Source organism: Phyllopteryx taeniolatus, chromosome 22 (genome assembly GCF_024500385.1).
Source record: "Phyllopteryx taeniolatus isolate TA_2022b chromosome 22, UOR_Ptae_1.2, whole genome shotgun sequence".
Classification (NCBI taxonomy): Eukaryota; Metazoa; Chordata; class Actinopteri; order Syngnathiformes; family Syngnathidae; genus Phyllopteryx; species Phyllopteryx taeniolatus.
In genome coordinates this window covers 1,643,472-1,787,650 of record NC_084523.1, presented here as the reverse complement: position 1 = coordinate 1,787,650, position 144,179 = coordinate 1,643,472, and the positions used below count along the sequence as shown (strand labels likewise).

The window sequence follows — 144,179 nt, the reverse complement described above, 5'->3', positions numbered from 1 at the left end:
AATTAATCCTATATCATATACTACTACAGCACGATAGACTTTCATTATCAAAAATCATTCACAGTGCATTTGTGGTTAGAAATTCTGTCATGTTTATAAGTATGCCGTTGTCACTCAAAAATTGACAGCCTCCACTTTGATTTGCACACAATTCTGAATCATCACCTTACCATTTATAGTCAGCCAAACATCAACCATTCATATTTCCCTCCCTGTGCCTTGGCAGCAAGATGGAAGCATATTTTTGGCATCACGCTCCTGAAACACAATTCTTCCCCTGTCGACCTGCCGTTGTCTGACTCCCTCCCTTACACCTCCGTCCATCTGTCCTCCCTCTTTCCAACCCCTCCCCACTGTCGTCCCTCTTCTATCCCGTCCAAGCGACCATCCTCCTGGCCGACTCATCTGTGGCCAAGACTCTCGGCATTGTGCTGACGATAGATTCCTCATCTCCACTTGAAGCCGTTACCATTTACCATTATCCAATGCGTCCCTGGTCCATATTCGCTGTGGGCAATTTTCCTCTGCGTGCCACCACTTATTGGTTCTTTTCGCCGCATCACTGTATATCCCTTTCTTCCTGCGTTCACCATGTTGTCAGGCCAATGGTGCCTTGAGATGGGCCGCTCACATGTATTTTGAACATTTCGAGCACCACCACGCATGCGCCCGGACACCGTAGACTGGCAACAATGCCAATAATCACCTGTACTAATCCATTTAGTTTCATTGTCATCGGTGCAAGCATGGAGAGTGGGGATTGAGTGGGATCACTCTGGCAGCCCCTCAATGCAATGAATTCTGAAAGGGAGCTGGCAAGATGTGTCAAAGTCAGCCTACAAAACCTTGTTAAACAAAACTAATCTTCGCCCGTGGATTGATCTGAATCGAGGCGGCGCACACCAGAAGTAAACACACGCCGCACAACATTAGCGTGGCTCGACCTTCTGCAGCTAAACCGCGGGATGTCACATCTGACCTTCAAGACTGGAAAATTAGCATAAGGTAAATGGAGAGCAAACACAATGCTTTGGAGGCATTAGAGCTACTAACGAGCAGACTACATGTAAATATAAAAGTCATTATTTGCATATATACAGGGGATATACAAATAGGCAGGGGAAGGTGCTCTTCTCCACACAGCCTGGAATATATAGATCATTTTCATATAATCAATAACAGTAAAGACATGGCCCACTGAATTTCATTTTGACAATCAATTAATTTTACTAAAATGAGTATTTGACCTTTTGGCAGTTGTTATCCATCAAAAACATCAGAATTGTTTCTAAAATGTATATATATATATATATATATATACATATTCCAAAGTAATATTTGTCAAACTTTTAATGTCAGAATGTCTTTACGGTTCGGTGTCCGAAATGAAAGTTTCATGATTTGCAACGTTTTCTGAAGATGCTAATGAAACTTTTGGACATATAGGATTTTCCTCGTATTGCTCAATATGCCTTTTCCATGAAAAGTAACACAAACGCATCTTAGTGTCTTCAGAGTTTTGTTCCCCCCGTTATTTTAAAATTGGCCTTTACCATTAATGTCACTGGAGAGAGTCTTATTATGCTGCAATACATCAAGACGAGGCAGCTATTTTGCATTCACACAATAGCAAACAGCAAAATAAATGGTGATATTTTTTGAGATACGAATATGATTTGTGAAAGTGTCGGAACTATTGCATCTCTTTACCATTATTACGATTGTATAAACAGTAATGGGTTTAATGAGTAGTTCATCATCATCGTAGAACATTTATGCACTTGTATCCGCAGAGTTTGAAGGGCAACGCGTAAATTGTGCAACTCACATGATTTTTATGAAGCTGTTTATGTGTTTACTGTTCAGCAGTTTTGTCTTCACTGCTATACAAGAAGTGTATTTCAGTGGGCCACCACCATTTGCTCTGTCAGTAAGGATTGCCTTTACTATGACTGCTTAAAATTTTTAAATCATTAAGTTTTTGAAAACAGGACACACGAGCGTGGCTGTTTCAGCATGGAAGACATTTACCCATATAAAACCAAGGCAGCAAAAAACAATTTGATTTTTTTTTTGGGAGTGACTTTATTGATCAAGTCATAAAAAAAACTAGTCATGGTATTTTGGGCTTTCCTATTGAATTAGTTCAAAACGCAGTGTGGACACCATTACCTAAATTCAATAGCGACAAATATAAAAGTAAAAATAATTGAAAGCAAACAAAATATGAAAAAAAAAGCATAAATACGCTGGATCTGCAACCCTCAATTCCACATGCATTATTTCAGTTCTTTGTTGAATAAAACAAAAAAAACCCAAAATCACGCTTCGCTTGGAGTACTGCAATATTGATCTTTATTATTTCTAATTCAAAGACTAATTACACACACTTCCCACTGCCCAGTTTGTTATCACTGCTGCTTCGGCAAGCGTGATCAATAGAATGCCACTGGCTTTGTATCCATCAACAAATAACAATGCAAATAAAAATCAATGGCCCAGCAACAGCAAAGTACTGGCTCGCCAATTAAAGCTTAATATAGCCCACGGGCTCCTTGAAAGAGGAATCATGGACTGACAAAAAAAGGGTGACAAGTCTCACAGTGCTGACAAATGATTGCCATTTCAAAGTGACAATTTCAAGCATCATAATGGAACCACCTGATTATAAATACATATTTCCACCTGATGGGGGAGAAAACGTGGCGGTTTGGTGTGTTCTTAGCAGCTTTGAGGAAGCCTTTATCTATCAGCGTGATCCTTATCCTGGTAATCCTCACACTCGTCCATGTTCTTGTTCAATTGCTTTGCTGTTTGCACAAACTGTGCAGCTCGCACCTTTTCAAGAGGTTTGCAAGCCATTAAGAGACCCTCTAATATTCACACGGTTACAGTCGACAAGCAGCACACAGTCTTATACTTACACACACAGATCGCCGCATTTGATTGAACCCGTTTCCCTGGCAACCACATGAAAAATGCCCACTGAGGTCTGTCATTTACAAAGCCCTCTGGAAGGTATTATGACTTAAAGACTCTCTACAGAATCTATTCGACGGAAGATTAACATAATGAAAGCATATTGTAAAAACACATTTTCCCCGAGCAATGTTTAAAAGGTATCGGTCATAAAAAGCAAAAATGGAAATGAACACGCTCGGAGGAAAATTAGGCAAAGGGAGGAAGGCGTCAATACAGCTACATTTGTCACGCTGCTTTCATCACCAAAGAGGCAAGGCGTTTCCCATATTTCACCGCACCCAAAGTGTTGTGACACCCGGTCGGCCGGAGATATACAGCGCCGCACATACATAAACAGCAATAAAAAAGGGGATGAAAATAGCGGCGGCTCTCCTATTAGACCTCAGCCCCCAACGGGGTGGGAGATTTGCGATGGGGCTCTGGGATGCAGGGGTCTCTCCAACCTCCCTCTTCCATTAATCACCGCAAAGATCGACCTCGGATAGGAGACCGCAGGTCCAGGCTGGGGAAAGAAACGGGCAGAAGGTGAGTTGAGATGATGGAAGTCGGAGGGGTTAGGAGAGTGGAGGGCCGACCTGGGCTCGTGTTTAAGTACCCGACGAGCAGGAACGGAATGAGCATTGGCGGTCGTGCAGTTTAAAGGTTGCCGGTCAACGCCTTCACTGGAAACAGCTTTCCAGGGCTCATTGGCTAATATTTTCCATATTATTCTAATGATGAATGGGAAACACCCAAAGTATGTTTTTTTGTCATCTAATTCCATGCGTGGAAGAAGTCAGGTTTGCCCACTCCCCCCACCCCCAGACCTGCAAGTTGCACTACAGAAGGAAGTCGGGGCACTTGTACACGCGACAAAAACTTTGAAACTTTTTAGGGTCATTTCCAGTGGTTCCTCAAGAAAGAACCTGTCCGTTTGCTACGAAATCTGAAGCCAGTTTGTAAAATGGATGTGCGACGCTAAACTGTGAAACCCTTAGAGTTTTGTTCGTCACTGAGTTCGTAATGCATTTTGAAAGATAAGAAAACCATAGACTAAAACTACAAAAAAATGCTCAAATCCACCCGTTTTGCCAAGCGGTTTGGTATTCAGAGGCATTCAATCTACAAACCGCATAGATGTAAAACCTAAAGCAAGTCACAGACTCATTTTGACCTCAGTCGTGTGTAAAACAGTAGAAAATGTGGATTTTGATGGCACAGGACCTTGAATGAATATGTCTGCTAGCGGCACCCTCCCTTCCTCTAGGGAGAATCAGAAGCTGTGTATCATATCGTCCACGGAGTGGGAGGTAAGGATGGAGTTTACTAAAGCGGAGCGAGGCTAACGGTGTTCCCACAGGAGCTGGCAACACGATGGAGCCATTATGGGGGAAAGGGGCTGGCGCTTTTTAAGGGCCGAAAAGGGGCATGTTTAAGTCAAGATTATCCACAATGCACTTCCGTAGTGTGTCGTGCAGTCTTTAGAATATCAACAAAAGGACCGTGTCACATCTTCACTATTCTAATTTAATCAAGACATAAGTGTTTCACAAACAGTAGTTACAGTTATTCTCGGGCAAATTCAAATCAGCATTAGGTATTCTATTTCCTCTGCACATTGCCGCTGTTTAAGGACTGAAAGGATCTGTTGAGTGAAGCCATTTTCATTATTCAGAGCTATTGCGCATCCAGAAAATGGCTCTGCGAGTACCTTACGCTGGGCCATTCGTGTTTGCAAGCGGCATCGCTCTCAACACCTGTCGCCAAATGGAAGGTTTGTTACACTTCAAAAAATGGAGTATTAAAATTGAATAATTTATCCAAGCATCCTCAGCATCTCTTTTTTTTTTTTTTTTTTTTTTTTCTACGAGCAGGCAGCCGACCCGTACACAGCTCATTCCAACAAGCGCCCTCACCCCACCTCCCCACCTCCCCTCTCTCCAAGCTCCCTTCGCTGAGGGTTATATTGGACACAAAATGGACCAAATTAATGCTGCTTTACGCTCCACTATTTTAGAGCCATGTATCATACTTTCACCCTGACATGATGGCCCATAATAAAGTTGTGATCTGCTGGGAGTAATGAGGCACTCCAAGGATGGGCCACAGTTGACCGAGTTCATTACCAAATAACCTGATGATATGCAGGCTACACTCCAGTGGACACAGTGCATCTTATTTACACTCGCTGGAAACTGGACTGGTTTTGGCTCTTATTTATGGACAAAGGTTTTGGGACGACTTGCCATTACACAGACGGATGCACGGACCTGTCCGGGATAAAGAACTCAAATAAGCAGCCCATTCACTTAAGGTAATCAAATAGTGACGTCTGCTGTAATTAATGGTTTGTCCGTGCAGCATCCACTTCAAAAAAAAACACCACACCTCAAATAGACATCTCTTTTCTGCTATTGGAAAGAAATAGAGTGGCCTCAACTTTCTGAATATTGTAAAAACGGTGAAAGCCATGGTACTTCCCAGCATGCTTTGCGGCACCCTTTTGTAAATAGTTATGGTTATTCAAGCTAAACGTTGCTCTTTTCTTGCCTTTGTTTCTGCCCCCGTTATTATAAAGGCCTCTTAGTGATATGTCGGGCTCGTTGGTATGTGGGCGTTTCTATTTCACGAAGCCATGAATGTGCATTGTATGATGAATAATGACCTTTTCCTGGTGACTTATCAGCTGTGTGGGATGCCTGCGTGTTCTTCCTGCTAATTGTTCAGTAAAGCTTCTTCTGTAATCCAAGAGAGCCTTCATTTCCTTGTGACACATCAGTGCCACTCTATACTGTATTGTTGTGCTTACAAATAGAGGCTTCCCTTTCAATAAACACCACATCCATAACAGACACTTGGCACTCTCTGCAATTAAGGATATAAACGCTCTTGGCCATAGGAGTTCAAAACAACAGAACATTCCCGAGGGACGTGCCACAACTGATAACACTTTTCATATAGATAGACCAAATACAGAATTATACATTTTTTTCTTATTATTATGTCCAGTTTTACAAAAGACATCTGCACCGAATGAGTCATTCTTGCAGAGTATAAGAAAACATTGATACAAATTTCAAATCCACCATGGTATGATACAATATTGACTTAAAGGAAACACATGGTCAGCTCTGTAAATGCCAAATGATAATGCCAAATGCGTGCATACGTTATAAGAGCTTATCTCAAGCAACGGCGCTCAGAGCGAGGGCCTGTCGGCAGACGTACGTTTGGACCCGGGACATTCTTCCTTGTCAGAAGTACGAGGACCTATTTTTATCTTTGCTTCTTGTTTGATGAAGCCAGGGGGAGCAGAGCAGTTCATCCTCGATCCAGGCAGCTCGGTGGCTTTAAAAGGAATTCCTGTCCTTTTCCGTGTCTAATGGCATCTTCAAGGTGACCATCATTTGTTAGAAGTTCCAAACGGGTTCTCGGTCTATAATATCTTTAATGGCGTAAGACTGGCTCCCATCAATTTAAATTGCAACACTTCAGCGTTAAACTGAGCTCCTGAGCCGCTAATGTTACATTACAGCCCTCATAGACATGAACTTTCAAAGTGTTAACATAATGAGGTGCAATGCAGCTTTTACAAGAAAGTAGTACATTTTGCAAAACGTTGTGTACTACTGGGCTAAAAACAACAAAACATTGTGTATTCACAAAGGATTTATCTCACTTTCTCAACAGCCCCGAGTAGTTCTCTATTCCCAACCTTCTCTCGGGTTCTCCCCAAGCTCCGGGGTACATTGTTCTTGGAGACGAGCATCATACTGGAGATTTAGAACTTGGTGGATTAAAGCGGACAGGACAGTCCCCGGTGGCTAGCGCCTTTTGTGAAGTTGTCCCAAAAATCAAGATCCAAAGCCACTTGAGGATAAAGCAACCAATTGATCATGCAGTGGTCGGTTCAAGTCCAGCCTGAAACCTCTCGGACGGGGGTTGTACACATTAGGCTAAAACTGGGTATATGAAGCTTTGTTACAACAAGTCGGCAGGAATCTTTCGCTACTAAATGTCAAGGTGACATCATCACATTGGAATTAATTGCCGCTTGTATATCACTGTACTAGAAATGTTATGCTGCATGTGAAATAGATGCTGGCATGACATTTCAATTCAAACATGCCAAACAGGTGGTGTATCAAAAATTCACAAAAAAAAACAAAGACCCTCTCACACGCCTCCGTAACAGCATCCCAACTGATCATGCCACCTCACTTTGTTAAAACGGCAAATCGCGGGCACCTCAACCACTGATTGTGTTTTTTTTTTTTAAATGCACATGACGACTTTATTAATATTTGTGATCACACAAATATGTCTTATCATTCCACAGGATCACAAAATGGGCAGCACAATTAGAATGCAAATTTCACACATTTTTGACGAACAAAAGCGTGTTTCAATGCTCAGTGCTACTACTACTGTTGAGAAAAAGCACTGAATGCTTGTTGCTCAGCATTTATACCATGACAGAACCTTCGCCTCTCTCTCAGAATTCAGATTCTGACGCACAACAGTCTCTCGTTGTACATTTTGATGTACTAAAACATGTTTGAAAGCTCTTCTGTCTTCGCCCCAAAATGAAAATCGCAATAACGGTTTCTCAGCATTCACACACTGACACCACATTAGTGTGAGTTCTGGTCTCTCAGCATTCCCACAGGGGGAAGACTTAACACCAACACCTTTTTGACCGCATACAACATATTTAAATGCTTGTGTCTCAGCATTCACACGAGCAAAAGACCTTGTTTCCTATCGACGCATGAGGCTAAAGTTAACATCCAGCATTAGTGCAGTATCTCAGCATTTAGAGACATTCCACCTAAAGCGTGCTTAGAGTCACCTGTCATCTCCTGTATCCTGGATTTAAGCCGCTTTCCTGCAAGAGTCAGGGATTAAAAATTTTGCTTGAGGCCCCTTCAACACATTACTTTGGCTATGGTTATTACTTTGGAGGCTGAGAACATTGCTCATTTACTTCTCTGCCTTTTTGCATGGTAGATAAAGGCAATATTCCAGTCTTTTTTTCAAAAATTTAGGACTCGAGCATTTTTAGACACCCAGTGAGCCTCCTGCACATGTATTTCATATTTCAGGTATCTATTTTTCCAAGTGGTTTTCTCTCCACATCACAGTAAATTCAACATCTTTCAAGCTTTTTTGTGTGTGTGTATGTGTGTGTACCCCAAACCAAACAGGAAGGTGGGTGCTTTCAGGTGCCATGTCGCACGCAGAGAGGCTCATGCAAATATGCAAACAAACAACAACAACAACTTGAGGTGGAAGACGGCACACCACAGGAAACGTAAGCACTACACACAGGGGACCCCGTCATTCAAAGTGGCGTGAGGTAAAAGAGAATAATCTCTGCGCTTTCAAAATACATCCAACTAGGCAAACGCAGCTCCGCACTTCCTGTTGATGCTCACCCGCAGCATGCAAAGAGAGACGGAGGAAAGGGAGGTAGCTGAAAATGTAGTTTAAGGCAGCATGGGGGTGAGTAATGCATATGGAAGGCTGTCTGTGGAAAGAAGGATGTGTGGCAGCTTGGAGCTCGGTGATCTGTCTTGCACTGTCAAAGTTTGTAAATACCCGAACATGGGACTGCAGGACAGCACCTGGACGGAAACCATGTCTGACGTGCACAACAGAACACAGTAAAAGTGGGACCCAAAAACATGCAAAAGAAAAGTCTTACATTGCTAGTCTCACCTAAGCGGGAGCCAAAAATTCCACTCAAGTAAGAGCACTGTTACCTTAGAACAATCGTACTCAAGTAAAAATTATTCCTATAAATGTTATTGGATCTGGTTTTTATTTGTCACAAACAAGCACAAGCATAAAAACAATGTATGTTGTAATAATAATGAAAAAATGGCACACTAGAGCTGATGGAATCAAAGCTTATCACGTTCATTCCCCCTTACAATGTAATCATTTCAAGATACATGACAGCATACATAATAATCCATAAATCTGTAGATTTTAAAAGATCAACTACATTTAACTTTAATGTGAAATAATGCCCTTATTCTAAACCCACTAAAAATCATTTCCTAAAATAGTATATTTGCTGTCCGGCTCTTTATAGCTGAGCAAAAGTGTTTGTTTTTATTTACTTTTAATCAGTTTGAAATTCATGTAAATTATTTTTTTCCCCCCTAAGAGCACAGTGGACTCCATAATCCTGAAATGGAAGACATTTGGGACGACCAGAACCCTTCCTCGAGCTGGCCGTCCGGCCAAACTGGGCAATCGGGGGAGAAGAGCCTAGGTGAGAGAGGTGAAGAACAACCCAAAGATCACTGTGACTGAGTTCCAGAGATGCAGTCGGGACATGGGAGAAAGTTCGAGAAGGTCAACCATCACTGCAGCCCTCCACCAGTCGGGGCTTTATGGCAGAGTGGCCCGACGGAAGGTCAATTGGTTAGCACATCCATCTCACAGTTCATAAATTGCTGGTCCCTGTCAGGGCACTTGCCTTCTTGTGCAGATGTTGCATGTTTCCCCATGCTTGAATGGGTTTTCTCCTCTTCTCCCAGTTTCCTTCCTCATTCCAAATACATGCATGTTAGGTTAATTGAAGACTAAATTGTCCTTAGGTGTGAATGTGAGTGGGAATTGTTATTTTCGATACATGCTCTGCAATTGGCCAATGACCAGTCCTGCTTCTTGGCTGAAGTCAGCTGGGATAGGCTCCAGCACATGCATGACCCTAATGATGATAAGCGGTATACTGCAAAAGATGGATGAATGAACTCAGAAGAATGTATAAAGTGTATTCATTTTTCGTTAGTTAGCCAATGTAAAACCTATTAACATAATCATCAGCCACTTTTTACTTCTATTGCCTTTAACCAATTGCAACGAAAGAAACAATCAAGAGGCTGTCCAATGTGATACAATGTGGTTGCCTACAGCCAGTGGTGTGCAGAGGGGCGCATCGTAATTCGACCATCGACACATGGTTTCCGACCAGAAAAACTGTCATAGCACTCCACCCACCCACCCACCACTTGACAAATGGTTTCTAGAGTGTTTTCCAACTCTAGAATGCGGTCACTTTGTTAAAAATATATACAATATTTTTAAGGCAGTCAGTGGCGTTTGACTGGGCGCAAATTAAGAGCGAGACGACCAGACTTGCTTACGCTCTCAATGTGCCAATGCATTGAATTAAAAATGTTTCACCATGTCATTACCAAAGTTGGCATGATGAGGCGACAGTCTTTATGGGTACGAACAAGGTGGAAGAGACGTCAACCGGTGTGCTAAAAAAACGAATCACTTACTACACGGTGGTGCCAGGAACATACGTCAACGTTTGAACGGTTGGATTCATGGAACAGAGTTTGATTTTTGTTTCTGATTTACCCTCAAGTGGCTGTACAACTTTTCTAAAGGCAATTTTTGCCCGACATTAAAAGCACAGGTCTGACTGCACTCACGCCAAGCAAATACAATTTCACAATCGCATTTGCCATGAGAAGTTTGCAGTTTGTGTCTTTTTCACACTATCCTTTCACACCAACCACCACTATGCTCAAAATAAACAGTGCAAGGGAATATGCTCAGACTTCTTAAAGCAAATGTCAACTAGAAACAATGGCTGTCACTAAATACGTGTTGAAGATTGCAAGAATGCTTTGGGTTAGCACGTCTCTCCACTTGCACCATCTGTAGCTATGTGCATGTGTTAGCTATGTGTTAACGTTGAGTGCGTGTCTAATTAAATCACTATCACGTATGCCGTATTTAAGAGTTAAAGAGACATTCAGAGAAGTACTCTAATTTGCTGTCATTGTATCAGGGGCGCTATTCGACAGCAATCATTTTTTGAAATGTTTGATATCATTGAAAATACAGATTCAAGTTCGGTTTTTCCACATATCACAAGAACATGTAGTTCCTTCGAGTTGTCTCCCAGCAGCTCGTTTGCACAGTTAGCAGTGTTCATTTTACGAGGCATCACTCTTGAATGCAGTCAGAGAGTCGCTTTAATCAAACTCGGCTACTAAATGGCCACATTACCACTTGAACACCCTCCATTTTACAAACACAGTCTTCCAGAGTTGAGAATTATGCGAAACATTTTGTATGTTCCGTGTAAGCCTCATTACATATTGAATATAGTTCTCGGTATAAACTATAGCATGATGCTAATTAAGCTGAAAGTAGCACTAGGTTGTCAGTATGCACACAAGATGCGCACACATCCATCATCTCTTGTTTAGGGATGTGTAGAAATGTGCAGTATGTACTTGTACACACAAGCCTTTAGGTACTGAATATTTCATTGGTGATAAACATTGCAGCGAAAGACGTCAGGCTGAGTCAGCGAAAGAGGGAAGAGAGATAATGAATTAAACTGGGAGGGGAAGGTTAAAGGGGGGGGGGGGGAACAACAACATAAACAGAGCAGAAGAGAGTGGATGCGTGGATTCTGCGTGTCATGTTGCTACAATAATAGAGGTTTAGAGGTCAACGCATGCTTGAGGTGAGAACACTCTTGATTCAACACTTTGGGGACCGGTTTTGTTCTTAATGAGGCCCTTTGACTCGGAATGCCGACCACGCTAAAGAGAGGGCGGACGTTATAGCGCTGCAGCACTCAGTCCTCCATCGGGCTGTTTAATTACAGCAATCCGGAGAATCAACAAAAGAAGCTACACTTAATGTTGACTCTGTGTGTATATGTGTGAGTGTGTGTGTGTGTGAGTGCAAAAAGAGAAAACATGGCTTTGTACCGCTTCCATTGTAATCATCTTATCAAGCCTTCTCAATGGGCAGAGAAATCCTTGAACGCAATCCTGGTCATTTTAAGGCTTTTTGTTCAATAGTGCAGACTTGAGAATGAATAACAACCCGAGCCCAACAGGCTTCCTTTTAAAGAATGTTTGCTTTCCAATGTGAGTAGTCCTCGAGTGGCTGCTCACAATTAAAATGTTAATGAAATATTTCATGAAGATAAGCGCTGCTGTAGGAGTCTGATAAGAAATACACAAAAAACAGAAAAGAAATTGTGGAAATATACGGCATGAAGGATTATGGTTTTACCACTCTGGCGAAATACAATTCTGTCAAGTCAATAACGAAGTAAAATAAGCAATAAATCGCAGTTAAACGTTATTTGCCGATGCCATCTCACAACAATAAGAAACTTTTCCAATATCTTCTTCTTTTCCTATTGGCTTGTCCCTTTAGGGGTCGCCACAGCGCGTCTTCCTTTTCCATGTAAGCCTATCTCCTGCATCCTCCTCTCGAACACCAACTGCCCTCATGTTTTCCCTCACAACATCCATCAACCTTCTCTTTGGTCTTCCTCTAGCTCTCTTGCCTGGCAGCTCCATCCTCATCATCCTTCTACCAACATACTGACTATTTCTCCTCTGGACGTGTCCAAACCGTCGAAGTCTGCTGTCCCTAACTATGTCTCCAAAACATCGAACCTTGGCTGTCCCTCTGATGAGCTCATTTCTAATTTTATCCAACCTGGTCACTCCGAGAGCGAACCTCAACATCTTCATTTCCGCCACCTCCAGCTCTGCTCCCTGTTGTCTCTTCAGTGCCACTGTCTCTAATCCGTACATCATGGCTGGCCTCCCCACTGTTTTATAAACTTTGCCCTTCATCCGAGCAGAGACTCTTCTGTCACATAACACACCTGACACCTTCCTCCACCCGTTCCAACCTGCTTGGACCCGTTTCTTCACTTCCTGACCACATTCACCATTGCTCTGGACGGTTGACCCCGAGTATTGAAAAAGTCCTCTACCCTTGCTATCGCTTCTCCCTGTAGCCTCACTCTTCCCCCACCACCCCTCTCATTCATGCGCATATATTCTGTTTTACTTCGGTTAATCTTCATTCCTCTTCTTTCCAGTCCATGCCTCCATCTTTCTAACTGTTCCTCCAGCTGCTCCCTGCTTTCACTGCAGATCACAATGTCATCTGCAAACATCATGGTCCACTGGGATTCCAGTCTAACCGCATCTGTCAGCCTATCCATCACCACTGCAAACAGGAAGGGGCTCAGGGCTGATCCCTGATGCAGTCCCACCTCCACCTTAAATTCGTCTGTCACAACTAGAGCACACCTCACCGCTGTTCTGCTGCCCTCGTACATGCCCTGTATTATTCTAACATACTTCTCTGCCACTTCAGACTTCCGCATGCAGTACCACAGTTCATTTCTGGGTACTCTGTCATAGGCGTTCTCTAGATCTACAAAGACACAATGTAGTTCCTTCTGACCTTCTCTGTACTTTTCCATCAACATCCTCAAGGCAAATAATGCATCTGTGGTACTCTTTCTAGGCATGAAACCATACTGTTGCTCGCAAATACTCACTTCTGTCCTGAGTCTAGCCTCCCCTACTCTTTCCCATAACTTCATTGTGTGGCTCATCAACTTTATTCCTCTATAGTTCCCACAGCTCTGCACATCACCCTTGCTCTTAAAAATGGGCACCAGCACACTTTTCCTCCATTCCTCAGGCATATTCTCACACGCTATAATTCTATTGAACAAGCTGGTCAAAAACTCCACAGCCACCTCTCCTAGATGCTTCCATACCTCCACAGGAATGTCATCAGGACCAACTGCCTTTCCACTTTTCATCCTCATTAATGCCTAACTTCCCCCTTACTAATCATTGCCACTTCCTGCTCCATCACACTTGCCTCTTCTACTCTCCCTTCTCTCTCATTTTCCTCATTCATCAACTCCTCGAAGTATTCTTTCCATCTAGCTAGCACACTGCTGGCACCAATCAATATATTTCCATCTCTATCCTTAATCACCCTAACCTGCTGCACATCCTTCCCATCTCTATCCCTCTGTATGGCCAGCCTGTATAGATCATTTTCTCCTTTAGTGTCCAACCTGCCATACATGTCATCATATGCCTCTTGTTTTGCCTTTGCCCTGTGTCGCATCTCAATGTATTCCTTTCGCCTCTCCTCGGTCCTCTCAGTGTCCCACTTCTTCTTAGCTAACCTTTTTCATTGTATGATTTCCTGTACTGTGAGGTTCAACCACCAAGTCTCCTTCTCTCCTTTCCTGCCAGAAGATACACCAAGTACTCTCCTGCCTGCCTCTATGATCACCTTGGCTGCAGTGGTCCAGTTTTCTGGAAGCTCCTCCTGTCCACCGAGAGCCTGTCTCACCTCTTCCCGAAAAGCTGCACAATACTCGTCCTGTCTCAGCTTCCACCACATGGTTATCTGCTCTGCCTTTGTCTTCCTAATCTTCCTCCCCACCACCAGAGTCATCTTACACACCACCATCCTATGCTGTCTAGCCACACTCACCCTACCACAACCTTACAGTCGGTAACCTCCTTCAGATTACATTGTCTGCACAAGATGTAATCCACCTGCGTGCTTCTACCTCCGCTCTTGTAGGTCACCCTATGTACCTGCCTCTTCTGGAAAAATGTCTTTACTACATCCATTTGCATCCTTTTTGCCAAGTCTACCACCATCTGTCCCTCTAAGTTCCTTTCCTGTATGCCGTACTTACCCATCACTTCTTCATCACCCCCATTTCCTTCACCAACATGTCCATTACAATCTGCACCAATCACGACTCTCTCTCTGTCTGTGATGCTCAGAACTACTTCGTCTAGCTCCTTCCAGAATTTCTTTTTCACCCCTAGGTCACATCCTACCTGTGGGGCATGGTCACTCATCACATTATACATAACACCCTCAATTTAAAGTTTCAGCCTCATCACTCAATCTGATACTCTTTTCACCTCCAAGATAAATAACCATGACTCCATTTCTCTTCCCATCTACACCATGGTAAAACAATTTAAACCCTGCCCCTAAACTTCTAGCCTTACTGCCTTTCCACCTGGTCTCCTGGACACACAATATATCAACCTTTCTCCTAATCATCATGTCAACCAACTCCCGAGATTTTCCTGTCATAGTTCCAACATTCAAAGTCCCAACATTCAGTTCTAGGCTCTGTGCTTTCCTCTTCTCTTTCTGCCGAAGAACCCGCTTTCCAACTCTTTTTCTTCTTCGACTTAAACAAACAGTACCTGAATTTCTACCGGCGCCCTGCAGGTTGACGCCGCCGGTGGCGGACGTTGTTAACCCGGGCCACGACCGATCCGATGAACGCTCATATTTGTTTGGCAAAGTTTTAACCCCTTCCTGACGCAACCCTCTGCATTTATCCGGGCTTGCACTGGCTCAATTCTTAGTTAATCAGTAGTGAACGATACAAAAGTGTATTAAATTGATGACCTGATACCATTTCATTGGTAAAGCAGAGAGGTTTTTTCCATACCATTTATAACATGTCTGTAGTTTCACGTCATATTGTGTCAATGAAAAGCTGTACTTATTGACAGACAGTTCTCTCTTTTTACAATTTTTATTTTCAATACGTAAAAGTGCATTTTTATTTTTGTGGCGCACAAATAGAATGGATTCTTTCCTCCTTGGACCATACTTTCTTAGTACATCAATCCATGTTCAACGTTTTATGACGCGGGGATCAGAGCCTCGACTAATACTAACTTTAGTGTATCGTCAATTCCGCCCTCAGACGGCAGCCGATCAATGGGCCTCGTGTGGACCGCCTCGACACTTGAACTCCCTTAAAGCGACGAGATGAACCCAGCCCACGCGGATGCTTAGCACTGTGGCTACATTTGATTTGTGTCATCGTTAATATTTGATTCTCTGCTCAGGCTCAAATAAATAAATATAAAAGAGAACGAGAGCGAGGCAGAGAGAGAGAGAAAGAGAGAGAGAGCATTACTTATTAATAAACTCATTATGTCCAGTCAAATCACAAACACTTTATGAAATATAAATGTTAGCCCCTTTTTGGTAGGGGAGCACTACATTCATCATTGGGCATTAAATGCACTGTACTTTAAGCACAACAAGTAGCGGGAGTTAATAAGCAGCATATGTTAACCTCAAAGCATGCAGTACTGTGAAAAAGTATTGGCTCAATTCTGAAATTATTATATTTAGTTAGCTCCCTGGTCCTGTGTGAAAAAGTAATAGCCCCCTTGTTAAATCATGAATTAATTGTGGCAAATCACATTTTTGGTTCATTTTCACTGACCACACCCAATTCAAGAACAGATGAGAAATAAAGTCATTGACATCCATCAGTCTGGAAAGTGAAACAAAATTTCATTTCTAAAGCTTTAGGATTCCAGTGAACCACTGTAAGAGCAATTATCCACAAATGGAGAAAACATGCAACAGTGGTGAACCTTCCCAGGAGTGGCCAGCCTACAAAACAAATTACTCAAGAGCACAGTGACGACTCAACCTGTAGGTCACAAAGGAACCCAGGGCAACATCCAAAGAACTGCAGATTTCCCTTGCCTCAGTTAAGGTCAGTGTTCATGAGTCAATAAATGGGAAGCGACTGGACAAAAAAATGCATCCATGGCATAGTTCCAAGGTGAAAACCACTGCAAAAGAACATAAAGACTCATCTTACTTTTGCAAAAATAAAAAAATAAAAAAAAAAAAAATCATGATTCCCTGAGACTTTCGGGGGAATATTCTATGGATTGACGAGACAAAAATGTAACTTTTTGGAAGGTTTGGGAATGTGTCTCGTTACATCTCGCGTAAATGTAACAGCATTTCTGACAGCATCATACCATCAAACATGGTGGTCTGGGGGTGCTTCACACCTTCGAGGCCTGGACGAATTCCTTTGACTGATGCAACCACAAATTCTGCTCTTTACCAGAAAAGGAGAATGTTCGGCCATCAGTTTGTGACCGCTGAAAGTGCACTTGGGTTCTGCAGCAGGACAACAATACAAATGAAGTACATTCGTGTACAGCTGAGGTTGTGTCTTGTTGTCCATCTTCATGTGGTGAAACGAGCACCATCAGGGCTGGAATCGAACTCTTTCATGTGCAGTATTTTAATCACTTCCCGTCAACATGCACGTGTTTACACACCCGTGTGTGTGGCCAGTCCACCTGACGAATGAGGAGGCCTACCAGGGACCAATTTCCCCCCCAGTCTGTTCCCAAGGCCTGTTCATTACCACAAGCAGCAGAGAACAATACTCTTCAGCCCGCCAAGTTCATTTGCTGCCATTTTCTCTCATTTTCCCCGGCAAAACACAACAGAACGCTGCTGTGGCTCCCCGCAGTGCGCCAGTGCATATGCCTGCGAAGGCGAGATTGGGTGAGGCGAGCTCGCACGCCGTTTCAAAGCTAAAGCTGCCAGGAATTCTCTCCCCGAGCCTCCATTTTTCATCTGTCATGTTTCTTAAGAGGAGGGAAATGAGCCAGAAGACTTGCTTCTTGCTTTCTTTTTGTAACTAAAAAAGTTCAAAGTACATTTGAGGAATGCTAAAACAGGAACATTGCGGCACGTGGCATTAGATACACATGCACAACAGCTGCATCAAAAATTAAGCCATTTCTAAGACAACCGTTCTTGGTTTTGATTGACACTTGCAAAGAAAGTGAACCCCTACTATGTACTGAGCCAGTTAATCATTTGTACCCCCACTATGTCGCACGTTTTAAGCAACCATGTGTTGCTGCTCCGTGTGCAGTTGTTTGAAAGTTTCTGATTACAGTAACATTTATGCTAATTTCGGTCATTTACTTGTACATTACATTAGGCTAGTGGACTTTTGTAAAACGAAATTATGCTTTGGTTAAACATATTGGTGTTTAAATTTACGGTGTTCAATTGCCTTCTGTTTTATGTATCAGTTTTACAGTAAGCTTCAACTGGGAGTGACATATGAACAGCTTCAAACGAGTACATTTTACCTCTTATTTGGAGAACTGTTCCAGTGAGTCTTCTTTTTATTTACTCAAAGTGTTATTATGCCTTGCTCTCCCATGAATTGATTATCATGATAGAGCCATTGCCACAGCTGTTTGTTTGCTGCTTACGTGTATTATGGGACGACAATGCGAATAAAAACCATCACACGGAAACTGATCCTTTTGCATTACAGGCAGCACACATTCCGGCAAGTCACAGTAGTGGCATGCGGAATGAAGCAGGCTTGTAATGGCCACGGAAGGAAGAGAGGTGACATAGCACTTTTTTTTTTTTTTTTTTTGGGTGGTTATTCATTTCAATATGTAAACCTCCCAAATATGTATATTTTTGCATCTTGGCTTGTGCTCACCTTTCCAGCACCTGGCTGCGGCCGTGCTGAATGGCAGATTTCCGAGGCTAATACACATCAGGGGCATTAGTATGCCTCGGAGGAGCCGTGTGCACTTTGTCAGGAGGAGAGGTGGTGATGTAAGGGGGGGGTATAAATGTTTGCAGTTTGCCCACTGACCTGGAGCGAACCATCCCCCCAAACAGTGACACAGTGCCCCCTCTGGGCTGGAAATGAAAGCATATGCTACACAATATACACTAGTGTACAGGGTTCATCCACGAGCAAAACATAACGTGCAAACATGTAAGCAGTCAGGAAGTTCCATTTGAAAACTGCTGATTAAACTTGCGCTAATAATAAATTTAGAATGGCTTAATCTCAACAGAGCGCAAAAGGGACATTTGTGTTTGATTACTGAACATAACATTCCTCAACATGGTCAGGTTCCAGTGCGCGTTATGCCGACACTAGCAGAAGCTCAAAAGAACAGTCGATGGCAACTGCAATACCCACAATCCCCCAAACGCATCTTACTTACAAATGGGTTACTATTTAAAAAAATATGATTTATATCTTTTCACGGGACAACACTGAAGAAATTAAAATTTACTACAATGTAAAATTAGTCAATGTACAGCGTGTATAACAGTGTAAGTGTACTGTCCCCTAATGAGCATCTGTGGATTCTAGTGGAAACCTATGAAGTTCTGGTATTACATATATTGAAATATATATTTGGAGAGGGGACAGAACATGTAGACTGTATTACACGAATGACAGTTTTGTTCCATGAAAAGATAAAACATGACTAACATTTGATGGGTGTAATCACTTTGAGATACTGCAAAAGGTAATTATGATACTGTTTAATGAGATAAATGCATAGCTCACAATTAAAAATAGCATAAATGGCTTTTTTTCTCCCTTTTTACATAAATAAAAATAATAGGTTGCCTTCCCATTATCCCATAAGGTCAAAAAAGATAGTGTTAGCTTTGTACTTGTTTTCTTCTAAAGAGCAGTAACATGATAAAAAGTTGTGATGTGTCCTGAGTTAAACTCATCCGCAAATATGGCAAATGTACGCGCAAGTAGATTTAGATTTTCTTTTTGGAACAGGAAGAAGAAGAAGAAGAAAAAAAACAACTGTCTGTTATGCTGTCAACACTACTTGGAACATGTCAAGCTCCTTGGAAAAGATTTGAACGGAGAAGAAAGGAAAACAACTGGCGCCATCTTGTTTGGATAAGACAGATACTTATCCAGCGGCTTTGCTCCAATATTTAAATGAGTGAAAATGGGGGAAAATGTAATATCCCGCAACGTTTACATCCATGAAATAGCGACTGTATATAATGTATTGATTGCATGCAAAAATGGACATGCCGTGCATACAGTGGGTGCACCTTTCGTTTGAACAATTCACGTGTCCTTCCTGGCAGAAGGCCTCTGACCCCAAGGGACCCTCATGTGTCTGCACATACATGTACTCGTGTATGTGTGCGTGTTTGCACCATTCCAGTTGTCTCTGCACATCCATCCACTCTCTGATGACTGAACTTCACCAGCACATTTGTGCCGCGAGCGGATACCTCCAGGCCTCCACCCAAACAGACATTTCAAACAACGCTGCCTGGCACCGGACCCGCAGAAGCACAAAATGAGGGAAAATGTGCACGAGAGTGGCTGGGGGGGGGTCAGCGTTCACACACAATCAAGTTTCTTCTTGAGACTAACTTTTTCAACCAAATGTCCATTCACGTCATAGCGACTCCAAATGATTGTATACAGCTCAACTATGGTGGTGCACTCCTATCATCTGAGGCAGCACTGAAGACAACTGCACTGAAATAGATCGAGCTTTATTATAAATTCCCTACATTTCATTTCAGTATCATCAACACAAAATTCAACTATTTTGCAAGCAATACACAACCAATCTTTGATAACAGTTTCAAAAATTTCAGCAGTTTTCACAGCCTTGAAATGATATCTTGCATCAAACCACTCATTTAAGGCGACACATACTGCACATCCAATTTTACTGGAGCTCTACAGTAACAACCCTACATTCTCGGTATTCTATTTTCTTGTTTATAACTGGCTTAATTGTTCCAGTTCACCTCTACTTGCACTTACCCACCACACACAAGGAGGCTCGTGGGGACACACGCAGCCTCTCGTAAATGAAGACACATTTTTGGCTGGATTATTTAACCCCAGTTTGCAACAAAAGTTAAAAAGAAGGAATTGACTCTCTACTTCAAATGAAGGGAAAAGATATATGATGGTGGTGTGTGTCCTATACTCAGACAGCTGCATGGCTGAACTTTTAGAACCACCGTGTACATCACATCACCGTTCTCACAGAGTCTTCAGGTTCGTTTACCACCTCTCTTATATTTTTAACTAATTGTGCAATATACAGCATCAAACTGGGAACATTTTGTACAACTTTGCATGCCCGCAGCTTAGGCGAAGTCTGAGGAGGGCAGGTGAGCGGGATAAACCGGTCTCTTCTGGTTCTATTTTATTTTCCAAGTTTTGTGAGCTGGTGGGGACCTGGCCTCAAATGAGGCTATATTTAAACATTGCTAACAATTTGGAAACTGCATTGGCCCATTAAATGCAGGTGCACAGAAACTACCAAAGTTTATTTTTAAAAATAAATAAATAAATAAATAAATAAATAAAAACATCATTAAATCCATTTGGATAAATGACTTCTGCTTTCTCTGAAATAATGAACTAGATTGAACCCCCAAAGATTTGTAGGTAATATTTCCGAAACAAAACAAGGAGATTCTGCATATCTAAAGTGCTAATAGGCTCACGTGATCTTCTGTGTGTGTGTGATATTTGCAAGTACACAAAGAGCTGGCCAAGTGTAAACCTGTGACTTCCCAGACCTTTCAGAGTATTCTCGTAAAGGAAGTGTTGACAGCGCGCAACCGAACACACGAATTAGGAGCAGGTTTATTAACAACTGTTCTCAGCTTCCCTGAGGTGCCTCGACGGGTGGCGGCTCGCGAATACGGATATGTCGCGCTTGCACAACCAGAGAACTCTTGTCATGAATATGTATCATGGCACAACTACAGCCGTTTGCCTTTGTGTGCAAAATAAATCAAAAAAGCAATATGAGGCCCTTGTTTATAGCGGGCCTCAGGTTCGGGACCACCCGCGCAAAGGATGAACTCTACGAAGTAGTGCCGCATATTTTTGGGGCATTATTCATACATATTCTAAAGATATATGAACCTCCCTAGACTCTTATTAATCGTCCCCACACACCTTTTATAAACACTTTCTATATTCTTAAGCACCTATTAAATTCTTAAACATACAGCAATGCACAGTAGTACCGTACACTCTGTACATTTTATTCCTTGTAATGTGTTTTCATTTTTTTGTTTTTACAGTTTAACTTTTTTGCCTAGGAACTGTTAATTTTATCACCCAAAAAAAAAACTAAAGTTACGCACGCGAGGTCAGCCGACGCGTTGCCGCTCCACCTGAGCCCGGAAAACATCATCAGCAGCCGGATGCGCATCTTTAATGACAAAGAACCGATTTCGTTTTAATTAGGCTGCGCCTCTCGGGCATCTTATTACGCTGCTGATGTCTAATAGTGAAATTTACCCAGCCCGCGCCGCACTCTCGCTACCATTGTTGCATTTGAATGAACCCTTAGCGGGTAACCTCCATTAGGCATGAAGGACTGTTTAGAACGAGAATTACTTTCATATTGGATCATTCCTTGGTGTATAATTTATATGGAATATCTGCCCGTGCACGGCATAACCGGAATTTTTGCATGGCGCTCTTTTCAATTACAAAATGTGTTACAGAGAGCAACTTGTTACTCAATCATCCATTGATTTCCGTTACTGTACGCTCCCCTTGTTCAAAAATATTACTTTCAGTCTATAGTTTTGTTTGTGGTTTGGAATTAAAATCTATTTTATGACAACTGTCCCGCAACTTTTTTGACACACCTCAGAGAATCAATGACATGCCCTCCTCTGGCCATTTATTAATGAGGACCACCATCTTACATTGTTGTGTTTGGGACTGACATACTGGCATATGCTTAGACTGACTTTCACTTTTGGGACACAAAGATGAATTTCACCTCACTTTACCTTTGCAACGGGGTTTTTATGTTTGTTGTTGTTTTTTTTTTTTTTTGTTTTTTTTTAACCTGTCCTGTTCAGCTGCTTAGTCATGCAGAATGGTGGATCTGTCTGCCTTTTTATGCTGGAACAGTTTTTCATTGCAACAGAGGAGTTTGAAATACTCCACAACAGAGTTGATTAATCTTTAAACAGGCTGTGATTTAAGGACGGGAAGTATTCTTTTTTTAAAATTTTATTTTGTTTCGCAGCCACATGTGGTGTAGCGTGATGGCGCTTTTCATGCTCGCCAGCAATCAAGATTGAAGTTTGGAAAAAGCAACAAAGGCCTGCTGCTAGCAACATGGGGCGAAGGAGACCATGCGACAGAGCAAATGATCTCATCGGCAACGTCATACTACGACTACTACCGTGACTACTCCTTATTTTAACAAATTAAAAAAATAAACAAATAAAAAAAAAACAGCCTAAAGAAAGGCCCTGCAAGCTTAACGCTAACATACAATGGAAAGCGCCATTGACATGCTAATGGTTCGCATCTAAGTGGCGGTTTCAGAACCCTTTAAGCAATGGAGAACACAAATGGTGGAGCAACACATGCAGACACACGATATCACAATACAGACATCTATTATTTATCCTCTGCAACAACAACAAAAAAAGATTATTGCAGTTTACTGCGTCACTGAGACTAGCTAACTCCCCATGCCCAGTCATCCTTGCACGATGACTACTTTATTCCTTTCAAGTACAAATGACAACGTAAATAAGCCTATTGGATTTGTATTCGGCTATATCCACGTCTTGCTGCAATTGCATCCTTGCAGACACCCATACCCGGAGTTGCATACGTCTAGCTGTTGTATCTTTATTTTATTTTATCTCATTTACTTATTCGGATTATATTTCCCAAGTCTCTGGCCTTATTTGGACTAATCTGGGGAGCTCGGGTATCATACTTAGTTCCATACCATGTGTAAAAATAAATTCCTTGAAGATCCTTTTTTGTTTAGGTCATACGGCTGAGCGTGTGATTGGGACATGAGCCAATAGGAATCAACCCGAAACTCTCAACCCAAACACAAATACTGGATAAAATGGCGGAAAATACTCGACTTTCTCCCAAACGTTTCATGTTCTTGATGTTAGATTACAACAGGGTAGCTGCCTTTATTGTCAGCCCAATGCAATATAAATAACGCTGAATGGAACATCGACTACATCAGGCAGATCGTCGCCTCTCATGAGTTAACACGAAGTACACCAATTAACATTTTAAAGGTTAACATCTCCATTGAAAAACAAGTGTTGGCCTCAGCATGGCACGCTCAAACGTCTCAATCTCTCTCCTGTTCATGTCGGTTTTGTCTTTGGCACACTTTGGGTGAACGCTGGCTTCACATTCTGGGCTCGTTGGGAGAAGGAGGTGAAAAACAAAGCAAAAGATAAGAAAATGATGAAAAAGCTGGTAACAGAAAGGAAAGCGGTGTTTCATCAACATTTCAACATATGGTAGGTAGAGAGCCGTAGAAGTTACAATGGACATTTGGCTGGAGTGGAGCCAGTCACAGAAAAACAAAACGCCTGAGCCAACAGTCATTTTATCTAATTGGAGTCACACCACTGAAACAAGAAGAACATGCACAAAAATATGACAATTGTCTGCGGTTAGAGCACGTAATAAAGCGTACAATTCTATACAAGAGATTGTTTAATGCACCAGTGCCAAACTGGTGGCCCGGGGGCCAGATCCGGCCCGCCACATCATTTTATGTGGCCCGCAAAAGCAAATCACGTGCGTCGACTTCATGTTTCTTGTGAAAATACCAAAATTGCTAATTGTCTTCATTTGTAATAACATTGAAATATTAGAAGCATTTGCAATCAATTTAAAATGAATTGAATAATAGTTTAAATGTTTTTGATGTTTTTAGAGGCTTCTGATTTCAAAACTAGTTATCCATCAATTTGTTGTGTATATGTAATTATATGAGATGGTAATTCTTTTTTATGGGTTCACAGTTGCAACGGCCTTCAGAGGGAAGTCATAAGCACGATGTGGCCCATGACAAAAATGAGTTTGACACCCCTAGTTTAATGTCTCATGACTTTGATGAACCCATTTTTTGTGTATGTGCATGGAACGGCATGATAAACTTGCATTAAAGATAATACAAACAATAAATGAAATTGTCAACTGTCTGGGGCAAACTCACCATGGAAAATTTAACTCAATTAAACAAATACACCAACATTCACACGAGACAAATGTTTTAGTGCGTTTTAATCATTGGGGGGAAATACAACTACGGTAAATTAAAATAACTATAATTTAAGACAGTCACATGGAAAAAAATATGAAGCGTGAAATATTATGAGACAGTTCAGCCATTCTGGGTAAATTAAATAACAAAATAAGATTTAAAAAATCCATAAATATTTATAAATGATAAATAATTTAATAATACAAAATAAGGATTGACATGAGCCAATCTTTGTGGGTTACCAAAATAGAATAAAAATAAATCAATACCAATGTCTGTGACTATTTAGTGGCTATAAATATGTTCTTACATGTATGATTAGCACCACATTTGAACTCTGTTGGCTCTATAATGTGAATACAATCACACGAGTGATCCAAGCTGGGGCACTAATTTTGCGCAGTACTGAGAAGGTAATCCAGGGTTGCCATGGGAATGACTGCGATGCTATTTTCCTCTTTGCAAACCGTGCAAATTAAACCAACTGTGTAATATTTAAGTCTCATTAGCATTTTAAGGTTTTGTCCTCTTCGTGCTTTTATGACAAATACTGGCAGTGAGCTCACATGCACGCTCACCATACAACATCACGATCAAGGTACGATGACACCACACACAAACAACCTGTGTCCCTTCATCTCCACCACCCATGTCTTCACGTCTCCTGACGACAGGCCGAGATGAGGACATTTTCCTTTTGCGGCCTGCCAACTGATGTCATTTCGCCATCAGCATCAATTCACTCGTCACACGCACATTGCACGCCATTGTTGCGCGGCGGCCAAAGCGCGGGAGACCGCCGACTCATCCACGAGCTGTTGAAAGCATCAAGACCGGAGCAGGCTGACATTTTATTATTTCCGTGCGATGGAGATGATTGCCAACGACGTGCGTTCTTTGTCAGATAAATGTGCACTCGGTCTGACTGAGGCTTATTTCGTGTCTTAAAGCGATTGTTGGAGTAAGTCATGCACACAATACATGTGGACTGTATCGTACAAGTACATGCGCGCACCTTAATGTTGATGATCAAGTAAAAGTAAATATCAGAAAGATAACCCAACAGAAAAAGCAGTTTTTAAAAAGCGATTTTATTTAATTATAATAATTTTTTAAAACTATAAACAAAGCTACCTGGCCCTGTGTGAAAAAGTAACTGCCCCCTTATCCTAATAACTGGTTGGGCCACAATTTCAGTTTGATTCAAGTCCACAGTTTGTCTTGGCCACTCCAAAGCTTTAAATTTTATTTTATTTTTCAAGCCACTCACATGGCCGCACATTCTCCTTTAGGATTTTCTGGTAAAGAGCAGAATTCATGGGTCCAATCAATCACAGCAAGTCATCCAGGTCCTGAATTGGCAAAGCAGTCCCAGACCATCACACGACCAGCACCACCATGTTTGACTATCGATATGATGTTCTTTTTCTGAAATGTGTTACATTCATGTCCGATATAAAAAAATTCACTTTTCGTCTCATCAGTCCATAAAACATTCTCCCCAAAGTTTTCTTTGGAAAAGCAAGGTGAGCATTTAGCATGTTCTTTTTGATCAGCAGTGGTTTCTGCCTTGGAACTCCGTCTCTCCATTATTATTGAGTCATGAACACTGACCTTAACTGAGGCAAGAGAAGCCTGCAGTTCTTAAGATGTTGACCGCGCTCTTGGCATAATTTTTGTAAGCCGGCCACTCTTGGGTTGGTTCACTGCTGTACCATGGTTTCTCCATTTGTCGTTAATGGCTCTCACATGGTTCGCTGGAGTCCTAAAGCTTGAGAAATGGCTTTGTAACCCTTTCCATACGGAACAATGTCAATTCCGTTATTGCTCATCTGTTCTTGAATTTCTTTGGATTGTGGGATTTTTTTTTTTGCAGCTTTTTGAGATTTTTTTTTGATCGACTTCATTTCGTCAGACAGGTTCTTTAAGTGATTTCTTGATTGAACAGGTCTGGAGATCATCAGACTTTGTTCTGGTCAGCCAAAGGTACATTAGCCACAGTTAATTCCAGATTTAACAAGGGGGGAAATTACTTTTTGCACACAGGGTCAGGCAGCTTTGAATATTTTTTTTCTTTCTTAAAAAATAAAATCCTTTCAAAACTGCATTTTATGTTTACTCGGGTTTTCTTTGTCTGATATTTACATTTGTTTGATGATCTTACATAAAGTGGGGAAACTGTCAAAAAAAATTGAGATTGAGACTTTTTCACAGCACAGTTCAACATTTAACTTAGCCCATGTAATACAGCAAAATGGGCTAAAAAGCATCGAAACACCATCATATCGTGATCTCTTGTGATGAATTATACATAAATCATTAAATATTTCTAAAGGGTGAATAGATTATGGCGCACTTCAAATAACAGTCAAAATGAATAAAGCCAAAGCCAACAGTATGGGAGAAGACCCACTGCCCCCCCACCCCAATTTTTAAAGGTATTTATTGTTCATACATGGCGATTCCCCCCCCCCACCTCCCCCCAAGTTTTTAGTTTTTTTAGTCCTTTAAGGTAAAATAAGTACGTTTGTATCTTTGTTTGCTTTCCCCCACCATTGTAATGCTTTTGTCCCTTTTTTGCTACTGGCAAACTACTTGCAAAACGTACTTTGAATACAAAGTACAAAGAGTTTAAATGGTGTCTTTTAAAAAGATGTTCCCACAACTTTATGCTCACTTAATGTGCACTTCCAATATAAGGAGGGCCGAATAAGAAGCTTGTAGGTGGGAAAAGGAGAAATAGAAGCACATTAGTGAGCACTAATCGCATTGCCATTTAGACCGTAATTGATTTCACTCGAATGGAAGGGCTCTTGGCTTCAGGGTCTCGACCAGGCTGGCATCATCATTTGGAGCTCATGGTCTTATTCGATAGAAGGCGACGGTTTAGAGGAGGACAATTAGTGTCAGGCCATGCTAGGGAACAGCTTGTCGTCAAATCAATGCAGTCACCAAAACGCGTGTGAATAGATGCACCGGTTCAATAACCAATGAACATCACAGCCAGAGGTGGATTCTATCTGAAATCACTACAGTCAGATTGAAGTAACAGTCACTTACTACTGTCGAAAACTAGAATAATCTAGTATTTTTGTGTTATTTTAAGGCTTTTGGGGAGAATTGAGAGACCCGGTTTGGCTTTACTGTAAATATGTCCCACTCGGTGGGAATCAGCGTAAAAGGCAGCTAGCAGCTGGTGCTTAGCGGGCTCCTGCGGGTCCCAGCCAACACACACCCCTGGCTTACTGATGAAGACAGATGGATTGGGCCGCAGCCCTGACGCGCTATGCCATGGAAAGCCTCCCCCCTGCCACCCCCCCTCCCCAAACCACTCATGAACCACCAACACTCAGATTAGAGCCAAGCTTCCGATGGAGCCTGATAGCCTGCTGAGAAATCACGACTGGGAACTGATATGAAACAAGACACATTTTCACTTGAACTTTTCGTTATATCGCGGTTCATCATTCGCGCCCCGGCTAGAATGCAGATTTTCAAATGACCTTTTTTATGGGTTTTTAGAGAATATTAAGGGGTCCCTCAAGGGTCAGTTCTTGGACCCCTTCTGATCAGCCTGTATATGCTACCCTTCGGTCAAATTCTTCAGAACTTTAATTTTGACTATCATAGCTATGCAGATGACACAGTTATATGAAGCAGTGTCTCCAGATGACTACAGTTCAATTTAGGTGTTGTGTCACTGTCTAAAACAGATAAATAACTTGATGAGCCAACATCTTCTTCAATTAAACCGCAACAAAACTGAGATAGTTGTTTTTGGAAATAAAGAAAAGAGGATTGCTGTTAGTAAATAACTGGAGTCATTCTCTTTAAAAACCGAAGACCAAGTCCGAAACCTTCGTGTTCTGATAGATTCCGACCTGACTTTCAACAGTCATATCAAATCAATTACTAAAACTGCCCTTCACCATCTGAAGAACACATCCAGCGTGAAGGCTTGTATGTGTCAAGCAGACCAGGAGAGGCTCATCCATGCTTTCATCTCAAGTAGACTTGACTATTGTAATGGTCTTCTGAATGGACTCCCTAAAAAGAGCATTAAACAGCTGCATCTCATTCAGAATGCTGCGGCTCGGGTTCTGACCAGAACAAAGAGGTCAGAGCATATTACTCCAATTCTAAAGTCTTTACAATGGCTTCCAGTCAGTTTTAGAATAGATTTTAAAGTTCTGCTACTGGTCTATAAATCACTAAATGGTTTAGGTCCTGAATTTATGAAAGAAATGCTAGTGGGTTATAAACCCAGTAGGGCTTTGAGATCGACAGACTCTGGTCAAATAGTGGAGCAGAGAGTCCAAAGCAAGCATGGTGAGGCAGCATTTGGCTCTTATGTTGCACACAAATGGAATCAGTTCCCAACAGAAGTGACATCAGCCCCAAGTGTGAATCTTTTTAAGTTCAGGTTAAAAACTCTTCTTCCCCCCCCTCATACTTTTTAGAGTATTTCCACTTTTAAATGATATTTCTTGCACTGTACGCTGTTTTAATTGTACTTTTATTTTTTTTGTCTTTGTTTTGAATGTTTATAAGCTGTTTATTTATTTGTTTTTAAATGCTTTTAGTCATGTAAAGCACATTGAGTTACACTGTGTATGAAAGGCGCTATATAAATAAATTTACTTTGCTTTTCGCTAATGAAAATTCTGAATTTAGTGTTGCACCTTGAGCATAATACCATGTTGTGGTGCAATATGCTGGGCAGTACTTAAGTCTACTAGAAGCAACTCGTTGTTTTATAGTATTTTGCATTGTTGGGTAAACCATTAAATTCAGGTAACGTACCATTAATCAATCGATTAAGAGCAGAATGCCAGCACTCTAACTTTGATCTGATAATGGAAATGGAATACTTGTCAAAACAATTTAAACTTAAAAATATGTTGGTTTAAAGTGACCTTGGAGCGCCACCCAATTTTAATAAAAACGGAAAATTAGTTTAATCTCTGGTCTGAAAGGCGGTTTACATTATTTCAACACACACAAAAACACATAAACCAGTTCTTTATACACTATATAGGACGAATTTATCAACTAATCTGGAATAAATGGATGGAATAAGAAATGTATCTTACTCTGCATGTCTGCTAATCATTTCCATTATTTATCATTAAATCACATTGAAAGTGTCCAATATTTCTAACTTGTAATTGAAAATGAATGGAGTGTTAGCCAAATTATTAGAGAAACATCTCACTTTGTCAAGCTCGTCATCTCTCCCCGTTTGGGGGCTGGAGCGACGGCCCCTCTGAGGACTGGTGTTAGTCTAAAAATTCAACTTCGCTTGCGACGCCGTTTAAAACAAGCGGTGGCGTCTGAAGATGGCAGGTGGAAAAAAACTAATAATCATCCCACCAATAATCTGCGAGGCGACAACAGCGCAGGGCTCTGTGCGTGGGGAAGTCAGATAAGAGGTTTTCCAATCTCCCTGGAAAGATTTTCAGAGCGAGACAAACACCTTTGGGCTTCTCTACGGATGTGTGTTAAAAATTCACCCCCGGCAGCATGGCATTAATAACCAGCGCCAACTTCCCCTCACCTCTGACAATTCCGTACCATTACCCGTGAATGCTATAAATGGAGGCTGTTTAGTGCTTGTATAATGGTGCTGCGAAAGCCTCACGCTGAATGGAATGAATGCCCGGAGAAAAGTGCTGAATGTGTTTACAATTACAGCAGCTCTGCAAGGATCATAATATTTACATGCTATTACGGCAGTTCACCTAGTAGCAATGCTTCACTGTGCAAATGTTACCTGCTGTCCTTTTCTTTGGGCCTTTGTCAGCGCTACTCAGCAACCCTCCCTTGATAATGGATCCAATTGGACAGACGATTCACCCTCACTGCAGAGAATAATTGTTTAATTACAGCCAAGCTTGTACAATTGTGATGACAGGTGCTAATAGCTGTGTTTACATGCGAGACACATACAAATTACTAAACCAACACTTGTATGAAACATTCAAGGTCAAAAGAAAACTTTGGTGGAAAGTCATGCAGTGTTTTGGGTTGGACAAAACTTGGTCACTCTTTCTAATATTGCAAAGTAAGGAATTATTTTGAGCCAGTGGAACTCCTCCAATTCATTGGGGAAACAAACAAAAAAATTACAAACCGTCATAAATCGTGCCTAAATGCCATAAAGGTAAAGTGAAATGGAATGAAAGTTTGTGTTTCTTTGCTGCCACTGTAGTCCAGCCACAGGCGTCAGCAGGTTTGATGGATAAAGGGGGATTGGGGAGAACACACAAACTCCAAACATTTGAACCCCGGGACCTCATAACTGTGAGCCGCATGTGAAAACCAGTCGGCCTATGATTATTATTATTCACTGATGACAACTATAAGCAAATGAGATCATCTTCCTGTTCACTCAGTAATTTGTTTCATCTTTATGTAAACAACCAGGAGCTTCACAATGCATTTCGGACTACTTGACAAGTTAGTTAGTAGTAGCGTGTGACTTTCTGCTGTCAACTGGGGGCCAGAGCTATTTAATTGTTACAACCAGCAGTGTTAAAGACTTACAGTATTTTCTTGATATTTGTTCTTGTCCATCCTTCGTTCGTTCCCCATGCTGTTTTTAGTCAACCATGTGCTACCCAGGCCCGCTAATTGCAGCAGGGAGGTACCAGTACAAACCAAGTCACAGTGAAAACATGGACTGGCATTTCAGTATAAAGGACATTCTCTATATGAACACGTGGAACGGATTGGGTAGCGATAAACTTCCTTGCGGTGTAATGTAAAAAACAAAACAAAAATAGAGGAGACACTTTGGGAGCCGAGAGTGAAAGCACATTTTATGGCGCCGACCCTAAAGAACCCACGCTTGGGAAAAACCAGCTGAAATTCCCATCCGTAGCAGCAGACTGAGAAAGTGAGAGCAGGTAGCTCATCCCTTATACATCCCATGGCCCCTCCCACCTGACAGGCCAAATCAATCAGGGAAAATGAGCTAACCCCTGTCAACAGCCAAGGACTTGGTTTGGACCAATTAGGTTTCACTAATTTGGTCCAGTTTCGAAACACCCGATGACCTCGGGTTCATCGCTGACGACGAGTCCATGTAGCTTAGCTCACTTCCTTTTGAGTAGCTTGGCCAACACTGATATGTAATTTTACATATCTGACAACACAACAAGCAACATTTACATTGGGCAGTTTATTGAACTTGTAAATGTGTTAGGAGTCATTAAAGCATGACCTTTTATTTTTCAACACTCACAAAAACCCATGAAAGTTTGCACATTTATAATAATTATTTGCTGCTTCAACATTACATTCAAAGCTGTAAATTGTTATAACTACATTTTGTTAAAAACATTATTTACATAAATTCCAATACACTTTTTTTTATATTTGGCTTACTTACATTAATCTCATCACATAATTTACAGGTTCTTAAGAACTGATTAATGGGAATATTTCATTAAAAAAAAAATAATAATAAAAAAAAAAATCACAACAACTCATAAAACAACCGAGACATAAAACAATACTAAAGCTAATCCCCTCCCTACCCACCCCATTCTAAAAAAAATGCATCACAGGACTCATGATTGAGGAATATTTGATGCTGAATGTCCTCTATCGTACATATCAGAACGGAATAGCCACAGAGCAATATCGTCACGATATGATGCCATTAAACGGCGTCATTTGCTTTGTGCAGTCAAGAACAATCTGCATTCAAACTGTACATGGGATTTATGCATTTCAAACTTACTGCAAACAGTGAAACTCTGCCCCAATTACTTTGTCCAATAGAGAATACATAACAGTACTTGTCGTGTTCATGACAGAATCATAGAATTGTGCTTAAAGTTATATATGATCAGTAGATTAGAGCTTTTGGGGTCTTCACTTTTGAGCCTTTCCTTGTCTTCGTGGCACCATTTGTTTTTTTATGGGGGGAAAAAAAAACCGAAATTAAAAGTGTTCCATTGTGCATTATACTTTGGCACAATACTTGTAGCCCACCCCTTTAAGGTCATGCAATATAGTCAAGGACAAGTCCAGGCTCTACAGCATGCAAAAGGCCAATATTTGCCTTTTTGTTTGGTCCAACTTCCTGCTTAGGTCTTCATTGAAAAGTGCAAAGCTGATTGGGGAAAAAGTCTACAGAGGGCAGCGGGTCGTGAAGGAGACGATTCGCTTCTGACGAAAGAAACTTGAAAAGCTGCTGGTCTTCAAAACACTAAAGTTTGACTAAAAATGTCATCGTGAGGACATGTCCCTTTGTCGTACCATTGCTCGCGTGGATATGACTATATTGATCTTTAACTACACTTCAGTCAAAGTGCTTGCTCCTTCTCAAGCACCGTTTTAGCCATACAGTGTACAAATGTATACAATTGTAACAAAAGAAAAAAAACTAAACGTGCAAGATTCACGGTTCCCAATACTTATTAAGGCAAAAACAATCCTCATACAGTATATTCCAATATACATAAATTTGAAATGATGACACCTATCAAAACTGTTGTTTTAAGTGTAAACACATGTAGTCAAGCTATATAAAAACTATGTTCAGTTTTTAAAAACTGCCTGTCAACGTGTCTTTTATTGGATTGGAGGTACAGCATCCTAGGCTGAAAGTAAAACAAAACAAAACAAAAACAAAAACAAAAAGGTTGAGTGCCCAGTAGAAAAGTGCAAATTATGCCAGTGTGTTTCTTCCCGCCACATTCCGGTCTTCCCTATAGCTGGGACACCTTCCGGGGCAGAGGCCTCGGTCTGGGGACACGAGGGTCCGAGGTTCCGTCCAGCTTCATGCTGCCGGTGCGCAGCTGGTGAGGTTTGGGGGGCAGGGCAGGGGGGTCTGTTTGCGGGGGGATGGACAGGCTGTGGGGCAGCGGCACGGGTCTGCGGGGGTTGTTCCTCTCGTAGACGCTGTAAGGCGGCGGCGTCTTGTTCTCTCTGCGGACGGCCTCGTCGGGGGCGGCGTTGGGCGTGGTGGCCGTCGCCAGGGGGACGAGCTGCTCGCCGGCGGGCAACTCGGTGCCCGACGCCTCGGACACGCTGCAGCGACTGAGCGAGGAGATGCCGCTGCTGTAACTGCCCGAGAGGACGGGCGAGTTGGAGACCAGGCTCGTCGAATGGCACTCGGTTGGCGACGGGGTGAAGGGTGGCATAGTGGCCTGGTGGGTTGAAGACACACACGCACACCCATTAGTTCTCTTGTTCTCAGTCTTGTCTCAATCGAATGAGCTTTTTACTGAATTGACCACAGGCAGTCGCCGATTTACGAACGCATTCTATTACCATCTGTCTTAATGCAATTTAGACAGCTGCTTCTAGTGGCGAACAAAGATCTGGTGCAGAAGTATGTAATTTACAATCCTCACTCCTTTACAGAAACTAATGACTTGCCGCTTTCTGTATCTTTCTATAGCCAGACCTGCTCTATTGTCACTTCGAGCAGTGTTTCCCTTCAGCCCATGTCGGTAGAGTACTGGTTTCACTGTGGATTATGACACACTCGTATCAGCTTCAGCCAGGGCTTTTGTTTTTGTTGTTTGGCGCACATTTCTGACCAAAGAAGGTTCATCTCTTGGAGTCAGAACTCGTCTCCTTCCTGAGCGGTACGACGGCTGGACATTCCCTTGGTGTTCATATTTACCTATAATTAATTGTTTGAACAACAGAAGAACGTGGCAGATTCAAGCAACTGGAAATTGCACCCAAGGATGAACCAGACACCACATAGCGCACCTGATCATCGCTCATAGTGGTTGGAAATCACTGTCTTAAGTGTCTAGGTGTCATTTACACCGTTTGTAATCCACAACTACCTGCACTCAAAATGTCCTCCAATAACTGACGACTCAGTATACTACCAGAATGTATTACATTTTAATGTTTAAATCCCCTTTGTGGATATAAGGCAACATTTTCTCAAATTGCTCAGGGAACAGAGGCTTGTTCGGCTTTGGTGGAGGTCCGCGCTCTACCGAGTGCTGCTTTACAGCATATCAGTGATAAAAGGTAACAAAATAAACAGCCCCTATTTACTCCGTTTTGCTTAACACCACACGAAATATTTGCTATCCGGCGTAGTGGACTGCATGCCAGGCAGAGACGTTGTCTGACTCGGCAGACTGCGACCACAAGTGTGCACTCTAATCACGCTGCAGGTAAGCCACCGTGTTCACAAGTGGAAACATACATACATGTATATGCAAAGCTGTGATTGACAGTGCACAAGCTGTCATTCACACTTACAGAGACACATTTCCCCCCCCCCCCCCCCCTCTCCTTTTTCCTCTTCCTCGCAAGCTGTCACCTGCGACAAAAGCGGCACGCTTCGCACTGTCGCTTGTCACGAGCCCGCAAAGAAGAGAGGAGAAAAGCCTTTAGCCTCATTAAGAGCTTTGTCTGCGCTTCCTCAAGCTTTCCAGGACATCTATTAAACTACATAGAGGACTCCATTGTCAATAAACACACCTGAGGTGTAAAATCACATGAATGTTTAGACAATAATCCCTCCCAAATTTGTAGTTTTATGGGGAACAAATCCCGAGCTATTTAATGAAAAACACACCTATTCATGTTTTTTGGGTGCTTTTTGAAACTCGTCCGAAAAGTCTTGAAAAGTCGGACTGCAATTGAGTATGTTGAAGTGATACAGCTAGACTAAGGCCTGGTACAAACAAGGATTTTTCAAATCGTTTTATTTATGACAGACCTTGAATATGAAGAAAAAAATTAAGCCTTTTACAGTTTTGGTCATATTTTGCGTCTCAACACAAAGTACCACACGTACTGTAGAAAGATTCTGTTCCACCACCCATCTAGAAACGAGTGTTTTGAGGTGAAAAACTCACGGGATCTCACAAAAACAAAGACGAGCTGACACCGACGGAATTAAATCACCTGCAACCAATTTGATTTTGTGGGTCAAAATGTAAAATGAGTTTGAAATGAGTGCTTTTGAAACGGTTTTGAGACCAAAACCAGCAAAGACCGTTCAACAGAAAAAGTACTCGAACCTTTTGCGGCGACCTGGACATGAGAACGGGGGACTGCGACCTCATGGTTTTCGCCGAAGAGCCTGCGTGGTGAGAAGCAGACACAGAGAGAAGAGGATGAAATGGAGGGCAAATTCAAATAGTTAGCGCCCACCACCGCGCCAGCGTGACTCATGCGAACATCCACACATGCAACTCCGAGAGGGCCCCCTGGCTTAAAACGTGAACGAATCAAATGGTTGCCCATGTCGTGCGGGTCCTTGGGGCGGCCTTAAATGCTTTTTAGACATGGAACAGCTGCTGTCACCCTTTGCAACAAGGGCAAGGGGGGGGAAAAAAACAAACAAAACAAAAAAAACAAAAAAAACCTCAAGCATCTGTTTATTACACTGCTGGGCCAAATAAGTAAATAACGGTTCAAAAGTATATTTGTCAAGGGGGGACTGATGAAATAAATATACATGGGGATGATATTCAGTTTAGTCTGTCAAGCTGAACGGTTCAGCAAAACTACAGAAATGGACTGAAACGGATCTTGCCAAAGTGCCATTAAGCAAGGCACTAAACGCTCGAAACGGTGTATGCATGTTGGTGTATATGTCAGGGCAGTTCCAATGCCGCATTTGATCATGTTTGATTTATGAAATTAACATGGATCTCATCTGGATAACATCAAATCTGATACAGTCAGTGATTCAATTTAGGGTTAATCAAGTTAAAATCTGCAGGACAACTGCAGATAATCTGGACAAAAGTTAAGAGACACTTCACAATAAATTGATCCATCAATCAAGGGGTTGGGTTTGACTCCTGAGTTACTGCTTTAATCTAAATTAAAAGTATTTAAGCCAATTAAGTTCTGGGTCAAACTGATCCATTTTTAAGTTGAAAAGAAAAATCTGGATTTTCTTGTTCTCCATTTCCCCCCAAAATTGTACAAATAGAAAATCACCTCATTATGTGGTTTTACCATATTTTTCATTTTTGTTTTGCCTGTTTTGTTTCCCATTCAAAGTCAAAAAATGAGCCCAATTTTCTTCTAGCTTTAGTTAGCACTATTTTTCAATATAATCTCCCTTCGTCTCAACACCATTCATCGACGAACAAGGGGACGTCTGCCAGCCTCGTGAAATTCAGCAGGCTGCGTGTTTCACCATTTTTTTTTTTTTACAGCTTGCTTCACTTGTTCGTCAGAATTTCTTCTTCTAAAGGTCCAAAAAGGTGCTAATCTGATTGTGCCAGATCGGGTGAGTATGGGGACGGTTTATGGTTGTCCTGCCAAAGGCACTGATGACTTAACGAGCTCCTTCGTTTGTCACGGAGATCACTCGAAGCAGACTCTTGTTCTTTGCCTTTGGTCCTGGACACCCACTTTTTGACTAATCCAGCTTCCCCGTACACATTTTGCAACTTTTTGACAATATTTAGTGGTGCTTCATCTTCCAAAGTGAGAAATTCAATCACAGGGCATCCAACAATGACCTTATTTACCAAATGGCTGACAAGAAGAGGACAGGGTTTCACAAAATGTTCAATTATTATCAGTAGGCTGTATTAAATTGGGCTCACTTCTTTTTGACTACCACTTGTACTATAATGTCTGCAAACCTTTGTCCAAATGTGAATGTAAAAGGTGCTGCTACATTTGCTGGATGGAATACCTGTGTACGGTGGCCTGGGAGGGATGGGAGGGCATAGCAGTTTGCCGACAGGGTCAGAGAAGGACGGCACGCCCTCTTTGACGCTGTCTAGGCTCCAGCTACTGGGCGTGGGTCGCACTTTTGACGGCACACGGAGACATCACAATCACCACCACAACAACAAGATGGCAAAATACATGCACAAACATAATGAGGAATCATGCGTGTTTAGGGCGAATGCAGCAATGGAAACATGACCTTGCGACGTTAACATTTTGTATTGTAAAAATAACAAGACTTTTAAGAATAACAAGTACATTTATACAAAATAATTCAATACTACACAAAATAATAACATTGTACTACTACTACTAATAATAATAATATAAAATTGAAGTAAAATGACATGCATTTCATAAAATAATAGTAGAAAATGGAAGTGGAATTACATACGTGTAGTAAAATAAAATAGAAGTACTCGAAAATTGAAGTAAAATGACATGCTTATAATAAAACGTAATAATAATAATAATTATTAGAACATTTAAGTAGAAATACATTTGTAAGAAAATAGAAAAGTTAAGTAAACTAATAATACAATGATAAAAAAATAGAAAAGATAATTACACTAGTATAATAAAAGAAAAAAATGACTAACTGCAGTAATACCTGAGGCCTTTTACCGCACGTATAATATATTATTTGTCCTTTAACAAATGTTGTTTAAAATGTTATTTTTGTGTACAAAAATCATCTAAATTTGATTTGACCATATTAGTATACAGTACAGTATATTGATACTTGAAATGTATTTGACATTAGTTTTTGTATTGGTTGTTCTGCAAAATTGAGTCTGCTAAAAATGTATAACGTGTAATAATATGTAACATATACTGTATCATCACAGTGATAGGCTTGTTTTAATTCCATCCTATGGAAACCATGTAAAGCTCATTGCTTGAAGAATAATACATTCCATATTTTTCTTTCTAGGCATTTCTGTGAACAACACAGAATAACAGTATACATTTGGTATCCACAATTAGAAGGTGTCATTTCACGCAGTAGATGTGATCACGGGTTTTCTGAAAAATTGTCACACGTGTTTGTTCGTCGTAATTGCAGACCTAAATGTGTCGAGTTATCATATCGCAGTCGCGTCGCCGCAAAGGTACGCATGCGAGAGGCGTGGAAGCGTCCCAGCCTCATCTCGAGACGTCGCTTCCGCTTTTGCCGCTAATTATTTCACAGGCTGCTCGCAATTCCGCTGTTGTTTTGTTCGTTACGGAGCTCATGAAAGGAAAATTGCGGAGCTAGCTTTGTGAAACCTATGCACAGATTTTTTTGTTTGTTTTTTTGCCTCAGAAAACACAAAAGATGTGAATGTTCCTGCGGTGCTTAAAAGGGGGAAAAAAAGGACAAGCTGGGCCTTTGCTGATAGATATGCATTCGTGTTTATGAATATCACACACATCAATCAGCAAAGCCTGAGATTGTATAACTCCCGCAAATGCCCACTCTCACGAGCTATCTGGCTTCAAACACAACCGCTGCGATGTGCTTGATACAGTCAGAGAGCAATTAATTGCACACTCTGGTGCAGCATTCCAAGAAACATTCACTGGCGTGTTTCTGTGAAGTTGTGCCTTAAGTGCAGAATCTTTTTTTTTTTTTTTTTTTTTTACCTTTGTCCGGAGCTGATAGGTTGGGGTCACTGCGGGGTAATGTGGTGTCACCAATCTGATGAGAAGCAGCCCTCTGCAAACACACACATAAAGAAGCATTGGGCATGCCACAACCTTCCAAAAAGTTTACCATAATTACATTAAACTGTGATTATTAAAACAAAAACACTGAAATAATAATAATCAATATTCCATTAGTAGCCAGAAAGCAAGAACATGATGGCTTAGCCAACTTTTTTTTTTTTTTTCTTCCACACATCTTGTGTGCAGAGAGGGGTGAGTTGAACAGCCTTGAGAAGCAAACATATGTTTTATCCCCCCCCCCCCCCCCCCTACTTCTTCTCTTTCAACGAAATCCGCCATCGAGGCTGAAATGTGCACACGTTGGCCTTCGGTTGGAAAAGCAATATTTGCTGTCTCTTTTCAACAGCCTTTGGTGAGGACTCTTCTGAATAAAATATCAATAACGCTCGTGTTGCTACGTATTTGACAAAGTGTACCGATAAATGCCCTTAATATCCATATTCGCAATTAAATGTTTAAAAAGAAGACATTACCAAAAGATCAATCCAAAAAAAAACATGCTGATTATCTCTGGCATTTTGGGTAAGATATTAAAAACAAGCAGCACGCAATCAGCAATCTTTAGGCTAGCTTTTGTGACATAACAAAAACCAAGAGTTCTTTGTTTTTTTTTGCTTTTGTACAAGGCTCAGTCAAGAAATAATGAGCCCAATTTAATTGAACTTAATATTAATTGATTTTTGTTTTTTTTTCCCAGAAATGTTCACAATTTGCAGTTTTTACATTACGTCTGAGTTGTGATTGAATTTCTTGCTTTGGAAGGACAACCATCACTAACCATTTGCAAAAGGTTGCAAAATGTGTATGGAGAAGCTGCAATAGGCTACAGCACAGTCAAAAAGTGGGTGTCCAGGATCAAAGGCGAAGAACAAGAGCCTGCTTGGAGTGACCTCCCCTCTTCAGTGGTTAATCCTGGCAATAGTGCTCGAGCCTTGTTCTTTGCTTTTGTTGTTATTCCCCAATCTTATGTCAGATATCATTCGATGCGCCTACAAAAATTACATTGCAAAGACATTTCCTTCAAAAATCTGCGGGGTTCTTGCTTTGCCGTGGATAAATAATGCCGGAATGTTTCTTTGCTATGCCACGCTAGTCAGTAAATCCACATCTGAAGCATTCAAAAGTAGCCGTTTTTTGTGCGCGTGCGTTAACCTGCGCAGGGTCCAGAGGGTTGGGGAAGATGGCACTGACGGGCCTCTCTCTCGGAGACAGGCAGGCGTTCTCTCTGGAGTGCTTGTGTTTCTCGGCCATCTGCGGTGAACCTGCAGTGGGCAGCCGTGAGTCAGAACGGGAACACACACACAGAGCGGCGGGGGAGGCGTTAGACTGTTACCCGCCGAAACCTGGCAATTGGCGAAGGCCAATTCCCCTACTGCGAGCCTTCGCAACATGATATACTGTATAGCCCGTGTTCTCCTAGGGTGGACAACCGCGGCGGACGGTGCAACATTTCTCAGCATTTCTCCTGAGACTGTGCGCGCATGCGAGGGTGCGTCGCTGGCAGATACGAGCACACAACCAATAAGTCACCGCAGGCTTTATGGTAAGCCACAGGACACGTTTATAAGAGCGCCGCCCGCCGCCAGCTGCTCGCCAAAGGGGAGCGTATACTCGTCCATAAACGTCGCCGTATATTCGGTCTTTTTATGATTTGGATCAGGCAGAAATATAGCGCGATAAGAGTAAGGGCTAGAGAAGAGCTTAGATATTCAGCAGAGACTGTAATGAGGTCCAAGAGGTTTAGCTCGGAGTTGCCCCCGTGGACTCCATGATGCTCAGGACACTTTGTATTCTCTCAATTTCTCAGTTCCTAACTTTTCATTCACCGAACTCAATGTGCTACGTGCGTCCCGAGCTGTCCATCTCGTCTCAACAGCTCAAATAGTCGTTTACAAGCGTCTCTTTGACTAATAACTCATTCAATTCAATACAAGTCATTATCTGATGCCGTGTTCTCCACGATATAAAGCTTGCTTTTTGTAATCCTGTTCAAATGCGTAGTGCGTAGGCTGTAGGTTATTTCCTTCAATGTATCCCAACGGTCACGACAAAAACTAATATATCCCATGATGCATTGCGCTGATGCAGAAAATTGCTTTCCGTTTCCAGCACGAAACATTAAAATATCTTTTTAGTAAAGCAACATCACAATACAGATGGACAAAGTGCTTTGTTTGTACTGATTATGTAAAATACACTCACCTTGAAACAATACAATGTACAGTGGAACCCATTATTCGCAGGGGGATAGGGACAGGGCTGTATATATATATATATATATATATATATATATATATATATATATATATATATATATATTTTTTTTTTTAATCCCAAAGATTCTTGAATAAACTGGGACAATCAAATATTTTCAGGGTTGGTACTCTCCAGACAAAGAAAAATGGAAAAAAAAAAAAAAAAAAAAAACACTCCCTGGACCGCGAATATCCGGGGGTCCACTGTATTATTGTATTATATGTATGCAACTTTATTTCACTTTTCTATTATTTATATACAACCCCAATTCCAATGAAGTTGGGATGTTGTGTTAAACATAAATTTAAAAAAAAGAATACAATGATTTGCAAATCATGTTCAACCTATATTTAATTGAATACACTACAAAGACAAGATATTTAATGTTAAATCGTTAACTTAGAATTTTATGGCTGCAACACGTTCCAAAAAAGCTGGGACAGGTGGCAAAAAGGCATCCGTAAGTGCAACGTGAAACTCTAGTATGCAAAGCAAAAGCCATTTATCAACAACATCCAGAAACGCCGCTGGCTTCTCTGGGCCCGAGCTCATCTAAGATGGACTGATGCAAAGTGGAAAAGTGTTCTGTGGTCCGACAAGTCCACATTTCAAATTGTTTTTGGAAATTGTGGACGTCGTGTCCTCCGGGCAAGAACCATCTGGACTGTTATGGACGCTAAGTTCAAAAGCCAGCTTCTGTGATGGTATGGGGTTGTGTTAGTGCCAATGGCATGGGTGACTTACACATCTGTGAAGGCACCATTAATGCTGAAAGGTACATACAGGTCTTTGGAGAAACATATGCTGCCATCCAAGCAACGTCTTTTTCATAGACGCCCCTGCTTATTTCAGCAAGACAATGCCAAACCACATTCTGCACGTGTTACAACAGCGTTTCTTCGTAGTAAAAGAGTGCGGGTACTAGACTGACCTGTCTGCAGTCCAGACCTGTCTCTCATTGAAAATGCGTGGCACGTTATGAAGCGTAAAATACGACAACGGAGACCCCGGACTGTTGAATGGCTGAAGTTGTACATCAAGCAAGAATGGGAAATTTTGATGTATGTGGCCGTCGGAAAAGAAAGTTTGGACAACGCTGAGTTAGAAGCTGACGTATTGCCTTGGTAGGCACTTGAAATCCCGCAAACACGCTCGGTACAAAGGACGTGACTCTCACCTCGGGCACTGGAGGGCGCTGAGCTGGTGACATTAGGCGAGGCGGAGTGGTTGGAGCTCAGGCTCGAGGTAGACGGACTGGGCTGTAAGGCGAGATGAGAAACAAACCATTAAAACCGGTGTTCTTATGTCTCCATGATTGATGACGAGGGAGAGAGCGAGCCCGACGTCAAACGAGGACATCTCGCCTCGTGTTCTCCCGAAACTACAAAGTCAAAATGGCTCAAGAGGCTTTAATGGCTGCTGAGTTCCACTTGAGTTCCTCGCCTCCTTCCCGACAAGGGCTTCGCTTTCAAAAGAGGACTGCAGGACTCAGCCGCAACTGCATTCGGTTGAAGAAAATCGCAACAAAAGCGGTAAATTGTATTAGCGCAACGGTGTCGCACGGAAACTTCTAGCGCGATTCATCGTAAGCATTAAAACAGCTAAATAAGGCTCAAAGGTCAAATTAAAAACCCTATGGTGAATGTACGCCTCCACCCAAGCTATGGTGCAACATGAGCCTACAATTGCTACAGTATATGCGCATCCATGGCAACAGTTTAAAAAAAAAAAAAAAAAACACCATCAATTTTTCAAGTTTTTTCATTCTTTTTTTCCAAGCGGCATAAAAACAAAGAACATTCTTTTTGCTGTCTTATTCTCTCAGATGTGTCTCTCCGCTGTCATGATATACACCCATGAATTTAAAGTTTTGATTGTTTTCTTTTTTTTTTAAGCTCTAGGTGCAGAGCTATCAGGAGTTTGATGCAGCAATTGCATTTATTGCATAATGCGCTCATTTGATAGGCTCACGCAAGTCGCTTTGCATTTCAAACCATGACAGGATTTAAACTCCAGGGGTTTCCAGCACTTATGGGAACCCTGAATCTCGAGATGCGAACTCTTCGTGCGCTGCGTTCAAGTACCTGCATGTTGAAGACTTCATCTGAGCTCTCCGACTGCCCCGTGATGTTGCTGACCTCGTTGGACGCCTGAGAGGACAGCGAAGACGAGGAGTAGCGGTTCACCGCTGGGTAGCTGAGGAGACTGTAGGAGGATGCAAAATTGTAAAAAATAATTTTTTAAAAAGCAATAATATTAAATAAAATAAAATGTTTCGCTATCGTTGAGACTCACCAGGATGCAGCAAGAGCCACGTGGAGAGCGGGAAAGAGAAGGAGGACAAACAGAGACATAAATGGGAGGAAAATGTTAGATTTAAAGATAGTGACCGCTTCCGATGACGAAAGAGGAATCACAAAAAGGGTTGCTTGAAATCTTCCAAAAACCTGAATCTGAAACTCAAAACTCAAAGAGACGAAAAGGGAAATGTCAAGAGGGAAGCGGATGCGACGCAGGCAGTATCTTCCTGTGTGCCGCTGCCCCCCGGGATCAAACTGTGGAGCCAGAATGCCACATAGAGACAGCGTGGCAGGGTCAGTGAACACATCAGCGTGCGCACACACTATATGTGACTTGCTGCTCACACACTCGCCGGCCGACCCCGCCGCGGCCTACTTCACGCTCAGGTGGAGCCTCGGCGGAAGGCAAGAAGAGCACAAAGGCACAAAAGTGCCGTTTGAGGGGAAATGAGGACGTGGAAAACTTTCAAATCAAAGAGGGAAGATGAAGTGACATTGTCACAAAAGGCCGATTCATTATTAAAGCCACGTTTCCACCAAGCACTTCAGTTCACCATTTTTTTCCCCCCCCTCAGTCCTTCCATTATCAAAAGCTGAAATGGCTCATCCATTTTTGCGGCGGTTGCCATTATTGTAGACAAAGATGATTAGTCAAGTCGTGACCCTGTGTCAACAACAACAAAAAAAGCACAAAAAAAAAAAAAAAATGGAACAGAACAATGCAAAAAATAAAATAAAATACAAAAACATTTCAAATTAGACCAGTTAAAAGCAAATAACCAATGTAGTTATTACCATCAAAGGTAGTCAAAAATATATAGATATTTTTTAATCATATCGCGATTGGAAGAAATATCTCTCCCCAAATGATTTTTTTCCCAATAAATTAAAATCATTAAAATGTTAATTGCAATTCAAAATTTGACATTACATATTTATAATCAAATTATACTCTTGATGTATAAATACATTTAAAATATAAATTGAAATTAATTTAAATAAGCTTTTGTTTACATTTTTTTTTAAATTAAAATTCTCATCCAAAAATATTTATTTTCATGCATTGTATATTTCCCTAAAATGTATTATATATACATTCATTTTAATAAATTAGATACATTCATTTTTATATTTAATTAATTTAATAATTCATTTAAATAATTCAATAATTATTTTACATTAAATGTGAATAAAATAAAAACTAAGTTAAAAAAAAAGGATTTAAGTATGTTTGTGGTCCTTTTTTTTATGCAAAATGAACCGCGCTGCACTTTAACAGTTTAAAATTTAACATATCATGGACAATGCAAATGTATGTTCAAAGTCATTATGGGGGTCAGATGTTCACCTTCGTCTGGCGACCCCTCTGCCACCGTCCGGGCTGATGATGCTGGGCACCGAGTTCCTGCACGTGCGCGGGCTTCCGTTGGTGAAGTGCACCGGGCTTGCGCGCACATAAGCTGGAAACTCCTGAGGTTTGGGGGCAGGGGGGGGGGGAGAAAAAAGAATAATTCAAGCGGAAGTATAAATGTCACACTTGAATCTTGCGAATAAAATGAGTCATGCTCATGAATAAGTGAGGCACCACCAACCTGTATGCCCAGACTGGATTTCATCAAATGGAACTGGTCCACCAGCTTCTTGTGCAGGGGCCTCATGTCCTGAGGTACGACCTTCTCGTGCACAGCCAGTCCGTATTCCAGAATATGCGCCTACAAGACAAGCAGCGGCTGCTTTGTATCTCCGGATAGTTACATGTTCATCAAATAAAAGCGACAGAGTGGCAGCAGCAAGCACTCAGGTGTTTCAGCGTTCACTTTATTCAAGTTTTATTTTTTTTTTCAAAAAGTTTCTGCCAAAGAGGTCATGATGATGCTCAGTCAAGCACGGCGAGCGCCGCGCCGCTTCCTTTCTCCTCCTCCCTGCCTCGTTTGTTTTCTTTTCTATGTGACCTAGCCGTTCTCCCCCGTGGCCGTTCTTCAAAGACGTCTTCTGCCCTTGTCAGCCGAATATATTTCAATATTCATTTTTAACATATGCCGCTTGCCCGTCAACATGCAAACAGATGTGTCCTATTTTTATTGTACTTCGGCTCGGTTTAATTCACCTTTATTAGAGTAGTCCGAGATCCGAAATGGTGGCACTTATGCAATCCAATTGGCTTGTTTTTTTTTGGATCGTGTCCAACATGGCTGTCCATGTGTTAGCGCCATTTCTGCACAGCAGTTATGCCATAGCGTATCACTATGCTGCTATTAATTTCAACTGCAGTTTCAGGTTTGATTTAAATTTCTCCCTCTCCCTCTTGTTATCGACCTCTGATTTGTTTAAATATCATCGAGAAACTGCTAAATCAGTCCAATAAACATAACATTTTAATTACTGTAAACAAATGGTCATTTTAAAAGTCCAAGTCCAGACTAAATAAATCTAGAATAAATCATTGTATTAAAATTCTGATGTAAATAAAAAAAAATCCTTTACATTTTAAAAATTAACTAAAATTGTTTAATATTAAACTGTTTAGTGCTTTTATTTACTGTACTGATTTGCATTATTATTAATTTTATTTTTTACATTTTACTTTAACATTTAATTACTCTTTTTAAAGAAAAAAACAGAGTCATACCATAATTAAATAAACTGAAAAAATGTAACAGTTTGTGCATCATAATTGAATGTCGCAATTCTAATTTATGGTGTGCTTGGCCACTGTGAGGCAGTATAATACAGTCATGCAGACACAAACGAAGAATAATAGTACTTATTGCCGTAAGTGACTTAGTCATATGTTTTATATACATTTTTTGTAAAGGGAAAAAATATATATTCCAGTTGAGTATTGTAGCCTACTGTTATGTCTATATATGTTGCTCCACCTTTTGTTTTCAAATATCCGTCGCTTCCAAAACCGCAACTATCGATGCCAACCGTTAGCATGTCAATGGTGTTTTGCATTGTTGGCTAGCATTAAGCTAAGCAGACTCTCCCAAGGCCAAACTATGGGGTTGTTTTAAAAACACATGTAATTCTCTTTGTTTATGTTTAGTGTAATACGAAAATTCAGCCGTCAGTGTTCTCTCAATGTTTGTTTGCTTGCTTTTGCGGTTTATAATATTGGTGAGCCAGCGTGGACACATTGCATTAGCATCAGCATTAATGTCATTGTTCAGAGTTGTGGGCAATGCATGTGAGAAAGTCAGTTTGCTCCTTTTTCAAACTGTTGTGTTAGTGTCAGGGGGGATGCCGCATAAATAAATAAGCAAAAAAAATACCTTCCCGTGGCTTTAATCTACTGTTACCAACCTGTTCAAACATGAGTTCTCTCAGGCGCCCGATCTTCTCCCCATCCTCGGGGTGATTCATCATGTAGTCCTTCACAAAAAAGGCCTGTGTGAAGACAAAACATCTGTTATGCACAAACATGGAACAGCAGGAGTTTTTTTTTTTTTTTTTTTCCCCCTCCTTTGCTTTGTTACCTGAATCCCCACTGGGCTGAAAAACTCCATGGAAAAAAAAAAATATTAAAAAAATAATAAAATACAAAAATATGGTTTTATGAGCAAACGGACAAAAGAAACAAACATACCAAATCAAATGGAGAACAATAGTCCAGTGTTTTTTTCTTCTAATCTATTATTAATATGGATCAGAATAAAAGAAGTGCCAGTTAAAAAAAAAAAAGAGCTCTTGAATTGAGCTAATTTGGTCGTACATGTCACTCATTAAAGATAGTTCACGATGCGCCCAGGAAGTATGGAGGTCCAACACAAAAAAATACATGAAAAGAGGCCGCAAAAATAATCAATAGGCGTTGAAGTTCAATGGAAATTCCGAAGAGTGAGTGAGTAGCTCAGTTGATCATTAGAAAAAGTCCAATTAGATATGGAATGAGAACGGGGAGGAGGTGAAATAAATCAGACAGCATCCCTTCCGCGGCCTCCCAAAAGGCGCTTCGGCTCAAATGAAAGCAATAAATCTGAATATTAATAACCACAACTTTGCCTTAATTTGTCGCGGAACGAACCTCCACAGCTGTCAATCGGAATTACGCTGGGAAATTAACAGTTTGGTTTTTTTTCAGCGGCGCTCGCCGCGTGGGTCGATCCGAGTTCCTGCAGCCGAAAAGGAAAACGCCGTTGATTATAAAAGCACTTCCCTCCCTGTCAACATCGGCACGGAGGCCACACACGCAGACGTGTGCCCTCTCTCAATGGAAAAGCCGGTTGCTATGCGACACGGTGCGCGAGTCCACTCGCGGAGTTGAGGATGAAAAAACATTTTCAAGATGGTCTTTTTTTTCCCCCCTTCTTTTCTCCCCTCATCCGCCTTCTTAAAAGACAACGTTCCCCCCGGCAGGCTGATGCAGTACAAATGTTATCCTTCGCTGGATTCCTCTCTGGCCACATCCATCCATCCAACCTTCATCCCTCCATCCCTTTTATCTTCCCGCCATACCTCTTGGTAGCGGGCCAGCCCCCCGTTGACGGCGGCATCGATGACCCCGTTGAGGCACATGGTGAGGGGGTTGACGTTCTGCATCTGCCTGCTCTGACACTGCGCGATCAGCGTGCGCAGCTGCAAGTTCTTGTTCTCGATCACCTCGATGGCGTTCTCCAGCGGGCTCACCTCCACCTGTAAACCACAACGAATATCATATTTAAAACATGACACATAGTGACTGCAAAAATATCAGGAAACTCCTGATGGAACAGCTGAACTTTATTTGGGGTTACTCAGAGGCACTTTAAATAGTGGCATGCTTATTCGTGATTGGTTAATTCTGAACAAAGCCACATTTCCAGTTACATGAGGGTGTGCACACTTGTGCAAACACATTATGTTAGTTTATTTTCAAAATGTTCACAAGAATTTAATTGAGTTGTACAGGATAAAGGTCACATTAATGGTGGAAAAAGCTTTAGCATCTTGTTCTCATTTTTTTCTCATTACTATACTATACTTACGACTTGTTTAGTATCTGTACTTGCGTTAGTTAACGGGCATGGCCCAAACAATTCGTTTAAAAGCCAAAACATTTCGCAAATGCAGATTTTCAAATAGAAACAGGCAAGACTTGTCAAGTCATGTCGTCAAACATGTTGAGTCTTTTTGAGTTTTAGCCAAGAAAGGCTTATAAAATTTCCGACTTAAATCTGACTCGTCTGACTCGTGTCGCCCACCTCTACTATTTTTATATGCCAGCAGTTAGACTAAAATTCTTTTTTGGGCCACTTGGGTGCAGTAGATGGAAGCTATTAATATCCTTAATGTGGCCTTTTAGGTGGCAAACAACTACTTAAACTCTGCAAATTGAAGTCAGCAATTACTTGAGGTTCTTTAATGTGTATTCACGTTGCTAATTTCCAATTTGCGCTCACTACGCCTTATGCTCACGGCTAATTGCTAATATGTCCTCGAAGCAGTAGTGTTTTTAAACCTGGGCTCCATTTTTTGCACATTTTGTGGTTTTAAGCATTGGGCAATAGTGGGTGCTTACTTTAAATGTGGTGCTGTGCAGTTGCACGTTGCAGAGTGATTAATGTCGTTTCAATTAAAAAAAAAAAAAAAAGCCAACTGCCTGCATGTACTGTTAACAGAGGAGTCATGTGCAGGCCACGAAACCGACAAAATGTGCTTAAAGACGATAAAATGCCTTTCATCACCTTTCTCCTTCATAATCTTTATATTTATTGTGTGGATGAAAAGTACAGCAGCTTTGAGGATGAAGTACAATATTTGTAAGAGCTAATTAGTATTGGGTCATCCTTGAATGTGATGCTTTTTTTAAAAGCCACACTCACGGTGCATTTATTTTTTTCTTCTTCCCCTCTTGCACCCGATGCCTTAATCTTCTTTAATAGAGCTTTTGCCAGTGCCATATTTCATATGCTATTGCACCATGGAGCTGTCATAGCTGCTTTTATAATCCACAATTTCACACTGCGCTCTTAAACGAGCATGTGTATATGTCAACACAGGCAGACAATATATTATTCTTTACACATGCTGGACACACACACACACACACACAAAAAGCTTTTCAGAGAAGAAAAAAAAAGTCCCTTCCTCACAAAAATTGGACATTTGTCATGAAACCAAAGCAATTACTGTAATTTGTCGTGTATAATGCGCACCCATGTATAATACGCACCCCCAAAGTTGAGCTGAAAATTCTGGAAAACCTATGTATAATGCATTTTTACAATGCATGATTTTGCTTATTAGCATATTGGAATGCAAGTGTACAGGTTTATCATAACCTCTAGATAGCAGCATACATTTGTAAAATGTGAACGTTTTTTTCCCCTCCCATTTTCTACTATACCTATGTATAGTGCGCAGTATTGACTTTTGACAATTTTTTGGGGGGGGGGGGGAATGCGCATGATACACGAGAAATTACGGTAAATGTTTAGCACGACATCCAATAGAGGTTGAGAGGATTAGATGGAGCCAATAGGACCCAACTCCTGACCGAGGCCATTACTGTAATTGCAACCCTGAAAACATAAAAGTGGATTATGGCTGTCCTCTGAATGAGAACACTGTTGTTGTCTTTAAAGCTCACCAGCTCTCGTTTATCCACCTCGAACCACCGCGAGATGCCAGGAAGACTCTGGACTAGAGTCAGGGTCGTTCTCTCCACCCACAGGCTCTGCACACACAATCATCACTATGATTGGCACATGTGCTTCTAAGCAGTGAATGCAACATTTACACACGCACACACACACGCACGCACACACACACGCACACACACACACACACACACACACACACACAGCATGAGGAAAAACACTTCTCGCAGGCCAAGTGTCCACTTAAAGGAGTAGGTCACGTCCTACGTCTTATTTCTGTGAGCTTCAAGTGATGTCACGCCGCTCAGCTCGTCGGCTAGCGTGCTCGTCAATACGCCGACATCCGACAAGGTCGCTTTGACAGCACCGATAACTGTGCGAGGGCTATAAAAGCAACAGTGGCTATAAAAGCATTAATAATCATGGCGATCATAAAATGCCTGAAAATAATGGCAAATGGGAACAGTAAATAATAAATTAACTGGACAATAAATCACTTATAATAACAGTTAAAAAATATTTTATTTATTCACATATTTGTATATTGTATAAGCACACAAGCATTTTTTTTAAAGTAGGGATGTTTCATAGCACTTTTTTTCAGACATACTAATACGAGTATTCACGCGAGTACTCACTGATACTACTCCTTTTGATACATATAATTTCAGTGAACACGACGACAGATATTGTGAACAAAGCTCTTTCTTTCTTTTTTTGATGATTCGCCGATTCGTCAAACCGCCGCAGCGGCTGACTTACCCGTCCCGAAAATTAAGACAGTAAATTTAAAGACAGAAATATTTCAGATTTGCATCTTAAAATGAACATACTTGGTTATGCCAGGATACTATATTTTACACATTTTTTTGTTTACTTCTCCACAGAGAGGTCGCGCAATGTCTGTTATTGGTTTGAAGCTTAATTGAGCGGAGCGCGTCTTGCTCAAGGACACTCCAGTAGCGAGCGCTGTGGATCGATGATGAAGGCGGCTCTTCTGGAGTCACTGGACAGCAACCCATGTTGATTCTGTGCTTTTTAAGACCATGAAACCTCAATATGAACACCACATGAAAATAACATGTAATACAATATGACTAACAGGTTAAAACGTGACCTTTGGGCATGTTTTCATCATAGATTGAACCATCTTAGCTTAATTAAGGCTGATGGAACCACATATAATGCACGTGAGTAGCTTTGGATAGATGCAAAATAAGATGACATGCGTGGATATGGTGTGTGTGTTAACTCAAAGCGTGTGCAGCTGCATGCTTGTGCTTGTCACTGCGAAGCTGTGCATGACCGTTCCTAACTATAATTAGTTCTACAAAGAGTCCGGATGAATAATGCATGTGCAATATACACATTCACTAATACCTCTGTGCGCACATTCATTACTTTCGCTGATGAAGAAAGCTGTTTCACATCAGTGGGCAACACAAAAAATGACGTATTTTTCTTCAGATACAAGTTAATTTCATATATATATTGTATATCTGTCTCACTTCTCATAATCATTGTTTCCCGATCTTTTTTTTTTATTTTTTTTTTAGCTAAGGCACATTTCGATGAGAGAAATCTCATGGCACACCACCAAAGAAAAATCTCACAACAATTACTGTAATTTCTTGTGTATAATGCGCACCCATGTTTAATATGTACCTTCAAATTTGACCTCAAAATTCTGGAAAACCCTTCTACCTATGTATAAAGCATTTTTACAATGCATGATTTTGCTTTTACCCATATGATCAAAACATGAAGTATTATCTGTATTTTGTTAGGTTTTTTTTCAAAGAATTATTCTGAAGTTAAGCACTTTATTTGAACACGTAATACTTTATTTTTATTTACTTGGTCTTATTTTGAAATTCACAGCCCTACTACTATTTAGTCACAGAGAAAACATACAATTCTGCTCATATGTTTGATTACCCAGGCAGAATTTGTAAGATCTGTACAATACTTAAAAGAAAATATGATGGGCCAGGCGAAACACATTTAATTTTATTTTAATGGGAATAAAATTCAACGGTAAAGCATTATCATTAAACAATACATAACCATAAAGAAATTAAGGATAGTTATTTTTCAGTCATCAGTCATATTTAAAAAAAAACGTTTCACAAATTTTGCCAGGGTATGTAAATTTATGAGCACAACTGTACATATATGCAGTCATACGTACCCGTGTCATATTGGAATGAAAGTGTAGGCGACAACTTTTTCATAACCACTAGGTAGCGGTGGCAGATTAGAATGAAAGCGTACACCTTTCTCATAACCTCTAGGTGGCGGTCTCATATTGGAATGAAAGTGTACAGCTTTTTCATAACCTCTAGATGGCGGCATAAATATATAAAATGTGAAGGTTTTTTCCATTTTCCCCTATACCTATGTAAAATGGGCAGTATTGATTTTTGACAATTTTTTGGGGGGGAAATGTGAATTATACACAAGAAATGACGGTATATATAGTGAAGAACAATTTGTCTTGTCTCAATGTATTCACAAATTTAGAGTGAAATCTGGGCCTGTTTAATTTGAGACTGTCTTAGTCTACCTTGAACTCGTTCTCCTTGTCTTTGGTTCCCTTGTGAAAGGGCCGATCGTATCGGAACCTCCAGATGTGATTGAACTTGTAGAAGCTCTTGATGTTGTCGGGCACGCCGTCGCGCTGCAGCACATCCTGGCTCTCGGGGATCGGCGTCACGGCGTAGATCTGCAAGTCTGCAAGCGTCTCATGTTAAGGGGGAAAAAAAAGTCAAGAAACGAAGCAATGGAATCATTGCTAGAAGATCATTGCACTTCCGTATTGCTCTGATGTCACCCAAGCGTTCACAAAATGACGGATGGAATTGTGCCTACCTTCTACAAGTTCACCCATTCATCCATTTTCCATAGCACTTGTCCTCATTTGGATATGGTTGAACTGGAACCTATCGCAACCTTTTGTTTTTGTGAGGTAATGCGGCCAACATCCTCTCATATGTATGAGTGCTTATGACAACGATACACACACACACACACACACACACACACTCCATTGATGAGTTTTGCGCATGAGAACAACACAGCAAGGTAGTAATTTCTTGATATATAATACCTACTTGTTTCTTCTCTTATGGGACACACTACAAGAGAGGAACAGGGTTACACAACATTCCACAAAGGTTGAAGCACGGTGAATTATGGTACTAGTTTGTCAGAGAGACATAACATATAAATGACTTGTAAAGCCATCAACACCCTCAGATAAAAGCTGGTTTAGCCCAAGGACAAAATCCCAAGAAACAAACTCAGCCATGTAATGCAGCGCAGTAAGCCGTGCAATGACCTCTACATTGAAGAGACTAAGCAGCCGCTACACAGGCGTATGGCGCAGCGTCGGCGGGAGGCTTCTTCAGGTCCAGAATCAGCGGTTTATTTGTATCTCAAGAACAAGGGACATTCTTTGAGGATAACCACATCCAAATTCTGGATAGGGAGGACCACCGATTTGAAAACGGCGTAAAAAAAAAACAAAAAAAAAACATCTATGTTATACTAGAAAAGCCATCTCTAAACAGAGGTCGGCCTATAACAATGTCTTGACATCTCTCCCCACAAAGATTGCCTCATTCAGCGGGAAGAGTGGCCCTAACGAGCAGTTTTGCCACAAGAAAAATGAATGACTAATTGGCATGCAAGACAGTTGTTTCACTAACCACACTGGGCAACAACAACACCCTACTGATAACCACCCTCAAGGAAACACAGCCACTGAGGCATAAAGGGAAGGACTCCACAGTGAAAATTCAGAACTAAGGAAGCCTTTAGGATTAAAAGTGAAATGTCTTCAACGAACTAGAACAGTCCAGTTGCCTTAATTCAACCTTTGCGGACTACCCTGACACGTGAAGGCAAAAGAGAGAATTCAAAAGGATACACTGCGCGTCCGCCTGGTAGATGGTCTGGTCCGGCTGGTTGACGTGCTGCATGGCGATGGCGTGGGGGAACTCGTTGAGCATCCGCTGCTGGAAGGCCTCCAGCCTCTCGTAGTCGTGGCCACGGCAAACAAACTCCTTGTTCTGACGGGGGCAGGCAGCGTAGGGTTAGTTTGACATCTGGTGGAGGAACACTGCTACTGCACAGCAGGGACAGTGAACATCACCTCACACTCAAGGACGCTTGTATTAGAAAACAGATTTCTCCCTTTGGGCCCATGACTTCTTTGTGGACTCAGGAGGATAAATAAATGAAGAGTTTATGGTGTGTACACCTTTTTCAAGGTCGACCTTTTACTTCATCACCTCAAAAAAGATAGAATTGCTCTTTGAATAACCCGTTTCAATTATGTCAAGTAAACCGTGGATAAAACAATTTCAACTAGATATTGATTGTTGCTTCGATTCCCCCAATTGTTCCCACAATGACATTCACAGCTTGACGTCAACTAGTCGCTAATCACGTTTTCGGCTTGAAAAGGAGGCAGAGTGAGCTGAATGAAATTAGTCCGTCCCATTCATTGATTATTGATCATTGATTCATTGATTGGGTTACAAAAAAAGGTTTTTATTTGTAAGTTGTCTTATGTTTTTTTTTTTTTTTTCCAACTGATTTAGGACAATTTTGCATCACTGAATCTGAAAATGACATTGGTTTCTCTTGTTCGGGTCAGGTTTTTATGCCAAGTTGTTAACAGTTTATTTATCAAATGTTACAACCTGGCTACTCTAAATTGAATAGTAGACACTGATGAAAGTCAGTACCTGTAAATTGAATGTTACGTAATCGTTGATCAAAATGCAAGGCATGAATCTCCGTTTAAAGCTTTTTAAATCACACAACCCCTTCAGTATATCATGAAATAATCATGATCTCACTTCTATTTACTGCCAAATGTACTAACTAAGTGTGAAACCTGGACCTGTTTAGCTGAACACAGTTATTATTCTGTTGTATGAATAGCAACAGGTGGCTGAACAGGTTCATTGTACCTTCTGTCATCTAGCAAATATTCATTTTCAGCCCAATTGAGCAAAATGGGATAATTACCCGCACCACACCTGATTATCTCTCATCTCATACTAATATGTCGCGGCACAGAGGTTGGGAATATAATATTTAATTTTTTTTTTACCCGTAAGAAAAAGGGGAACTTCTTTCCGTAGAATCCCACCCTGAAGAATTCTGGCTCAAGTCGTTGCTGGTCCATGATCTTGTCATATAGCGACGCTTCCATCATCTAGCAACACACAAATACAAACACGTGAATGACAAAAAAAAAAAAAGAAAAAGGTTAATAAAAACAAAACAAAAAAAATATATATAGGATGATATTTGGCATGGGTTTCTCACCCTCATCTTGCTGAGGTTCCTGTAGTCATAGTAGGACTCGTACTGGTCGGCCAGCTCTCGGCACAGGATGATGCCGTTTTCCCAACACTGATGACGACAAAACACAAACGTCATCGAAGCTCACTTTGCTGCACAGCTGAACTGGGTGCACTGGGTGGCGTTGCAGGGTCGACTACAAAGCAGGGAAGCCCAACGCTCCGTGCAGGTTCAAACGGCCATCTTGCTAATTACTAAATGGAAAGCCCTTCCTTGCCCGACGCTGACTAATCCCTGCACGCGGGCAGACGACATCGAGCTAATGTATGGTTTTCCATCAGTGAAGTGAACAGGATTTATTTTGTCTGTGTGCACGGGTTGAAGAGGTCGAGTTGAAGAATTTTCAGTGCAGCTGTACAGTATAAATACCATAAAAGGACTTTAAAAAAATAATAATAATGAAGGGTTCCAATGCTCACCTTGCCTCTGTCAAAGTTCTGAACGATTGTGAGATGCAGGAACTCCTTCCTCTGCCACTCGCTCTGCATGGGGTAGTTGAGGAACTCTCGCAGAGGCCTGTCCGACCACTCTAGGAGCTCGTCGTACAGCAGCAGGGTGTACGACGCCTCTGCATCGAGTAGCGGTGACAGGTATTAGAATATTTGTCAATGCGCGTGTGAAGGTGGTTTCCCTTACCCGTGTAGTTCTGCGCCTTGAGATGTAGGTCGTACAGCTTGTGGATGTAACGGATGTACATTTCCTCCTTGTTCAATTCCGTTTTGTAGAAATTCTGAGCGGAGGGGACACACCGCCAGAGCGCTGGAAATCACAGAAATCTCCATTTCCGAGTTTCGCCATTTGCATGTACTCACCAATAAACTGACGGTGCATCCTATTTTCTTGCCATCTACTTCCCCCAGCTTCATGCAGTCCCTATGAGAAAAGCGCCAAAGCAGGGAGGTGTGAAAACGAAACAAATCCTTGGTTTACTTGGAAAACCATTTGAACCGACGAGGCCCTTTCACCTGTAGTCCAGCAGCCTCTCCATTAATCGGGTGACAGTGGCGATGAGGGAGATGCCGCTCTCCCGCCACGTCTCTCGCTCGATCTTCTTCAGCAGGCTGCAGGAAGTAAAACAAATGCGCTAAGAAAAGGAGATGATGATAACGAGGTAATACAAATCCACTATACCCAACAGCAAAGGACTCCAAATCCCCAATCCTCACAAAGACGACACCGAGAGAACAAAGAGAAAAGTGTCTTACCTAGGGTACGGACCAAACAGAGGAATTCTACTCCAGGCGGGAAAGCATAGGCGGGATAGATTAATACGATTAATATCAGCACACGCATACAGGTTAGTTGGGGGTTAGTGGCGCGAGAAGGAGAAAATAAGCTTGTTGTCTAAATAATACATCTCCACAATTAGGAAAACAGAAAGCGCTGGTAAATATGAGCTGCAACTGGAGCCAGGCTAAAATGAGAGCAAACTGAAGGTTTTTATGTCTTATCGGCCGGCCGATTTAATTGGCCGATAGCTTTTTTTTTTTTTTTACAGCACAGACTACAGATAATGGCATCCAAACAAAACTGAGGAAAATAAATAAATTTGCAAAAATCGGCACAAAAAAAAAGAGCAGCCGATTTTTGTCGATTTTTCTCTGTTGTAAAATTAAACAAATAGTAAAGGACAAAGTATTGTAAAACCATCAAATGTACTTCCTGTAATTCATATCTTTATTGTTGTAAGCATTAAGGCAGTTATTTCATTGATTACATATTTTTGAAGTTAATCGGCTGATTAATAGGTTGTCGGAATTTTAGAATCGGCATCCATATAACTTATCACATTGCATTTCACTATAGTTTTTAACATGAATGTGTAAATGGCTCACTAATGAGGACTGACTATGGAAGACGAAGGACTTGCGATGACACGTGTACATGACGCAAATTTTTTGGGAAATGACACCGACGCTATACTGAAACCTGCTAAAGGACAACATATAAAAAGAAATGGGATGTATGCACACACGCACACACACAGGAGCTTGGCCAAATTAAACATGCAGAAGCACAAACCTGGAAAGACAAGGACGGAGTTGACCAAGACTGGACACAGACGCGTGTGAATATGCAAAGTGACCGACGATGAATGCTGACCCACACTCACCTTTGTATTATGAATCCAATAATCAATACATTTGAAAGTAATTCAAACCTAACAAAGAGTGTGTTTGTTTACTGTGGTGGCACCCACACCCTCGTTCCCAGTAAGGCTTATTGTTGCTAGGATACCAAAGCCATTTTCCCACATCCCTTCGTTGAACAGAAACAGCTCTATAGACAAGCGGTGTGCAGGTGTGCACTGTAAATATTAAATGTGCACTCCATTTGATAACCAATGATTTCATTCCTTTTTGTTGTTGTTGTGAGTGGTAACTAGTAGAATTATATTTAGCATATTTAGCATTTTTAGCAGTGCGTGACACATGCTTACTCGTGCAGCAGAGTAATTTACTAGGAATGTTTTATTGTGAATAAAAAATAAAACAAAAAAAATAAGACCAAAAAAGTGTCAAAAAACTACTAGTGTGCTGAATTGTCTTATTACAGAGGACAAAGAGCATACTTGTACATGGACCTTAAGCTTGATATGAATCATTACCAGCCCGGTCACGGTTAACATGGATATTTGACTTCAAAAGCCGCCATTGGCAGTGAATGAGTTGTTACGGATGATCAAATAAATGCTCATTAAATCGAAAAAAAAAAAAAAAAAAAAAGTTTCAATCCTTTTTTGGAGCATGTATTTTGTTCCTCCTCAAATGAAAAGGTGCATGTTAATCTGTCGTAAAGGTTTATTTGAAGCAGCTGCTTCTGAGATTTTTGTTTTTGTTTTGTTTTGCTCCAACTCACATGCTGTTGAAGAGCTCCCTGTACGTCTCATCTCCTTTGCCTTCCGACATCAGGCTGTCCAGCTTGTCAATTAGCTTTGCCTCCACCTATTAAACATACGACGGCTTAAACGCTCCAAACTTGCATTTGTTGGTTCAAGTTCAGTTTTGAAATATGTCTCCAAGTAAACGCTTTTGAGGCGGGGGGATGTTTCCCCCTCCCCATCAGCCGGAGCGTACCTGTTTAAAATTTCCGCTGCGCCTCTGCTCCCAGTCCATCATGTCGTGGAAGATGGGGATCATGACATTCCTCAGGTCGGGCTGCGGCACCAGCGTCACCTCCAGGAACGGACCAATCATCGCCGGGATGAAGTTCAACTTGTGCTCCCCTGGAGAACGTGCAGCGATTCAATTTCACAGAAACAAAAAAAATACTAATAAAAAAAATTAAAAAACAATATCCACACTTGTTTGTTTGTTCTGTAGCCATCATGATGGGAATAATCCACGCAGCTCACCTAAATTCTGCCACATGCTGAAGATCTCACAGCCCATCATCACCCTCATGTCTCCATACCTGCGCCATACAAGAACATAGTGGTAGTGTGACGTGATGTGCAACTTGTCAAGTGAGACTTACTTTTCCAAAGTCTTCTTCCGCTTCGAGGGCGAGAATGACTCCAGCTGAAGGCAGGGCTGGTTGATAAACAATACTGACAGGTAGAAATACGAATCCCACACCTGAAAAACACCAAAAAACTCAACAGTTTGATTTAAGACCAATAAAAAGCTTCTTAGATTGTTGCTTCTCTGCTTGTGGGCTTTTTTTGTTTCTTCCTTACCTTGTAGTCAAACTTGTCATTGAGAAAGTTTTTCCTTAGGGCGTCAGAGAGGTAGAGGACGGTGGTGATAATGACGCTGTGAAGCACCACCGCAGAGAGTCACTTACAACAACGTGTCACCGCGGAGTAAAATGCATCTACACGCGCAACCTCATACAAAAAATAAATAAATAAATGAACAAAACAAAAAGTGGACTACAAGGAGCCACAAGGAGGGTGCGCTTACTTGTTGGTGACAAGTCGCATGACGGTCCAGTCTTTAGGGAACATCTCCGGTCGGATGAGGATCCTGAAGACGGTAAAGATCTGGAGGAGGAAGTCCTGGGCAAAGCCGAAGAACACATTCCAGTCATTAATTACTCTCATGATCATAGTACAGTGCTGCCATGAGATGAAAACATAGAATGATGACAATTAAATAGTATGCCTGTGAATATTCTCAGTCATCTAGGTCATTTCATTCTCAGGGCGAAGTTCAGTTACGATCGATTCACTGCCTTGAAAATTAAATAGAACGGAAGGAATTAAATTATGGAAGCTGATGGAACTATTTATTTATTTTTTTGGTGTGGCAGCAGATTTAATGCCACAATTCAATTCATTGCGCTGGAGGCAGTACGCTAGTCAGCTAGACACAGACGAAGAATAGTACTTCTACTCCTGTAAGTGAATCAATAATATGCTGTAATATTAGTAATTTTTTTTGTAGCTGATAAAGAATATATGCCTGTAAGTATTGTTATGTTATCTGTTTACATGTGTTGCGCCACCATTTGTGTTCAAACATCTGTTGCTTAACTCATTCACTGCCAGCCCTTCCAGTTAACATGGATGTTTGACTTCTAAAGCCGTCAATGGCAGTGAATGTGTTAAAGGATTCTAAAACAGCAATTATCAATGCTAACCATTAGCATGGCGTTTCCCAACATATGGTAACATTAAGCTAGCGGGCCAATTAAAAATAATAATAATGAGAGCTCATGTATGCCATTGTTCGTATTTTGCTATTTGATTTGAGTTCAGAGAAACGAACACTACACTGCCACCACTCGTTTTAAATGAACTGTTTTTCTGTTATTTTGAAGTTGTTTAAAAGGCACGTTTCTGTTGTGTTACTTGCTTTGTCAATTGTTTGCTTTATTTATTTATTGCAACGTGTCCCATAGCCTGCTTATCATTTCTTCTATGACCTTCTCTTATTAAGTGTTTGCTAAGGCTGAATATGCAATTGGAACCCGCAAATGAAATTGTCTGTTCTGCGGTCAATACATTTACAATACAATACAATGTGAATCGAAATAATAATAATATATATTTTTTTTAGACACAATGACTAAACCAGTCAGTATTGAAGTAATAAATATTCTGCGGCACAACAGTACACGTGTGAGTGCGTGTTTCTCAGCATTCTCCATTTACTGCAGCACTACTGCCTCGGTTAGTCAAGTCAGGGACGAGGAGTGAGCGCCTGTACCCTCAAGTCGTCTTTGCTGCCGAACGCCTGCAGCAGCTGCTGGTAGTGTCTGTCACTCATCTGTCGCAGGAGCGCCAACAAACATGCCACGAACTCCCCCTGGCGGGACGGCACACACACAGAGGAAAGCGTGATCGTCAAGCGTCAATGTTGTATTCTGTTGTTGTTGTTCAGAAAAATCTGCTGGTGTTTTGCTACTGAGTCGCCAAAGTAAATGAACTATTTATCAAATGTGTGCCCTTAATTACCTTTGTTGGGCAGCTGCAACAGACGTGGAGCTATTATCGTCCCTCCCCTCCTCAAGTATCCTTCAGGAATCGGACCGAGTGACGATGAGCTCATCGTTACTCATCGCAACCCCCGAGTGTGTGTTGCATTATAAATCTTAATTACTGCCATTTGTGTAATGATGTTGGCACAATTACAGCCGCCACCGCAGCAACTCAATTTAAAATCTATAATTACTTGCCAAAAGGAGAGGACACCGACACACGCGCACGCAGAGAAACGCACGCATACTGTACATACAGTGACATCCTGGAATTGAAGTCTCATGGCAGGCCCGGCAGGCTGCGGTCGGTTGCTGATTTCCAGGATGGTCCTGAGCAGAACTCCCAGCAGGCTTGCCACTATCAGGTCCACTTCTTCCGAGAACACCGGCTCCTGCAAAGTAAACACACGTAAACATGAGTGTTATTTGCATTTTTTTTGGGACATTTTGCAGACTGATGGGCTGATTCCTGAGGAAATATTTGGTTCAAACTAAGCTGAGAAGGTGAAAAGTCTTAAATAAGACTGCAAAATAAACTGGTGTGAGTGTGTGCGTGTCTGCTAGACAGACAGCTGACGGCCTTTGGACAGAGCGATAATGAGAAGGAGCTCCGGGCTGGCACACTGACTATCGCCGCTGTCACGTCTCTTTAGATCTGGTGCCCGTCTGCTCTGGGTGGACTGGTGCGTGTGTCCCCTTCACCACTCGCTGCCCCTCCGTGGATTTCAACGCCTCGCGCGCACACACGACACGCACGAACACACACGACACACACACACACGAACACACACACACACACACACACACACACACACACACACACACACACACACGAGCATCTCAAGCGGCACAGCGCCCACTTGCTCAATTGATGATTCTCATGAGCGGAGTGCACGGCGGGCAGTGTCGCGCTGACAAACTGACCGTAAACGTACAAAACAAAGTAATCTGCTCCTGCACCCTATTGGTCGGGAAATTGCTGTAAGACTAATTCCTGCAGCTTTAAGGTTATTTTTTTTTTCCCCCCAGGTTATGATGGCCATAATTCACTTGTGCACTCTATGAACTGAACAGCAGAGGCAATTCGCTGCAGATTTATTGTATGTGTGTTCTTTTTTCCTGTATAGAAAACTAAACGCACACAAAGTTTCCAGGTAAACATACAAATCAAACTTTTTTTTAGGTTTATCCTGGAACTTGCACCCAAAACCCGAATATGGACTCAATTATAATTTATGGACTCAAACAGCTGAAACAAGTCAAAAAAGGGTATGACAGTATAATGATAATTAAAAAAAGGGTATGTCAGTATATAATATATATATATATATATATATATATATATATGCCAGCTACAGTCACTGAAAAGTGAGCAGTAAATACTCCCATCCAACGTCATTTGGAACGTGTAATACTCACAGAGGTGCCGTTCTCCTCCTTCTTGATGAGCGACAGCATGCTAGTGAGGATGCGTGCGCACATGACGAGGTCTCTCTGCTCCTGCATGTGAGCTTGCAAGATGCGCAGCACCACCGGCAGCAGGATGCACCTCGATTCTACAACCAGGACAAACTAAATCAGATTCCTGCTCTGGCCGAAAGGTACGCAGTGTGAAGACGAATACTCGAACGTGTTCACCTGGGTTAATGTACAGCTGGCTTTCCACCGTTTTGGCAAGGCACTGCAGCTTGACGGTCTCCAACGGGCAGTCCACGTGGACGATGGCGGGCAGGCTGCCCAGCGTCTCCCGGACGAAGCCGGCCACCTCGCGCATCGTGAAGATCTTCAGGAGCTCGCCGTAAACTGCCGGAAACGTTCGCAGGAACACTGCCTGTGTACAGAACCATGCAATGTTTAATTATAAATGCACAATGAAAAAGAAAAAAAAAAGAAGACAAACCTTCCCTAAAGACTGAAATGCTTTTCTTGACTTTCAGCAGCCGGAAGCGCTCAAGCTGTAAATTAGCCTGTAATAGGTATTTAAGTGCACAAATGCACATTAGTTAGAAAAAAAAAAGTAGACTGACTCAGATACCACTATTTTATCTACTTATCCAAAAGGAAAAGAAGATGATTCATTTTGATAAGTTCTTCCTTCAACTGAAATTTTGTAAAATTGGAAAAGTGACTTATGCATAATCAGAATGTAGGACCGTGAAAAAAAAAAAGGAATTTAATCCCAATATTTTTTTTCCGATTATTGCTTGGTGCTTGCCTCATCCAGCTGTCCAAATGTTGCTCGCAAATTCTGAAACAGGGGTGTCAAACTCATTTATGTCATGGGCCACTTGGTAGTCATGGCCGTATATAGATGGAAATTCACTTGGGCCCGACCGACCGACCGAGTTTTTTGAGGCTGAACTTTGGCAGAGTAAAATTCTGATAACAGATTAATCGGCTGATTAATTAAAATATATGTATTTTTTGGTTCCTTAATGCTGACAACAATAAAGATATGAATTACAGGCAATACTTTGTCCTTTCGTGTTTGTTTATCTTTATCTTTACAAAAGAGAGAAAAATCAGCAAAAATCGGCCGACTATTTTGCCCTTTTTTTTAATGTTTGTTTGAATGTAATTCTTTGTCTTATTTTGTGAAGTGTTAATGTGTAAAATAACTGAATAAATAAAATCGTCAATAAGTCACTTGATTTTTGCCGATTTGAAAAGGGCTAATAACTGCCAATTAAATCAGCCAGCCAATTAATCGGTTGGGTCCTAATAGTCACCTCTACTTGTATTATTTATTGCTATAAATAAAATTTCAAATCAGAAGCCATGGAAAATTGTGGCATTCAAGTAGTTAAGTATACCACAATTTAATTGATGTTCAGCGATTTAAATGTTTGTTTGTAAAAATGAAGACAAATTTCGGCACAGATTTTCTGACAAAATGAAGACAACAAACCCATGAGCCAAGAAACGTTGCGTTCGTGGGCCGCACGCAGTGATACAGCGGGCCAACTCCGCCCTCTGCGCCTTGAGTTTGACACCTCTGTTCAAAGACAATATTTATCATGGTACAAATGTGCACACATTGACGCTGCACGCATTATAATTAGACGGAGCAGCATCCTTCCAAAGTGGAGAATAACAACTAGTTTTGATGAGTCTAGACCAGTTAAGGGACGATGTAGCGCTTTTCCAGTCAGGCCAGAAAGCGGGCACTACTGGAATAATGATGATTATTTCAGTGCCAATCATATTCTCATGGTATCTCAACCGCAAAGGGATGATTTTGGCCACACCGAAAGAGTGGAAGGAGGATGACAGTAACACACACAGGCAATCATGGGGTATTTCCCCACTCAGAGAGCGGCTGCGAGTGTGTAATTTCCATTATTGCTGGCGTCCTCGTCTCGTTTGTTTTGCTCTTTCTTGAAATCCGTCAAGGCGGCTCTACCTTTACTCCCACATCTCCCACCAGGGAAAAGAAAAGAATACGCAGCGCAGTTGGACTCCAGACCCTCTGGGAGCATGAAATTATTCAATTACAACTGCATCGAGGGCTAGTCTTTGAGGGAGGAAATGTGTGTGTTTGCGGGGAATGGACACGCGCAGACATATTTAAATGTTTGAACACAGATATGAGCGTGCCTGCGTTTGCGCCACCGGACTGGTGCCCTTGCTTTCCTGCGAGAGGAAGAAGCGGATGGACATGAAGAGCTCGTGGATGCACACGCGAAACTCCTCCTCATTCTGGCCTCCTGTTGCCAAGGAGAAGAGGCGGCGAGACTGGATGATGTACTTGAAGATGTACTCGCTGGCCTGGAGAACAGCAAGGAAACATTTCTATCAGGCAACTGACAGCCAGGAAATCCAGCGTAAAGTTTATCATCGTGGTTACAACTTGTGTACAACTGCACCGGATCACACTGTGAGCTGTTTCTGATGTTTGCCTAAATCTTAATCAATGTTTTGAAGAGGAACTAGACCCAGGATGAAAAGAAATTCATATTTTTAAAAGTGCATACATCATTCATCAGCTGATGTTTACTGAAATCTAAATGGCATTTATTTAAAAAAAAAAATAATTATAAAAAATACATTGAAACATCGCATCTAGGTAGTTTCATAAAGTCATACTAATATGTTATGCTACAGAGACGTTCAGGTATCTAATTTGTCCAGTTGAGGTCACCAGCAACACACTCTACACAAGCACATACCCGCTGAAGGCTTGAATGATGTGGCTAACACAAGAACAGGCGATTTCCTGCCTTAACCATTTGCGCCGTTCCTCACGCTGTCTCTCCTGCCAATGTAGTTGGCTAAAAGCATTATGGGAAGCCATCATTTATTGCGGTGATGTTTTTAACTACAGCAGTTGTAGTAGTAGTAGTTGTAGTTGTAGAAACTCAAGCTAAACATTCCTCTTTACTTGCATTTGTTCCTGTCGATATTGTCATGAGTGTATGCATTCAATATTCGTCAGGCTAAGGTTAGCATTTCTGAATTTATTTCATACAACTCTGACTGCGGCTTGTGTTTTAAAGAATGACTCTCTGGGCATTCCCTTTGTATCCTTCAGCCTTATTTACCAGAGTACTCTGTTTTGACTAGTGCTGGCACGTACAGGACAAGGGGGGTTTAGTTCCCTTTTAAAATATGACACCTCTCAATGTGAGGCAGCACAGGTCTCTACCAAAGCGTACTATACCCACAATAATAATGTCGTCATTCAAAGTGTCGACCACTAGATGTTCTCTCACCTTGAGCACCTGCTGAATGTGTTCCTGATGTTCGGCATCCACAATGCGGTCCACGTACCACTTCAGAACTTTGATCAGGTCCCTTTGAAACACATCACAGTACCTTTAATGTTTACTTTACTGTCTTGTGGGTTGTTTCGTCAGAGTTTATTTGTGCAATAGGTGTCCTTGCACTGGAGACGTTTGTCATAGGCACAATAGCAGCATTATGTGTGTGTGTGTGTGTGTGTCTGTGTGTGAACGTGTGTCAGATCACAGCATCAGCGCTCAATCTTAGCAGGTACACCAAGTGTGAAGTCGACAGCCAGACGGAACAGCAGGCAATGAAAACGTGCGCGTAAGTAGTTAGCACCTTTTTTTTTTTTTTTTTTATTTCCCCCCCCCCCGCCCACCTCAGTGTAGCCACAAAGGGGCGCCAAAGCATTTTTGCACACATTGATTCTCAGAGCCGCTCTTATGCTGCCTGCCTGTGACGAGTTCTGTCATTGGAATCCAATTTGTGACTGGTGTCGCAGTACCCACCTGTATGACAGAGCTCCTGCGAAGTGGCTCTCGATGTAAGTGTCCATGACCGGCTTGAAGTGCTGAAATTTGCTGTCTTGGAGAAGGTTGATGATGTGGACCTGGGAGGAAAGAACACAGAAAGGACATTGTATTGCTATGTGATTTATAGTCAATACAGAGCGAGGACTTGAGAAGGAAATTAACAATATTTACAGTGCTTTTTTTTTTTAAATCAATCATTCTGGCTACCAAGTGATACAGTATGACAAGTATAAATTAGATAGCATGAAGTAGTTTCCCATAATTTTGCCAATACCTGTTGGGTGAAGCTAAAAAAAAAAAAAAAAATAAACTGAAACTTGACAAACGCGTCACAATGACAGATCTTTTCATCACTCTGAGCGCTTCATCTTGGAGCACGGAACACGTGCTCTAAGACGAAGATCAATCAGCGCGGCGTGGCGTGACCGCGGCGAGATTGCTTCCCGGGGCTCTCGTGCGTTACGTCTCTCGATCTTCCGACAGCAGGTGGCTTTTTATTCTTGTGTTTGTGTCGAGGGTTATTTTAAAGAAAACCCTTACCAGTGAGTCAAACACTTTGAGCCCGTATCTTTGGGAGCTTTCATCCAGAATACCAAAAAGTGTGTCCAATGTGTCCTGTAGAAACTACAAAAAATAAACAAATAAATAAAAGGGAGAAAAATGTTGCTATTCCTTGTCACAACATCAACGATCAATCGGTTGTGATTGCCGGCTTACTTTGACAATCTCCGAGCCGTCGATCTCCTTCAGCTTGGAGAGGCTGTCGTTGATCCGCTCCGGGTGCGCTCTCCACTTCAACAGGTCCAGCATATCGCCTGAGGGAATATATATACAGTTAAACGCGAGTTGCTAAAAAGCTACAAGTGACAAGAAGAAGTGGTTCTGAAAAGCAAAGGCGGCGTGATGAAAGCGAGCGAAAAAACACCGCCGGCTTCAATTACGGCATCCAAACGTAGGCGCGTCCAAACAAAAGCTGACATTTTCAAGTTGAGCCGCATAAGAGAGATAAGAAGTAATTTCCCAGCGTCCCCAGATGTAAGCATGAATAAAACATCATCCCGCTTGAGTCTTTTAGCTGTCTCTTCAGATTCGGGTTAACCTGAAGCAACTTTTGTTTTATTTTGTTGTTGTTGTCGCACATAAGCGTTCTTCTGTGCCTGAACAGTTGATGTCTATAATCTGTCCAAAGCAGTCACCAAACCCTGTGCCTCCGTCAAAGCAACGGTATGTAGAAATTTGACAGCTTCATGTGTGTTTGGCTTGTAGCGAGGAGCCTAGCGACTTTGCGATGTCGCATCACTCGCTTGTTATGAGTGGACCAGCCAGGTCCCTTCTCCTCTTGAAGCAGTGGGGCTCGTGTTTTTTGTTCAGAGTTCAGTGCACTGGAGCATAGTGGAAATGCCATTCTCCCTGAAAGTTCCTTTAGTGTCGACAAATACAGTGGTGACTCACGACTACTCATATCATCTTTCCCCATTGAAATGAACGGAAATGCCATTCATCTGTTCCAGCTGCCCCCCGCCCCCGAAAAAAGTAATGTGTTCAGATATTCAAATATCACTCTATAATACTAAATGTTATAAAAGCAATAAGTCATGATACACTGTAATTAAATAATGTAAAGAATTAACGAGGATTTGCCACAGTAATAGCAGTAGTTCTTCGCAGAGGATAAAGAATATGTGCCTGTGAGTATAATATTTGTCTACATGAGTTGCTCCACCATTTGTGTTCAAATCTGTTGCTGAAAGGGTTTTAACACCGCAACACCAATGCTATTTGTTTTGCATTGTTTGTTAGCATGGACTAAATGGACTTTCCTAAGGCAGAGTGATAGCTTGTAGCTCGAAAATCTCTTAAGTCGGTCCATTTGTTTCTCAAGGCACCACTGGACATTAGACGTGACAAAGGACTGGACTAGAGGGTCCGCGCCTCCATTGCTGAGGCGGCCGACCGGAGCTGTGGCCGTAAGGCGGTCGGTGGTGACAATCCCCGAACCCGTCAGTGGACACCAACAGTGAGGGATGCCGTCAAGCTGAAGAAGGAGTCCTATCGGGCCTGTGGGACTCCTGAGGCAGCTGATGGGTACCGGCTGGCCAAGCGGAATACAGCTTTGGTGGTCGCTGAAGCAAAGACTCGGGTATGAGTGGAGTTCGGTGAGGTCATGGAGAAAGACTTCGAGAAAATTCTGGTCCGCCATCCAGCGTCTCAGGAAAGGAAAGCAGTGCACCACCAACACTGTGTATAGTGGGGATGGGGCGCTGCTGACCTCGACTCGGGACTTTGTGAGGCGGTGGGGAGAATACTTCAAAGACCCCCTAAATGTCACCGACACGCCTTCCCATGAGAGTCAGGGTTCTCTAAGGCGGGCTCTCCTATCTCTGGGGTTGAGGTCACCGAGGTGGTTAAAAAGCTCCTCGGTGGCAAGGCCCCAGGGGTGGATGAGATTCGCCCGGAGTTCCTCAAGGCTCTGGATGTTGTGGGGCTGTCCTGGTTGACACGCCTCTGCAACATCGCGTGGACATCGGGGACAGCGCCTCTGGATTGGCAGAATGGGGTGGTGATCCCCCTTTTTAAGAAGGGAGACCGGAGGGTGTGTTCCAACTACAGGGGGATCCCACTCCTCAGCCTTCCCTATTCAGGGGTGCTGGAGAGGAGGGTCCGTCGGGAAGTCGAATCTCAGATTCAGGAGAAGCAGTGTGGTTTTTGTCCTGGCCGTGGAACAGTGGACCAGCTCTACACCCTCGGCAGGGTCCTCGAGGGTGCATGGGAGTCTTGTGGGGGGTGTTTCGGAAGTATGGGGTACCGAACACCGAACGGGCTGTTCGGTCCCTGTACAACCGGAGTCAGAGTTTGGTTCGCATATCTGGCAGTAAGTCGGATCCGCCAAGGCTGCCCTTTGTCACCGATTCTGTTCATAACTTTTATGGACAGAATTTCAAGGCGCAGCCGAGGCGTAGAGGGGGTCCGGTTTGGTATTGCATCAGTATTGCATCTCTGCTTTTTCCAGATGTGTTTCTGTTGGCTTCATCGATCCGTGATCTCCAACTCTCACTGGAGCAGTTCGCAGCTGAGTGTGAAGCGGCTGGGATGAGAATCAGCACCTCCAAATCTGAGACCATGGTCCTCAGTCGGAAAAGGGTGGCGTGCCCTATCCAGGTCGGGGTTGAGATCCTGCCCCAAGTGGAGGAGATCAAGTATCTTGGGGTCTTTCTACCCTCACCCATGGTCACGAGCTGTGGGTCGTGACCGAAAGAACAAGATCCCGGATACAAGCGGCCGAAATGAGTTTCCTCCGCAGGGTGTCCGGGCTCTCCCTTAGAGATAGGGTGAGAAGCTCTGTCATCCGGGAGGATCTCAGACTAGAGTCGCTGCTCCTCCACATCGAGAGGAGCCAGATGAAGTGGCTGGGGCATCTGATTCGGATGCCTACCGGACGCCTCCCTGGTGAGCTGTTCCGGGCATGTCCCACCGGGAGGAGACCCAGGATGACCCAGGACAGGCAGGAGAGACTATGTCTTTCAGCTGGCCTGGGAACGCCTCGGGATCCCCGCGGAAGAGCTGGATGAAGTGGCTGGGGAGAGGGAAGTCTGGGCGTCCCTGCTAAAGCTACTGTCCCCGTGACCCGACCTTGGATAAGCGGTAGAAAATGGATGGATGGATGAGAGGGAAAATTCAATTCTTACTCAATTCTGATTTTATCACAAAACATTTTTTTTATATTCTTGTGGGCATTTTCAAATTAATTTCAGGGTTCAGTTTGCTCTGCCAAGATAGGAAACATCTAACCAAAATGTAGGATTTTTTTCCCCCACACTTTCCCAGTTTGGAGAACAAATTCAAACTCAGTGATATTATTTCCCTTCCAGTCTTTATGATTTTGTTTGTGACTATTCAGTTCAGTCCAGACTGAGGATTACCACAATTCATCAGGCATGTGTCCAAGATGGAGGAAAAAAAAATGCTAATCCCTAGAAAAAAAAAGAGGACTTTTTACCGTTTTGTGTGAGCTTGGTGGAGCACAGGAAGCTGGTGATCCAGAAAGACTCCTTGGTGCCTTTCAGCGTCTGGTTGTTGGATGGGATGTTGGCCTTGGAGAAAGGCAGCTTCAGATAGCGTGTGCAGTCTGCCAAGCTGGTGTTCTCCTCACACTGGACACAAAAGAAAAGAATTATATATTTATTATTTAGTCACTTGCCAAAAAAAAAAAAAAAAAAAAAAAAAAAAAAAAAAAAACATTGCTTGACCTGCTCAATTGAAAACGACAAAAGTCCAAATTCTACTTGTAGGTCTCACTCAATGGCTACTATTGAATAGTTCCGGTCACCTTGCTAGTTTTGACCCTGAAAATATGGACCACCCTTCCATAAAATTCCAAGTTAATGATTGTTTGGGCGGCACGGTGGCCGACTGGTTAGAGCGTCAGCCTCACAGTTCTGAGGACCCGGGTTCAATCCCCGGCCCCGCCTGTGTGGAGTTTGCATGTTCTCCCCGTGCCTGCGTGGGTTTTCTCCGGGTACTCCGGTTTCCTCCCACATCCCAAAAACATGCATGAATTGGAGACTCTAAATTGCCCGTAGGCATGACTGTGAGTGCGAATGGTTGTTTGTTCCTATGTGCCCTGCGATTGGCTGGCAACCAGTTCAGGGTGTACCCTGCCTCCTGCCCGATGACAGCTGGGATAGGCTCCAGCACGCCCGCGACCCTAGTGAGGAGAAGCGGCTCAGAAAATGGATGGATGGATGGATGATTGTTTGCTAAAAACAATAAAGTTTATCAGTTTGAACATTAAATATCTTGTCTTTGTAGTGTATTCAATGAAATATAGGTTGAACATGATTTGCAAATCATTGTATTCTGTTTTTATTTATGTTTAACACAACATCCCAACTTCATTGGAATTGGGATTGTATATATATTGTTAGAGTGGTAACATAAAATTTATATATATATATATATATATATATATATATACACACACACACACACACACACACACACATATATACACGAATACACAATATGTTTGGGAATTGATTCTTTTGGGTGTTGTTTAGCTAGTTTGAAGAAATCAAATTTTGTCTTCTACTATAGAGTGTCAATATGCCATTATTAAAATAATTATCTTTTCGTAACACGAGTGGATGTCAATCATGTGGTTATTCACATTTTTAACTGGTTATATCATCCTTCCACGGCTTTTTTGGGGTGTTGAATGTTGCCAGTTGGAGTTATACAATCACAGAAGGGGGCTGATGTTGTTTTATTGATTTAGCGTGCCGCCTTAACGCTCGGCTGAGGCTGCTTGAGCTCCAAAGCTCGCGCACACTTTGGACTGCTGTTTAGGCATCTATTTTGGGTCTGAAGGAGAAACTAGGCCATACAAGTTTTCATTGAGCTCTTCAGCAACTTTCATCTGACGTTAGCAGGCCCCAACTCCCAAACCCCCCAACCCTCCATCCCAACCACACCCCATCCCCCACCAACCAAGGAAGGCAAGGAAATGATCTGACAATGCTACTGATGGCCTCCAGCGAGCAGGAGGGTAAAAATAAATTAAAAATCAGACGTTGGGTGACTGTTACGGCCCGCAGCTGACAAATGAATCAATGCACTGTGCGCGTCATTGTGCACGGAGCCTGAGGTTTGTGCACACACCCTTTGCCTGCAGCTGAGGACACAGTCTGCAATTACAGCCGAGCAGGACATTTTTAAAAGATGATTTCGGATGGTTTATTTGCCCGAGCTTTTGATGTGTCGGAACCAAAAGGTTTGAAGCGATGAGAGTGCGTCTTTGCAGGTCTGTAATATGGGCATGCCAGATACAGACAGGGCACACCGGGTCAGCTTTTTAAAAGCACTGACAGTGCGAATTATACACACTATCACAGTTTTAAGAGTCACATATGTGGACATTACTTGGCTTTCTGACAGCCCGTGGCGCCAAATGGTGAGAGGACAACACGGATGCACTTTAGAAGCCGTGAATCACATAATCATACACTTTGTGATCCCATTTGGGAGGAAACCTGTGAGAAGCACACAAATAGCTTGTGTGCATAAATAGGAAGGCTTAAGTGGCTGGAACCAAAATGCAGTGGAAAATGAAATTACAACTACATCCAAGACAAATATAGATGCTTTGTCAACTCAATTCAATTCAATTTTATGTTACCACTCTAACAACCCACAGAGCCCACCCCATCAAATCACCAGCTCAAATAAAAATATATATATAAAATAGTGTTCACACACATACACAGGACCACATTGCAAACCAATCAAAATCAACTCTCTCAAATGGAGTTACATCCCTAAAATTTATAAACAACTGAGGTAAATGTGACAAACAATATTTTGGACCAAATACCATGGAACATGATTTTTTCATATAGAGAACAAGCCTGGTGTTATTGAACCAGTGTTGGACAGGATTAAAATTGTGTTGCAGTTTATATTCGATTTGTGATATGTCAGGATTGGAATAATAAATGCAATGCAAAAAACAGTGTCGTCAGCAAAAAGATAAAGATAAAAAGACAGGTGGACCACAATGGAGAAAAATCATTAATGAAATAAAAAAAAAAAAAGAAGTGTACCTAATATGGAACCTTGTGGAACACTTGTATCAACTAACATTCGACCAGATTTACAACCACTGACATACATATTGGCGCCTATTGTGAAACTAAGAGTTGAACCAGAGGACAGCATTTCGATTTAATCCAATGTCAAGGAGAAGCTAATGGCCAACCAAATCGAACACTTTTGAACGATCAATGAAAATTGCACCAGTAAGTTGTCAAGTCAAAAGGTGAAAATAAGTCATTTGTGAATTTAAGAGGCACTGTAGTAGTAGAAAAAGATAAGGTGATGTAATGAGATAATTGACCAAAAATGCGTTTTTCAAATATTTTTGCAATTACAAAGATGATAGAGATGGGTCTAGAATTCTTTTTATCTGTTGGGTCTCTCCTTTTCAAAAAGAGGGCAAGCAGGCTGTACCTTATGGATAATGAGCTCATGGGTGCCATCTGGCAGGGTCCTTCCGTCCTCCTGCATGAGGGGCACAAAGGAGTAGCCGAACAGCTTCTTCTCTCCCTTCTCTTTAGCTGCGGAGAGGCCAAAATGAACGGGCTCAATAAACCAAAGCATTATTAAGTATTCTCTTGGCGTTGTGCAGAGTAAATTTGCAAGCATTTAACGCAGCATCACTGCAGGAGGTGGAAACTAAGACATCAGGGGGCAGTGAACACACCACAATCACCCAAATTTTGCCAAAACACAGCAAACGAATCTGCCTTTAACGCAATTTCTTTTGTCATTTGTTGACAATATGTTTACCACTATATTTGACAGTAGGATAAAGGTGTTCACGTTTTGCACTTGGCAGTTTGGTGTCAACACAGTCCTAAATTGGGCTCCTGAAGAGAAGCCCTTGTGTGGGGGCGCACATTTTGTATGTATTTAACAATAGAACAGAGAGAAAAATTGGTAAAAATCATCTGATTTGTTGACGATTTTTGGAGGGGAGAGTTAGTTTGAATGTCACTATCTTTGTCTTATTATATGTTCATATGTAAAAACAGCAAAAATCTACCAATATTTTGTAGATTTTTGCTGTGTGCTAATATCGGCTGATTAAATCAGCCGGTCGATTAATCGGTCAGCTCATGCTTGTGAGCATGATAGCTGCCCTTCGAGAAAGGTTTCTATCAGCTCTTGTCACACAAACCATCTGGCATGTCAGGCTGAATGTGGGCGACAGTTCTTTCCCTAATTAAGTGAACGGACATTTCCGTCGCTACTTACTGGAGCAATGTCGGAACTCGAAGCGAACGTGCGAACCCCGGAACATGTCCACGGGGATGGGCAGCTTGATCTGCTCCCCCCAGCGTGGGCTGTTGTTGTGGTACAGAACCAAAGAGTGGTACTCGTCCCCGCCGGGTTCACCAGAGCCGGCGGCCACGTAACTCTGCGAGGTAGAGAAGAAAAAAGAAAACTGCATTCAAATGGGATTACATGGTTTCCATGTGTGTCTATTTTCTGTCCGTTATGGAAACCACAGAAGCAGAAGTGCTAGCAATGAGCAAACACGCTGGAGGTGTAGCTCTCATCTGGGTCAGCCATATTTAAATGAAGAGTTCAGTTCTATAACAAGATGCATCTAAAAATAAAAAGCCATTAAGGGGCAAACTGAGTTAACTAAGGATTTAAATAGGTGTTTAGTGCTGAGAACAGTGTATTTCCCATTGAAAATTACAAATAGTCATAGACAGCTATCAACCATCTTCCAGACTTTCAGTGGATAAAACCCCAATTTGTACACGTGTGTGGGTGTTATTCGACCATGATTCAGCATGTAAGAGGGCTAAAATGTCTTTGTACCTTGAGGATTTGTCCATCAATGTCCAACACGTAGATGGTGATCTCCACATTCCTGGCAACGCTCTTCCCACCCTTTTCAAACTCTCCTTTCTCCAGTATGACGTAAAGGTCATTCCTCATCTCTCCTACAAGGTAGAAAAAAAAATGGCATTGATTATGCTAATAAGCACAGTGTTAAAGAATGACCTCCCAACAGCTTGAAGACATTTGTGTGCGTGTGGACAGCGTTTACATTAGTAGCATTGAATGATACATTATGTGCTGTCATGAAATCAAAGCCAGTGACCTGGCATTTAACTGTTATTATGTGCATTTGAACTTTGATGTCACTTGATCCAGCACACCCAAAAAAATAATCAATTTACTGTATTCCCCCCCCCCCCCCCCCTTTCGTAGTTTATCATAACATGGGGGGGGCACTCATCAAATAGCAGAGCTGATGAAGTCAAGTTTATTTTCAAGGTCAAGCCTTTTGTCGATGTCGATGGCCTACCGCGGCCACTCCAACCGGCTAACAAATAACGCTAATTGCCTCCAAGGCAAGTGAGGTCAATGTTTAACGCGATTAGTTGGACTCAGATACTAAGAAAAATGATTGGGGGGGGAAAAGGAGTAAATCATACTGACCTTTACTGGAAAAAAACACCAAAATCTAAGTGTTGATGTAACCTCTGTATTGAAACATCTTTATATATATATATATATATATATACACAGTTGAAGGTATACTGACTAGCTCCACTCCACTATCGGGGTGCATGGATCTCTAGGGTCAACATTGATTTCCTGTTCTTGACAGCGGTAACCATAGCAACAGAGAGCATACTATAAACTCCCGTACTGTACCCAACATTAAGTAGAGAGTCAATTTCCTTGTGTACAATGGGTAAAAAGGGAAGTCGGGAAGGTGTGGTTGGAGGGGGGGGGGGGTTGTTTAGGAGACGAGCAAAAAAAAAAAAAAAAAAAAAAAAAGAATGATGCAGTCATTCACAAAGGAGCGAGCGAGACACTTTCCTTTGCCCAGGGGCAGACTTTCTTGGTCAGAAATGGAGAACGAGAGAGAGCGAGTGTAAAGGGTTTGTAGTCAGACGGAGACAAAGACAGCGAACATAAATCTATGTTAGCGAGGCGCTGGGGGACCCACGGTCTGCGCTTGCTCTTTATCTGCGTGACCAGACAGTGCACCTCGCTTACGTCGAAGACGAGCTTTACTGAGGATTTCACACGAAAAAGATTTGACCCTCATGTCCAGCCATGCTGGAAAAAAAACTAAATAAAACTCAAAAAAAAAAAAAAAAAAAAAAAACTGCTATTCAAGATATCGCAATTTTTTTTCATATAGTATTCATGTGGTGCATGACAATAGGGTGCCATACTGTTGAGGCCCGGGAGGCATTCGCATCATTTGACAGGCACCTATCTACACACAGTGTGCACCTGAGGAAAATATATGAATATTTTATCAAGTGTGTGCAATTTGCTCTCAAGCAGTGGGTGAGGACGTTACCAAGGCAACTGCTGTGGATATTAAAAGACAGGTTAACATATGCAATACGCAATGTTGTACTGTAATGACTCCGCAAGTGAATGATGTGGTAGAAAACTTCAATTGTAGTTATGCAGAATACATCCATACCTTTATGGAGCTTTTCTGCATTGATTATGTAGCCAACGTTGAGGTCATGTCATAATATCACTTGGTACCTCAGGAGTCAGATTTCTAGTATAATATATAATAAAGCAATATAAAAGATAATATTTTTTAAATGTGCTTTGGAAAGCCTGCGCACTAAATAGTATCAACATTTGATTTTGCGCACTATAAACATGATGTAGTATACTATATGATAAAAAGAGCTCAATGTTCTCCTTTTACTGCATGGGGCTCTTGGTATTTTCACAAAATTGTGGGTTTTTGGCTGCCGTTCAAACCTCAAGTCATGTGGTAAGTCACTTTAAGTTTATTTAAGAGGCAGTGGCGTGCAGCACTTAGCAGTGGTAGTGAATACCAATGCAGAGAAGCGGACATGCAGAAGGGGAAAAAAACGTTCATCCACAGTAGCCTTTTCCTGACCGCACGGACATATTGTGATGCTTGAAAACAGACCTTGACCACATAACTTCCTGGTATCCCACCTGGCATGATGACATCGGAGAAGCCCAGTTTCCTTGTGATGGACACGCCACGCGTGAAGAGCACCATGTACTCCCGTCTCAGCTGATCGATGTCCCCGTGGAGGAGCTGCAGAGCCACTGCCAGCCCTAAAAAAAAAAAAAAAAAATGTTTTTTTAATTTAAATAAAACAGAAACACAACCACCCGTCATGTTTAAACACATGGATTTCACCGTTGTTGGATCGATCTCACCCAACACTTATAATTTTGCGGAATTTGTCAGACTGCGCCGTCCCTCTTTTATTTGCCAGTGACTAGTATTACACAAGGTTTATTCTGCCGCAGACTTCTTTGTCGCGCAATTCACTCACTCTTTAATCCTTTTTTTTTTTTTTTTTTTATTTAACTCACCAAAGTCGTCTTCAATCCTGTGGATTGTCGTCAACCTTCAGATCCCAGCTGAGGAGAACGAAGACCAGTCCCGGAAAGGGTCTTACTTGCCGTGGCCACGGTCTCTTAACTGGAAGTCGGCTCCACAACTGGAATCCTCGGGTGTATTGACATCCGGCTCGAAGGACCAATTTAATGTTGGATCTATCTCACCCAACACTTATAAAAATAGACACAAAAGGAATGAAGACGCTGGTTTCTTTTGCTCAGGAGGAGGGCGTATAGGAGATTGTTCAGACTACTGCCTCTCATCACGCTCTAAACAATCTCTCCCGTCGCTCCTGTATTTATTTGAAATAGGGAGGTTTCTGAGTTACAAGACATAACATACTAAGCTACAAGACACAACACACTAAGGGGAGGGTTTCAAGGTGAAGACATGAGACCAACACCTGCCACGTCCCCGGCCACGTCCTTGGTCAAGGCGCCCTTCTATCGGATGATTCCTGCTGAGTCATCTTCTTGAAGGCGAGACATCTTCCTTTCTCAAAATCGTCCATAATACTAATGCAAGCTGAGCAAATAAATGATAACTTCTACAAAATATTTAACAACTGTCTTATATATTCAAGCTGTCATGCTATAGAATTTAAAAAATAAAAACAAGTGTTGGCAAACCTGACACCTCCATTAATAACCACAAGGTGCTGCGGCTGTGTTTGGGCGAACAAACACCCACTGCACACATGAACAGCAAAAAAAAAAAAAAACCCAAAAAAAACCACCTATGAACATATACATATATATATATATATATATATATATATATATAAATCACAAGAAGCTACCCTTATGGGATAGCTTAGAATGTCAGCATGAATAACAGTACGTGCAAAAAAGGTCACGCTTGAGTTTTTTTTTGTTTTTGTTTTTGGCGAGACGAAAACGGCCACGTTGTGAGCGGCCTCTGAAGTCGTGATGTCGGCAATATAAAAAGAGAGCAGTAAAAAAATCAGAGAGCTACGAAGTAAGTTGATACATCATACATATTGAAACATACTTTAGGCCTAATGTGGACGGTTATTGTGTTATAAATGCAAGTGGGCTGATAGCTTATATACAAAAAATGTGCTTATTTTATGACAATTCAGTAGGTTTTTGATGAAAAATTAATGCACTGCATGCAGTGCTGCAGTATTTTGGGAGTTTTCCGAAAATGTTTTAGTGGTTATTGTGTCAATGTAGAACTTGAAAATGTTGGTAATCATTGTTTTATTGCAAAATACAGCATTTCTAGCACAACTCCAGAATGTGTTGACAGGACTTGTATTTTGAATGTAGTTGTGACTCATTTTTCTGCAGCTTGCGCCTCAAGTCGACACACAAGTCATCAGGTTTACGTACGAGTATATCTAATAGTTTCCTCTGTGGCACAGAGGCATGATGGGAATTCAAACTAAAGGGTGAAGTTATGATTTCTCCGCCACACATTGATCTCGAAAAGCTACTGGCGGCCTATATAAGCGTCGTCAACCTCCGCCGGCCTCAACCCACCCGGCCTGCCACCTCGTCGCACAAACACGATCGTGTCAAAAAAAGTCCAAAACAAAACAGCAGCGCCGTCGCAGAATGGCCTGCTTGCCTGTGCCCACGCTCGCACGGAAGTGAGAGCTTTGGTAACTACCTGGCCTGACTCATCGCTTGCAAAAAAAAATAAAAAACTCTTATGAAACCCCTTTCGGTGCACTGGAAGATGCCATCTTTTCAATGTGAAGACCCCCAAATAAGTGTTCAGGACATGGGAACATCACCCCTCGCCTTTTAACATCCTCAACAACCTTTTCTCTATTTTAAAGCCCTTCTAATTGGCCGCTAATAAGAGACTTGGTGCTCTGCCATGTCTGTTCCAACCAAAACAAAGATGACACACACGCGGGCAACATTTTCTCACACCACTGCGACCTGCTTAATTGTCTCCTTGACATTAAATGCTATAAATCAAGGGTCTTAAATTATGCACGGAGGTGTGCAGGTCTGTTATGGAGTCTCTGCGTGGAGAGAGACTGAAAGGATTTTTGCCATTCTACAAAGCATTTCAGGGCTAAAAATTGCCATCTCCAATTATATTAATGCACTGCCATTGACGGCTTTAGAAGTCAAATATCCATGTTAACTGGGAAGGCTGGCAGTGAAAGAGTTAATGCATATCATAGTAATATGCAGATTCCATGAAGGTGAGTGCGAATGGTTGTTTGTTTGTATGTGCCCTGCGATTGGCTGGCAACCAGTTCAGGGTGTACCCCGCCTCCTGCCCGATGATAGCCGGGATTGGCTCCAGCACGCCCGCGACCCTAGTGAGGAGAAGCGGCTCAGAAAATGGATGGATGGATGGATGAATTTGTGATTCTGTTGGAATACTTTAAAAAAGGTAGAGCACTGCAAATCGAAGCCTCTCGGCTGCTTGACACGACTTAATTAGACAGCTTCTTTAATAAGTTCTCTGCCGCTTTAATAACTGTGATCGCAACCCTCACCAATGCGGTAAAATAATTAACTGGTGTGCGATCAGCATGCGTGGGGAACAAGGCTGCCTCGCGAAAGTCTGACGCAAACACGACAATCTGTGGTTCGTATTTGGAGACGCGTGATAAGAGATGATAACCCACCTTATTTGTTATTCATCTGTAAGTAAATCAACCCATCCCGATTTACAATGCACCGTTTATATTATGAACGAGTCAGGCCATATGCTGCCGTTCTAGAACATCAGATAACGGTCAGACCGTGACTTTGAGGATAATTGCTGCATCCCTCGGATGCATTGGAGGGACGGCTCTTGATAAAGCACCACTCCTGTGTTCTTGTGAAGTAATTGTTCGCCTTCTGGGGGAACGTGGAAAGAGATGCTGACTAAGCAAGTTCGTCTGGTGGATTCGGAATGCATCCTCGCCTCACAGTTTGCAAACATCTCCAGCGTGACAACAATGTGACAATGTCCTCGTGTTTGAGGCTCAGATGCAATCTCAGGTAGAATCTGTGTGACTCTTCGCAATTCAGGCTGCTTTTTTTTTTTTTTTTTTGACGTCTCTGGCCAACCTGTTGCCATGGGAAACTGCTGATGTTGTTGTTCGCTGTGCCTGCGTATGCGGCTATTTATACCAATCGTGTGCATGCGTTTTGCAACCACTCGCGGGCTTCCTGTGGAGACAGCCCTGTAAGGCTTTTAAATTGCTCCCCCGGAAAGAAGAACTTGATGCCCACACAAAAATAAATAAATAAAACACTGTGACTCAGACTGACCGGAAACCGGCTGATCTCACGGCACCAGACTTGATGATGCCACCGGGATGCAGCACAGCATAATTTGGTGAAAGGCTAATAAAATGAATCCTAACACCATTCGTAGGTTTAAAAGGGGGATGTTTCAAAGGCTACAAGTATAGTTTTACGTTATAAAGCATGTTGTTTGGGCAAAAAAACGATGTACTCCATGTTGCTGTCAAGACAGTGAAATTACCTGTGTTGGATCCGGACAGGTTATATCTGGAATTGGCCTTTTTGATGATGTTTTCGTGGATTTGGTACCACTCGCTTTCCGTGTTACATCTATATCGATACAATAATAAAATATTATAAATCGTGAAGTAAAATGCGGTTGCAAAATGTTCTCACTTGGGCTTAGAAGTCTGTTGTAGTACAAGTTTCAAGTCGACTGTTTACTTACGCATAAACCTTGAGCAGGTGGTCGTCCTTGGAGTCGGCCGTGAGCAAATCGGCGATGCTGACGACAGCGCAGCCGAACGGACGCCGGTACTGAACGCTACACTGGTTCTTCTTCTCTCCGGCGGCCATTCTCCCTGCACAAGAACGAGGACACGGAAAGCCGTTTGCACGGTTTCTGTACAAACCATCCTAAAAAGACTGTGCAAGCCCACCTATTCTTATGATGTGCACAACAATGTAGACATCTTTTCGTAGATCGCTGCTCCCCAGGTCCTGATGGGAATGCCCGAGATCCTTTTGACACATTTGCTTACGGATTGATGACAACGGCTCGCATTCACCACTTACCACAAACAGCGTGCACTGTCTCTCAGTCTTCTCTGGCGACTTGGGCAAGCCACTTTTATTCAGCCTGACAAAGAACCTTTCACTGTACCAGTAAAAGAGAGCAGAGACAAATGGGATCAGCAATTGTCACTGTGAAGTTTTAAGTGCCTGTTAAGCGCAAAGAAGTGACTTGTTAATGTGAAAAGAATCCAAGACGACGAGAGTGCCAATGGAGAACCTCTATGAAACAGAATGTGTCCACATTTTGGAAGAAACTAACAATGGTGTCCAACAAAAAGTGCCAAACTCGCTGTGACACTGCTGGAAAATGCTAACTTCATGCTGGGAAAGCGCACGGGATCACATACAAAATCAGTACAAATGACCAGGAAATTAAACGCATGACGGGCAAAACCAGAAAGGACGGCTCACATTTGCACTCCCGCCCGGAAAAAAAAAAAAAAGAAGAAGCAACGGAGGCATCCTGCTGGGCCTTGGCGAGGCCGGGGGGGGGGCTAATCCAGTTAGGTGACTTTCACAGTTGGCGCGATAAGCGGAGAGAAACCCCTTGTAATGCGCCATAGCGCCTGACAATGAGCCAACTTGCTGACAAGGCTCGCGGTCCGAGCGACTCGCACAAGGGCTAAAAAAAAGACTATCTGCTTTGCGTGCTCCTGGCTTTCCTAGCAATGCTCACGTTTCAGGTCAATAATGCAAAAATCTCACCAAATTTCAAAGCAATGCGCTTGTTGCGCTATGCAGCTTTTATAGGGACTGCATATGATGAACAGAAGGTTCGTTTAAGAGTGCCCGCCTTTGTTTCGCTTTCTTCCAGCTCATTCCCAGATGGATTTTTAGAACCAGTTCTTTGGGGAAACAAACCAGCTGGTGTTTTTAGGTTAGGTTGGCACAGGCGTTTGAAGTAATTAGCCTTCAGATGATTTATTAAATACAATTTGAAAAAAAAACAAAAAACAAAAAAACTTAGACTTGAATTTGTCCAAGCGAGCTTTTTAGCTTAGCTTTTATTAGCTTCTTGAGCTTCGAAAAGTTCAAGCATTTATATGTATGTTTTCACACTTAAGTGGAATATATTCCTTCCTTTAACCCTAAACGTGGATGCGGTCGCTCCTCGTTAGCGGCTCCCTGTAACTTTCCACGCCATTTATCCGACCGGATATAGATTCCTTGCCATCAGACGCGAGCCTGCTTTTCTCCACCTTAATTATCACTCCATTGTTAAGACCGTCAATTAACAGCTACTCATGCGCACGCACGCACGCACGCGTCTTCTCCCCTTCCCTTGCCGGCCCTCCCTCACAACTGCAGCGTGTTGATCACCCGAGCTAAGAGGACCGGTGTTTACCCCCCCGGTGGGACCTTATCTCGCTCTATCAGCGCTCTTATTAACACAACATGAATGGCCGGGTTACCTCCCCTCTGGGCCCACTGAGCACGCGGCGTTGCCTCTCCTGATATTGATAATTGCATTTGGAGCCGTGCGCTCGCCCGATGGAGGAGGGGGATGGGACCGGTTGGTTCTATTAGCTGGCCATGTTGGCTCAAGTAAACCACCCGGGAGCAGAAACGTAATATGGTGGAAGAAGTTGCTATTAAAATGAGAAAAGGTCACACTTGTGTGTAAACAGTACAGCGCTGTGCTCCAAAGGCCTCGGTGAACACAAAGAAAATGGCGTGGTGCAAAGGAACGGGTGGTGTTGGCATGGTACCGAGACAACGGGTCGGACCCCCATCTGGTCGGTGACACGCAGAAAGCTCCAGCTCTGGAGTCAAGCAGCGAAATGGCTCTTAGCCAAGGCGGCCAGTGTAAATGTGTGTGTCTGTTTACTAGCGCCGCCAGACAGTGAGAGACAACGTTGGCGAGATGCCATGGTTGGATTTCCACCCGCCCCAACTGATGCAACCGTCGCATAGACGCAAATTATGGGAATTTACAAAGGACTAACGTTTTTTGTTGTTGTTCCATGAAAGAAACTGATTCTAGTCCAAATCACATGTAAATCAACAACCAAAAAGATCAACATCCTTTGGAAAATTTCTCGAAAAATGTCTAACAAAACTATGTCTAACACACAAACTTGGCAATCTACAGCACTTCAAAATATATGTAAATGTTATATTTAGTTTTTCCACAGGTAATTTTACCCCAAACCAATATGACACCACCCTTGTTTCTTCAGTTTCTTTTTCAGTTGTAATGCCTGGTGCAACTAAAGGTACATCTGTTTGCACAAATATAATACAACAACAAAAATAGCTCATAATCGCGCCCTTATGTGTCAGTCCATACCTAAGTGGTCGATTCTCCCGCCCGTCATATATGTGGAAGAAGACCTCAAGCTCCTCCCCCAGATTTGCACTCATCAGACTCTTGACGTGGACGAACAAGTGATGGGTGCTGGCAGGTGTCGGCGTTTCCTTCTTGCGATGCCGATGCTCCATCTGCGACGGAGCGTTAAAAGGAAAGCGAGGGAAAGCGAAATCAATTTCCGAGACAGGCGTGAAAAAAAAACCAAAAAAAAAAAAACCATCTAAGTGTACAAAAGGATGGATTTGGAGAGGGTAACAAAGCTAAATCCATAAGCTGTAAAGCCTCAAATACAGGAGGAGAGCAAATCAAACGGCGTTAATCCGATTGACAGAACAATCTTTCCAATCACGTTTGAGAAATGTTGTATTTAACAAATGACTAAGTATAATACATATTCCCACACTAAAGGGAGGTGTTCTGCTTTTTTTTTGTAATCACCTGAACGGAATATGCGCCACTCTTGCCCCAACGGACACAATTCTACGGCGGTTGAAAAAATTGACGCTGAATTATTGGATGAATCTAATCCTCCGCATGTGCTATTGGAAGACATTCTTATATATCAAAGATCAACACGGAAGCCTCTCACATCATTCACAAGGTGATGTAACACCAACTTGGTTAACACTGCCACACACAACTGTTTCTGAGGTTCATCCCATTCTGGGCGCACACAACACACACACACACACACACACACACACACAAAGCACCAGATGGCTTCATAGATTTGCTGCCAAATTTGTATTCCGCGTTCAGTTGTATAACAGGATGCGTAGATATGGTGAGAGGGAGAAGGAAGCAGACAAGAAGCAAGAAATTGACTAGAGAGATTTTTTTTTTTTTTTAATAAAGGTGTATATAACCTTGAAAAAATGACCCTCGGCTTTATTGCTCTTTTCTTGTCTTGTTTACAGACCAGATTATTTCTTCTGTGCGATCTGTTAAATCAACATTCTTGTTGTATGACTTTCAACTTGACATACTTGACAAACAAATCGAGATCTTTTTGTTGTTGTTGTGAGCAATATCTGAAACTGTAGGACTTTTTAAGACTTGTTCGTATCCATTAGTAACATGATTGTTGTTAAGGATTTAATCTTTCCCTTTAATCTAAGGATTTAATCCATTTTACTTTAGTCTATGTTATTTAATTTTGTCGGGGTTTTTTTTGGAAACAAATGATTCTTTGTGTTGGTTTTTGTCTTGTTGCCATTTTCAATAAGTAATGGCAAAATACATTACATGTACACTGAGCTGCGCCGTTATAGCGATACTTAAAGTGCTAATCGTAAATAGAAACATGAAAACATGGAGAGCCCTGGTGAAAACAAATTGTCAAGTGAGAGCTGTGATTGTTTGTATGCTTTCTTTCAATAAATGAAAAGCTTTTCTTGAAACGACAAGGCTCAGCTTCTCAGTAGACGCCCAAAGACTTATTATAATGCCAGATTTGATTGCGTTGTGTATTTTTAGTGTTTCATGTAAGGAGCAAGAATGCAGTTTCGGGATGACTGGGCATACGCGGACAACACGCATGATGAAAGAAAGATGGCATGTGTGTGCCTGCCTAACCATGTCACTATTAATTGAGTACAAGCTTGTGAAAGGTGGGAATGGTCAAGTTGAAACCTTCTAGAGGGATCGGCTTGAGGACCTGGAACTCACGAGTGAAGCTGGCATCGTCTCCTTGTCGTGTGGGCGCATGGAAACATGGTCATCTGAGGTCACTGGGGACATTTGTTAGTCTGGAATATGTCATTTCCTCATCCAATTTGGCCCAATCTCCAAGGAGGAGCAGAAAGTACCATTGACTTTTTTCAATCGAAAATATTGCCGACATTGCCAATATTCATGCCCCTTCCTTGCTTTTATGCTCTCTTCAGTAACCTCTAATCACTCCTAGAAGCAATATAGCCATCATGTTCCTACAAGAACACCCCCCTACAGCCCTTTCTAGGCTACACGTGATCCCCATCTCAATTGAATTCATCCACTCCACTGTGGCAAGGTCCACAGCAGAATTGCTCTCCAAAACAAGCTGGACATCCTGCGCCATGCCTGGGTGGGGACCGCCGTGTCCGCATTTCTCCGCGGGTGAATGCCCCGTCTCTCTGTCTCGTCCCGCCTTAGTCAAAAGCGCTCGTTTTGCAAATTCCAATTTCGCGGGAGGTCCGTTGGAGCTCGCATCCTGCTGTGCCTGCTTTTGTTTGCCCCGACAACAACAACAACAACAACAACAACAAAGAAACAGATGGATTAAGCGCTTCAATTACCCCTGTGAGAGGAAAGTCATCTACTCTGTGTGTGTGTAAGATACAATTTTCCCTACACTGTATTTGAGAGGGGGTTGTCATGGTAACAGTGCTCTCAGAAGATGTGAAAGAGAAGCAGGGGGATCACACAGAAGTAAATGGAGGATAGGTTTCAAAATCAATAAAGCTCTGGCTTTTTGACGAAAAACACGCACTCATTTGACTTTTCAATTCAAGCGCCGTTGGAAGAGTTCTGGAATTTTCAAGGACGTGGCTTTGATCTTGACCCGCAGCTGACAGGAAAGCCTCTAGTGACGACAGCATATGGCACCCACTCTCAAGAGAAAACATTAGCACGGGGCGGCGGTGGCCACGGGCGTGAGCAGAGGACTATCGCTTTGTACGGAGCTGGATGTTGTCAAGCTTCACATGTCCACTCTGTCGCTGTCAAACACCAACCGATAGCAAAAACCTTGGAACTTTGAAATGTATTTGTTAAACAGCACACAGTCAGCTTGCTAACGCAAAATGTCCACCCTGTCAGCACGCTTACATTTTTTGTACACTGTCTGCTTGCCGTTTATTTATAAACGAGAGTGGGAGCTTGACCGAAACGCATTTCTCGCAGCATAACAACTACTTATTCCAGTGAATATGGCGTACAATGGAAAATCGAGGTGGAATGGGGAAAGGCTTGTGAAAGGCTGACTCAGGAGGCACTCACCAGTCTGTAGAGTTCCGTCACACTGATTTCATCGGGGTCCACCATGCTGAACTCCTGTCTTGGGACTAGGTCCAAACCCAGTTGTCTGCAAAGAGACCAAGTCAAAATAAAATACAATAAAACAAATAAAAACAGTGGGCCGATTACTATACAGTAGGTGGTGAGTGGGAATGTTAATTGGCTGAATCACCCCAAATCATGATTGCTGTTCTTACGCCTTTTCCTGAAATTACTTTCTTCAAGCATCTGATTGGCTAAAATGGCATGACAATACAGCCCCACTCTTGGCAGCCTGCAAATATGTTTGCCTGAATTCTACTGTTTGTCCTGTTTGCTGCTCTTCCATGTTCTCACCTTACCCTTTATCCACAAATGTCCCAGAAAGACCCAGAAGAGTTGTCGCTAAATATAGCGTGAAGGGTCGCCAAAGAGAGCGACAGAAGTTTTTTTTTGTCTATCATTTATTTAGCACCCTGTGGCACTGAGGGGCTGGGCGATTTAAGAAAAATAAAACATGAAAAAATAGACAGCAGGAAGATGGGAGTGCGCACCCCAAGGAGGTTACGTGACAACAAAGACAAAGAAAAGGCAGAGCTCCTGTCTTTTGAACTCACTCGTTACCCCAGTCCAATCGGGCCGTGATGTGCTGTTTGACGTCCCTCATGCGGTCGTGGGTGAGGTGGCCCACCAGCACCTGCCTCCTCAGGTCCAAGATTTCATTCATCACATGCCAAAGCCGGTGAAACAAATCCCCCTCGTTCTTCTGCGGGACGGGATTAGAAGCGAGAACGCTTGTTACACAAGAGAGATGTCAGATCGTGGGAAACAAGCCGGCATAAAATATGAATCTTTTCATGCGTGCGAGTGACTGAATCCCAGTCTCCAACTTTGAAAGGAGTTGTGCAAATTAGCCTCAGTGTCCTGCTGCGTTTCAGCCGCAAATGTATGCACTCTGATGTGTAAGTATTCATCAACTCAGTTTAATCAGCGCCCCAGATAACTTAATGGGTCACAAACATAATCAATCCGTCTAATGAACGCGCGTAAAATCACTTTTGGTGATTGAAATAAACAGGGTCAAATGCAAGCTTTCTTTGTGGGAATGCTGAAGCAAAAGCTACGCATGTGTGCGTTTGAAAAGAATTGTTACCACGTAGAGCTGCTTCCACATGGCCCCCCAGTCTCGCAGCGTCGAAGTCATCTCGGTGATGACCGAGTCCTCGACGGGGATGACGGTCTCGAATTGCCCTTTATTCTTGACATGGGCGTTCTTCAGGTGGATGTAACCGGTTGGGAATATACCCTGTGGGCACAAAACACAGGTTTACAAAGCTCAATTAGCAGCCATGTCAAGTGGTCGTTCAATGTCAGCCACAAAAATACCTGTCCAAAGATTACCTACCTTGACGTTTGGATTCTTCAAGATGAATCCTCGGTACCAGCCTGCAGAGACCAAGTGGGATTTGTTATTTTCTCGTTCGGCAATAAAATCGTAGTACAACATGCTTAGCGTCATGTTACGTTTCCTACAACACACTCGGCACAGCATGTGTCGCAACCCTAAGAATATGAATCTCATTTCTACAAATTACAGTGCGTTAGAGAGTGCGTTCTGTAAATTCAAGCCAGTATACTTTTGACACTCGATTACACGGAAATGCGACACGTTTTTCAAACTGCAGTCATCAAAACCTTGTGGACTATAACAAATGTGATATAATGATACATTTTGTGTAGCAATGGAGACGAGCTGCTGATTTTGTATTATTATTATTTTATGTTTTTTTTAAGTACATGCTCATAGCCGTCATAAGACTCCTGTTAAGGAAAGTTCACTGTAAATTTCAACTCTGTGTATCAGGCAGAGGTGAGCAGAGCCGCCAAAAATTGTACTCAAGTCACAGTACTGTTACTTTAGAATAATATGACTTTTTTCACCGAATGTTTAATTTATTTTAAAAATGGGTTTGGTAACCTAAAGAAAAATGCCTGCAATATAGTAACCATTTGCAATTTTGCTCCAGAGTTTAGCTAGAAACAAGCACATGATTTGCTCTAGCGGGCCATGTGAAATGATGACGTGGGCCAGATCTGACCCCGGGGCCTTGAGTTTGATACCTAGGCTTTATATGTAAAATAACAGTGAAGTGAGCCTGTCAATCGAGCGTTCACAGTGCACCCCCACTCTCCAGACAATATTATTATGTTGCGGTTCACCGATTGTGGATCCAGCGCGTTGCAGATTTCTTTTTGTCCCCCCATATTCATATCGCACATACCACAATTAGCCATATCTCAGGATTTCGAGGGTATGCTGTAATTTTTGTGTGGTGAAAAAAAAAAGAAAGAAAAAAATAATTAAAACATATTACAAGGACTAAAATGTAAATAGAGGACAGCACTATTGTGCATTACTGTATGTTTAAGTTTAAAAGGTGTTTAACAGTATAGAAAGTGATTAGAAGAGTAAGGTAGAGTTTAATAGGAGTGCGATAAAGATTAATACGTGTCTGGGGAGGTTCGTACAGGTGTAGAGCTATAAATAGTCAAAAGGACATGTGATTGCTACTTCGCGGATTTCACCTATTGCGTGGATGACCTAACCCCGGTTATAAACGAGGGATTACTCTATTGCTCTTTTCACAACTGCCTTTAGCGCTAAATGTGCCTCGTATTCAACTCTCTCGTAACTTCACAACAAGGGATAGCGTCACATCTGCAAGCGACAGCTGACAATTCACAACTCCATCGCCGCTGTACAAAAACGCAGCAAGAGAGCCAAAATCACACTGCTGACACGGTGCACACATCAGCGTCAACACTTCGTTTTACGATGTTTTGAAGTGGCGACGCCGTCGTCGACATGAGGCAGAGCCATTAAGCCCGTCTCTGTAAGTGTCGCGCTGCACGTCACTCAGCATCCCACGCCGTTGCTGCTGATCTTGCGCCTCCCTTCTGGGCGCAGACTTCCACTGGCTGGGCTATTGTCAACTTCCTACGGATGTCTTAGTGCAATTCCGCATCCCTCCGACTGGCTGGCTGTCTCGGTGTACCAATGTGTGCGTTTCAGTTGGCTTGGTTAACCTGACAACCACAGGTGGCAAAAGTACTCACACTCTGTATTTAAGCAGAAGTACGGATACTAAATAAAAAAAAAGAAGAAAAAGTAGAAGTAACGATTCGACTTCTTTACTGTAGCAGATGTAAAAACGTACAGACTGACATTTACTAGCTATGTACTAGGTAAAACGTTATCAGAAGAATAAATACTCAAGTGACGTAAAGATACTTGAAAAATGTACTTGAGTACATCACTGCCAGTCTTACAAACAAATACACCGTGCTTCAGTCGCATTTTCCCATATCTGTACTTGACTTCATAATTTATATTTCTGGCACCTTTGACTTTTACGCCACTACATTTCAAAAATAAAATGTACGCATGCGCAAATGCAGGTATAATGTATGCACTCTGCTACGTTTCTCTAACGATCTTCATAGCCAACACGCAGATTTTTAACGGCACCACCAGCGAGTCCCTCAAGAAGTGCCCGGGTCACGCGCGTGCATGTTATCATCGGCCGTGTGATCCTTCAAGTGCTCATTCATTTCATTTCATTTGAGGACATTTGGTGTATGCGGTATTCGCGTGGGGCCGTGCATCACTGCCCAAGTGGAACCAATTTATTTTCCTTCCTGAGTTACTTCTCACATCATACCCGCAGAGAGATACGACATATGGGGCAACAGGCACAGGCGACGCTATATGACAATCACGCATAGAGGAAGTGAAAATGAGAAGATGTGCATGTGTGCGAATTGGTATCCATTCATCCAGATGAGAAAACAAAATAAAATCCAGGCTAAGACTCAATAGAGTCTTTATTTATTAAGAAGTCTGTTTTATTACATACCTTCACATTTCTCCAGGATCTGCACCGTGTCGCCAATTTCCAGCGGGAGGCCGTGCTGGACGGTGCCTCGGAAACTGGCCAGCACTGAGAACAACAACAACAACAACAAAAAAAACATGTCTTAAATATATGCATCCTTTATCATGCAGCATAATTGAAAAAGACACTCAAGAGACTATACGCTTAAGGAGCAGTGTTGTAGTCATTAATCTCCAGGGACTGCGGAAACAATAGCAGCTAATGGGATGTAAATGTGCACGAGTAGGTCATGATCATGCATTCATGAGGGTACATCCTTTGTTGTAAAGATAATGCGCAGGGCTATTTTCTTGGTATGAATTCACTGTTAGACCCAATGTAGTGGTTTTCAAATACGGTGGTACAAAAAGCCAAAGCAGTGTTACAGGACAAAAATGGTCAAATGAGGTTGGATAAGCCTTTTAAGTAAGTGTCATAAGTAAACAAAATAAGTAAAATACATCATGATTTGCATATTTTGACCATTTTTGCTTTGCTTCCGTTGAAAGAGGCGGCAAGCTTTTGAGTTCAATGACAAATTTGGGACAATGGATTAATTTTCACAAACATCTGGTTTGAATTTCACAGTAGCGTAACACTAATAACGGGGAGTTAGCAATTTTGCACTTGCGGGCACACTAGTAACAGACTCTCAAATATCTTTTGAATAACTAGACTTTTTTTTTTTTTCTTTTTTTGACAGCCACACTCCGTCTGTGTGTTCTTCATATTTGTGTTAACGTGTTGCCCTGATTTTTTTTTCCTTCTGCTTCTCCAGCTTCCTTGTTAACCTCAAGCGCTCGTCACAAAGCACACATACACACAGTAAAATGCATTGACTCGCTAAGTATGCCCAATGTATGAATTAACCACATCGCAGTGAATTATTCAGTTTTGAGTCCCTTTTTTGAAAGTCTGCTGGATGTCAATCCACGAGCCATCTGCACCATATCCTTAATCGACTGCTCAGCATCAGGTGACGCACCAAGCCAGCTTTTTACAAAAAAAACAAAAAAAAAAAAAAAAAAAGGAAAATCATATAAACAGGTCAAATATGCACGTTAAACCACTACAGAACTGTGATGTTGCATGTTGATATGTCTTGAATCATTGAAAGGACGTTTCCATTCTTGACCAAAAATGCATCCACGTGGATAAAATCAGCACACGCCAAAGAGACTGTACACTCTCTTGGGGACAAGTGAAGCAATCGAGGCTGATAAAGGCGTCAACAGAAAATAAATAAATAAAACCGGATGGCTCACAACGAAGGAGGGAGACGGTGGTCTGACACGGACGCAGTGTGTCACAAGGGGTGCGCGCAAGGTTAACGTGTCGACACTCATCTCCATCACGAGGCGTGACACTTTCACTTTGGCCGCTCACGTCAAGGCTGTGATAAGAGCTATACCGAACTTGTGGATTTGAAGAAAAGGACAGTCTATCGAGACACCGCCGGTTTATGCGCCGTTAGCACAAATCTAGGTCCCAGCTCATTAAATATGCACGGTAGGTGTCAATGTATGCACTAACACCTCAAGCGCCAGTAGAGTTTGGTAGTTTATATATAGAACGTGTGTGCCAAGTGGTAGCTTATGTACCTGTGGTTGGTTTTATTTTTGCAGCCTAAACATACCTCATCATTCCAAAGATTAATGCACAATTACCTACTAGGTATCATAACAAATGTATATTGATAGTCTGATGCAGCTGCACACAACTTAATGTTAAGATTTAGCATAAACGTGGCCGTATCACTTTGTAAAACTTTTATATTCTAATAGAAATGGAAACACTTTACAAACATTTCTTTTAGCACATGCTGGTGCCAATGCTTATATAAATATAATCATAAATAATGAAAATAGTCGTTAACTCTCGGGCCATCCCAGACAAAAACACGCAGAATTTAAACTGACTATTTAAACTGTGATTGCATTTTGATCCCGTGAATGCGCTCACAACTCCGCGGAGGGCTGTGGCGATGGCGACGAGGCCTCCTCTCTCAGACGGGCCTAACAGGTGTTCTCCGCTTCCGCTCGGCGCGCAAGGCTGGTCGAACCGCATTAAGTTTGGCTCGTTCGCAGCGGCGTTGACGCTCCTTAGGAGAACAAACACAGCAGCAACTCAACGACAGCAGCGCTCCTTCGTCACCTTCAAAGCACATTTGGCAGGTATGAGAACCCGATAAAACCTCAATATTGTACTGCTGCGCGACTTAATTTTACACAGGGATTATTTTTTTATTAATGGCGATATTCCACTCCAAAAGCCGATTGAGGCCCATTGTAACCTTATTAGCTTGACTCTTTCTTCTCCCTGACGGATCTGACAATGAATCACGTGTGTAATCCACTCCCACGTGTTCATTATACAGCATTTATATCATTAATATGCTAATTTGTTAACGCGGCAACTGGTGGCACTCGGCTCCACAGCATTGCTGCCAAACACACACTTCATGAATATTCAACTAGTATCTGGGAATATACAGTACGTGTGAGCATTACGAAACAGGCTAATAATCACTTGCGTTGACGCTTTTAAAATTACCATGAAATGCCCAAAAAAAAAAAAAAAAAAAGGGAAGCAAGCGCTTCTTTCACACCATTTTACAGGATTTGGTTTTCTATAGCAAACAAACGGAACTGAAATAAAACAAATTTAAAAAATATATATATATATCTTCACTTCCTCATGTGCTGCCTGCTGAGTTCTATGCATGTTCACTGGCCACATTCTCGCTCCGACCTGACACGTAAACCAGGCAAACCACCAGAAGGGTACTTTTAGTCCAGCGATGTGACATGAAAACATTCCGACTAAAACCAAGACTAGCTGAGCTATGCTTTGCCTTCGCCAACACTGCGAACACTGTTTCCCAAATCAAAGGGCCCTGGCACATTTATCTCGCACTCTGTGGTGGAGTGGAAAAAAATGGCCTTAAATACATCCCACAAGTGTAATCGCCTCATGGATTTGAGGCAGTAAGTCAGGGACTGCGGTTAGTGGCACAAGGACTTCGACTTCAAAATCCAAACTGTGTGACACACTCTTGAAGACAAAAGTAACACTTTTTTTTTTATTTTTTTTTTAAGATTGGGATGGGTGTAGGCACATTGCAAAGGACATTTTTGATGTTAATTGAGAGGGAAGTGGTGACAAAAAAGAACGAGATAGCGATATCTTGACGGTCAAGCAGTCACTGTATCACTTGGGAGAAAAGCACCATTTTTTTATGTTCTTATTGTTTTTTTGTGTCCAGTTCTGCTAAAACTGCCAACCTTTTCGCAGATTCACTTCGAAAACATTACTATAGACGATACACCCTAAAAAGAAACCAATTTGTCGATAAATTTCTAACCCTTCCACAATCTAATTAGCCATATGACATGCGTGCAGGTTACAGAAGGTCGGGAGCGAGCTTTGCTTGGCGGTAGGAGAAAAGCGGAGGGCGACGCTGGCGCGGCAAAGACCTTGAAGGCCGTTCAATTTGGCACACGCAAGATAAACCAATCCACCGGCGGGGGATGTGCGGCAGGCAGCACGTACAAAAGCGACACCGGCGGACGCAAGGAGTGGAACGAGGCTTTCATCTGGCCTTCTTCATTGGCAGCCGCTGGGATCTTTTCACCTCGCCTCTGCGTGGTAAGATGGCGACATGGCTGCCGTCGCACCAGGCACTCGAACAACAACTGTTAAATCCCACCGCGGGAGAACAACCTTTGCAGAGTGGTGCGAAGACTGTTATTACTTTTTGGGAGATTGCTGAAAACAGCATTCCAGCAACTGCTACACTTATTTTCTTTTACTCGCCAAAAGATTTGACGCTTTAGTTATTTTACTGATGGAGGACTCAGGACTCACTTTACATAAAATGGTTAAATATCATAAGTGAGATTATTTAAAAATATAGGTGCACTGGTGGGGTAGTGTTCCATGCAGCTGCCAAGGGTTTGATTGCCAGCCAGTGCCCCAATAGACAGCCACTACAAGTGTAGGATTGTAAATTTCAAGCGGCATACCATTTCGGTGTAAAAACAAACCATGTGAATGACTCACTGTGGTGACCCTACAGTAGATGGGGCAAGCCGAACATTGCAACATACAGAAATATGTAGGTCAGGTTAAATTAACACATTCACTGCCATTGACGGCTTTAGAAGTCAAATATCAATGTTAACTGGGCAGGCTGGAAGTGAATTTAATCTGATCATGTATTTGTGCTAAAAGCCTGCACTAGATCGTTTAAGTTTTCCAGATTCTTAATCCGCTTGGTGGAGGATTAATCTCACCTCAATCAATGTGTCATTTACCCCCGTTGCGTGACATCATTATCAAGTTATTCTCACATTTCTGTGGAGAAAAACATCCAAAAGGAAGTGTGATCCAATAATTGAGTCTGGATTAATGCTAAATCAATCAAAAGGCACATCATGAGCATCTGTTGCCTCCCACTCGTACGCTTCCAGATGCTCCAACTGGGGAGCAGCAGCTTCCAGTTATCGGCCGAGGTCACGCTGACACCGGTGCCTACTGCCTACAGAGAGTGATGGAGGCAGAGAGGCTAAAATATACAGAAGGGAGAAAGGAGATAAGATGGAAGAATGGGGAGGCTTTCAGAAAGGAAAAAAACGTACGCAGACAACTAAACATCTGCCTCGCTCTCCCACCCGACTGTTAAAAGGAGGCGTGTTGATCCAAACCCGCCGCATTCTGACTCACAGAAGCCTCACCACTTCCTTTTGCAGGTAGGTGGCACCGACCTCCATCTGCACTTCAGGCTCTCTTGAATCAAATTAAAACAAATTATGCCGCATGCAAATATAAACACTCACACAACCTAAATCCTGAACGGAAGCCACCTTAGAGTGCGTGACCTTCCTTTGTCAGCGCACGCACACACACGATCCGGGGGAGTTGGGTGGGGGAGGATGCAATCTGACAGGCTGCATATTTGCATATTTCGCCGTCGGCGGGACCGTCGAACGGGTTTCCTTACGTCCCGTCTCGCCGAGTCGACATCACTCTGCCCGTCACCAGTGGGGGCAAACACAGCCACTCATGTTTCCATGGCTTCAGCCCACAGCAACACAAGTCAGAATGATGCAAGTGGTGATGAGAAAATGATGAAACAAATTCAACAAACATTACAGCACAATAATAATAATAAAACACATTTAAAAATTTAAAAACTAAGGTCAAGCACTTGAAATGCAATCAAGCAGCCTACAATTGTTTATAATGAGACACAACGAAAAACAATAGAATAAAACGGTGGAATAATGGTTGTCATTTAGACATATACTGTGCATTAATGGGCTGGTAACATGCCATTATATCAGATCTTTGTGGACAGCTGGTGCTTATCACCTCATTATAAATCCATCCCTGCCCCATTCCGGTATGTCGTCGTGTGCAGCATCTTAACATGGACCGTCCAAGCTGAGCCATTAGCGTCCATATGTAGGTGATTCCCAAGTTCGAAGTTGCATGTTTTATCACACGAGGATGCAGGTTGTTTTGAGCTCACCGGCTGATTTTTACAGCGACGTGCCGTTCTAACATCGCCGCCGCACTCTCAATTGTGGGTTGGGAGGTAAAACAAAACAAAACAAAACAAAACAAAAAAAGCCCACAAAATGAGCTAGACCACAAACACATCCTGGAGCTTATGTGTTTGATAATGTGGGTCTCCATGCGTCTCTGGTAGTTCTAAGGTTGGGAAACATGGACCAATAAACTTGCGTCCTTTTGCTTTAAGTCAAGGACAAATGCTGTGAAGCCTCCTACAAGTTCTACAAGAGTGCAACGACCAAGACAGACAGAAGTGGCTGGGAATTGAAATGAGAGGAAGACAGCCATTGCCAAATTTGTTTATTACATGTCTCCACGTCTCGTCAAATTTGGCACATCCGCCACCAACCACCAAGAATCCTATTTAGCCTAGTTTGCCGCAAACAAGCTCAAACACAAAAAGGGGAGGATGAAAGAAGCATCATAAACAGTTGAGAGAGACAGAGCGCCGGCGGATGAGAATCCCAAATTCTGTGTAGTCGTTATCCCGTACATTTGCTTCACATCCCGGCCCAGTAGCCTTCACTGAGCGCTCTTCCCGAAGAGATAAAGCAAGGCGCTCAGTGAATATAATTGAGTGTGTGTGTTTTAGAGACAGTGAATGAAAGGACTGCAGTGTTGGCGCTCCGCATTGAGCTGGAGGGGCCACTGGGTGCAGGTTCCGATGTTAGATGCGTACTCGGATTCGCCATGGGAGGCCGAGACGCGGGAGGATGTGCCGATTGAAACGACCAAACGCAAAGCGATAAGCGCACGCTCGCTTTGACAGACGGCGGTAGCCTCAGAGCACAGCCAGAACCGTTGAAGACGCTTCACCTACACACACAGACACACAAACAGGGGCTCCACTCAAGGACACGCAGATGGCAGGTGCTTCACAAATACAAGCCAGTGGAGCGTACTTCATTATCGGCGAGGCCCATCGGCCAGTGAGCTCACAGGGACGTGCTAGAAACTTGCAGTATCCCTTTGAAGGGAGAAAGTTAGCAGGGCGCTCAATGCCAAACATGAAACAGAGAACAAATAACTGCAACAAAGTCACAATTCTCAATTTATCTGTACCCTTGAAAACAAGAGCTCCCTTGAGAGCCTCTTAATGTGAGGATTAAGTGGAATTTGGCACAAAAAGTAAAACTTTTCTTTTGAGTTACTTTTTATTTTTAAGAAAAGAAAAATACAATGCACAAACTCCAACTGCTTTGAAATCCTCTAACCCCATTTTGAAATGAAAAATACTGACGGGTGGTGGAAATAGCAGCAAGGCCCTGGAATGGACTGCAGTGCGTGTTTGTGGCGATGTGTGAAACCACCTTCAAGAGGTCAAACCCCTTAAATGGTTAGTCAACCTGGATCATCAAATATTAATTGGCTCCACTTTACACAGGATTTAGTGCTTTTCTGTTTTATGTCTTATGTATCTGTAAGGTCACATTTTTATGTCAAGAAGTAATTAAGGAAGTACGGCAGCGTGTCATAATCTGGGAAAAAAAACTCCCCAAATAGTTTATTACCTAGAAGACCTGACCTGCCCGAGGTATTCAGCAAATGTATTGAGAAGCAATGAGTGTTCCGCCGGGCAACAATCAAGCAATAGCCGGAGTTCTCAAATATTTCCACTGCAGTGCCTCTCATTTGGGAACACTGTGACTCCTTCCGAGCTCACGAGGGCTATTTCTCGTCAAGACAACAATGGAGAGATGACAAAGCAGTGCCAGAGGAGACGGATGACCGCAGCAAGACCGATCTGTCAGCCAGAACCAAGCCTCAGAATAAAAATAAAACGTTTTCATGTGATATGCATTCGCCTTTTCATGAGCCACAACATATGGAAAATGAATGAGTGAGTGTGCGACTCTGTCTATGTTGGCACTGATTCTCATTCTTTCCTATAAAAAGGAGCCTCACGGGTTGGATTCTGTGGTTTGTTGTCAACCCACATCTGCAAGAAATGGAGATCAATAGACTTAACACTGAGAGTGCACTACAATACAATGATTTCCAATCACCAGTTGCAGTGTCTAATGCATCTATAAGTGGCAATGTGCACCCTTACCGCTCAGTTCATTAGTTACCTTGCTTGCTTGTTTGCTGTCAGGAAATGGTAGACCTAAAAAGGAACGCAAACTTTCAAGCATGTTCAGCTCAACCGCTCAAGCCGCTGACTGATTACTGAACAGCAAACCTACAGAGTGAACCACTGTTTGTATGTTTGAATGTATGGCCTTCACGTGTGCACGTAGTCTCGCATTCCAACAGGATAAAGGGGGTTCAGCTGTCGTCTGGGCTATTTTGCTGTACCCGGCATGCCACTGGTGGATGGTGGAGGATTGTTCCACGGGGGCGAGGAACTTCTGGCATGGCGGGATGGATGATTATCAGAGACAATGAGGTATTGGAAAGCTTCTTCCAAGAATCCCACTGGATTGTGGAACATGGCGCAAATCAAACAACCCAGAGCGACTGAGAGGTGCCACTCAAGCCCTCTCACGACGTAAAAATAATTAACCATTACTCAACTGTCACATGGCAACATCCCCCGTGTCTACTTTGAATTTTTCGCCGACTCGAGGAGCCGCTCCACACTTAATCTTGCCCATTAATGAGTCCACATATGCGGGAACAAAAGAGGCTGCTCTCCAATTTGCTTCATAATGGCTCTCTTCCTGTCGGGCACCACGAATGCTACAGAATCCCAATTCCCCGGCACGTCCGGCAGATTAAATTGGAGGAAGTAGCTCACAGCTCCGCGCCGGCTAAACTAGGCTAATGCAGCATCAGAAGCAAGACAGAGCAGCGGGCTGGGTGGTTGTTAAGCTGATACCTCTGCTCAGCTAATTTTCTCTTGCTAAGGTCCAACACAGACAAAATCAATGTGGTTGAGTAAGACAGTTGGAGGGGTGAGGAAAAAAACAACTGTCCCAGTTTCTCGATTTGGGTCAGTGGCAGTTGTGTGCTCGCACCAAGGCTGTCGGTAATTAAATAAAACTATTTCAAAAAAAAGTCTTCAGGAGGGAGATGTAGATGCGGGGGAGGGATGGGCAAGGCTGGAGTGATTAATTTCCTCTTTGTTTTTCTCCTCCCACCGTTGTACAAAGCAGAAAAGGTAACCTCATTTGTGTGCCCATTCGACGCCTGGTGCTAGCTGGAGGAAAGAAAGTATAAAACACTCTAATGAGCTGCGGAAAAACATAAACATTGGGATGCTGCTTGGCCGTCCAGCTCAAAGGAATTTGTGGGACATCCGTGGACAGTCCATCACATGACTGTCTCCACAGACCTCCTTCCCTTTTTGTCTTTTCTTTATTTGCATGGAATCATTTACAACCTTGTTCCATCCAGATGCTGTGATCCTGTCTGGCTACGCAACAAAACTCGTGGATTGTTAGTAAACCAGCAGACTAATTTTTAATAACATACGATCAGGAAAAAAATGTAATCAATCAATAACTAGTTGGCTAAAACCCTTTAACGCCCACTGAATCTTAATTCCACAGACTGGCAAGACAATAGTCTCATTTCAGTTTTATGGCAACTTGAGTGACCCGCACAGTCCTGATCTCAACCCCATAAAATAAAAATCCCAACAGACAGTAGACTAGACACACTCCAAAATCTTGTCGGAAGCATTCCCAGCAGAGTGGAAGCTGTTCTAGCCACATGTTTTTCCATTCACCATTTCTTGCAACGGCAGGTATCCTAAGCAAAATAACTCAAATAGTGCAACATCCCATGGATAGCTGCATTAAGGTTGAGTTCAAGACATGAGCTCTGGTTCTCAAGCATTTTGACTATGATCTACAAGCAATGGCAGTAAGCCCGAAGGGATCACCACCCCCATTAGAAGGTTCACATATCCACTGATGATGTTTACAGAAAGCTAAGAGTCGGTGTAAGGGGTTCGCCGACTGCCCGTCTCAGCGTTGAAGGGAGGATTTGTCAGGCTCATCACTGGGGAAAAGGAACTGTGTGATTTAAACCCAGGTTAAGTTTCTTAAACGAGCAGCCCAGATAAAAGCTATACAAGGAGCAAAGAGCGACACAGACTTGTCCACTCATGAGTACATTTAACAAATGTCTCACTTCATAAAATCTTCAGACAAAGAAAATAAATAAATAAATGAAATCAATATAATCATCCACAAACGTGGCTCACTGGCTCAGAGTCTGTATTCCTAGGTGGCGGTGGTGATGGCGAGGTTACTGGTGCATTAGGGCAAAGAGGATTATGGCTGGCGTCCAGATGAGGGTCCCGGGGGAGTTTATGGGTGACACGTCATCACCGATGATGTCTGGAAACATTCCCCCTCCAAATCAATGGCCGCTTCCCGGCTATTTCAATCATGCCCATTACGTTCGATCTGGGGAGATGCGATGCAGTCGGCGAAATGTAACAGTAACCTTTCATGTTTTGCTTCAGGATACATGCATGCCATGCATAATCCGACAATGTGCAAGAAGTGCAGCATGATCCATTTGCGGGTCACTATTTATAGCTCCGCCACGCTCATTAGGTCAGCACGGCTCAGCAGAAGGCCCAAACTGGTCCAAGTGAGCATAAAGAAGGTAAAGGAACGGGAGCATCAGCTCCAGCATATCAGCCTGAACTAACATATGTCCTGACCAATGTGCTATGAACAATAGGTGCGTTTAGCTTATTATTTCAAAGGGTGACGGGAAACAAATGGGTCTCATTGCACGTCATAGCTTTGAACCAGCGAGCTCTTAAGGTGTGAACAATGTCCACAAGGGAAGGTGTCCAGTTTCAAAGAGATAAGGCACAAATCACGGACTTTATGCTCTTTTCTGCTCTTGAAGTGAGCATGAAAGCAAAGCTCAAAGACTGAAAGATGATACAGATATTTGCCACCATCAAGGTCAGAGTGGACCCCCTGACAGGCCATTATGCACTAGATAAATAGGTAGTGGGCTACATGAGCTAAAAAGATTTCCATTATTGATCCATTAACAGTAAAGATTACTCACTGTTCAGAAGTGCTATTTTTAAATTTCCAGTCCCCTCGGGAAAGAAACCCCCACAACAGGATCTCTCTCACTTGATCAACAAAGCCATCTGTCGTCAAACAGAATCTGGCCATGAATCCCAGTGAAACGTGGACGTTTGCTAAGTGGCACATGCTGGATTATTTCCATGCTAGTGTCTGGATGTATATTATCTGGAGCCAGCTCTCGACACAAATTGCTTGTTAGCAAGAATAGCCATGGGGCCTCACAGAGAATGAGAAACATCCGACGCAGTGGATTCCCAAATCGAGCTGGTGTTGGGAATATAGCAAATATAGCATATTTTCTGCCATATTGAAGTCCCCATGCGCCATGCACTGGCCAAACAAACCCTCCCACGGTAGTTTCCTTCCCCTGCCGCTCACACAAAGGGGATACGTTTCATCTACTTTTAGAAGCAACACTTGACGCTTTAAGATCCTCAGACTCCCTCCCCTGTCGGTGGAGAGTGATTGAAGTCGGAAATTAAAGACGCCAGGTGGACGCTTGGTGAGGTTTGGCTTGTTGTGAGCAGGGGACACTTCAAGCCAAAGTGGATGGATTTTTCAGTAAACACTAAGTGGAGAAACGGGGTACTGATACCATTGCCTGCAGTGAGATCGCCACTGGATTGATATACTATCTGGGAGTTTGCAAGTTTTTGGAATATCGCTTTTCATAACATCTGATTCAGTTTATCTTTGAAATGAAATAAGGGAAATACGCTACTTTATTACACGGACCAATCATGACTTCAACTTTCAGACAATTGGTGAGTCAACAAAGTTCACAAGCCTTCAAACACTATCTTTATCTGCCATGGTGTTTTATCATGACATGGATTTCAACCAAGTCAATGTTTGAAAGAAAATTAGGGAATACAAACTGTGGTGTAGCTGTGAGGCTCCTTAAAAAAATTAATTAATAAAAAATAATTAATTAATTTCAAAAATAAATACAAAGCCCCATTCAATCAAGCATCTGACGCGAGATGCTCGAAGACGCTTCTTCCCACAGACAAACAAAACTTCAAATAAACCAGCCGTGGGCTTATTAATGCAAATATTTAAGCAAAAAAAATCTCTCTTTATCTCTATGTAGTTTGAAGGCTTTGTTTTTCACTAGATAAACACTTTAAAAAGGGGGCAATCCCTGCAGACAGGTTGGGCTGAGCAAGCAAAGTGGGTCGCGGTAGGAGGTTTAGTCAACCTGATCAATTAAACACTCTCTGGGGCAATAGCACTTAACAAAACCCACTCAATTAATTTGGAAAATATGAATGAATTATTCAGCATAGGGTTGTTTCCAATCATATTTTGGAGATTTGAGTTTAATCACATTTCAGAGTCCTCTGTCCTTTAAACTCAATCGGAAAAAAATCAGTGCTGGCAAGATACGGAAAGCCCGACCGCCTTGTTCGTCTATGGAGTCGAAGTCAAGTCGAGCACTTGCGTGTAACAAAAATCAATTGCAATTGGGCTGAACATTCCTCAGATTGCCTGAGGGGGGGGAGGGGGGGGGGGGGAAATGAGGCGTGACAAGGTCTTCTTGTGCAAAGGTTTGGGGAGGAAGTGAATGCAGCGAGCAGAGGAAAGGAAACGGGAGGTGAGGAAGGCAGGCAGAAAGCCAAGCAGAGATCGACCATCATCAACATAGGGGAGCAGGCAAAGGTCAGAAAAACTGCTGGTGTGCAAGCTGTGATAGAGACGAGGAGGCTGCCAAATCTCAGCCGTGATGGAAACGTGATTTGGACCAATCAATAACGTCGTCACAGCTCTTGAACTTACAGTCAATGTACACAGTCGGTATGCGAGCCATTTAGTGGATGTGTGCAGGGGCAGGACGGAGAGCTCAACCAAGGATGTACTTAATCTGCAATCAGCCAATGTTAAAGCCCCTCCCTACATTTAAGAGGCCACGAGTGTAAAGAAATATGGATTTATTGGTACATTCCAACACCCTGTTGACCAATAAAAGCAACCACAATTTGGTTCAACCATTTTCTAAAACACGTGCGTATTAATTTGTTACATGGAAAAATACAAATTGCTTCTTGAAATGTCAGCTCTCGTTGTAGCTATGAGAATCCTACAATTAGCCCACCGACAATTTAACATGCATCCCAACGAGGGTCCAAGAATATTCTTAAAATACAACTGTAGCTTAACGAAGTTCAAAACAATACGTTTGGTGTCGCAAGACTATGATTCCAATAAAAAGAAACCCACTGAAAGCATAAAAGGATAAATATGCAAGTTGAAAAAATAGCTAAGGTTCGACCATTGCTATGCTCATTCAGCAGCATCAGAAGAGGCGTGGGAGAGAAGAAGAAGAAGAAAAAAAAAGCATTTTCCAGCCTTTTCAAATCTCATTGCAGCGTATAACACACCTCCAAAGAAAGCATAACATGTTTTGTAAGATTTGACAGGAGGCAGAGCAAGTCGCACACCAAAGATCCTCTGCGGTTAGGGCTGCTCTCCTAAGCCTCCCGAGCATCTGTAGTGCTTTATCATCTCCAAGACGTGAGCTCCACCGAGGGTGCCTCCTGCACATGCACGCGGGCTACAAATAAACACATTATGCAGAAGCAAACAGACACGTTACACTGGAATATCTGGGACAGATGAGTATGGATTTGAAGGAATGCAGGGAGAGATAAAGAAGGATGAGCCTTGAGAATGGAACACATTGGAGGGGTAAGTCAGGGGTGTCAGATGAGGGGTGAAAAAAGGCAGAATGTGAGATTAGGGTCGTGCTGGTGTAGCCTGCTAGCTTGGAACACACAAGATAGAGGCAGGAAAAGGGACAGGGGGAAACAAGAAGCAAAAAAAAGGAACAGATTTGAGACTAGTATCTTTTCATGCTCTACTACTGTATGTTGACGTGAAAGGATACAAGATCAAAGCACTCTTCTGGGAACATTTTGGATTTCTGTCCATACACCAAATTCATCCAACAATGCCTTGGCACCCCGTCTTTGCAGACATTCCCCTGTGTTTTCTCTTTTACGTAAAAGTTCTGACAACCTCCTCCACCGATGGAAGGTGGCGACAGAATTACGGGTTGATTGACAGGTCAAGGTCGGCGGGTTTCTTCAGAGCTATCAGTTTAAAGACCTTTCATGCCTTTCCTCAGTCTGTCTTACCCCGGAATTAATCCTGACAAACTGATCTGACCTGAGCTGCACCGGAGGGCTTGATAGTGAAACTGAACTTCCACGCTGAGCTCATGCCCTTTCCTATTGGCATTATTTGCTGAAAGTGTCCATTTAGGTCGCATCCACTAAAGCAGGTTTACAATTCTGCAGCAGTAGTTATCCAAATGCACTATAAGTAGGTGATGTACTGTATATAACCCAATTTGATCATCGAGAAAGACTCAGAGTAGGTACGTATAGGGCTTTAAAGGATGCTGACTTGCTTGTGAGTTGCATAAACCTTTGCGTGTTTCAATATAGTCATGGATAATCAATCATAAAACAGCAACCCTTTCTACCTCTAGCAATACAATTTGGTAGGAAATCACATATCGCTGGCGTCGCGCGGAAACCTCACATCTCCAAATCCATTACTTTTCAGGAAAGCTTTAAAAAAAATGAAAATTTTAGGTTTGTAGAAGAGTCCATCTCACTGGCAGAGACGTCACCGAGACTGCCGAAGCTGATCAGTCGCGGCGACTCCGGGACACCAAAATATTGCTTGCGCTCTCACCAGGATGACGTCTGGGAGAAATCTCCAGACAACATGACGACCAATTCACCCGGAAGTCGCTGATACAGACCTACGAGGGGTGGAACGGTTTTTGAAAACCGTACAATCGGTTCCGTTGTGTCCCGTTCAGTTCATAGGCATGCGCAACTCTTGCTTTCTCAATTACTAATCTGGAGAAGGAGTTAGCAGTAGTCCTAATGCAAGACAAGATAGTGGCTATTTTTGCTACCTTTTGCCAACAATTTAAAGCATTCACGGGTTGAGGTTAGCCTAGAGGACAACTTAGAATTGAAAATCAATAAAAACAACCAAAAGCTTTTTCAAGTACAGTAAATGAAACTCTTGTGGGAACAAGCTGCTTTTAAACCACTATTTCAACTCCAGAGATGGTATTTTAAATGACTCAGCAACAAAACAAATAAGGTTATGAAGTAAATTACAACGCCTAACCCAAGTTGATGCCACAAAAACCTCGAAGGAATGTCGTGTGCATTCGCATTACAGTAGCTTTGACTAAAGCGAGCTTTATGGGGAAATGGAAGCCTTGAGGTCATTCCGATTAGCGCCCGCACAAATCAATCTACACTTCCTTTATGGTCAATACGAGCTCGCCGGGATTAAAACCACAGGGAACAGATGACTGACACTACACCAGCGTGGGTAATCACTTTTTTCTACAATGAATGAGCACAAAAAACAAGTGTCTCCTGGCGCATTAACATCGCCTCTCACCTGCCAATCACAGTGATTGTCATCGGCAGGGACCCCTATTTTTTTGGGGTGTTTTTTTTATGTCAGTCATAGTTTCCCTCTCGGCCCACACAGATGACAAACACTTCTGCTGGCAAGAGGATTACAGATCAGTTAAGCCGCTGAATTCCTAATAGGACACATCCCATTAACCTCTCACATGCAGACATCACACATTGGTATCAAGAAGCAGCACCACACCAGGCCGCTTTGAAATGTCTTCGCACATTTTATAATTGTTATCTAGGCCTATTTGTCTTGAGCCTTTAAAAAAGCGACACGCACATGAAACCAGCAATTCATGTCAAAGCAAATGCGGAACACAGTCTGGGCTGTAAATATAGCCGGGGAAAACTAATGGGAGAGGCTCCCGACTGCAAAGCAAGCTGGGATGCCAGTGGAGTGGAAAAGCAGGAAAGCCCGGGCCGCCGCCACCAATGTACCCCTGCCCCCCACCCCTGGTGGCCTCTCATAACATTATGCATGGCTGTGGACTAATGCCGCATGCGAGATTGTCTGTGTCACCACCAACAATGGGATAAGCTAGCCAGAAGTGGCAAAGAGGACAATCTAATTCCCACAATCCATTCATCTCCTTCTCTTTACATCTCTGTGTTGTCCCGTTTAAATAACGGAACTTTTTGCTGCTATCATTGAAATTGAAGGCTGAAATAAATAGAGCGTGGCTTAATTGAACAACGAACCGGCAATGGCATTTTCCCAACCGCAGGGGTGATGTTTGTGCAACAATGCCTACTATTTGCGCCAGTTTGCATCCCATAATGTCCACATCAACTGTACAAACCAAGGGACAGCTAGTGAACAGGAGCGGGCAAGGTGATTAACTCTCACTTACTGTATTAGTTGATTTGTTTTTTGGCTCCATTTTCCTCCACATCTGTTCAATTCACAAGGGAGCCGCCTACATGGTCATGGTCCATGTTGACAACGACTGCGTCGGTGAAGGGGCGCCATCTTTGCAGATGGAGACGAGGCAGCAGGCGAGGACGCAATTACAAGCTGGTGGGCTTCACCTCGACACACCCCCTCCCCCCGCAGACCTCTATCCGAACCTCGCTTTGGGGTTTGCTGCATGACGGAATCACGGCTATAATGGTGGAATGGGCTGCAAACAACCTGCTAATCCCCTGTGGAGTGAGGCCATGTGGGAGAGTTTGGGGGTAACAGGGCAGGGCGGGTGCCCCGCGACAAGGAACCCGCCCCTGACACGCGCCAGCACCCACAGAAGGGGGCCATGACAGCCACGTGAGGGAAGGTGGGGGTCTTGACATTGGCCTCCATCCCAGCCAGGCCGCCGGCGTACAAAGCTCTCTTTCCATTTGGAGAATTGAACGCGGCCACTCCTATCAATCATTGTTCAAAACTCGCACGCGCTCTGATGCAAACCAGCTCGTTAAAATAGTTGGATTATGTGTCTACATTGCGATGGGCAATGACACGCTTGATTGCTTTGATCAAAGGGTCTTAATAAGGAGGGGAGCACTCTGTCTGCAGCATAATGTGACGCTATGTAGCATTGAGTGATTTATGGAGCAGACTATTATTTTTATCTTTTATCTGATCAAATAAATTAATCTGGTGACAGTATTTGCATTCAGAAGCACGACGTATACGATTCCCACCCTTGGCTTAAGCCACTTCAGGGATCGGATAGGAACTTCGCCTCATCGGGCTTCCAAGCGTCTTGCTCCAGGTTAAAAACCAGAAATCACTCAACTGGTGGGCTAATGGGCGCCTTAATACCAACTCGCCTTGAGTCCATTCATATTTCATCAACGGCAGCGGCCCGGTCCGTCCTGAATGAGTGCAGCTAAATCGGTGAGATGAATCGACATCAAACACAACCGCGGCCGTCCAATTAAGCGGAGAGCCATTTTGATCTTTATCTAACTGGTCCGACGTCAAATGAAACCCGAGGCGTTCCGAGTCGCTTCCCATTACCAAACCTTACGGTCAAAAGAGGATCAAAACCTCAGAGCAACATTATAAAATGGCTAACTTGTACTAATGCGTCGATACAGTCATGAGGAACAATGATGGTAATTCAATTGAGATGTTTTTTTTAATCCCATACCAGGAAATGTATGCAAATTCTTGGCAGGCCAACATCTGAACAATTTGGGATTACTTGTTATTCTTTGACCCCTGAACCCTCGGATCAAAACTCAATTCAGGATTGTTGAACCACTTCCCACATGCGAGAACCAGAATTTGAGGACCTGTTAATGAGTTTGAGTATTGTCACAAACTTACACCGCAATGATTCACAACATTTTGTAAAAAAAAAAATAATAATCTGTCATTTTCTGGTAAATTTGCTTGCCAACTTTCAAACTTAAAAGGTGTGGAATGCAATACGTGGGTTTTGTTTTGCTTCAAGGCTCCCCTGCACACTTGTAAAGTGCAACTTACTCAGGAACACACTACTACAAATACACAATACCGAGGTAAATAAATGTGTTCAGCAACAAGACAATGCATGATAACACAAACTAGATGTCTTCATGTTCACACAACGTGTAATGTTGGTCCATTGATATGACAATCCAGATGGTATTCGATGACAAAACAGTGTTCTACGGTCAAAATCTACGTGGATTTTGTAGGTTAAAGTAACAATCATCACTCCATATTGTTGCTTTAAATCTTAACATCAGCACAACAGTGAGTCAAGTTGGACACAAAACCAACCGGAGGATTTACGGAATCATTTCAAATCCGTTTGCACCGATCAACGGCACAACTTGCGGGCCCTCATCACTCGTAACCTGCCTGCCGTCACGTCACCTGCGCGCAGTGACATCGTGAATTCCTGCACAACCCCAATGAGGTCTCTTTGTGGTTTGGCGTTTCACAACAGGAAAACACACCAGTTCCTTCCTCAAAAAAAAAAAAAAAAAAAAAGAAAGAAAGAAAGAAGGGGGCCCATACAGCAGAAGATGTGCTAAGCTGCCAAAGAACGTCTTAAAAATGTTATTGCAGTTATTGAGGGGAAAGACTTTTAATCCAATTAACAGCAATTTGGGAAGGGGGCAATGGCGTCTGTTAAGCCTTTAAAATAAATACCCTCCCCTTAATCCAGCCCGAGTGGACTTTGAAATTGGATAGTCTGCAATTAAAATGTGGATCCTACAGACCGGATCAAGAATAATGTGACACGGTAACACGGGACAGGTTTTTGGTGCCGTTTTGCAAAGTTGATGCTTTTGTGGGGGGGGGGTCCGTGACAAGAAGAGGCCAGGGGCTACTTCCTAGTCCACTGTGCTTCACTGATTTTAGGTCACGGTGGTAAGGACAGGATGGTGCATTTGGAAGAGGTAATAAAATATGTTGACGTGACACCTTCCCTGAAAAAAAATAAAGAAATTGATTATAGAGGATTTTATGGGACTGGAGCATCACTCTCACACTGCAGATTAGTATCTCTACGGAATATTATTATGAGACATTTAACACCCTCACATCTCAATGATCATGTCATTGTGATGAGGAGGAGGAGGAGGAGGAGGAGGTGGTGGAGTTGATGGGGGCAGCAAATAGGAATTCTCACCACACAAGCAGGAATAAAAGACTGTGTTCCAACACCACCCCCCACCCCCGTCTCTTGCTTCCTAAATTTGGTTTGTTGTGCCTTGTTTGTCTCACTTTACTGTTTGATTCACAACCATCGACAACCTGCAAGAATGCATGCACTAAGGATGCCCATATTTTCCCTTTTTTCACAGATTTCGTGCAAAACTAAGTGATTTTAAAAAATTGAAAATAAATAAATAAAAATGTCAAATGACAATGCGGGGGCAAGAAATATTTAAATATGCAAGCAGTCGCATAGTGGCTGTTCATTTGGCATTTGTTGGGGGGTGGGGGGTCATCACTATGCTTTGCAATGTGGCAGTCTCATCATCAGCTCGGATGCTCCCCATTGTTGTTCGGGGGGGGGGGGGGACAAAAACATCCTCCTTATAGTAAACAATCCGAGGCAGCTGAATTCCGGAAAGACCAACAACACTGTGCCTGTGAACGCACCACGCGCATTGCACTTTCACACACGAAACAAAAACAAAAAAACGGCAATAAACTTACCGACGCCGTATTTTTCCTGTTCCGTAGGCATCCACATGTTCACGGCGGGTGCATTCAAGTTTGGCGTCGGGATAACGGCGAAATCGGTGCCGTCAGAGGCATTCTACTGGCGTGTTCCTCCGCTCCGTAGTAGGAGTCATTGTTTGGATTTACACGGCGAGAATGCGCCGCTGCTACGGCCGCCGCAGCTGGTAGCGGTACTGAGATGTGCTGCGTTCACGTGTCAGCGGAAATGTTGCCACCACTCCAACGTGATTTGACAGTGGAATTCGAAAGGAGACAACTTACTGCTTAGTACGTTTTAAATTCGTTCTAAAAAAAAAAATGTACTGAAAATTATTTTCATGTCTAAAATAACGAGTAGCGAGTCAATATTGTTCAAGGCGCTGCTTATAACACATTTACCGTTTTTAAACAATGCAAGACCTTCAACCCTCACGACGTTATTATTTCAATATAGTTGTACTTTTTTTTTTTTTTAGTCTGTAACAAACCAGAAGCTATTTCATTTACGTTAACGCGAAAACGTGGGCTCTCCAACAATCGGATATGAAAATGTCCGAGTTGTCATTGAACGCTACTGCACGGCCAACACAGCCAGAAACGCCCGCGTTGCATTGTGGGGGTTGTAGTAGCACCGGGTGACGTCAATGTGGTTAGGAAGTGGTCTTTATAGTCATAGTTCACTTACAAGGCCCATCGTATTGGTTGAGAGAGGACGCTGTAAGGAAGGGAAGAAAGAAAGAGAGAAAGAAAAAGAAATATCGAAAGAAAGATGGAAAGAAAAAGAAAGATGCCAGCACATATTTCTTGATAAACATGGTGATGCACTGCGAGTACAGACCTCTAATTTTATGCTCGAGGTGCACAGCGCGACCTTGACCAGGGTCGTGGACAGCCAGAGATGCACACACATACACGCGGCGTCAAGTGTGACAACTTGCTGCAGAAAATAAAATGCATGAGTCTGTATGAAGAAGGAAGCTGAAAACTGGAGGGAGTAGCAAAGCCCCAATGAAAGCGTGGATGTAGACGCGCGCACACAGAATTGTGTGTGTGTGTGTGTGTGTGTGCATAACAAAGTGCGTTTCCACATGCGCGTGTGTGTCAGCGTGGGTGAGTGCATGTGCACCAAATGTCACACATTTTTTATGCGCAGGCTGCGTCTCCACTCGCGAATACACCCAATTTCAATCACATGCACGCACACGCACGCTCATCATCTGTTTGAATATGTGTTGGAGTACAAAGCATTTTGGTTGAAAAATGTTCTAAAGCTCATTCCTAACGCTGTGAACGGCACATTGCGATGCGTTGAGAGTGTCAAATGTGGCTCTCTGTCCCGTCAGTGCTTTGCATGTCCACTTTACCCATCTACCTTGTAGTTTTGATGGTGAATTATGAATGAATATGCAATGAAAAAATGAGCGCGTGGACCCTCGGAGCATCACAGTTTGCTTTTCACCCCACTGTCTTTGACGGTACATATTTCTTGCACAGAAAGATGCCACTGGGAATTTTTAATTAGGAGACAACTGAGTGGGATTAGTAGTACAGTACATGTTGCCTAGTTTCAGTCATTGTGATTGGAGCAGTGGGGGTAAATTGTTGGATTGTAGAATGTTCCACTCTGCATATGAATAAATCATAAACGGAAGGGGGGGTTGATAGCAGAGTAAAACGGGAACCCCGCAGATTTATCCCTTGGAGGACCAGAGGTGGTCTCGTTTCCAGCAAGTGCCAAACAATGTTTTGCATCTGTGAATCAATGCGCTGTCAACATAATGAGTGTGCAACTGGGAAACAAATATAAACAAGGAAAAAGAAGCAGGACATGGTACTGCTGAGAAATGGGAATGAAAAGTTATGTTTGATTCAAAGACTTTTTTCCCCAACTGTGTGGTTAGAGCAACAAAAATACAATACAATGAGTACTTTAGATTGTATCTTGAGGGATGCCTGCCGACATTGTAGCAGTTTCCTGTAGGTAAGGAATCATAGCACATAATAGTTCAGAACTAATCTGAGAAATATGATTATGTTTTGAATAGGAACGTAGAACAGAGCAAATGCAGAATGGTTGGCCTTGTGCCTCTATTCACGATATAACGTCACCAGCTCCCATATTCCTCGGAGTCCACTTCCAGTTTTTATGTCTGCTCCATTTACTCAGAACATCGTGACGCTTCCTGCAGGGCTTCAACAGCAGGAGCTGCTTCCATCCGTCCAGATGGGAGTTAAAGATTCAGCTGCATCTCCATCATTCAGCAAACATTAATCCAAAAAGGTCATTTTTTTTTTTTCTTTACTGATTCTATTGATTTACTGAGAAAGTAAGAAGTCGCTTGCTGATCTGCCTGTCGATCGGCTACAAAGCAGGAAGTGTGGGTCAGTAAAGTGTGGGGGAGTAAAGGAAAAACATCCCCCAGCTTGGACGCAGCAGGCAACATCCTCACCTACAAAAGCAACAGGCTATATTAAGACTGTGCTTCACAAGGTCACGTTTATGTATGTTAAAAGGATTTTCTTTTTATAGTTATGCTAAAAAGTCGACTATATCATGTGTAAAGTCTACTATAACATCCTTCCCTAAAATCGTAAAATGAGTAAAAAAACAAAACAAAACAACAAGAAAACACAGACCCGCTCTAAGGTCTTTGCAATTCTACTTTGAAAACCTTGCCCCACTTTACGGTTCTAAAGGGTCCATTCCGATCTCCATTGACACGCCGAGATGATGTTAGGTCTAAACAGTGTGAGTGCTGCAGCTCATGTCGGATTATGTGCATTCCCCGTTAAGCTTTTAAGCTATTAAAACATATGAAAAGATTTCTGGATCATGTGTTTTAGTGTCAAAAAGATACAGGTACAGTTTTCCCGGTTGTCACGGTCATCACGTGGTGGAAAAAAAAACACCAACATGGGGCTTTTTCTGGGAACAACAGGAACAAATGAGCAGTCCATGTTAGATTTGTGGTTTGCCTGTTCATCGTGAGCATTTACAGTATGTCACAAATGGGGTAATGAGAAACTGCGGCCGGACCGGTCAAGTGCTTTCACTCGTGTCATATTACCACTTAAAAAGTCATAAAAACCAGAAGCCTGCTTTTGCTACGGTAACATGGTTTGGTTCGTGACATGCAGGTCCAATTTGAGAGTCTTTTTTTATGACTCACATGCTCCGTGCTGTTGCACTCTGTGGGTGCAAAATTACAGTATACAACCACCTGGACCCCCCCCACCCCCCCAACACCCACCTACGAAAAACACGATTGTGCCCACAAGTGTATTACCATACGCACATGCTGGACAGATGGCAGTCATAAATGGCTTTGCTTTATCACATTGTAAGTCCCCTCCCTACACCTACTGAACCAGTGACCCATATATTGACCCTGATTCTGATATAATATATATATATATATATATATATATATATATATATATATATATATACCATTATCTGACATATTTGATGTTTTGGGGATTTTTAAAGCATGACTGTCCTTAACTCCTTTACGTTGGCTGTGGCAACATTTGTACTTTTTGGACAAAATCCTACTAAATTTGTAGGATTATGTCCAAACGAAAATAACAAATGGAAGGAAAGTTTACTCTTTTAGATTAGTAAAGAAGGTTTATAAAACTAAGGCTATGAACCCTAACCTTTGTTTTGAGGTTATGGTAGAATTTAGTAGCATTTTATAATAATAAAAAAGTACACACTAACATTGTGTCCGTGAAACTTTTGTTTATATGAATTCGAAATATCATAATTTTTATTGAAACATTTTGGCTTTTAAATAATGGCAAATACAGTAGAGTGTGTGAGGGGGAAACACAATGTTTTCAGCTCAGGGATTTTTCTTTTCTTTTAGATTAGCTCCTATATAAGTGGACTAAAGTGTATCTAAAGAATCTTTTTCTGTTTTTTCAATGTATTTGTGGAATGAGTGTTGCGAGCAGCGCAGACAGGCGAAGTTTTGTTTCTTGGACTTAGTCACGCGTCTAACTCATACGTGTAAAAACCACAGAGAGTGGCGAGACCCGAGCTGCTCTCCGTGGCACACTTGCTCTTTATCTGCCGAGGCTGTTCCACTGGCACGCCGGCCTGTGGGTGTTGGTGTGAGTGTCACTATTCACCCCACCTACAGGCTGGTGTGAGTTGCTGTTTTGAGACCTGTTTTTAGCATCTCAGCCCTCACTAATACAATTTTTTTTTTTATTTAAAAAAAAAAACAACTAATAACTATTGCCTTTGACTGCTGTGGTGTCATCTTTTGCTGCCCGAACAAACATAAACTGTAATTGCTGAGGCTTAGATTCAAGTCAGCAGTTTGGCAAGAAGACGACATGAAGGATGATTTATGCATTCAGTGTTTTCACTTAGCGGTCATAACATTAGGTACAGCTGTACAATCTAATTGGATACAGTATAAAAGAAAAGCTTTCTGCCTGAGAAGTATTCCTTTTTCTACAACCCCAATTCCAATGAAGTTGGGACGTTGTGTTAAACATAAATAAAAACAGAATACAATGATTTGCAAATCATGTTCAACCTGTATTTAATTGAATACACTACAAAGACAAGATATTTAATGTTCAAACTGATCAACTTTATTGTTTTTAGCAAATAATCATTAACTAATTTTATGGCTTCAACACATTCCAAAAAAGCTGGGACAGGGTCATGTTTACCATTGTGTGACATCACCTTTTCTTTTAACAACATTCAATAAACGTTTGGGAACTGAGGACACTAATTGTTGAAGCTTTGTAGGTGGAATTCTTTCCCATTCTTGCTTGATGTACAGCTTCAGCTGTTCAAAAGTCCGGGGTCTCCGTTGTCGTATTTTACGCTTCTTAATGCGCCACACATTTTCAATGGGAGACAGGTCTGGACTGCAGGCAGGCCAGTCTAGTACCGGCACTTTTTACTACAAAGCCACGCTGTTGTAACACGTGCAGAATGTGGTTTGGCATTGTCTTGCAGAAATAAGCAGAGGCTTCCATGAAAAAGACGTTGCTTGGATGGCAGCATATGTTTCTCCAAGACCTGTATGTACTTTTCAGCGTTAATGGTGCCTTCACAGATGTGTAAGTTAACCATGCCATTGGCACTAACACACCTCCATACCATTACAGATGCTGGCTTTTGAACTTTGCGTCCATAACAGTCCGGATGGTTCTTTTCCTCTTTGGCCCGCAGGACACAATGTCCACAAATTCCAAAAACAATTTGAAATGTGGACTCGTCAGACCACAGAACACTTTTCCACTTTGCATCAGTCCATCTTAGATGAGCTCGGGCCCAGAGAAGCCGGCGGCGTTTCTGGCTGTTCTTGATAAATGGCTTTTGCTTAGCATAGTAGAGTTTCAAGTTGCACTTACGGATGTAGCACCGAACTGTATTTACCGACATTGGTTTTCTGAAGTGTTCCTGAGCCCACGTGGTGATATCCTTTACACATTGATGTTGTTTTTTGATGCAGTGCCGCCTGAGAGATCAAAGGTCACGGGCATTCAATGTTGGTTTTTGGCCTTGCCGCATAGATGCAGTGATTTCTCCAGATTCTCTGACCCTTTTGATGATATTATGGACCGGTGATGATGAAATCCCTAAATTCTTTGCAATTGTACGTTGCGGAACATTGTCCTTAAACTGTTCGACTATTTTCTCACGCACTTGTTCACAAAGAGGTGAACCTCGCCCCATCTTTACTTGTGAAGCAGGGAAGATCCTTTTATACCCAATCATGGCACCCACCTGTTCCCAATGAGCCTGTTCACCTGTGGGATCTTCCAAACAGGTGTTTGATGAGCATTCCTCAATTTTCTCAGTCTTTTTTTTTTCCACCTGTCCCAGCTTTTTTGGAATGTGTTGCAGCCATAAAATTCTAAGTTAATGATTATTTGCTAAAAACAATAAAGTTGATCAGTTTGAACATTAAGTATCTTGTCTTTGTAGTGTATTCAATTAAATATAGGTTGAACATGATTTGCAAATCATTGTATTCTGTTTTTATTTATGTTTACCACAACGTCCCAACTTGAATTGGGGTTGTTCATGAGAGAGCCAAAATATTAGGAACAGCTCTCAGTATGATGCACTGTTTTTAATTTAATTTTGTTTGGCGAACAGACAAGCCAAATTGGCTTAATTAAATCCCGCTGGTGATCGCAATCTGTGATTTCCTTCCTTGTGCGATTAGCTTTGTCATTATTATTATGCTGATGAGGATGTTGATGAATGTGTGTTGCTCTGGTTAGATAAATCAACTGGATGACATGACAAATAACAGCGCGTCACCAGATGATGTCTTGTGAAAATAAAGCAACATACATATTTAACAGAGCTCGGAGCACGTTGGGCGTTTTTCCCAACCCTGTGGACATAATTTGTTTACGTCGAATAAGTCACCACGTCTGTTCTACATGAGCGTGTCCTTAGAATTAGGTTGACAAGTGGATGGAAATTCAGTGTGTTGCAGTGGGACCGCTGGCAATGAGTAGTGGTGGCGTTCTCGCTTAAGATGCAAGCCAGTAGAGCGAATGCGCGTGCTTAGTGGGAGACGCACCAGGCTTGACTCTGATAACCCCCCACAGCGAGGTGAAATGGTTTTTCTGTGTGTGTGTGGAGAGAAGATCCACTCACATCTGACAGCGGTGTAACCCTGTGATATCCACAGATAAAAAAAAATAAAAAATGCAAACTTGGGATGGAAAGCAGGAGGGGGGTTAAAAAAAAAAGAGAGAAAGAGGAAAGGGATTATGATACTGACAGATCGGAAGTCCAGCAAGAGGCCGCACGGAGATGGATTGATTTGAGGCAACACGGAGACAAACAATTAACCAGATCTACATGCTGGAAAAAAAAACGAAGCGTTTTGAAGCAATGGGTAAATAACTACTTGCCCTGGGGGGATGCCCATTTCGCATCGCCAAAATCGAAGTAGACACCAAATTTGCTGCTGGCAGCTGTTCTCCATGACAATTCATCAGGTATTTAGGTGATTCTGTTTTGAATAGCTTTCTTCCATTGTCTTATTTCGTTTCCCGATGAGTATCTATTCCTCATTTTTATTTGTTATTTTTTTTGTTCGCCGGAATCTGTTGTACTTGAAGTGAAGTCATTGTGAAAGTAAGTACTTCTGTGTTCTCAAAAGTGTCTCATCTTGTGTAGGATATAGATTCCGTTTACGATTCCAGTTCCTGGCATTGTCTTTTTAATGTGGCTCCGACCACCACTTTAGTTTAGTTTCTGCACTCATTTGCAGTTTCCTTTTTCCCCACGTTGACCTTTTGTCATCATCTCCCTTTGGTTAATTACGTTCTGTTAAAATTCTATGGTGTCGAGACTGTTGCGGGGTCCAAGATTCAGCGGTAGGCCTCATAACAAAGACAGGTTATTATTTAAATAATCAATGTACATATTATGTGTTGTAGTGATTCACCTTCATGCTGCAGCCAAACATGCATTTGGAGGCATCTAACATTCAGGAATCGGCAACGCCCTCTGCTTTCCAGTCTATTCACGGGGGCTTTCGAAGACTGTTAGCAGCTTCACATACATGTGCGCGCACCAAAATGCGCTCTATGTATCTTTGATCACGCCTGCATACATTACCAGTGTGGAATCACGAGGGAGGGGAGGAAAAAAAAAAAAGAAGCAAAATTACAAATTCTGGAGGAAGTCTCTGAAGGCAGGTTGGGGGTGGACTTGATTGTTTGTGCACCAATATGGCACCCATAAAATGTGGTTTTGTTACACTAAATTCAGAAAAATGCTGTTACGTGAAACAATACATGCAAAGGAAATTATACATCCGTCTTCCAAAGTTGTCTGGGTGTCTGCCCTCAGTTCTTTGTGCCTTTCTCTGTGAATTAGAGGCTTCCCACTAGCCTGGCACCCCAAGCAGCACGCAGTGGTAATATATAATAATAATAATTCATATACAGTCGTTGCACACGCTCATTTACATCCTGCCCACAGCCGTGACTACAATGTTACGCTTTTGGCATTATGAGTGCCTCTGCTCTCACTTGGGCTTTGTCCACACGTGTTCCGCTATGTTATTGTGATAGTTTTCTTTATTTCTGTATTGTTTTCCATAGTAGTAACCACATACGAATCCCATTTACCTTGATTCACGGTTATTGTTAGTGTGCCTTTTCTGGGAATATTTTGTTTTCGGGCTTCTGATTGGCTAGATTGGCACTCCCCACACAACCCCCCCCCCCCCCCCCCCCCCCCCCCCAACTCCCCCCAGTAGAGTTTCGCATAAGCCACATCAATATTGCGAACAAGTACTGTATGGGCATAGCTGCTGAATAGTGAATGACCATCCACAGGGTGCCGTCATGTATAATCCATGCGCAGGCAACTGACTTTTTTTTTGGTGGTCTCCTGCTGTTTTGAGGCCATCTATATTCGCTATTCAATTCAGATTCCATCCATCACTTTCTGATACTGGATCAGTTTTTTTTTTCTAACATAGATTCCCCAGACACACCATTAGGTACACTTGCACAATCAGAGCCGTTTCAAATATTCTTCCGCTCTCATCTATTGATCAACTTGCCACAGGTAAATCCCGCTCTGAGCCCGAAAGACGGACTGCCGAGGGGAGTGTCGAATCCTCCCACCATGCCTCACTGCAGGTTCACAGGAGGTTCCCATGGCTTCAGTGGGTTGCAGCCCCGCAGAGCACAGTGGGTGGTGACCTATTGCAACCAAAACATCACCATGGGTGAGGGCAGTTAGCATCGGCTTGGATGGCCCGTTTGTGTTTGAAGAGGAACAGTGAGGTGAATACTGATGGATTTAGTAGGTTCGCCAGTGTACAAAAAAACATTTTTAATGTATTACCTGCCTGATTTGAATGTAGTTTGTATTACTTGTAGCCTTATGCAACCTGTGCTTACGTAAGATATTAATCAGTGCCAAACTTCCCCCTCTTTGTGGCCTAGAGGGTTGCCAGGCAACTCCAACAAGGTCTACTTACTGGTGTCCCTGCAACTTTTTGTGCCAAAGACACACACACGCACACACACGTACAATGTTCCCTCGCTATATCGCGGTTCACCTATTGAGGTAAGTACATTGCAGTTTGGGTTTTTTTTCCATCGTATCACGCATAATTTGCCATGTTGCGAGATTTTGAGTCGGCGCTGTAATATTTTTGTGGTAAAATTGATGCTTCCTCGCCCAAAACAAAACTGCAAAAGAAGAAAAGTTACATATTACAAGGAATAAAATGTTAATAGAGTACAGTACTACTGTGCGTTACCGTATGCTTAAGAGTTTAAAAGATGTTTAAAGAGTCTTGGGAGGTTCATACAGCTTTAAAATATAATTAATAATAAGGTGGCGATAAACGAGGGATTACTTCTACTACATTGGATCCCATTGAGAGGGCTTTCTATCATTTGGCTGTCAAGTAGCTAAATAATCGGGAGTATGACGACAAATTGGTTAAATTAGTGGCAGGTCAGCAACTTTTAGTTCTGACATTTGTGTTTACTGAGCCTCGTGACGCTGCCCGAAAGTAGTAGAGTCCGCCTCACCACCAAACCTGGAGCCATATTGTCTGCGTTCTGTCCTATTTTAGCCACACATCCTCGAACGTGTCAAACGGCAGCCTATTTGAATGCCCTGCTGCCGCTCGGACGCGACGTGATTTGCGACGAGGGGGATCGCCGCCGCCGCCGCCAAAGTGGCGAAACCGAGCTTTGCAAAAGAGCTGCTTTCACATTTCCTTCTGTAAAATGTGACTTTCCACCCCGCGAGGGGAAACAATCCGCGCAGTGTGCCGCCCCTCGCGTGCCAAAATAAACTCACACTGGCCTTCTTCTGTATGTTAAATGCAGCTGTAGTGCACAGAGGCTGCCCTTATAACCTCACACAAAGCCCATGGATTCACCCCACATGCCTTGTCTCCATACAATTTGTATTTCTACACATTTTACTACAATTGTTTTGGACACAAGAAGGGTGAAAATGATCCTCCAGATCATTTCATTATCACCCTTAGTTGAAGTGTAAGCTTCTTTGGCTGCCCTATGTGCATCCTTTTAGAGGACTTCTGAACATGTGTCAAGCGGCAAAGATTTATCGGCCACAGAAGAGGAAGGGGAGAAAATAGAGGACATTCCTTCAATAGGAAAGGGACTTTTTTGGGGGGGAGGAAATGGAACCGAACCAGCTACCCAGTAGCTTGGCTGACGACCGATTCGAAACCCATCTGTCTTTGAAAGTAGGCAAAATGGGACTCACATCCAACTGGCTGCTTCGCTTCGCTTCCACAACGGGGGCCAAATACGCAGAAGGGGACAATTAAAACGGGTTTGTTTGTCACGCTTGATGAGAAAGTTCTCGGTAATGAGGTCACAAGTGACTACCAATGTGTGTTTAATCTACTTAATCAGATGGATGGGTGACAATACCTTATCAGCTTTGTATGCGCACCTCGAGGGCTTCATGGATTTTTCGCAGGCCCAAGATACTGTCAGTGAGCATAAAAAGCCTTAAATTCAGAGTTTTGTATATTCTGCAGGAAATTGATGACCTTTTAACTTGTAAACTTTGAAAGAAAGAAAAAACGGTTAGCAAATAGCTATGCAAAGAGAAGCAGGGACTTAGTGCTCTGGGAGCGCGATGGGTTTTGAAGTCTGAGATGAAAAGGCGGAGCAGGGTTGGGACTTTTTGACCGACCTTGCGCTCCCTCCCCCGCCGCTCGACTGCCTCCGTGTCTCACTTTAGTTGCTTTGATCAATTAAAATCCACGTCGCGAATCGCGGGGAAGGGTGTGTTGCGGACAAACGTCTCCATCACCCTGAAAAGATGAATAGATGGGAGATTGACTATGCAAAGTAAGGGCAAGGCTATCGAAAACAAAAGACAGAAAGTCGCAGGCAAAGACAAATAACATAATTAAACTACTGCATAGATGTAATTATATTCGATTCGGATCATAACCTGATGCAATTAGGAATTAAAGGGGCTGTACATTTTGGACTGGATTTCTGTAGTTCACGGTCAGTGGTAGTCAAAATTTCATTCAAGTTGCGTTGTTACTTACAGTATGGGATAATACGATATAAGAACAATATTACTGTATGTAGTTATCAGGTAGAGGCAGTGTTGGGGTGTAACTACAACCCGATTCCAATGAAGTTAAACATAAATAAAAACAGAATACAATGATTTGCAAATCATGTTCAACCTATATTTCATTGAATACACTACAAAGACAACATATTTCATGTTCAAACTGATCAATGTCATTGTTTTTAGCAAATAATCATGAACTTCGAATTTTATGGCTGCAACACGTTCCAAAAAAGCTGGGACAGGTGGAAAATAAAAAAGACTGAGAAAGTTGAGGAATGCTCATCAAACACCTGTTTGGAACATCCCACAGGTGAACAGGCTCATTGGGAAGGAGGTGTCATTGGCTCTCTCTGGTCATGTGCCATTGTACTGTAGTCTCAAACATGACATACTTTTCCAATTTTGACCTTGACGCACTATCTTGTGACGCAATCTATTAGTTTGTCTGAGATTTGGAAAAGGTTAGACTTTGAACAGTTTCATCTTCATAATGTTTTACTTTTTTTTATCGAACTGTGATTTATCTGGATTGTCATATGAAGCAATATTGTCTAAATTGTGCACATTTGTCATTAGGTCCACATGGTATCATGTTTACCACATGCTGTACACATATGTATATGTATAATGCAACATTTTTTTAATTATGTATTGATATTTCATCATGTTTCGTTATCAGATTACTATTTGTTTAAAAAACAACTATGTGGTCAATTGCAAAATAATGATGAGATCCGCTTTTTAGAGGAAACCTCCAAGGGTCCTGTAGATGCATTTATTCAAAATTAAGAAAAGTAATGAAAATGTAATTAGTTACACAACTATCACATTTTCAACAGGCTAACGTGTAATTGTAACCAACTACATTTACAAAGTAATCTTTCCAACACTGGATAGAATACACATTAAAGCAATTTTATGAATTGATTTTAGTTTGAAACAATTCATTTGAATAGCACACCTACTCTGTCTGGTGTTAAACTTGAGGCACATGGCCCAGATCGGGCCCACTACATCTTTTTGGTGGCGAAATGGATGTTTAAAAAAAAATTAAAAATAAAAACATTTAGCGTCTTGTCTTCAATTGGCTATCAAATGTGTATTTAACACTGTTCATTTGCACTAACCATTGTTGTTTAACAGTAAAGTACACCACTGCAGGGGGAGCAAGGAAAACAATAATTCATTACTGCTCCTTTAAGTTTGTCCTGTAACTAACCGTGTGTACTGTTCAGCGTGGAGACGGTGACATAAATTGCTTGTAGATGTCTTAAATGCTTATCATTATAAAATAGAACAAGTGAGTCACTTTAATTCAACATGCTGAGCCTCAGTCCGCCTTTAGGCCTCAGTATTCAGTCCCTGACAACCCATGCAGCCCCGTCAGGTCACCACGGGACTCCTCGTTTATACATTATTTAAAAATGAGGGAGCACGGCGATTAATATTCCCACCATTTCTATCGTCTGCTGTCAGCCAGGCAGGCGCCTCTCCCTGCCATCTTTCTCTGCTACCTTGGTGTGATCATCTGTATTCGTGCGGCATTAAGTTGATCGGGGCCTGCGCCCACTGACGCAACGTGCACAGCATGCCGAGTGGCGATCACACTGGGCTTCTCTGTCTCGCCTCTTTCTTCGGCCGGGTGATTATCCACTCACTTCTTCTACTGTTGAAATCAAACTAAATAACAAAATAAACAGCTCACACTCGCGACAGTCCACATTCAAAAAAATGCAACTTTTGCAATCCAACAGGATTGCAGTGCACACGCCTGTGAGTGCAGTGAAAGTAAATTATGCATCACAGAAACTATATGGGAATTTCACTCGCTCCATTTCAATTGGAGCTCGGCTGTGAGGCACGTCCATTTGAATTTCAAACAGAATGGCTCCCCCTAGTGTGCCAAATACGGTTTCGGAGAGTCCTCGTGCAGGTTTAGGTTAGGCCTGCCACCCTACTTTAAACAAAAAAAAGTGGTATCATCAAGCACGTTAACTGCTTCATTTGAATCACTGCAACACTTAGAAGCAATAAAGCAGACTATGTTAGGCATAGTACAGTGACATGCGATAAAATGAATTGACCTACCATTCTTTCTTTTTTTGCGCTTTCACTCAACAGATATTGCAGTTGCACTTACCCCAAAATAATCAACTATATTAACTTATGTCCATTTTACACTGTACGCTCTATTGTGTCATTCATACACTGGATATTTAAGGTTGACTGTATCACACTAATGCAATGAATACTGACACGCACTTCAGACTTTGTACTTGAGGGTGTGGATTTGCATATAGTGCATTTCGTCATGACTGCTACAAACTATACAGGAAGTGGAATCTCAACCCAAAAATGTTAAGACTGGGGAGAGCCCATATTATCTTTTATAGTCTCCAAGAAATCATAAAGCAGTGCAGAGTTTGAAAAATAATTGCAATACAGCTTACTCGATACGGATTGGCGTACTTATTGTTTCCTGCATGTGGCACCACAAAACATTGCAATGCAGCATATAGATGGTGTTAATACTATTTTGGCCTTCTAATGTAGCCTTATAGTAAAAGTAAAAAGTAAATTACTACAACTGCGTTCTCCCATCTGAAGAACATATCCAGTGTGAAGGCCTGCATGTGTCAAGCAGACCAGGAGAAGCTCATCCATGGTTTTTTCGCAAGTAGACTTGACTATTGTAATGGTCTTCTCACTGGACTCCCCAAAAAGAGCACGAAACATCTGCAGCTCATTCAGAATGCTGCAGCTCGGGTTCTGACCAGAACAAAGAGGTCAAAGCATATTACTCCAATTCTAAAGTCTTTACACTGGCTTCCAGTCAGCTTTAAAATAGATTTTAAAGATCTACTACTGGTCTATAAATCACTAAACGGTTTAGGTCCTGAATACATGAAAGAAATGCTAATGGAATATAAACCCAGTAGGGCTCTGAGATTGACAGACTCGGGTCAAGTAGTGGAGCACAGAGTCCAAAGCAAACACGGTGAAGCAGTATTTAGCTATTATGCTGCACACTAATGGAATAAGTTGCCAACAGAAGTGACGTCAGCCCCAAGTGTGCATGTTTTTAAGTCCAGGTTAAAAACTCTTTTAGCACATTTACACTTTTAAATGATATTTCTTGCACTGTAAGCTGTTGTAATTGTACTTTTATTTTTTTCCTCTTCGTATTAAATGTTTATAAGCAGTTTAAAAAAAAAATGCTTTTAATCATGTAAAGCACCTTGAGTTACCATGTGTATGAAATGTGCTCTATAAATAAATTTGCTTTGCTTCGCTTATAGTCCACAAGAAGCATTTCTCACCAGCACGATGCAATGCAGTTTTACAGCCCGGCAAACTGCAACAAGATTGACATATTGTTAAACATTTTCAAGAAGAGTGCGCAAAAAGAGCTGTAGATAAAACGTGAGACGCCCACAAAATATGCAGAAACGCGTCACGCGTTGTACACATGCGAGTGAGCTCCTGTTCCCGGATTGGTCAGCGTTGCCGGCAAAAAGCGGCGATGTCGCGTGATACGCGCAGTATTGGTGTGTATGAGGGAAAATGTATCGTCTCGGACGACAGTGTACCTCCCAGATCGCTTTCAATTCCTTTTTCTTCACAGTGCCGCGGGGGTATTTTCATTTTGCGAGACAACACAGTAAAAGCTGGTCGTGTATTGGCTGATTTTGGATCAAACTCGAGAGATTTTTGGCAAAGAAAATGCGAAAGTCCAAGAAGAAGAGTGGCAGAGGTGAGTCCGCGAGCGGGCCTTCGGCGGGTGGGGCCTTGTTTTGCCTCGCGTGGCGTTATGGTAATTGTAGTCCTTTGAGGAGGCGCCGGGTTCTTGAGAAGCGTTGAACGTGTCCCGCGCGCGGACTACAAACATGGGGTTGTATTGGTCGAACCCATAGCTTGAGGCTAACGTAGCAGCTAACACAATGCAGTAAAAACGTGCTAACACACGACGATATGTCTTTTTGTTTTCACATTCCTATTACTGTTAATGGCCAGGGAACGTTTATGTTAGGACACTAGCAAGGCGTTAACTTCGGGGCACGCTACTTTCACCCCTCTGTATCGTTCTCCCAACGTCCGTTAACCTAGCGTCGGTTAGTTGACGTTAGCTCAAACGTTAGCTTGATTATCTCCTGTAAAAAGAACGTAGTGGTCTTATTTTACTAATTGGTGACGTGTAAGGCCGTTCCGCCCTGTTGTGTGCTAAAAGTCACAACAACGTGGCGGAACTGAATGCGGAGATTCTTCTCTGATTGTTTTGGGCGTGTAGAAGGCGGTGCTGGTTCTCTGGTTCCCCACATGCAGCATTGTATCAGCTGTTCAGTCCACGTCAACACATGAACTCAAATGGCCTCTGCACGTCTAACCCAGCTGAGTGTGCTGTAATCCCCACACCGCGCTTGTTGCCTTTTATTATTAAACACCGATTTTTTTGTAAAAATAAAGGGGTGGAGGGTTAAAAAAACAAAAAACAAAAAAAGTCAGGTTGTCGTGCCCGGTCACTGCTTTATTCTGTGTTTGCACAGCCTCTTAAATAAACCCGAATCACCCTGACACGTAATCTGCAAACCAGCAGGATACAGGAACAGATTAGATAACTGGCGTTTGCGCCATTACCTGTGCTGTGCCAATATTACATAACATAGTCATAGCAGAGTTCATGTATGTACTGTATTTTTTTTATTACTTTATTTATTTTCTTCTTCTTCAGGGGCGCAGCATGGAAACGTGCAGCCTTTCAGCGACGAGGACGCCTCCGTTGAGACGCTCAGTAATTGCAGCAGCTTCAGTGATGTCACCAGTGTAGCGGACGAAGGTGGGGCCTCTCTTCTGATGTTCTATTATTTAAGCATTTGCGGTAAAGTACCAAGATTGCTTTATTTTTTTTTTAAGGTGGCGAGGCCTGCGAGGATGCAGCCCAGGAGGATTTCCAGTACAAGCTTAAGGGGTTCATAGACAGCTCTGTGGACAAGAGGTATTTCTATACCTTGTGATTTTATTCTTGCTGCAAAGAAATGGGCCAGAATGAACATTTCTGCTATGTTTCCTCAGCGCTAAGACCAGACAGGGGGCACTGGACGGGCTTAAGACTGCAATGGCCACGCGCATTCTGTACGAGTTCATCTCGGAGCGAAGGATGACCATCACTGACAGCATTGAACGCAGCTTGAAGAAAGGTAGATGATGATTTTGACAATCTTGTGGAATTCAAGATATGTCAAGTAAAATTTGACTCTTTCTGATGACTGCCTAAACGGGTTGCCTTTGTCAGGTAAAGGCGAGGAGCAGCGGGCAGCGGCGTCTTTAGCCTGCCTGCTGTGCATCCAGCTGGGCTCGGGCATCGAGAGCGAGGAAGTGTTCAAGACTCTCAAGCCGGTTTTCAAAAACATCCTAGCCGACGGCTCTGCCAACATGCAAGGGAGACAAGTGGTGAGTCGCTGATAGTGCTGTCACTGTGAAAGAACTTTTGAAAAGAAGCTCATATACAGCTCACGTTTTAGGTGGCGACAAGTCTGGGTCTCTGCACTTTAGTTGCAGAAGATGACGTTTTGGTAAGTTCGTTTTTTTTTTTTTTTTTAAGTATCACATGTTCTTCGAGTGACCTCCACCCTTGCTTTCTCCAGGACGTGCGCACCACCATGGATTGCTTCGAGAACCTCTTCACCCGCTCCTACAGCAGGGCAGACGGCACGTGCGCCTCCATCAGCGCTCCTACAAGCCAGCTCCACACTAACGCCCTTCTGTCCTGGGCCCTGCTGCTCACCATCTGCACCAGCAGCCAGCTCAAAGAAATCTTGCACAAGTAATTTACAGCAGCTCTCTACGATCTAATACTGAATAGGTTAAAAAAGGTTATTTTTTTGTTCAGACATCTGCCCAAGCTTCCGAGGTTGCTGGAGAGCGACGACGTCAACATGAGAATCGCAGCAGGCGAGACCATCGCGCTGCTTTTCGAGCTGGCCAGAGACATGGACCCTGTGAGTATGACTTGGAGGGGGGGGCCGATTGATGTTTTTGGGTGCGAATTAACAAAGCTTGCCCAGGAAAATTTACAGTGGGATGTTTCCAATTTGGAGTATTTGCCAAATTACCCAGCAAATTTACAGAAATTCTCCACCCCTTTTGTAACCTTAAATGTCATTCATTGTCGCCGTTGTCTTCCAGGAGTTTGAGTTTGATGGCTGGGACGAGCTGTGTGACAAACTGAACGCGCTGGCTACCGACTGCAACAAGCACCGGGCCAAGACGGACAAAAAGAAGCAGCGCTCTGTGTTTAGGGACGTGCTCAAGGCTGTTGAGGTGAGTCTGAACCCGATTTATTTAGCTTTCCCACGGCTTCTTGAGTCTAATCATCTTCTATTTCAGGAGGGCGACTTCCAGTCGGAGAGCATTCGCTTCGCGACAGAACGCATGACCATCGACAGCTGGCTCAGGAAGAGGACGTATGACGCCTTCAGGGAGTTTGTGGGCTCTGGAATGAACTACCACTTGCAGGTATGTTTATTTATAACCACCGTCACGTCACTGTGTCATAAATTAAGACCCGATGGTTGAACTTTGTCCTCGCAGGCCAATGAATTCATCCGAGATGTGTTCCAACTTGGACCTCCCATGCTGGTCGACTCAGCCACGATAAAGGCCATGAAGATCTCCCGCTTTGAGAGGGTAAGGAACAAGTCTCTTCCTTTTTCAATTGTACCGAAACCAAACGTTGCAATTAAAAGCCACCTCCCTTTTGACAGCATCTTCACAACTCTGCCGCCTTCAAAGCTCGGACCAAGGCCAGAAACAAGTTCAGGGACAAGAGATCAGACGTGGGCGACTTCTGAGTTTTTGGAACAACCTATTTTTGAAGATTCCTTGCTTATGAGAACAACCGTTTTGTTTTTTTGCGCTCAAAGTCCTAATACACTTTGTGTAGCATTTGGTTAACATCTACACAGTACATCTTTTAATACACTACATATTTGTAATTTAAGCCTGTTCACGCTAATCTCGAGGTTGTACATAGTGCGTTTGTTAAAGCCTTGTTGTTGAATATTCCATTTTGACCTAAGTTATGTTACGTTAAATTCTAGGTAGCATTGACTATTTGTATTTTTTTTTTTTTTTTGCTCCTTTCCACTTTTCATTCGTCTCGTTACATTGCACTACCCAGCGAACCCTGGAAAGTTTAATTGTCTAAAAACTTGTTTAATGTATTGTATTGGGTGTATAATCTGAAGAAAACTATTGCGGGATAATAAAGTGCTAACAAAAGGATATCAGTTGTTTAATCACTGAAAGTGTATGAATCAAGACATTTTACATGAGATTTAACACTTAATCTTATAGAAAATATAGTTAATTTATTCCTTAAAATACCTTTATTCTTAAACAAATTCTGCAACCCTTTAACATTTAAGCCTTTTTTTTTCTTGGGAATAAAACTGATAATTGTTGCCCCAATGAGCAAAACCTCAGGCCCTATATCTATGAACAGGGGTGTCAAATCAATTTCTCCTGGATTAGTAGAATATATATTTTTGCTTGGCACGTTAAAAGAGCAGAAACTTCTTCTCATTCACAGAGAGAAGGTCATTGTGAGCCACCGGCTTGTGCGTGAATCTATTTTTTACGATTTGGTATCAGAGTGAGGAATCTGCCCATAAAGGGTACCCAGCAGAACGTTGTGCCCCCCCCCCCCTCTATCCCGTGAAATCCCCAAGGTTATTGTTATTGCAAGTTCGTCAAAGGTGCTGCTAATAATCGAGGTGCACAAAGAGTAACCATGAAGCGTGTTATCAACAATTAGCTGCGGCTATTCTGTTACATCATTTTGATTGGATTTTCAAAGAGAAAATTGTGAAGAATTGCTAATTGAGCTGCTGTTACTCATTCTAGATTTGATTATGCAAATAAGCATAAAATAGGCATGAAACAGTCATTAAAAGCTGTGCTATCAATGTTGAGCATTAATATACTGTATTAAGGGAAGTCATCCCTTGGTGGACTGCATGTAATTAAAGATGACACACAAAACTAATCAATAGCAAACTTAATTGAACTCGCTAACAAGAGTTTCCCAACTATCCGTTGAGCAGGAGCCTATCTCAACTGATTTGGTGGGAGAGGATAATTGTGAGGGGGGGGGGGGGGGCCAGATCCGGCCCGCCACCTCATTTCACGTGGCCCGAGAAAGCAAATCGTGTGCGTCGACTTCATGTTTCTTGCTGAAATACCAAAATTGCAAATAGTCTTCACTTTTGAGATATTTAAAGTATAAAAGATAATAAAAGATATTTGTATTGACCTTTGTAAATTGAAACATCTAAGAACAGATTCCCACCCCCGCCCCTCTAAACTCTACATAACATTCCAGTGGCTCACAATAATATTAAATATACTTTTTAGGATCTAAACCGCTATCTCATTTTTTTAATTAACACTTTAGCCTTCTACACTACTGTAATTCAATATTGCCCATGGTGGTTGATACTTGGAGAGCTATGTATTTTTTATTTTAGGTGCTTACTGGTGTAAAAGGTTTGAAAACCGCAGGGGTATTCATTCTAACAATTTTACAATTTGGCTTAGATAGCGAGCTAGACAGCCAGACAGGAACATTATTCATCCTGTGAAGGAAATTAAGTAACGTATGGGATCCTAAACCATCTGTAATAAGACAACATGCATGTAAAAACTAACCAATAGCTATTTGAACAAATTAATATTATTCATACAACAATTGGCCCTTGGCTTGTAATGTGTCCCTAAAATAGAACAAACACATGCACAAAAATCTCTTTGCGTAAACATAGAAATACAGTTAATTAGCGTGCACTGTAAGTAATCATTCCTTTCCTCGCCAAGTGGTGGCGCTGTCCCTCCATCTGCTTGACTGCTGCAGTGTCGCTCGCATTGACACTAATCATGTCTCCACTTGAAAGTGAGCAGGAGTGATGATACTGAGCACCGAGTTTGGAGGATCAAAAGGATTCCATTAAACAATTCTTAGATTGCATCATTCCCTCCCTTAATCGCAATCCCCGACACTGCCTTGACTAAGCAAGCACATATGTTGCAAATAATAATAATAGGAATAATAATACAGTAATATGAGCGCATGGGCACATGTATTTCAGTGAGGATGCTTGAGTGGAAACAAACCATATGGAAGGTGCTCGCAGCCTTGAAACACAGTGGAGCGATGCACATTTTGTCGTGCCGGGCGCAGATGCATTGCAGCCCCCATACTGTGACTCATTGCTGTTATGCGCGCGCACGCGCAACCACACACACGCACGCACACACACACACACCTACACGCACACACACACGCGCACACATCATACCTCCCACTCCTGCCTCTCCATAAACCCCCCAGCCCCCTCCGTCAACTCAACCCTCCTTCCTTTGCATCCCTCCTCGCCGTGATGTGGGCCACTGATGATGGCGGACCCCCATCAGGGCCGACAACTGTTCTCCGGATGAGGCCGGAGTCATTGAGGATGGGGGGGGGATGTTGTGAGTGGAGTGAGGAGGAATACATTTGCCACCAGCGGTGGGAAGTAATCAAGTAAAAATGCCATCACTGTACTTAAAGGGGAAGTAACAAACACACATATTTGTTGAACCTCTCAGTGTAATCCTGACATTCGTAGGTTCAATCAGTAAAACCTGTGCCAAAAAATAAATAAATCCAATAATTAGCCGTGGACTCACAGGCACGCTAAGAACGCAGTTTTATAATAGCGGGCGCAGCCTCACGCCAGCCTTGGGCTTCAGGAGCTTTGCTATGCTGGAATATCTGCCTCCAGAAAAAAAAAAATGCCCAACTCTCGTTTGCTAATAACAGGGTATAAGACTAGAAAACAGAAACAGAGCAAAGGACCTCAGGCAGCTGAGGATTCAAAATCGACAGGGGATCGGTGACATTTCTGCCGGACAGATACATTTATCACCTCATTTTTTATTTTGACTTGATTGTACATTCCCAAAAATAAAACCAAACCGATAACATTTAGCATTCCAGTAACACTACTACCAAGTCACGCTACTAACGTAGGCTACTCGCCATGGCTAATGTCGGCTTGTTTATCGTGCTAATGGTAGCTTAAAATTCATTCACTGCCAGCCTTCCCAGTTAACATGGATATTTGACTTCTAAAGCCGTCAATGGCCGTGAATGTGATCTAATTATAATATTGTTAGTGCTGCTATTTAATTGAACCTGGATCCGCGTTCTCTGTTTATCGCAAGTATACTCACTTTTATAATTGCATGCTATTGTTAATAGCGTTTGAGAATGGCGCTTGTGCACGTCAGTAAGGGGACGTTTGTTTGGTTAAACAAGTGAAGTGAGGCTACACAAATTTTAAGCCTTTGCACAAATATGAATGAAATGTCTGTTTGATTCTTACTAGCATGTGATATCATATCATGTGATAGCATATAATAAATGATGTCATTTAGCGCACACCGAAATGAAATTCACCTCTCAGTATGCACACAAGTCTGTTGTCAAATAAGTGCCTAGCCAAAACGGAGGATTTTTATCTTCTTCATGGAAACATTTTGGCGTTGGTTGTACCAAGTGCTCAGGTTTTTTTTTTTTTTTTTTTTTTATCACTCGTAAACAGTTCTGACTTGCAAGATTCCTTTGGTACATCATGTCTCTCGGGTTGCCAGGAAACCAGCATGGAGTCACCAGCGCCCAGCCAACAAGTGAACAAAAAGTACAAACTGTAAAATATGACCAGCGAGCTCTGGACGTGCTGTCACTCTTTTATGCTAACTAAGATCGGCATATACTAATCAGAATCACGATGGAGCAAAAAAGTAATTTCAAAATACAGGAATTCAGCCAGAGGCAAGTTGTGGCGTACATTATATGACTTTTAATAATATAATTACAAGTTATTATACATATAATTCGACCACATGCAGTGGCAGGTGCATTATTATGCTGCCAAATAAAAGCAGTATGCACCATTTTTATAAGCACTTCAATAATTCATAAAGGTCCAGTTTTATGTTCTTTTCAGGCTATAGTGTGGATGTGTAAAATCATAAAAGGTCCTTTGAGGGCATTAGAAATTTAGACTGTTATTTTAGATGAATACACATGCTCTAAATGGGTTACTACACACGGGGGTGTCAAATGTATGGCCAGTGGGCCACAACTGGCCCATCAGGGAGTCCAATCCGTCCCATGGGGATAGAGAACACATTAACTGCAATTTCTAAGTAAAAGTAACTGTTGTTGCAATTTTTTTTTTTTTTACACTGGAGGTCGCACTGACGAACCACTCACCACTAAAATAACATTCCGAAATTGTCTTTTACTCAGAATTTGACGCCTGATATTGATGCACTTGTGAAGGCTAAAACACGGCAAGTTTCAGGAGCAAAGAAAGCCTACTTCATACAAATGTCGGAATTCTTAATTCTTGGCATACTTTGACCGAAGCATGTCACTGACTTTTAATATGTGGGGCCAATTTTCACATTTCCTTTGCTCATTTGAATTATTTTCACTGTCTGGCTCAATCAAAACTAGAATTGAATTGCATTTTTTATAAGCCAGGGGGGACATTTATCTGTACATCAGTTGTTGTAACAATCAATTTTCCTCCCGTTCCTGACTTGGATGAATCTTTCGCTCAATCCTAAAACAAGCGCACACCTGAGTATGTGTGTGTGTGTTTTTGCAGCCTATCGATTGTGGTAAGGACTTCATGAGGTAATTCAGTAATATGCCACCAGCGAGAGATTGGAATAAGACTTAGTATTGTGTGTAAAGTGTGTGTGCAGCAAGTCAGCTCATACACACATACACACACACACACATACCAGAGCTGAATACAGTCCAGACACATTTTGGAGGAGACGCTACAAGCTAAACACACTACACAAACACACACTCGTGCAAAGACACCCTCCCTCTCTTCCCACACATCACACTGCTGTTTCTGCTTTGCCGCGGAGGTTGTTGCCAAGGCTCGGAATGAGCGACTTGATTGGTCGACCGGGCTCATCAGTGTGGGAACTCGCCAGTAGGATTGGCCGCTCCAATAAAGGAAGCTCCTCAAGATGCTTTTGCTATCTCATTATCACAATATGCTGCTCATGCGATTTAATTAGCTCGGGCTTCAAATTAGCGCATCTACGTACTCCCTTTATCATGTCTTTCGTACGTAAATTAAAAACAAGGCAACCATCTAGAAAGACTCATGCAGATGAGGTTTACTGTAGAACAGTGGGAGTGATATAATCATGGATGCACTTCCTAAGCGGCCTTTTCCCCGACTGCACTTGATAGCCGTTGATAAACAAGTCAAAACAAGTCCTGGGCCTCAAGGTGAGCACGCTCGCTGGTTAGCACGGGCGTGCACGAGGCCCGGGCCGCCGGCTGCGTGCGAGACTGAGCGCTGCATTGCATGCGCCGAATTAAACAAGGTCACTCGGAGCAGGCTGTGCACGCACAAACATGAGGGCAGTCACTTCACAAACAAGTAAATGCAGCTGGTTTGCAAACAACAGGACGCAAACTCAATAATAATATGAAATAATAAAATATTTGTTAAATCTATTCACACAAAAAATTATGGTAGCGTTAGTGCATCAGGAAAATAATCCATCCATCCATCCATCCATTTTTTTTACCGCTCATCCTCACGCGGGTCGCGGGCTGCTCGAGCCTATCCCAGCTATCTTCGGGCGAGAGGCGGGGTACACCCTGAACTGGTCGCCAGCCAATCGCAAAACAAACAACCATTCGCACTCACATTCACACCTACGGGTAATTTAGAGTCTTCAATTAACCTACCACGCATGTTTTTGGGATGTGGGAGGAAACCGGAGTACCCGGAGTAAACCCACCCAGGCACGGGGAGAACATGCAAACTCCACACAGGCGGGGCCGGGATTTGAAGCCCAGTCCCCAGAACTGTGAAGCAGATGTGCTAACCAGTCGGCCAGTACAGGAAAAAAATGTTGGGTACAAATTTTACTAAAATTTAAAAAAACTAAGAAGTAGAGCACATGGTACTAGTGTGATTAAAAAAAAATAAAATTAAAAAATTAAAAAAAATTTACAAAAAAAAAAAGGCTAGTGTTAGCACATCAAGAAAAAATATGTGCAAAACAAAATGTGTGTATAAGTGTATATATATATATATATATATATATATACATACACACACACACACACATATATATAAATATACACACACATATATATACATACATATATATACATACATATATATACATACATACATATACATACATACATATATATACATACATACATATATATATACATACATACACACACACACATACATAAATATATATATATATATATATATATATATATATATATATATATGAGAATAAAATGCATAGAAGTAGAAATTGTTATCTACCTCAATAAATAACTGAATACAAAAAATTAGAATAAAAACTTTTGTAAAAATGACAAAAAATTTAAATTAACATGCATAAAAATTGACAAAATAAATCAAAAGGTGAACGTTAAGTACTGCACGTCATATTTAAAAATACATAAATAGGGTATATAACGACCAGTTTTTTTTTCCATGCATGCAGGTTGACTGCCGACACCACCAATAAAGAATACTAAGTGGAGTGGCTACTATGTGATGGATGTTCCTAACCCACCCGCCGGAATTGACCATCATTCACCCCCTCTTAGCAGCAAGCTTATCTTTATTGCGCTCTTCTGTGAAAAAGAGTACATGCTAAGAAGGAGGCAAATTATTGTCACTGTATAGCTGTCACTCATTTTACAAGCTACTCAGGCTTCAAATGTATGGCATCGCCTTGTTTTTGTTTTTTTTGTTTTGTTTTTTTACAAGGGTATAGCAATGCTAGGATGTTATTTCCAAGCAACACGAAGTAGAGTTTAATGATGACATCATTTTTGTGACCTGACTGAAAGAAGAAAGGTTCAAGTCAGTGTCACGAATCTGGTTCACTTTTTGCCAGGCCATGTCGCCATGGTAACCCAGGCTGCAAGCTGAGAAGCTCTGTGAGAGATTTATATGACTTGAGGAGAGATTCGCTTATCTTTGTCCCTTCAATCTAGCACTTCTAGGCCACCAAGCGACCTTTTAAAAAAATCGACATATTAATTTTAAATACATTGTATACTGATCTTCGCACTTCCCGGAGCTAGACGATATAACATTAACATTGCGCCTGTTAAGGGGGCTCGAGAAGGGCTTATGTAAAAATGATATGAAATGAAAATGATAAAGTATATGCCCAATCACACCATTTCAAGGCCTTCAGTTGACCTTATGAGATCTCCATATTAACAGTAAATAGAATTGGTTGTTGGGCAAAAAACGGGGACTTGGGTTTTAGATAGCTGTAGCACCACCGGAATAAAAAATAAGATGCAATTAAATATATAAAATAAAACAACAAAAGGAATAAAATGACAAATACAAAGGCGCTACTATTGACATTAACTGTTTGTGTAAAAATGATGAATGGCAAATTCCTACAGTTTTTTGTTGTTGTCAACAAGCCCGCAAATACCGATACATAAAGTTTTCTGAATCTTAATCTGAATGCCTCAGCCATGAATCACCCAACTTCTCTCTCAGCCTCGACACTTTTCTCTCCGCAGGATTTCGTGATGGCTTTTGTCTCCTCGTAAGGGGCCGCAGCTGCCACTGATCTTGGTGATAAATTCTCGTCTGTCACAACAATAAACCCCGGTCCTCGCCGGAGAGATAAAAACGCCGGCAATCGTCTCAATCAGGACGAGAAATGTATTGGATGCAAAAATGGTTGAATTCATCACATATCCTGTCTGTGTGTTATGTTTGGGAGATGACTAATTCATATTTTCATTAGAATAACATTTTGTTAAATCCCTTACACACTGTCTTTGATTATTTGAAGCATTTAGCAAGGGACTGACCTTATGTTGTTCTTATCCTTTATTTGCATAACATTAGAGGAGATGTATTGTGCCTTTTTTTTTATTTTTCCACAATATGTACTGCGTATCAGAAGGCAATATTGGGCTGCCAAAACTGCAGCTCTGCTTAGCTTTTGACTTTGATAAAGCAGTGATTTCATGTTGTCCGGCTGTCTATTGAATAAGGCAAATCTGTGAGCCTAGCTTCCAAGTCATGGGCTGAGAAATTCCATGTGGGGTCAGTTTGATGTAGATGTGCTTATTTATATGTGCCCTGCGATTGGCTGGCGACCAGTTCAGGGTTTAACCTGCCTCTCGCCCGAAGATAGCTGGGATAGGCTCCAGCACTCCCGCGACTCTAGTGAGGATGAGCGGTAAGGAAAATGGATGGATGGATAGCAGTCGATTATATTTATCATGGGGTTTACGTTCCAGACCACCCACGCAATCAACAAAATCCACGAGGTAGCAACCAAGTATTTATGGTATTATTTACGTATATTCGTAAGTTTCATGCATATTCGTCATCACCAATAAACAATACAAGCTGCGCAGGTATTATTTTGTCCACTGTGTACACATTCTGTGAACGTGTGCCATGCCTTTTAAAGGCAGGTCTACTCGGTTGAGCGACAAGGAATTGGTCGTATGAGAACGTACGATTGTTCGACTATTTCCTGGCTCTAGCATTAGCCACTGTGGTGTACAGTGACGGTGTCAGCTGAGGCTAGCAGCAGGTGTGCTGAGAATGTGCTTTTACTGTTTGCTTAATAAAGAAATAGAAAGAGCACCAGCAGCTGTTTCCATCCTCCCTGTTATGGATTATAATTCATTCTAAATAGCTGTGGTAGGCTATATTAAATTAGCTAACAATGTTTACCTGAGGTGTGCAGTTGAGTAACTGTACTGTACAATACAAAAAAAAAAAATTAGAATAAATTCTGTGATGCACTGAACTCGCAATCAGTGAAGCGCAATATAGCAAGGGGGGACTGTATATGCGATCAAAAAGTCAATTTTCCAATAATATGTCTCCTGTAAAGAGGGAAAAGAAATGTGGCGCTACAAACCCTTGGCCATATTAACAAATCAAATGCTTCGACAAGTCACCCCTGGAAAAGGAAGAGAAAACAATTGTACAGTTCTGTCACTTTTTTTCTGGTTCACCTAACATCTAAGGATGAACACTCGGAAGAACATGTTAGCCTTCAGCATGTAATAAACACACACTGGTGTATTTATGCACTGTTGTTTTTGTTTACACTCCATTCCCTGTGACAGATACTGGGCCACAATGGAAAATGAAACATGTACAGCAGCTTGTATCTGCATATAGGGAAATAAGGCCAGTGGTTCGTTTCACAGCTCATTAGGCAGAGATGATACACGCCGAAACTCACTGGAACCTTTACAGACTAACAAGCAGTGGTGTCCATGTCAGTACCAAATAACACATCCACACTTTGCACAAAGATGACACCATGACTTGCTGTCAAACCATAAAGAAAATAAAGGAAGCCTGCTGTAATAAAGTAGTCTATATGAAGGAATCTTTGCTGTCCCTGCTTTACTGCTGCTGTTACTATGGTAACTGTGCAGCGCTAACCCGGCGGACAAAACAGATATCAACGTGCTACAATGATGAGAAACGACACTTTCATTACAGCTATGGAACACAAACAGTGGCATATTACTTTGCAGTGTAATTATTATTTCATGTGCCTTTTTATGAAACCTTTCAACGTAGTTGAATGCTTGCTGGATATGGAACACACCCAAAAAAATTAAAGCTAAAAATAATAAATTGGATACTTCAGACAAATCGAAATGTATCGCATAAACAAAACAGCATGCCTCACTGACAAGTAAAAATCTTAAATAAAAATAATAGCGAATAAAAACGCATGCTTGAAAGAAAGAAGCACAAAAAGTTAAACAATTATTTTCGATTAAAAAAATAAAAAATAAATAAATCAAGATACAAAACATGCCTGACTGCAACTGTTCGACATGTAAAGGTAAATAAAATAAAGTATACTTTAAAGAAATCTAATAAAATACCAAAATAAATTTAATAATTCAAACAAATAATCATGTAAACATTGCTGACTCAAACTGAGTAAAAAATAAAGAAAAATTAATGACTACAAATAAAAGTAAGAATTTGAACAAAATATATTAAAATTACAAATTAATTGGATCTTTTAGAAACATTGAAATCATCCATCCATCCATTTTCCATCCCACTTTACCCTCACAAGGCTCGCGGGCGTGCTGGAGCCTATCCCAGCCATCTTCGGGCGAGAGGCGGGGTACACCCTGAACTGGTCGCCAGCCAATCACAGGGCACATAGAAACAAACTATCATTCGTGCGCACATTCATACCTACGGGCAATTTAGAGTTAGAACATGCAAACTCCACACAGGTGGGGTCGGGATCACATTAAAAACCTGTCGGACTGAAACCGACTAAGAAGAAAGAAAAAAAAAAAGAATAATAAATAAATAAATCAAACAACATTTTTTGAAAAACAAATACATTTGAGCCATCAGATACATTGAAATCAATCAAATTAGGAAATAAAAGAAAAGTAGGTTAACACTGTCCCACATTTAGGTGCCTTCAGTGACAGTGAGCACTACTGCGCCTCTTCTAAGTCACTATGACAACCGCTCTCGACAAATCAGCATGCATAAAATCCTGAAGAGACGGCTGCCTGACTCCTACCGACCCTCTGCAGAATGGTGGCGCCGTTCGGGAGCCATTATAAATAACAAGCTCATTGCATATTCCCTCACAATGGGTGTCAGTGTCAATGGGATGCACTGTCACTTCCCTTCATCTATTAACCTCTGGACAGGTGGTCTACAACCTGAGCCCCCAGCCCCCCAGCAGGACCACCTCCCTATTGATGCTCTCTAATTAGTCTTTAGCTTCACTTTGATCCCCCATCTTGTTATTCACCGCCTTGACTTCTTTGCCCTTTGCAAATAGCAAAATCATTCCTTCCCATGCTGTGATTTACAGTTCTTGCCAGCAAGGTAATTTGGAAATGAAAATGAGCAGGGACAGGAAGGAGAGTTCTGGTCTGTAACTCAACTCATCTCACCTCCTCCTCCTCCTACATATGAAAAGTCATAACTCAATTCACAGCTGACGATGTACTTTAGAGCCTCTGAAACGTGGCAATCTCAAATATAGCGTCGGAATATGAGGTTCAATAAAATTGATCCCAGCTACGGACAGATGGCTGTTGGATAACAGTTGAAACTCTTGAGCAAGACAAATGAAAACAAAAAACAAAGAAAAGTTAGTCACAAATGAATGTCTGCTTTGCGAGAAAAGATGAATGACATATTGCAACTGAAAGTTTTTAAATCCCATCAATGCACGTCAACATAAAAGGAACTGCAGCAATATCACTGAGCAGTTCGTGATCTGATTTTGTACGTGACCGCCGTGACGTGCATTTATGTTGCTTCCGCTTTTCCTTGCTTTATTTAACCTCTGCACATCACTCCTTAGATACCTCCAACAAGCCGGCATCCGCCTCAGGACATGTGTAAAGCCTTGAAACCGCCGCACAAAGAAAGCAAACATGGGCAATTTGCTCCCAAACACCTTGGAAGTGCCCGACCTTATCACTGGGCGGAAGATGATGAAGGGCACAAGATGAAGGAGGGTGGAGGCAAAGAACACCAGAAGGGTTCGTACAAGAGAAGTGATTGTGTGTGTGTGTGTGAAGGGCAAGAGGTATTGAGTGAATGGGACGAGGTCTCCTCTACAAAAGTAATGATTACTCAGCTACACAAACACTAAATGTCTGTACTGCCTTATTTCATTGTGTTCATATTGTAACCCAGATTTGCATTATTTGTATTTTTATGTCACTTTTCACATACAAAACAGAAACACATACAGTGTTTAAGCTGCAGCTTTATGTTTCGTCACGTCCCTGCAAGTCTTGTAAATGAGAGGCATACACAGCTTACAAACAATTCCTACACCGTTCATCTGATTTGGACGTAAACACTCTGAGAAAGTTGGTCAAAAAGTTGGTTAAATTTAAAGAAAACTGCCCAAATGTGTAATGGTACAACACTAATAACAAAAGTAACCTCATTTATTGTGCTGAGACATCATTATTAATCATATACTGTTTATTGCTACAGCAACAATGTTATCCTATCCATTAATATGACAATAAAACCAAACAAAATAAAAAGGCCTTGATCAAGTAGAGTGCTATTGTCCTTTTAACAGCAACTATAGTTGAATTACAGCCTTTGCTGTTTAATCAAATCCCTCTTGTGTGCGTGCATACGTGTGTGTGATGCAGACGAGCAGCCTGCCAATACAGCCATCAATATGTGTTCATCTAATAAAATGCACACATCTTCCAAAATAAAATTGAGTTTGGCTGACAGTCGCCAGCAGAGGCATATTGGATCCTATTGATCGCCTGCTGAGGCAGGTGGGTGGGTGGGGTGGGGGGCACCAGTTTGGGAATGAGATGTGATCACAGCGAGCCCGGACGCGACTCAGCAGAGTTTTGCTCTGCACGCGCCACTTAACCTTGAATGGCTCGTACCAGGAACGCCCTTGGGAAGGGAGGACACGGATGGGATTTGAACAGCGTTGGCTAGGTGGTGATTGAGGAAGCGTGCGGAGCAGGAATAGGAATGCCAGAAAGGTCACTAGGCAAAAAAAAATGATGAAGTCATCCGTATTAGATTTTGTGTGGCCGCAGTATGGACGAGAGCTGGCGACATGCCCGCACCTGCTGCCAGAACTCCCACAAGCATCAGCACTTAATCACTTGTGTGGATACACACAGAATCTTAATCAATAGTCAGTGCTCAGGAATTTATAGAGGCTCTTAAAACATGTACTTAAAAGGAGAATTAATGAACAAATATAGTGGCGTTTATATATAGAAAAATTGGTGGGGCACCAGTCACTTAAGCAATAGAGCAAAATGCCACTTTTTGTCCACATGCATTAGTCTATGCAATTCATTATCAATGATATGAAATAAAAGCTGCAGAGATTGACAGAATTGCTCAAATGGCTTTTGCACTTGTTGCTTTGCTGGGCAGAATACACGAAAGAGGAATCTAGGCATTAGAGTTCACTATGCTATTTGTTTTGGCAACAGCTGCCACAAACGGCAGAGAAAGGACACGGAGCGTGGCAAATATAGCAAATAAAAAATAGATGCGATAACATGGAGTAACAAGTTGATACCCACTCTAACAATGTCAATTTCACTGGAAGGTAAAACATACAAATATGCTACTTGTGCTGCAATATAATGGAAAGTTATGCTAATGTTAGCCAATACAGTGGTGCCTTGAGATACTTGTGAGACGATTTACGGTGCTATCTTAATGCTAATGCTAAGTAGCATCCATGTCGTGGTGCGTTCACACTTTAAGCAATGGACTGAACACAAACAGCGCAGCAACACATGTAGACAGACAATGTAATGGTATTCACAGTCATATCGTCCCTATCCAATGCGCAGAATGACAGATATTCGTGCTGCACTGATAAGCTGAGAGAGGAGTTAGATGTTTCAATGAACTGTATTCTTTATAGTGTGGCATAGATATAAAAAATGGTTTTAATGTTCCCTTGTTGCTAGTCAAAAAGTATTTCATTAAAAAAAAGAAAATGGCACAAGAGCTCACATTGTGGTTTCCTTGGCAGCAGCAAGTTGGCAGAAATGTGTCATGTATGTGGAAGACATGCCAATAACAAGATTATGGCACATGCACCTGAGAAAATTCTTTTTATGATCTGCTGGATTTGGTGGGGCGTCATAAATCACCAGTGAGCAGAAAGAATGCTCATTTCTGTACAAAACACACGAGCATGAAGAAAGTATTACGCTCCCAATCAATGTTCTTTTGTGTCTTTGTGTTCTTTTGTGTCAACATGTCTTTGTGAGACAGAGCCACATTGTGAAGCCAATAATCGTTGCCAGAAAGTGCTGAGTCTGACGCTTCCTCCAGGGCTTTGCATCCACTAAAGCACTGATGCAACAAACAGGCAATGTACTCCCGACGGCTCGTGGACATCTCGAGCAGCCTCTGCAGGGATGCGCTTTTTTTAAAAGCAAAACGTAAGACAAGCATGCAGCACTCATCAGAACGTCAATAGCGAGAGTGGTGCAAAAAAAAAAAAAAAAAAAAAAAAAAGGAATGGACTCTCGTGGATTCATACAGTGGGTACGGAAAGTTTCAGACTCCCTTAAATTTTTCACTCTTTGTTATATTGCAGCCATTTGCTAAAATCTTTTAAGTTCGTTTTATTTATTTATTTATGTAATATCACACAGCCGTAAGTATGCAGACCCTTTGCTGTGACACTCATATATTTAATTCGGGTGCTGTCCATTTCTTCTGATCATCCTTGAGATGGTTCGACACCTTCATTGAGGTCTCGCTGTGTTTGATTATACTGAATGGACTTGATTAGGAAAGCCACACACCTGTCTATATAAGATGTTACAGCTCACAGTGCATGTCAGAGCAAAGGAGAATCATGAGGTCAAAGGAAGTGCCTGAAGAGCTTAGAGACAGAATTGTGGCAAGGCACAGATTTGGCCAAGGTTACAAAAACATTTCTGCTGCACTTAAGGTTCCTAAGAGCACGGTGACCTCCATAATCCTTAAATGGAAGACGTTTGGGACGACCAGAACCCTTGCTAGAGCTGGCCGCCCGGCCAAACTGAGCAATCGGGGGGGGGAGCCTACGTGAGAGAGGTAAAGAAGAACCCAAAGATCACTGTGGCTGAGCTCCAGAGATGCAGTCGGGACATGGGAGAAAGTTCTAGAAAGTCAACCATCAATGCAGTCCTCCACCATTTGGGGCTTTATGACAGAATGGCCCGACGGAAGCCTCTCCTCAGTGCAAGACACATGAAAGCCTGCATGGAGTTTGCTTAAAAAAAAAACACTTGAAGGACTCCAAGATGGTGAGAAATAAGACTCTCTGGTCTGATGAGACCAAAATCGATCTTTTCGGCCTTAATTCTAAGCGGTACGTGTGGAGAAAACCAGACACTGCTCATCACCTGTCCAATAGAGTCCCAACAGTGAAGCATGGTGGTGTCAGCATCATCCTGTGGGGGTGTTTTTCAGCTGCAGGGACAGGACGACTGGTCGCAATCCAAGGAAAGATGAATGCGGCCAAGTACACGGATATCCTGGACGAAAACCTTCTCCAGAGTGCTCAGGACCTCAGACTGGGGTGACTCAAATGTTACATGGAAAAAATCCCGGCGAACATACTAGCTTCCCAAATATATCACTGCTTGATTGCTCTTATTTTTATTTGTGCTCAGATTAGCAAAAGATATGAATTTTGAATCATGTAAAATCTGAAGCTCAATATGATAGTCATAATGACAACCTCTTTCAAGTGACCCTCAAATTTTCTCACTTTTTTTTTGCTATTATTCTACATTACTTTTTGGAAAAAACATGCAATTCGTGATCGAAAAGTGATTGAAGCCAACAGAACAGGAAGGGGGGGGGGGGGGGAAAACGTCCCCTAAATGACAAAGCAAATTTGTTCACCTGTTGAATGAGCTCACCTTAAAAATGGATGGGCAGTTAAAGTGCAATGCCAGGGCATCTTGGGTCCTGATGGATCACAATTTTGCTATATTAAGAGCTGATGCAGCATGTTGACCAACGTGGACTATAAGGAAGCAGAGGAAAATTGGCTGCTGCTTAATCACCTGCTGGAACTGTCACACCATACTCACACAAAAAAAAAAATTAATTAAAAGTGTAATTTAAATCACGCCTCAAGAGCCAAAACAGTGTAGGAGGAATATTTAAAGGGTCCCACTGTGTTACTTGAAAGTTCTTTGCATAAATTGGTGTGATTGATCGTAACTCGCCGTGGGTCAATCAGTGTTATTTTGAAAGTTAGCAGTGGTGGCTATTCGGGCTACATCTCACGGGTTGAATGTAGAATAGCAATATTTATGGGTTCCTGTTGAGAATGTAGGGCTGGTCTCATGGCAACAGAAAGGAGGGTTAAAAAAAAAAAAAAAAAAAAAAAAAAAAAGTTAGAAATGGAGTCAAGCCAGAAGCCACTCGGTCATGCTGTCATAAGCCTCCATTACAAGGACCGCCTGGCACGTCCACACATATAAATCAACTGGCTAACATGAAAGTAGCATGGTGGCTGACCACAGGGTCTCGTCTCCAAACCAACACTGCGCTTACACAGAAACACCTTCCGCCGTCCTGCGTAAAAGTAATTTCAGCCCCAACGTTTCCGAGGCGTGATGGAAATGAATGTCGGTGTGCAGAGGGCGACAGGTAATACTTCACTTTGCTACAACTACTTTCTGGGTCAAATGTTAGCCGATAGTCACATGCTGCTCCAGTGCTCAGATACAATACATGCATGCTGATTTGTTTTAAGCCTCTACCGAGCAAAAAAAAACAACAGATACTGTTTGGCTCGTAGTTTGTAGGTTGGTTTGTCAGGCACGCAGCACACTGGCGGTGCGGTCGAACCTGACTGCACCGGACTATCGCAAAAAAAATTACAGTTGGCGACTCACACCTGCACATTGAGCGATTGGATATATGGACGTCATGAACAGCGAGCCTCTATAGGCTTTTGATGCCGCACATACAGCAT

At 42.3% G+C, this 144,179-nt stretch overlaps 2 protein-coding genes and 1 long non-coding RNA gene across 8 annotated transcripts; 2 read left to right on the top strand and 1 right to left on the bottom strand.

Annotated features, from left to right (window-relative positions):
• The first annotated feature begins 8,194 nt into the window (after positions 1–8,194).
• On the top strand, positions 8,195–9,570 carry LOC133471821 (uncharacterized). Its single transcript, XR_009786374.1, has 3 exons — positions 8,195–8,275; positions 8,365–8,466; positions 9,137–9,570. It is a non-coding gene; the product is annotated as an uncharacterized LOC133471821 (long non-coding RNA).
• A 22,103-nt stretch (positions 9,571–31,673) lies between these two features.
• Positions 31,674–109,640, bottom strand: dock4b (dedicator of cytokinesis 4b). Of its 6 annotated transcripts, none has more exons than XM_061762468.1 (53): positions 109,436–109,640; positions 92,213–92,394; positions 90,276–90,359; positions 87,764–87,804; positions 87,512–87,664; positions 86,976–87,124; positions 86,362–86,446; positions 83,362–83,513; positions 81,072–81,153; positions 80,936–80,996; positions 80,725–80,857; positions 80,518–80,606; positions 76,632–76,757; positions 74,496–74,620; positions 73,920–74,082; positions 73,113–73,219; positions 70,105–70,258; positions 66,825–66,922; positions 66,648–66,731; positions 66,084–66,184; positions 65,562–65,643; positions 64,447–64,617; positions 62,488–62,680; positions 62,269–62,405; positions 61,107–61,241; positions 60,579–60,677; positions 59,331–59,425; positions 59,105–59,180; positions 58,903–59,003; positions 58,781–58,839; positions 58,503–58,651; positions 58,285–58,370; positions 56,631–56,657; positions 56,391–56,486; positions 56,238–56,298; positions 56,062–56,155; positions 55,845–55,993; positions 55,390–55,476; positions 55,172–55,276; positions 53,978–54,119; positions 52,613–52,779; positions 50,037–50,123; positions 47,924–48,100; positions 46,772–46,855; positions 45,058–45,177; positions 44,814–44,935; positions 43,250–43,370; positions 42,343–42,424; positions 40,062–40,171; positions 38,826–38,898; positions 37,162–37,278; positions 35,522–35,583; positions 31,674–33,670 (listed from the first exon to the last, which is right to left on the bottom strand). In XM_061762468.1, the coding sequence occupies exons 2-53, from the start codon at positions 92,358–92,360 to the stop codon at positions 33,230–33,232; spliced, it is 6,042 nt and encodes a 2,013-aa protein (XP_061618452.1). In that variant the 5' UTR covers positions 92,361–92,394; positions 109,436–109,640; the 3' UTR covers positions 31,674–33,229. The 6 variants fall into 6 exon arrangements, with proteins under 6 accessions (XP_061618452.1, XP_061618453.1, XP_061618456.1 ...); XM_061762469.1 differs by having other exon boundaries at positions 43,250–43,361; XM_061762472.1 differs by lacking the exon at positions 37,162–37,278.
• Positions 109,641–124,074: 14,434 nt separating this feature from the next.
• Positions 124,075–127,829, top strand: ifrd1 (interferon-related developmental regulator 1). Its single transcript, XM_061762437.1, has 12 exons — positions 124,075–124,302; positions 125,278–125,382; positions 125,460–125,541; positions 125,619–125,743; positions 125,839–125,996; positions 126,068–126,118; positions 126,191–126,369; positions 126,436–126,544; positions 126,732–126,866; positions 126,933–127,061; positions 127,137–127,232; positions 127,310–127,829. Exons 1-12 carry the CDS (start codon positions 124,272–124,274, stop codon positions 127,394–127,396), a joined length of 1,287 nt encoding a protein of 428 aa, XP_061618421.1. The 5' UTR covers positions 124,075–124,271; the 3' UTR covers positions 127,397–127,829.
• Positions 127,830–144,179: the final 16,350 nt, after the last annotated feature.

Coding starts and splice junctions, on each gene's coding strand:
- dock4b (XM_061762468.1), bottom strand. CDS start 92,360: ATGCGGTTCGACCAGCCTTGCGCGCCGAGCGGAAGCGGAGAACACCTG. Junction 62,681..64,446: donor GTCCGGTGGCGCAAACGCAG/GCACGCTCATAT, acceptor TTCTGTACACAG/GCAGTGTTCCTGCGAACGTT. Junction 59,004..59,104: donor ATGACAAGTTTGACTACAAG/GTAAGGAAGAAA, acceptor GGTGTTTTTCAG/GTGTGGGATTCGTATTTCTA.
- ifrd1 (XM_061762437.1), top strand. CDS start 124,272: ATGCGAAAGTCCAAGAAGAAGAGTGGCAGAG. Junction 125,383..125,459: donor CACCAGTGTAGCGGACGAAG/GTGGGGCCTCTC, acceptor TTTTTTTTTAAG/GTGGCGAGGCCTGCGAGGAT. Junction 125,542..125,618: donor GACAGCTCTGTGGACAAGAG/GTATTTCTATAC, acceptor ATGTTTCCTCAG/CGCTAAGACCAGACAGGGGG.